The 144,179-nt window shown below is 36.6% G+C and overlaps 1 protein-coding gene across 4 annotated transcripts; it reads right to left on the bottom strand.

Moving 5' to 3' along the window:
* Positions 1-81,398: 81,398 nt before the first annotated feature.
* Positions 81,399-143,471, bottom strand: MTX2 (metaxin 2). 4 transcript variants are annotated; one of them, XM_087435423.1, is made up of 11 exons: positions 143,245-143,470; positions 133,935-133,998; positions 117,997-118,044; positions 116,951-116,997; positions 96,938-97,010; positions 93,249-93,325; positions 91,116-91,208; positions 90,572-90,610; positions 90,061-90,186; positions 88,904-88,980; positions 81,399-81,866 (listed from the first exon to the last, which is right to left on the bottom strand). In XM_087435423.1, the coding sequence occupies exons 2-11, from the start codon at positions 133,936-133,938 to the stop codon at positions 81,683-81,685; spliced, it is 768 nt and encodes a 255-aa protein (XP_087291549.1). In that variant the 5' UTR covers positions 133,939-133,998; positions 143,245-143,470; the 3' UTR covers positions 81,399-81,682. The 4 variants fall into 4 exon arrangements, with proteins under 4 accessions (XP_087291549.1, XP_087291551.1, XP_004426716.1 ...); XM_087435425.1 differs by lacking the exons at positions 133,935-133,998; positions 143,245-143,470 and adding exons at positions 123,106-123,169; positions 124,097-124,195; XM_004426659.3 differs by lacking the exon at positions 133,935-133,998 and having other exon boundaries at positions 143,245-143,469.
* Between the last annotated feature and the right edge of the window lie 708 nt (positions 143,472-144,179).

The raw sequence follows: 144,179 nt of genomic DNA, 5'->3' as shown, positions 1-144,179 counted from the left end.
TGCTACAAACCAGTAGGCCTTCAAGGCTCATGCACTCAAGCACGCATGCATTTGTTCACTTAACAAATGTATTGGGTGCTCTAAATTTTAGAGATAAAATAAGGAATAAGATCGATAAGGTCCTTTTCCATGTGTAAGGTCCTTGCATGGCACTTACATTCTAAAAAAAGAAAGATGACAAAAGTAAACAAGTATATAAACAAGACTATGTCAGAGTGTGCTAAACATCAATAGGGTGATATGGTAGCAGGACTAGGGGCTGGCTAATTTAGACGTCTTGAGTACAGGAAGGCCTCTCTGAGGAGATGGCATTTCCCCTGAGACCTCAGGGTGAGAAGAAGCCAAGAAACCAGCCATGATAAACCTCCATGGAAGAGGGCCTCAGGCAGCAGAGAGAGTAGAGTCTCGAAGGAACAGAAGGTTGACCAGTGTGGCTGGAGTAACGCAAAGTCCGGGGGAAGAAAGGAACGAGATAAAGTTTGAGAGAAGAAAAATTATCTTTTATGAGGTCCTGTTAAAGGGTTTAGACTTTCTTGTAAGCACTATGGGAAGACTTTGAAAGGCTTTAAGTGTGAAGGGGATGCTGGGGAGAGACACAATCTGATTTATATTTCTCCTGTCTGCATGGCTATCTCCCTCACCTCTGATTTTTGGCTTAAATATCACCTGCTCAATGAGACCTCCTCTGACTGTCTTATTTAAAGTTGTGAACACTAACCCTTCTGTCCTACCACTCTTTTCACACTTCTGACCTCTTGAATCTGCTCAACCTTTTCTTTTCCCAGGACACTTATCACCTTCTAACATACCGTGTAATTTACAGATTTGCTGTATTTACCTTGTATTGTCAGTCTCCCATATGAATGTAAGTTCCATGAGGGAAGGGATATTTTTCTGGTTCACTGACCCACCCAGAGGCTGGAATGGTAACCAGCACGTAGTAGGTCCTCAATAAACACTTACTGATTAAATGAAGGAGTTACATGAAGATAATGATTTGGGGTAATAAAGAAATAGCATATTCATGTTTTAAACCAGTTTTTCCCATAGAATAATCTGAGAAAACCACACTCTTATCCACAGCGGTGGAAAAACTGGGATGGGACACTGCAATACCTGTTGTCACTACTCTGTTCTAATCATCTCAGCGGCAATTTTCTTATGGTATTAACAGCCAGCTTCCTCAAGGGCTGAAGAGCTGCTATGTGTTAGTCTGTGGGCATTTACTCGTGCTGGCATGTCATTTCACCTAGGCTATCGCAGGGACATGAAGCAATGTGCATTTTATTGCCTGTGACTTCTTGTGCTTCACCATATAATCCTACTGCCAGTAATAATAACAGGACCATAAAGCCCGTTCATTTACTGGAACGTACTACTCTGTATCATGCAGCTGTAGCTATCAATATTGTTGTGTAAATTCACAGAGGTATACGAGATGATTAGCTACTATAGTTACTGAAGCTTCAAATATGGATAGTACAGAAAACTTGCAAGATTATTATAAAATATAAAAATATGCTGACAAGTTCTGCTTTTGTACCTCAAGATTATACACACTCTAGGCAGGGTCATAAAGGATGACAAAGCAGCCACGGGGAGGCTCAGGTGCAAGCAAAAGATGGACTCCTGAGGGGAGTAGTCCAGACCCTCCTTCTGTGAAAGCCATTTTGTTTCATAATGTCTACTTCCTTTATCTATGAAAAAGAGAAAATACTCTTGCTGTACCTCAAGATTTCTAGAGCAGCCACTCTAAACAAAATTATAATCCACTTCATAATCCCAAGGAATTTGATGACTAGAAACTTGAAGATATCAGAGGAATGCCCTGAGGGCTCCAAGTCCCTGGTCCCAACATTCAGTAGCTGATTTGTTAATCTTGAGCACTGCTCTACCTTTGTGTGAATGCACAGACACTGCTGGTTGCCTGCTGGAGAGCCATTCCCCCTGTGTCTACCCCTTGAGAAACCTCCCTGTTACTCTGGCTTCCACTGTTTCAGCCATATGTTTCTGACGGTGACTTGTGGTATGCCATAATCCTGGCCAACGAGGCACAAGAATCTTCTTGTGGGGCTTCTGAAAAGATTTTCATTACTGGTAAATAGATACATGAGAAGAAACAGCCTCTTTGAGACCCGTGGTTACTTCAGCTGGATGTGGTTATATCTGCACGATGCCTGAGAATGCAGCAGCCGTCTCGCACCCAAAACCAAAAGACAAGTTGGCACACTGAAGATAGTGCAGCAGAAAGATGTGAGAACCTGGGTCTATGATGCTGTTGCACAGCTGTGAATTTACCCTCCTGGAGACACTCTGCTTCTGGACTTCTCGATGTGTATGATAATAAAGCCCTTAATGGGTAGAATGATGTAGTAAGCTGGATAATGGCCCCCTAAAGAGGTCCATGGCCTAATCCCTGGCTCCTGTGAATATGTTAGGTTACAGTGCAGAGGGGAATTAAGGTTGCAGATGGAATCAAGGTTGCTAATCAACTGATTACCTTAAAATAGGGAGTTTATCCTGGATTATCTGAGTGAGGCCACCGTAATCACTACAGCCCTTAAAAGTGGGAGAGGGAATCAGAGTGAGGATGAGAGAGACAGTAGTGTGAGGAGGACTCAGCAGGACACTGCTGGAGGAGGGGCCACAATCCAAGGAATGCAGGCAGCCTCCAGAAGCAGGGAAAATGCAAGGAAATATATTCTCCCCCTAGAACCTCTAGAAAGAACACAGCCCTGCTGACACCTTGATTTTAGCCCAGTGAGACTTGTGTTGGACTTCTAACCCACAAAACTATAAGATAATAAATTTGTGTTGTTTTAAGACACTAAGTTTGTGGTAATTTGTTATGGCATCCACTGAACACCAGATGGATGGCCATATATTTTATCATCCAAATGTGGGCACTTTTGAGAGTGAAAGGGGTGGTATTAATAATTTGGACAGAAATATAAGGTACATTGCAAATGTCCTTGGAACACCTCACTTACTGTTTATATCACTGTGAATTGGGTTTTCTGACATTTGTAGCCCAAAATATCCAAATTATAGTGAAAATAACAACACATGCCATATACTGGCATAAATTCATTTTTGAAATGCTTTAATGTTAAGACATCAATTTCAACACACAAACAGAGCCAACACCACAGGCATTAGTAGCTGCCTCAACCCCAGGTGCCAGCTACATAGGTGGAGGTCCCTCTCAAGAGATGGAGAATCAGTCCTAAGTTCGCTCTGAGTGCAGAGGAGAAGGAAAAGAGAGGAAGAACCAGCCGCCATTTCAAAAAGTCGACAATTAAGTCAGAAAGACAAATGTCACGGAAATTAAGGGCCTAATGAACTGATTTATAGAAGTAGCTGCTTCTTGGCAGCCCTCAGAATGTTCCTATGCCAAATTGTTTTATTCCCCAAAAGACAAGGGAAATGGAAAATGAGTATTCTCACTTCCGGGTCTAAGCATTCTTACCCCTAAACCCTGAGAGAGTTCTTTTCCCAAAGTGAGCTAAAAGACACAGAAAGCAAAAGTTGGTTTTGAAAAGCTCAGAAAGGATTTGGCATTATAAAAGAATGACAGTCAACAATTGACTACAGAAAAAAATATGTGTGCATAAGAATCTCACTTAAAGAAACTCTATCTTTAATGCAACTCTATCTTTATGCAAGAACATAAGGATCCGCACTGGAATGAGCTCAGGGAATTTGCCTTGGGTACTTAAGTGGAGAACAGCAGCAGAATTGAGAGGCCAGGGCTAAATGCATAAGAACCCTGAAGGAATTAACTCAGATTATCTATCTATGAAGTAATGCAAGAAGAAAGAGGTAAGTTCGGCGGCTCCAGCTTGGGAAAGGAATTTCATTTCCTGGGATCACTGGAGCAGTGCAGAGCGCTACACACAGAGCCATCAGCCTGGGGAAGGATCAGAGGACCCTGTTGCTGTGGCCAGCCTGGGCATTCGTGGGGGAGAGACTCCATTTACCAGAACAATTTCCTGCATAGGAAGGAACAAGGAAAGATGAAGGGAGAGTCTGTTGATTTAGGGTGCATATAGGAAGAGATTCAACCTCCTGTAAAATCTGTCGGAAACAAAAAATGACTTTTTCTTTTAATTGATTTGTTCAGGTATATTAGAAAATGTATGGAGAAAAGCGAAATGCCTTTGAAAAGAGAAGGCAAGTCTGCAAAAGACTCCAAGCAGGTTAAAGAAAACACTGCTAAGGCTGTGAAGCAGAGTTAAAGAATACTTAGGAATTCCATGCAAAATAACGTTTATACCAAAGCAAATATGTATATGGGGAACAAGGCACCTGGAATTTGGTTCCTGATGTGTCTTATTTCTGTGAGAGGGGAAGCCAGGGAGCATTAAAGATATAAATATTGATTGGTGGGGAAGTTGAAGACCTGGTGTAACCCGCCTGTCAAATTGACTCAAAAAGATCCATCCTCTCCAGCTTAACTTCCACCTGCGCCACCACAAAAAGAAACCACAATTCCCATCTAGTTAATGACTTCTTCACTTTTGTAAAGAAAAATGGCTCTACTCCATTCTGAATCTTCTTGAATTCTCCATAGCTTCCAGCCGTTGATCAATAGCTATTATCTTGCTCCTGCTTCTGAAGGATCCTCCCAGTGTAGTCGGCTTCCTTCCTTCCTTCCTTCCTTCACTCACTCATTCATTCAGTAAATACGTATCAATACCCCTAGAGTGCCAGACCCTAAGTAAAGATGAATAAGACCCAGTCTGATTCACATCCCAGCGTAACACACTCTCCTTGGGCAACAGAGCCAGGAAGGTCATTCGAATTTCTTTAGATTCACCTCTTCCATATTTTCCCAGTTGCCATCCTAGGCAAGCCCCTCCTAATGTCTTGCTTTATCAACAACCTCATGATAGGCCTCCTTTCCTGATCTGCTCTTCATATAGGTACAGTGTAAACCTGGCTCCCACCGCAGTTTCCATCACCCCTGCTCCAGAGAGCCAGCTACGCCTTCTCTGGCTCAGCAGAATAAAGTGACACCCCAATTTGGCTATTGTGTTACTCTGACCAAAAATATCTTCCCCACACTCTTCTATTGATCAGGTTCATTCTTAGGAACTTAGCTCAAAATTTAAGAGATCCAAAAAGTTGTCTTTGGCCAGCCCCACTTAACTCATTCTCTCCCCTGTTATCTGTGATGTGCTCTGAACGTAAGTATACATGAACTTCTATCTTCTCTTGTTCATGCGTTGCTATTTAATGGTTCTGTGTATTTTGGCTTTCTTAAAACATTTCCCTTTTATTTGATACTCTCAAAGCACATAATACAGAACTGTACTCACGGTACAACAGTTAAAATGTTGTTCGACAAATATTTGCCTCATCATTAATTAAATGTGGAAAATAAAGAAATTTTCCTCTTCCTTTCCCAATTGGCCACGGTGCTCTATTTACTCATTACCATGGCAACAGTGGCATTTCAGACTCATCCCAGGCCAGAAAAAAAAGGCCAAAAGTCACATTAAGCCAAGTTGTCTTCTATGTTTCCTCTATGACCACAGCAAAACGCTATTGCTTTGAATGCATCATATTTTCATAGTCACCTCCTTCCTCTCAATCTCCGCAGCCAAAGTGTTAGCCCAAATCCTGTCTACCCTAATGACAGGAACCATCTCCAAGAATTGGACGTAACATCCACCCACCTCAACCACTGGACTCAGCAAATGAGACAACCTGTTGAGTGCCTTGAAGACGGTCAGGACATGTGGAATGTGGAGCACCTTGGGCAATTCCACTCCCTATGTCCTCCCCTTGATGCAGCACTTTCTGGAGCAGCCCCAAGTGGCAGAAAGTCACCTGTGACCTTTGGAGCCAGATGGGCCCAGGTCTGAAAGCCAGATCAGCCTTACAAACTTACAAACAGTGTGAAATGGGTGACATTATTTACCCTCCCTGTGCCTCAGTTTCCTCATCTGTGAACTGGAGATAATGCCACCTTCTTTGCAAGATCACTGGGGGCATTAAATGAGACAATAAATACCAATCTTGTGGCTTTTCAATGTTAATTCCCTTCTCTCTCACCCTGCTCTGCCACAGCAACCACCCTCCCCGCTTCTTTGAAGGGTCACAGTGGTTTCTCTCTGCCACTAGACAACATTTTTATTTTCATCAGAAAATAAAGTCATTTTATTTTCATCTGATGAAAATAAAAATGTTGTCTAATGGCAGAAAGGAGGACTCCTTTCTGAGGCAATTGTCAGAAAGCCCAATCCAAACTACCTCAGCAGAAAGGGAATTAATTGGGTCACAGCTGAGACGGCCAGAGCAGAACCAGCATCAGACTCAGCTGGACTGGGGCTCAAGGATGTCTCCAGGACACAGCCCTCTCTGGATCTTGGCTGGGCTCTACTCTCCTTCCGTTGTTGATACCCTTCTCAGGCCGCATGGTCCATGATGGAGCAGCTGTTCCTGCCTCCCAGGTTCAAGTCTAGCAGGAAAAACCAGCTTACTTTCTCTTGGCTTCAAAAAAAAGGACTTAGATGAACTCTCATTGGACTAGCTTGAGTCATGGGGCTATCCCTGAGCTAATTACTGCAGTCGGTTGATACGACCTGGGTTGGCCAGGTTAACAAGAGAACACCCATGAGAAGTACCACCTCACTGCACATGCTGAGTTTAGGAGATCGTTGGTTAAGATGGCAGATCTCTGCTTTGAGTTGGGTGGTGGTTAGAGACAGCATGTTAGTGTCTAAGGGCCAGGAGAGGGGTGCTTCTGAGCAAAGAAGCAGAAGGAGGATTTTGGACATCCCAGAATGACTTTTGAGGGCTTCACTGTTTTGCTTTGGCCCAACCTGGGTCGTGGTTATGTGCATGGATTCTAGGCTGCCTGGATCCAAATCCTGGTTCTCCCACTCCCTGGCTTAAACAAGTCACTTCTCTGTGCTTCAGTTTCCCCATGTGTGATAAAGAAATAATTATGAGTCTTCAGCAAGTAAAGAGCTTAAAACAGTGCTTGGCTTTGTAAGCACTCAGGAAGGCTTCTCTGCTAATGGAGATCTTAGGGAAACAGCGCCCACAACACTGCCATGGGCATTCATGTTGAACTGAAAGTGGATGAGTAAAGTTGTACATATGGAAACCTCTTTGGAGGGAGAAACAATGACCTAAACTATGAATTTCCAAATTCCCTGGGATGTGAGCACAAAAACTTTGTATCATACTTTTTTTAAATTTTTTTTTTGAGGAAGATCAGCCCTGAGCTAACATCCATGCCAATCCTCCTCTTTTTGCTGCGGAAGACCGGCCCTGAGCTAACATCTATTGCCAATCCTCCTCCTTTTTTCTCCCCAAAGCCCCAGTAGATAGTTGTATGTCGTAGTTGCACATCCTTCTAGTTGCTGTATGTGGGACGCGGCCTCAGCATGGCCGGAGAAGCGGTGCGTCAGTGCGCGCCCAGGATCCGAACCCGGGCCGCCAGTAGCAGAGCGCGCGCCCTTAACCACTAAGCCACGGGGCCAGCCCTGTATTATACTTTTTAAAAAAAGGGTAATTAAAATGTAGTCAAAATAAAAACTTTTAAAGGAAAGGATGGTTATTTAACATCCTATTAAGCTCCCAGGTGCCTTTGCTTACATGGATGGGCCTCTGACTCGCATTTCATTAAACCAGGAAAGCTAGAGGCTGGCTAATTGCATACCTGGTAACAGCATTCATTACAGAGGCCCCTTAATCAGATGGTTAGCTTGAGTGATTCCCTTTGGAAGGTGACCTGACTAGTATCTAAAAACACTCAGATGTCCCGGCCGCGTTGATGGAGGGCAGGAAGTGTAACCTTTGACCAGGCAAGTGGTAACAATGTTGCCCTTTCTGCAACCAAGAACCAAAGGAATTAAAATTGAGTCAGTCACCAAGTAGATTGCATTTAGGGTCACCTATAAATCTCTCTGAAGCATTTACCAAAATGTTTACTTTTCTTAGTAATTTAAAACGAATGGGAAAAGGTTTTGTACCAAACACTGAAAAAAGAAACTTGGTTCCTTCTTCATGGTTCCATTCCAGCAGTCGGCCTTCCTCTCAGAATACACTTTACTGATCAACTCCTCAAACACAGTAACGATACCACAAATTATGGTTAATTCTTCCACAAGTGAAATATATTTCTGTCCCCTCAGATGAATAAGCTGAAATTATTCTTCAATAACGTGCATATGTGGATGACTGAATTTCTCACCAACAAAAGCAGAGATGAGGGAAATTCATTTCATGTAATTTATTTTAAATCTCCCTTTGTTTTCCACTTTCCCTTTAATAAAATTCAGATTGCCTTTTGCAATGCCACCGAGAATCTGAGTGGGACACGAGGGACCCAATTCCGTGGTTGTTCCTGTTTGTAGTTATGCTGTTTATTCAAGGGGTGGGGGTAGGGCGCGGAAGGAGATGTTCTTTCACAGTTACATTAAAACCAAGCAAATGTGAGTATAAAAGTAACTCAAACCTGATTTTTGGCTTCATTCTGTATCATAAGGTTTGGACAGTAGAGCGTAAAGATTTCGGTCAGGTTGTAACTCTGCTTCCTCTCTCAGATGTCTCAGCATTGACCAGGACTACTTAAGAACTGATGCAAAGTAAATGTAGCTTTGATAATGCTTCCTACTTTGACACTACATCATGTTATCCTTCTCAAGCAATGTATTGATTTTAAAATTGGCTTCCTGACTGCTAAGTAATTGTCAATTCTTTTTTTAATGGAGTTCCTGTCTCCTGAACATACATTCCCTTTTTGTTTTTCTCCTTCTATAAGTGAGGGACATTCTGAATCTCTCAGAATCATTCTTGTATTCTTAAGATAAAAGAACTGAGGAAAACAAATGGAGTTCTGACTCATCTCCAGGAACTTTCTCTACTGCTCCGTGAAGATTCTCCCAGTGCTCTCTGTTTTCACGCTATCCCTGAACTTGAACTTCAAAACTGCATATAACATTGGTCCAGTTGTAAGAGAGATGATTTTGTTTTCGCATAGCAAAAATTTCTGTTTGGGTTTTATATTTGTTTTATTAGGATGGTCTAGTTTAATTGGCCTCTCCCCATAGACCCTGCTGGGTAAACGTAACTCAGGCAGAAATTTACTTTGCCTTGCAATTTCATTTGTAATCTAAACTTTATATACATTGTGAATAATGTGTTAGAAATGCTATGTGAATCTAGAAATTACTGGTGACAAACAGGGAAAGAACCTGTGGGGCAGGTTATTTCTCAGGGTGTCCAACTTCTATCGGTTTGAGGCATTTCTGAGGAGGCCTGAGATTATCTCTTTATTGGATACCAAGGTGGACAGAACTTTCTCTGCAATGAATGCCCTTAAAGATTATAGAAAAGTAATGAAAAATATAGCAAGAGTACAACAAGCTACAGTGAGTGTTTCATCCACGGTCTACATTACTCCTGTAAGACTGCCCTCTCTTCCAGGGACACCTGCTACATGGCCTCCTGCTGTTCAGGGTCCCCAGAGGTCAGCTTAATGCTATCTCTCTGTGGCAGTGCTTCAGCATATTAATTGTTAATCATTCATTCAACAACATTTCTTGAGTATTGGCAATCTCCCTTAGACCCACGCAACCATTACCCCTACCCTGGACTCCACAATCTAGAGAGCTTGCTCTGGCCCATTCCCCCATTTCGAAGCCATGATAGGTACCCAAGACCTCAGAAATCCCTGTCCAAATGGCCCTGAGGCAGAGGCAATGGACTAGCTATGGTGGGGGGGAGGATGATGGAGTTTGAGTGTAAGGCTGGGGTGTGCAGGGTTGGAAGAGAAAAGGGGGTGGACCAATGCCCAGGGCCTCCATTTGCAGCTTTGCCTCAGGTCTCGCATGCAGGGTATTGGATGGTGAAGGAGAGAGACCATCCCAGCATTCCTGGAGCCTCCAACCAGCTGAGAAGATAGATGGGGAAGAAGTAATTAGATGCGCGATGAGTTCTGCAAATGAGAAGCACAGGGTCTTTGGGAGCCTCTAATTGCGGGGCAGAGGGGCTGGCAAGCCAGGCTTGAATCAGGGGTGGGTGGAGGAAAGTAGGGAAGCCTTCTCTGAGGAAGTCCTGCACACGGTTTCTACCCACAGTGTCCCACATACCAAAGCCAGAATCTATGTACTAGGACCCACATGTGCAATAACTGTAAATTTCTTTATGATGCATAAGTCTGATTTGCTAAGGTAACTTTGTCTCTTCTGATTTCAGGCAGTGTTTTCCAGTCTAACTCTCATTTTCTTTCAAGTTCCCTTTAATTGACAAATACACATTTTCTTCCATCAGCAGCTGAATAGTGTCTTAAGAGCAAGACGAGATCCATTTTAAAAAATAAAGAGCGCTGCTTGTTTTCTCATAAACTGAAGAGTGTAAAATCCCCTCCTCGCTGCCATTTCAGGTGTAGCTTGACTCCCAGCTCTATGACCTTGAGCGAGCCACCTCGTCTGCATACTTCGAGGAACAATATCTATCTCAGAGGCTGCCATGAGGGGTAATGAGACGAAACATTTAAAGCACAGAGCACAGAGCCTAGAATAGGGTAGATTTTGGTAAATGTTAGTCATACTTCTCTGTCCTCCCATTAACCTTAGAAACCCAGGCTATTTTTTGAACACTTTTGAGTTTAAGAAAAAAGAAAGAAATGCTGCATTCTTCACACTCAATAATACTCTGGTTCACTTTAATGCTAAGAAGACATGATTGTGTTTTCTACAAAGAGAGGTCCCTAATAATAAATACATGCATGCATACAGAAGAGAGAGACAGAAACAGAGAGACAGCAAGAAAGGTATTCCTTCAAGGCGAAAAGAAATATAATTAATGCAAATATTGTCATCCAGACTTCTGTTTTATTTGCTATTAAATTTGTAGTTTAAAATCAGACAAATGAATTCCTGACCTGGAATGGCATTTTTGGAAAGATACTAAAAAGAAATCGTGTGGTGTTGCAGGTGCTGAGAGTTGCAAGCAAGTCAGTGGATGTGAAAATGATGAGTATCTCGACCCTTAAGATTCCCTTTGAATCTGAATATTTCCCCACCCTCTGTTGCTATTTGGAGTGTAGATACTCCCTATGTTCTACTCATTTATCTTTGTTCCCCATCAGGCTCCTCCCTTCTAGACTCAACTTCTTAGTTTTACTAAAAAGCTTTCCAAAGGTGAAGTTCTAAGATAAAGACTCAAATTCTGGAATTATCTAAACTCCATAACACTGAAGACATGAAAATCCACAGAGTCATAGTTCTCAGGGGGTTGATAAATAGCACTTTTATTCTCACCTTGGTTTTCTGGAGTGTTATAGTAAATAACATGCTGCCTTTCTATAGTTACTGTCTCTGTCTCCTGTGTTTCTAGGGGCTGACGAAACCAGACATCTATATTTTTTGTTTTGCATGATTTTGGGAGTCAGGTGGATCTATAGGTATACAAATGCATTATTTTCTATATAACGTAGTAAGTGCAGCCTAATAAAGTTTTTCTAGAGGCAGCGTGACAACCTCCATAAAGTACATTTAAAGAAAGAAGCTGCTTGGAAGTCTGTTTTTAGCTGTTGAAAAAAATAATGGACGCAGCAAATAAAATGTTAGAAGAAATTTACATAAAAAGCCACCCAATCTTTCTCCCCCCACACAGCTAATTCTGCTATTCTCCGCGCAGTCTTTGCCATTTTACAAAGCCATCTTAATTTAAATGCCATTGTAGTTTTTGCTTTCTAAACTTATAAACATATCGCCGGTTTTCTACAGAACAAACCAATTTTGTTCATTGACTGTGAGCCTATCATTTAATTACCATTGATGGCTTCAGTCACGACGATTTATATTTTGATAATCACTGTCCTCTGAAGAATTCAAACTGTTTTAAAAATAGCACCTTGACAACCACATCATAACTCAGAAGTCTTCCTAGTGCACTCAGTGTTCCATTTTTATAGATGGGGAAACTGAGGTTCTGAAGAGGATATGAGACTAGCCAAGACTGCTCTTTCTTGGCAGATGCAGGACTGCAACCCGAGTTCCTGGAGCCCCAGACCCAGTCGCAGCTTTCTGCCCAGCCACCGCAGGCTCCTGTCGGCCCCCAACACCTCGGTTCCATCTTGGGTGGGTGGTGGAGTGGGGTGGAGGTCACGGAAAGACAGTATCTTGCTTATCCGTTTTCCCACTCAAGCGGACCAGGCAGGCGCTACCTGCCTCTACACAGGGCTGGTTTGAATAGCAGAATGCTAACCTGACTGCCCAGCATGTGACTCCTTTTCGGTCTTGGAAAAACTGTTCTTTACTTCATGGGAAGCTGAGTCCCAGTACTGGTGCCGACACAGCGGCAGTGCTGAGTATCGTGTGGTAGAATTGGAGGCTCTGTGAACAGAGTACGTACCTTGAGCAAATTTTACGGCAGCCAGCCAGCTCAAAGGGCTGCACCATGACTCTCCTTGAGGTAGTTCCCTGGGGTCCTCTTGGCGCTTTGGGGTGGGACGGGGGCCTGGAGGAAACCCAGAGCTACGTGACTTTCAGAGACATGGAGTCAAACCGGAAGCCAAGTCCTCTAAACACCAGCACGATTCTCGGCAGCTGGGTTCATGCATGAAAGGTTTTCCTCTGGGCCGATAGAATTGGTGCAGTTCACATGGTCACAAGACATCCTTTCTTCTGGGGCACGTCGTGGGCCTGCAGAGCCCCGGGGGAGGCGTTAAGAAGGCGGATGGCAGGCAGCAGGGGTCAGACCGGGGGAGTTCTGGAGAGTTCGAGTTTCCCTGAGTGCCGCCTGAAATGCTGGTCCTCCTCGCTGGGGTTTCAGCTTCCCAGCTGTCTACAAGCGAACCAAGAGCACTTGCCCTGCTTCCCAGTGGGCCTAGGAAGCCCTCCTGTGCAATAATTTGTAGTAATGGCTGAGCACAGCTGCATTTGAACTAATGACCTGGTAATCTGCACTAGAAAGGTCCGTATCCCTTAACAAATCCCCGGAGCCTCGCCATCTATTTGGCTTGTTGCTCTTCAAGTTTCACATCGTTTTCAACATGTTAAACCACCACTTCAAGAGTATTATTGAGTCTGAAGGATAAAGCAGCCCCTGAGCATGTTCCGTTCACCGCCTTTGCTCTCTACCTTTCATTTCACAGCTCGCTCACCCAGAGCCAGCAGGGGTGTCGTTGACGAGGATTCAACGCTGCTTTGCTCATTGGGAGGATCATCTGCTGATTATCTATAGAGAAATCAGCACTTGGAGAAATGCATTAAACACTTACACCCGCACAGACAATTCTTCATGAAAAGTAGTGACACGGCATCCTACAAGATTTCAGAAATGTACAGATGGCTTCTCCTGGACAATCAAGCATATGTCAGGAATGTAGACAAAGCAGATTTTATGTTCACAACATTATTACTGCTGCCAGCAGCGTTTGTTTAATACAGAACCATCTGGCAAAAAAGAAAAAGAAAAAAATCACCTTACTTTGCTTCATGAGTAATGTTGCACTTCACTGCATGCTCCTGGAAATTGATAACCACAGCAATATGCTGAAAAATGTGCATTTCCTTCTTAGCCTTCCATCCACCAATATATGATTATAAATAGTTACTGAACCAGATGTATGTTCATTAATTGTATATTATCTACTAAAGAAAACCAAAAATTGGGTAAAATCTGACACAATTAGAATTCCTGGATCACTTCAGAATTTTTTTTTAACTATTCTTGTTTTTTTATCACTTTATAGTACTTTATGGATTTAAAGACACCAAAACTTATCTAAAATCGGACACAATTAGAAATCCTAGAATATGTCAGAATTGCGTTTTTCCTTTTTATTATGATTGTCATTTTTGCCACCTCCTGGTGCTTTATGGATCTGAAGGCATTAAAATCTTCTACATTCTATCAAAATTGACGACTAGCTTTTTGCTCTAGTGTAACTCTGCTTGAGGAATTCTCTGGTGGGGAGTGTCTGGCAACATTGTTTTTTATCCTGTGTACTGATATTTATGACAAGACTGAGAAACAAATGTGCAGGGTGTCCAAACTCCTTCCCTTCACCCATACACGCATTGATTCCAAAAGAAAAGTGATGTTCTTGCTCTTGCTGTTTTGCAAAAGACCTAAAAAAGAAGATATTTTGCAAAAAGTTTTAATAATCCTTTGAGTTTGGGGGAAGAGGTATAAGGGCTTGTAATGAACAGTTTTAAAACAAACTGACAAATAATATGTACATTCAAGTAGCATCCTAAATTTGAAAGTTCCAGATAGAAATTTCCAGTAGTGGTTAACAGATTAGACCTCTGGAGTCAGACTTCCTGAGCTCAAATCTACCACCCATCAGCTGTGTGATCTTGGGCAAACTATTTAACCTCTCTGTTGGTCTGTTTCCTTATCTGTAATCAATAACAGTAACCTACCTCAGAGGCAGTGAGATTAAATGATGCTGTATATTCAAAGTACTTGTAACAGTGTCTGTCATGATATAATAACTCAAGTAGTCACCAATTTTTATTGTCTGTGAAACATGAGGATGAAATGCAATACTTTCTGGGCCGGCCCCGTGGCTTAGCGGTTAAGTGCGCACGCTCCGCTACTGGCGGACTGGGTTTGGATCCCCGGCGCGCACCGACACACCGCTTGTCCAGCCATGCTGAGGCCGCGTCCCACATACAGCAACTAGAAGGATGTGCAACTATGACATACAACTATCTACTGGGGCTTTGGGGGAAAAAAAAGGAGGAGGATTGGCAATAGATGTTAGCTCAGAGCTGGTCCTTCTCGGCAAAAAGAGGAGGATTAGCATGGATGTTAGCTCAGGGCTGATCTTCCTCACAAAAAAAAAAAGAAAGAAATGAGATACTCTCTCAAGTTCCTTTAGATTCTAAAGCTAAGATAGTAATGTTGTTATTATGTTTTATGATACTTGCTACTTGGCCATTGCATGTCAACACTGGTAGACATTATAGCATACTATTTTCTATAGCTATCATTCCTTCATGCTATTTGCAATTAGCTAGCTTTTTTATACTACAGAGCACCAAATGTGCTGAGTCATTCTGTCCATCACATTGGCAGAAGCTCCTGAAATTATTTTATATCCATTCTTCAGTAAAATACGGTTCGCCCTAAAACACAGATAAGGTAGTGCCATATTGCTTTCTGCTATATTTTACGCTGTAAAAAATTTTTTTCTTTTGCTCTCATAATATCCAATATCTTATTCCGTGTAGGGGGAAGTAATAGCATTTTTTCATGCTCATATTGAGGATGCTAAAGCATTCTATGATTAATAAATATACCAGGCTACTATGAAGGTCCCTTTCATTTAGAAAATCAAGCAGAGACACTATACCCTCAGCTACAAATCTTTTATGGAAGTAGTTGGCAATTTGATAATTAAGTAACATGACAGATAAACCATGAATTGGGAGATGAGAAATTGTAACTATTAGAAGGCAACAGCCTGACCATAGGAATCACATGAGATACTTGTTAAAAATATAGATTCCCAGATCTTTCTTTGGAGCTCTTGGGTGGGGCCAAGGAATCTGTATTTTGGTGAGTGCTCCAGGCTGCCCTTATGGCCAGGTAGGTTTGGGAAATACTGCAATAGTCCAGAGAACAGATCACTGGAACCAGCCCTTGAGAGTGGCAGTGGGGATGGAAAAGAGGGGGTAGAGACAGACACACGTAGAAGTTAGAATCACTATGCCCATTGACTATAATATTCGTATTTCTATGTATTTCATTATTGTGTTACTACTTAAAACATATTTAACGTCCACTTCAGAAGCATCATAAATTTGGATGAACTCTTCTTCATCAAAAAAGAAACGTCTTTTACTTTCAGGATCCTTAAAAGGAGAAACTTTTTTAACTCATTTAGAAATCTTCTTTAATTTCAGAGGAACAAAGCAATGGAACATTAAATGTCATTACTTGTCCAGAAAATTCAATTTAACAAATGCTTTTTAAGTATTTTTAAGGAACCATGTGAGGTGCTGCAGGAAGTATAAGGATGGAGTCCTTGCCTTCAATAAACTTTTGATCTAGCAGAAGAAAGAAGAAAAAATCCCAACTAACCTAAAGAAGGATAATGTGAAAAATGGAAAAGAGAGCTAAACAAACTACCATAGGGATCCCAAGAAAGGAGAAATTATGTGTTGTTCAGATATTAACAAAAGTCCTCATGAAGAAGGTGTTATTTGGAATGGTCAGAAAGACAGGGAAAATTTCAATACCTATAAATATGGATGGAGGACACCCCAGGTAGAAACAAACTGCATGAAGAAACCCAGAGAAAGGAAGGCAAAGTGTGGGCATAGAATATTATGACTTTTCCAGTTTGATAGAGAATAGAGCCCATAAAGGATGGTAGTGGGTAACTGTGCTTACAAGGAGGCAACACCACTCAAGCTAAGACAGTTAGGCTCAACTCAAGGGCAGCAAAAAGTCATTGAAGGTTTCCCTAGAAGGGATATGATTGGGATTTTCTTTAGGAAAATGTACCTAATGATGATCAGGAGGATGTATTGGAAGAAAGGACCAGAGCTAGGGTGTTTCAACTTCATGAAAGAACTCACATTTTCTCCACATTCAAGGTAATTTCTTTCATGAAGTTGAAACTTGCAAATAGTTAAAGGCACTTGTTCTCAAGCTTCAGCATGGTCAGAACCATCTGGAAAGCTTGTTCACACAGATTGCCACAATTACAGCTGGGGACTCAACACTCCTCTCAGAAATTGATAGAACCACTAGACAGAAAATCAGCGAAGAGAAGAACTGAACGACACCATCAACCAAGAGAATCTAAAGGATATTTATAGAACTCTACACAACAAGAGCAGAACATACATTATTTTCAAGTGGCCGTGAAATATATACCGAGGTAGATCATATGCTTTGTCATAAAACAAACTTCAACAAATTTAGAAAAATTGAAATCATGCATATATGTTCTCTGACCATAATGGTATCAAACTAGAAATTAATAACAGAGAGACAACAAGTAAATCTCCAAACACTTGGAAATAAAACACACTTCCAACTAATCCAAGAGTGAAAGAGGAAATCTCAAAATAAATTTTAAAAACTCATAGAACTAAATTGAAAGTGAAAATACAACATCATAAATTTGGGATGCAGCTAAAGCAGTACTGAGAGGAAAACATATGTTTATACTAGAAAAGAGAAAGTTCTCAAACCAATAATCTAAGTTACTATCTCAAGAAACTAGAAAAAGAAGATAAAAATAAACCCAAAGCAAGCAGAAGGAAGGAAAAATAAAGAAAAGAGATGAAATTGAAAATAGGAAAACAATAGAGGAAATCAATAGAGAAAAAGCTCTTTCTTCTTTTTTTAAGCAGTAAAGTTAACAAACTTCTAGCAAGACTGATAAACACAAGAAGAGAAGACACAAATCACCAATATCAGGAAAGAAATAGAAGATTTCAACACAGATGCTGCAGCCATTAAAATGATAATAAGGGGGTACGACAAATAGCTTTACGCTCATAAATTTGACAACTTAGAAGAAATGGACCAATCACACTAAAAATTCACAAACTACCAAATCTTAACCAAAACAAAACGGATCTTCTGAATAGTCCTATAACCATTAAGGAAATTAAACTCATAATTTAGAAGTTCCTGTCCCCAAATTCCTGGGCCTGGATAGTTTCAGTGGAGAATTCTACCACACACTTAAAGAAGAATTCATACTGATTTTATATCTTTTTCAGAGAAAAGAAGAGGAGGGAACAACTCATTTTATGATGCCAATATTACCCTAATACTAAAATCAGACAAATAGCACAAAAAAGGAACCTACAGACAAATATCTCTCATAAACTTAGACATAAAAAAATCTCAACAAAATTTTAGCAAATTGAATCCAGTAAAATGTTAAAAGAATTATATATCACAACCAAGTGAGATTTATTCCAGGTATGCAAGGCTGGTTCATTATTCAAAAATCAAACAATGTTATCCAACAAATCAACAGGCTAAAGAAGAAAAATCATATGAACTTATCAACTAGTGAAGGAAAAGCATTTGACAAAATTTAACACTCATTCATGATAAAAACTCAGCAAACTAGAAATAGATGAGAACTTTCTCAACTTGATAAGAGCATCTACAAAAAGATCTACAGCTAACATCATACTTAATGATGAAAGACAATGCTTTCTCCCTAAAACTGGGAACAAGGTCAAGACGTCTTATTACTACTCTTATTCAATATAGTTAGCTCAAAGAGGATCACAATCTTAAATGGAAAATTATAAAACTTTTAGAAAAAAAGTAAGAGGAAATATTTGGGACCTAGAGCTGGGAGAAGAGTTCCTAGACTTAGCACCAAAAACACAATCCATAAAAGGAAAATTTGATAAATTGAACTTCTTCACAATTAAAAACTTCTGCTCTGCAAAAGACCCCATTAAGAGGATGAAAAGATAAGCTACAGACTGGAAGAAAATATTTACAAATCACGTATCTGAAGGACTCTCAAAACCTAACAGTAAAAATCAAACAATACAACTAGATAGCAGGCAAAAACCATGAACCAACATTTCACAAAAGTGGATACACAGATGGCATATAAGCACATGAAATGATGTTCGAAGTCATTGTGCTATTAGAAAAATGCAAATTAAAACTACAATTAGATATCACTACACACCTAACAGAATAGATGGCTAAAATTAAAACAGAGGCCAGGAACTGGATCACTCATACATTGCTGGTATGAATACAGAATAATACAACCACTTTGGAAAACCATTTGGCAGTTTTTTTAAAAACACTAAATATGCAACTACCATATGACCCAGTGCTTGTACTCTTGGGTATTTATCCCAGAGAAATGAAAACTTGTGTTCGCACAAAAGCCTGTACAAGAATGTTTATAACAACTTTATTCATAATGGTTGGAAATTGGAAACTACCCAAATGTCGTTCAATGAGGGGATGGTTAAGCCAACCGTGGGGCAGCCTTACCGTGGAATACTACACAGCCATTGAGAAGGAACAAACTGTTGATTCATGCCACAACCTGGATGAATCTCTTAGATTTATACTGAGTTTAAAAAAAAAAAAGCCACTCCCAAAATCTTACATAGTGTGTGATTCCATTTATATAACAAATATAAACTTATAAATAACAAATAAAATTGAAATAGCAAAATTATAGAGATGAAGAACAGATTAGTAGTTATCAGGATCGGAGTGGAAGGGAAGAGGGTGGGTGTAGCTACAAAGAGATGACACAAAGGAACCTTGTGGTAATAAAACAGTTCTGTATCTTGATTGTGATGGTGATTACACAAATTTACGCATGTGGTAAAGTTGTGTAGAACTACACACACGCAATTGACAGCATATAAAACTTATGAAACCTGAATAAGCTCTGTGGATTGTCCCAATGTCAATTTCCTGGTTTTGACATTACTCTAGTTATACAAGATGTTAGCACTGGGAGAAACTGGTGAGGGTACCGAGGACCTCCCTGTACATTTGTTTTATGCAACCTCCTGTGAATCTATAATTGCTTCAAAATAAAAAGTTAGAGAAAATAAACTCAAGTATTTTTACAAAGGATGAGGCACTTATGAAAGTGAGGCTGGAGGATTGGGTGGGGTCTTTCACTTTTTACCTCTGTACTTCTATAATTGGACGAGGTGAATATTTAATAAAAATGCAAGTCTCAGAGGGAAAAAACACACAGATGGTGAGCTCCACTCCTAGAATTTCTGAGTCAGTATGTCTGGAGTGGACTTAAGAATGTGCATTTCTAGTCAGTTCCAAGGTGAGCTGATGTTGCTTGCCTGGAACCCACACTTTGAGAGTCACAGATTAAAGGAAATAGATCAATTCACTCCTTGCTTGTTTGGTCTGATCTAAAAGGGCTCCTTAATCTAGTGGTTAGATGGTTGCAGAAACAAATCTGAGCTGTCATCTTAAATTTCACAGAGGCCATTTCTCTCAAATAGGCGTGTCCGTTTAGATATAATGTCTTTCAACCCAATCAAATGGCTACTCAATCGGGTCCTGGAAAATAAATAAGTTAATTAGAATTAAAATTAAATTAAATCAGTTTGTAAAAGGAGATATCCCCATCTAATCTATATCGTGAAATGAATTAATTCTTCTGAAAACCAGGCAAAAGCAGCCTTTGTGAAAATCTCCCGCTCAACCTACGCTTGGCAACCCAGAGCTTCATATTTTCATATCTACCTCCTATAAGAAGGACACTCACCATCTCACGGAGACAGAAGCCAAGTGTAGCTCATTGAATAAAATGTTATTTTCTTTTTCGGTTCCTTTCTCAGTCACATTTCATACCCTCTTCTCAGAATGTTTATCACCACCAAGAGTCATATTTCTGGCCAGGGACTCCCTGTTGAACAGGCAGGGGAGAAGCCCCATAAATCAGAGTCCGAGGTCCACATGCAGCCTTCCCAGCCAGTAGTGGGGCCCCTGAATAGTCTTCAAAGCTAAGTACTTCAGAGCAGCACTCTTAAAAAGAAAGATCCAATTACTCAGAGCTGGACAGCATTAGAAATACCCCAAATTCCCAAGTGAGCGGACCCAAAGGGGCTGTGAATAGTTCCTTTGGCTTCTCCAGAACCCTGGCCGGCGCTGATCCAGTGAGTTCAAGGAAAACAAGCCTGTCTGCAATGCTGGCCTTCTCTGGGTGAGAACGAGGTACCCACTGGAACCCGAGGAGATGGAAATAAAGTACAAAACCATGGGCCTGTAATTATCAGTAAGAGATTGTGATAACTCAACATAAGGAAGCTTGGCATGTCTGCAGCACTTTTGCTCTTAAAAATAACAGTTTGGGGGCCGGCCTGGTGAAGTGGCAGTTAGGTTCACGTGCCCCACTCCAGTGGCCCCGGGTTCGCAGGTTTGGATCCAGGGCGCGAAGGTTGCACTGCTTGTCAAGCCATGCTGTGGTGGCGTCCCATACAAAGTGGAGGAAAATGGGTACGACGTTCACCCAAAGCCAATCTTCCTCAGCAAAAAAAAAAAGACCAGGATTGGCAACGGATGTTAGCTTAGGGCTAATCTTCCTTGCGCGCGCGCGCACCCACACGCAAATAAATAAAGTAACACTTTGGAGCATGAACAAATTCTTCTGAATATACCTACATCCTTACCACTCCAAGTGTGTTCTTCAGACGATCACCTGGCATCACCTGAGAGATCATGCAAACTAAACATTTCCAGACCCACCCAATCAGAATCCGCATGTTAACAAGATCCCAGGTGATCCGTGGGCACATTAGCCTTTGAGCAGCTCCAGGACTAAGGCAGTATAAACCTGTTAATTACAGCGGGGGAGCGGCTAGGAAAGGGGGGAATATAGAGGCCGGGATCTCATGAGTGATGAGGTCACCACCACAAACACTGCAAGACCACACTGGAGAATGAAGCCGTGTAGGCCAGGCCTGAACAACCAGGAAAAAGGCCATAACCTGAGACACTCTGCCCTCATAAAATGCCCACAAAGGCTGGAAAGCTCTGAGATTCAGTACTCAATTCAAACCTCACATGTCCCAAAGAAGCACTAATTCAACCCCACTTACTGTTTCCTAACTGAATTTCTTGTTTTCCAAGTAACTGGTAGTTGGATAGTTTGCAGAGGTTTATTGTTGGGGAAAGTTTGGAATAACCGAATAAAATACCAGGTGAAGTATTCTGGAAAGGTGGTAAAATTTACCCCAGAGAATCATTACGATTGTTGCTTGTTCTTTCTTTGTTTTCAAACCTCTTATTAGTGATGATACCATAGGCATTCACCAAGGAGAGGCTGGGAAGGAGAGATGGTCTCTAGGGACCTTACTGGAGTCAGTGCATCCTAGCGGGCTGAGTTTGGTGGTGTTTAGAAAGTTTCTTGCTGTCTTACTTTCTCTGAATCTTGTGTGAAACCGCAGCCTTGTAGTAATCATAGTAACCATAAGTATATCTTGAACTACTAAAGTTTAGGTTTTGCAGACAGTTTCAGCATTCAGTTTAAAGCATTTTATCTAATTACACAAAGATTTTTAAAATATATACTAAATGATGGTTCCAATATAAGATTGAGCTAACCTTACAATATCCTTTTCTTTTGAAATGATATTCTTTTGATAAGAAGATAATTAATTAGTCCTTTTGTGTGTGTGTGTGAGGAGATCAGCCCTGTGTTAACATCTGCCAATCCTCCTCTTTTTTTACTGAGGAAGACTGGCCCTGGGCTAACATCCGTGCCCATCTTCCTCCACCTTACATGGGATGCTCCCACAGCATGGCTTGCCAAGCGGTGCATCGGTGTGCGCCCGGGATCCGGGCCACCGAACCCCCGGCCGCCACAGCGGTGCGAGCACACTTAACTGCTTGCGTCACCGGGTCGGTTGCTAAATTAGTCCTTTTTTCTCATAGATAACTATAATTGTGTAAAATATGGGGGAACTTTTTCTTACTAATCAAGGAGAATTGAGGTCCTATTTGCTCAGGACTTTGCCAGAAGCCATATTCACATGAGCACCTTGCTTTTCATGAGCTTACCATCTAGATGAGGAGGCAGACATAAAAATGTGAAATATATTTTACAGGAAAAATTGATGGAATTTTAAATTAGAATATCAGGGGGCAGATAAATAGATCTTGCTGAGAGATTAGAAGTGCTACTGACAGAAACTAGAATGATAGGTGAGGAAAGAGAGGTGGATTGTGAATGGGAAGATGATGGACTTGGCTTTGGACCAATGAGTAGGAGATGGCCATAAGGGACGGATTGCTACAAGTCACTGTAAAGTTAAGTGTGAAATGGACACTTAGTACTAGAGGAACCGAAAGGAGGAAACTAAACGGACTCCTCAATAATGAGTAGTCACTCAAAGCTCCATGTGTTTATGACTTGTATCGAACCTTAAAAAAGAGATGAATTCATTCAAGGTGAAGTCGAGTCAGATAAGGGAGGGTTGTGAAACTACAGTGGACATTTTAGATTTGAATGAGTAGGAAAGATTTTTAGGAGAGAAGTGATGAAAACAGTGTGTAAAAAATTTTGGATCAAGAAAAGTTTTTGTTCAAGGCTTCCAGAGTTAAAATCCCTGTTGAGAGGGACAGGTAAACAGTATATTTCAAAGAAAAAATAGATAAAACTTTGAGTCAGACTATCAGGGAGTTGGCGAAGAAGAGAGCTGAATCTGACAGGGAGATTGGTGGTGCTAGTGAAAAAGACTAGAAATATAGACGGGGGAAGAGAGAAGGATTGTGATAGAAGGATGATGAACTTGGCTTTGGACATCAATAAGTTGGAGGTGATAATGAGATAGCCAAAATGGAAATATGTACATGGCAGCAGAGTCAGGAGTAGGGTAGGAAGAATGAGGTGCCTAGGGTGCAAAATTTAAGACAGTCTCACTCTCAGGTCTTGGGTCACATAACCCCGAGACCAAGTGCCTCCCTAAATTTTGTATCTAGGACTTCAGTTGCTTCATCCTAGTCCCTGCTCTGCTGGGGCTGATGGAAATACGGAACTTGAGTTTAGATGAAAAACAAAGTTGGAGATACAGGCTTGGAGGTAAGCAGCATAAGAGCCAGTGTTGTACTTATGAGGTCTTCAAAGTAGACACCAAAGAGAAGGAAGGACGTAGGCTGAGCCTTAAAGAACTCTCCTTTGAAAACCAGAGAAGGAAGAAGAGCAAACAAGTCTAACACAGGAAAGGCAATGGAGAAGTTAGGAAAATGGACATTTCTATATAAACACAGTAGATTTAACAGATGCTCTTACCGTTACTCCCTTCCAAATCACCACTGAAATGGTCATGAAATAATTTTTGAAAAAGCATTCGCTCACAAGGATTAAGAGAACAGGCGAAGGGGCCGGCCGGTGGTGTAGCAGCTAAGTGCGCGGCTCAGCTTCCGCAGCCCGGGGTTCGGATCCCGGGAGCGCACCAACGCACTGCTTGTCAAGCCATGCTGTGGCGGCGTCCCATATAAAGTGGAGGAAGATGGGCACAGATGTTAGCCCAGGGCCAGTCTTCCTCAGCAAACAGAGGAGGGTTGGCAGATGTTAGCTCAGGGCTGAACTTCCTCACAAAAAAAAAAAAAGAGAGAACAGGTGAGGAGAAGACAAGTGATAAAATTGTGGAAGCTTGGAAAGCAGGTGGAGAAGTCCTAACTGTCTGGGCAGACTCAAGAACACAGAAACTGAAGCCAACAGTGGGGAAATGCCTGGGAGCAAATATATTTGTACCACAGAACCCTGAAAGGCTCTGGAGTTGAAGCCTTTGATACCTCTGGGGGTAGGGATATGGGTGAACTAAAAACAAAAGGATTGGTTAAAATTCTATATATTCTATAGCAGTTATATACAAGAGATTCCCTTCCCCGGCTAGTATGGTCAGGCAATACCCAACCTGTAACCTGGCAGAATTTGAGAGGCCTATTCTCTTGAAAAGTTGAATTAGAGTGACTTTGAACACAGGAATGCATATCACAGCTTAGCATAGAATTTTCTTACTGAAAACAGAAGGACTAAGTGCAAGTCTACATTTGGAACACTACCCTTCCCAAACTGAATTCCAAGAATGCTGGGAGCCTGGCTTATATCTCCCAGGCAGAATTCCTCTGAAAAAAAACTGACCAAGCTAAAGAAAAGACCAGTAAATGTGAACAGCTTCAGGCACTCCACTAATGAGAGAATGTAGTCAGGTCTCCTAATAGTGAAGCCTGGTCGTCATCCAGCACTGGTGTGCACACAGTCAAGTGTTGAATATTTCCTGAAGCAGAAGCGAAAGACATGAGGTTCCATATTAAGAGGGCTCTTCAAGTACCCAGCACGGTAAATAAAAAAAGGCTGGTATCAAAGCTCATAATCATGAAATTTCAGAACTCTGGAAACAAAGAGGAAATCTGGGAACTTTAATGTAAGGGCCACACACAAAGGATGGCATATGAAGTCTTAATGGCAAAGTTGGAAACTAGAAGACAATGGAGCAATGCCTTCAAAATAGTGAGGAAAAATTATGTGCATACAAGAATTCTATTCTCAGCCAAACTATTGATCAAATGTAAGGATAGAATAAAAACATTTTCGGAAATACCAAGACAATAAAATCATCTCCTCTGCATTCTTTATTAGGAAGCTAATAGACCAAAAGGTGATAAAACGTGAAAGAGGAGGATTTGGGTTCCAAAAAACAAGGGATCCAACACAGTGAAAGGCAAGGAGAATCTGTATGATGATGGTAAAGGGAGCTTCTTGGGCAGCACCCATGAGCCAGTCGAGACTGGACCAAGGTGGTGAAGAGCTTCTAGAGGGATGTATCTAACAAAAAGGTTACCTGATTTGTTTGACTGTACTGAGAGCAAATGTACCCCTTCGTCCAAGATTTGGGGCTAAACTAGAACAAAAATAGAAAACTAAGCAAACAAAAAAGAGAGAGTTATTACTTCCAGGGAAAACAACAGAGTAGACAATAAATACTATCATATCTGGCTCAGCTGTGAAAAGGATGTACATAGTCATAAACTTTGAATATTGATCTCACCAGAATGAATGAAGGTGTCTGGAGGGAGGAATGGGGAGAAAGCCAAACCTCATCATTAAAGGTAGGAAACTCACAGATAACACCTAAAGCTGAAAACAAAATTTTTTTAATAGCAGTGTAAGGATGTTATTCGGAAACACAAATACTAGAACAAGTTAGAAGAGTTACAAGTGGTTGCCACTGAGGAGGGCTCAGGGAGTAAAGGTTGAGTCAGGGGCTGCTGGTCTTAACTTTTAGCCTTTAAAATAATTTGCCTTTTAAAATTGTATCTATGTACACCTTTATACAAGTTTTAAAAATAAAGGGACAAAAATAAGTAGAATCGAGATATCAAAATAAATCCATATTTTAGAATCAGATGCATTTACGATAGTGAATGCATATTTCAAATTTAATGACAAAACTTGTTAAGCAATCTGTCAAGTTTTACAATTTCAAGTTAATATACTTTTTTAAGGAGGAAAAATGAGAGGTTTGTGACAGAATTATATAGCCACAGTATTAAAAAGTGGTTTTTAAGATAGTTTCAATTAAGTACACTTTAAAATTTTAAGTATTTTATATTCTCTTTTATAACATATATCAATTGCTCTTTCCCAAGTATGTGCTCATTCTTGTGAATATTTAAGAACAACACTGGGGAGATGATGTGTAAGTACAAGATCCCCAGTCCTCAGAGGTTTAAAAAATGCATTTCCCGTGTTTTCCAGACGTCTATCTAGTAGAATCCTTCATTGATTTTTTTTTCAATTCACTATCTGAATAGTATATCTCATTTGTAAATATGAGTATCTCCAAACAGTGGCTCACAACACATTTCAACTGAAACACATAGACATTTCGGCAGGACAGAAAACTGCACTTTATTCAAACAATAGATTAGAGATGAAATAGTGGTTTTACGGTTGTTTTTGACATTTAAAAAGGGCTGAAGTATTTTTATCCCTTTGCTGCCTGTTGTTTCTCCAGATACCTAATAATTTTGAAGAGAATATTCCTGCACATTAAAGGCACTGAAACCCTGTCCGATGCAAGGTGATATTTTCCTTTCTATTTTTCATTTCTGGATGCTGGTTCCAGTCAACAATATAATCATTTTCTCTTATTGATTTTCTTATAAAATGTATCCTTGTTAGGTTCATTGATGACTATACATTACTGAGGCACCTGATAAAATTTTGTTGTGTTATTACCACAGCACGGGAAATGCTTTCTGCTGGATGAAAATAACTGCTTCCCAAGGTGAAGATGAAACTGAGTTTAATGCAGAATTCTAGAGAATGGCATCCTTATTTGAAAACTAATCATCAAGATCTCCCACCTTCAAATCAATTCAATATTATTCTCTGCTGAGAATGTGCACTGTATCATTCTAGCTTGACCTCAGTTTTCCAATTAAAAAAAAAAAAGATGAATTTTCCCACTTTAAACACTTAACAATTTAAAGCTGTAGGTCTTCAAAAGAATTCTGATTCTCCCATGACTGGCCTGCTCAAGGCACCTCCTAAATCACTCTAAATAGTTTTTGGTGGCCTGTATCTGATTAACTAGAACTGATTTGGGCTGGAAGATTTGTTAAAACAACTCACGTCAATAGTGACTTTTCATTTGCAGGGTTGTATAAATACATAATCCGTAGTTATTTTTCCATTTTTATTTGGGGGTATCATAATAAAGTATGGTCTTACTGGGCCCTCCTTTTTACCGAGAAATCCTGAGATCGTCTCTCATTTTACCAGAATGATAAGCTTCCTGAAATTCCTAAAGCACTACATTGACAAAAACAACAAAGGATACATTTTTTTAAGTTTATTCAAAGGTTATGGATTATTCCTAGGAAGTCCAACTAAAAAGGAAATAGAATGTTAATTGTCACTTAAAAATTTGATATGACATACTCTTCCAAGATCATTTACTTTTTAGTTAAATTTCATCTCAGCCTGTACTGTTCCTAATGGAGTAGCTCATGGAGATACTGTTTAAAAAAAGAAAGTAAAATTTTCTTCTTGGTGGGAAATGATTTTTAAAAAGCAATTTCATATTTAAAATTAGAATGATTGTTAAATTTCAATAATAAAATTATTCAAAGCCCCACATAGATTAGATGACAGCAAATTTATGAATAAAGCTAATTTTAAAAATTAGGACACTTAGAGCTAGCACTTTGCTACATAAAAAATGGCATATGATACTGCAATACTTTCTAATTCAGCCTAATCTGAGTTAGAGAATGTTTTAAATCAATGTCATTTTATTTCTTTAAATCACACACAATAACTCATAAAGCTTGCAAAGCACTGCTAATAAGAGATTATTTAGGAACCTAATCCGGATTAACAAATAGAGAAATAATTCATAATTAGCATGCCAATTAAACATGACTGGCTGCTTCCCCAGACTTAAAATAGTGTGTACACTAACTCTCCTTTGTAGATTATTAATTTGCTTGACAAATCCTTTCTCCAGTCTTAGAGGCCCCAGTTCCTGTCTCGATTATCAGAGCTCTTCTAACTACAGAGGTTTGACTCTAGTTTATAGGCAGTATACCGGCTAGATTTTCAAACAACCCACTTTTGCTCCCGATTACCCTACTATCTTTGGCTTAAACTGGAGGAAGTTATTTGTATATCTGCAAGCCTGAGTTTCCCCACTTCAAAAGTGGGGCCAAGGGTCTGCGCGAGTTCAAGTGAATCAAGTGTTAAAATGGAATTTGATCCTAAATAAGATGACCAGGCAGATAGCGGTTTTCTCCATAAATCATTTTGAGGGAGTTCTGACCACAATAACGACCCACTTGGCCATTGGATTAAATGGACGTAAACAAAGCTACTCTTTTAGCCGTTCTAAAAAATATGCACTTAGGGACTTATAAAAAGCATATTTTTATTCCTTAAATCATTTTTAAAATAGGCTGTGAATGAGAATCTTAAAGTGCTTAAGAAAATATTATTCATTCTGCAAAAGAGTTACCCTGGCCTAGAAGGCAAACTGGGTCGCTTGGGACTATTTTAAGACTGCAAGCAGGAGGAGGCAGAGGTTATTGCCCTCCTCCCTCTATGACAAGCCAAACCTCCTCAGACTTGGCCTGTCCCCTCCTGAGTCGGGTTGGGCCATCCATTGGGACTTTTGCAGCCTGCACATGACCAAGACTTTTGATTTGAACAAGGCGGAAAATCACAAAACTAAAAACAAATTTGCAGTAAGGAAAAAAAATGTACTTTGCTTTCCAGATTTTATTTTACAACATTTATTCAGGCTTCTCTATGATTTCAAGCCCCACAGCCCAAAGGCATTAAATTGTATTGAAGCTTAATGGCCTGAAAAGTTTCCTTTTGAATTAAAGCACATCCAGTCCCAAAGGGAGGAGGGGAGGGCATTTGCAACTAATCTGAAAATTCCATTTCTGATCCTGGACTTAGAGGACATAAAAATAGCCAACAGAATATTTTCAAATCACATAGGGGAGAATATGGTTTCTGGGAGCTGGGTTTCTATACCAATGCCTAGTTAAGGGAATTTTCCATTAGTGTAGAATGACCTGTAATATAAAGAGGTTTAGATGGGCATTGAGAAGAAAAAAAATAAGCTACATAAGCTTGTTCAGACTCTGTTTTCACCAAGTGATTCATTTATTGTAGAGGCAAATTCTAGGACCTTTCATTTTATAGATAAAATGGGGACCTTGTTTCCAGACCAGTGGGATCCAAAATAGGAATGATGTGCTGAGTACAGGTAGGAATTTTAAATTTTTTTATTGATGTGTACTACTTAGATCACCTTTAATTTTCTATTTAGTGTATGTAAAGGACATGTAACATCCCTAAATTAATAAAGCTATCTATGTTGGGGTGCTTAATTAAGTAAATCCAGAGACAATTTCTCTAGACACTATACCTGAGGCACAGTGCAGTTGTTCTAAAACTAAGTGAAGAATCCCTTGAATGCTGCAGCCCCCATGGCTGGAAGAACTTGATCGACAATAGCTCTACCCGTTGGATTTTCTGTTACTGCAGCCTAGTCTTTTTGCTTTCACTAAAAAAAAAAAAAAAAAAAAGAGCTCCTGTGCATCGCTAACAATGGGACTGTAACAAAAGTACAAACGGCAGGGATCTTGCCAATCTTTGTTATCAACTGTCGCTGTAAAATGTGTATGTTTGTGTTAGTGCAAAACAGAGAAACTGACATGACCATGTTCCATTTGATGCCCTGTTTATCGTGGTGGCATAGATTATCTCAGGAACAGAGATAGAGAAATACTATCAAAGTGGACATTTTTTTTTCAAAGTGGACATTTTTAATATCAACTTCAATCTGCTATTTTTGTATGTGTGTGTGAGGAAGAGCAGCCCTAAGCCAACATCCATGCCAATCCTCCTCTTCTTTTGCTGAGGAAGACTGGCCCCGGGCCAACACCCGTGTCCATCTTCCTCCTCTTTACATGGGACGCCACCACAGCATGGCCTGACAAGTGGTGTGTCGGTGTGCGCCCAGAACCCAACCAGCGAACCCCCGGCCGCCGCAGCGGAACTCGAGCATCCAACCGATACGCCACGGGGCCGGCCCATCAATCTGCTATTTTTGAAGAGCTGTTTCTGTCTCCATACAAACAGGATATCAAGTATAACTTTCTTTTGTTGATTCACTGTCAGTGTTTCCTCCTTTGAGTGTAAGTTGCCTGGATGGTTATTTAGCAAAAAGGAGAAGGGGATAATTTCTGAGAATCGTAGATTCTGTTTCTAAGCTTCAGGATGTTCAAAGGAAGAAAGAGAAACACACACTACTATTTAAGGATTTGGAAATTTGATTTTTAAAGATCTAGATGACTTAACATTTCAAAGTAAGTGAGAAATGTCCACCCTCCAAAAAACGTACCTTCACATTAAAGGATTCCAAGGATCATTGCCCAGGGACATTGTATTTAAACAGCCTTTGCTTTTAAAAAATTTACATTCTCATGAGGTTTAATATATCATACTTTTTATTGAGATATAATTGACATATAACATTATGTTAGTTTCAGGCTTACAACATAATGATTCAATATATGTATATATTGTGAAATGATCACCACAATAACTCTAGTTAACATCCATCACTACATAGTTATCAATTATTTTTCTTGTGATGAGAACCTTTAATATCTACTCTCTTAGCAACGCTCAAATATACAATACAGTATTATTAGCTATAGTCACTATGCTGTACATTATATCCCCAGGATTTGTCTATTTTATAGCTGGAAGTTAGTACCTCAGTATATTTTGGTTTTTTGGGTTTTTTTTTTGGTGAGGAAGATCAGCCCTGAGCTAACATCCGTGCCAATCCTCCTCTTTTTGCTGAGGAAGACCGGCCCTGAGCTAACATCTATTGCCAATCCTCCTCCTTTTGTTCCCCTTTGTCTCCCCAAAGCCCCAGTAGATAGTTGTATGTCATAGCTGCACATCCTTCTAATTGCTGTATGTGGGACGCCGCCTCAGCATGGCCGGAGAAGCAGTGCATCCGTGCGTGCTCAGGATGGAACCCTGGGTCGCCAGTAGCGGAGCGTGTGCACTTAACTGATAAGCCATGGGGCCAGCCACTCAGTATATCTTATTTTAATGACAAAATGCCTAGCAAATTCCTCCAAGTCTCAAGGAAAACTAAAAACAATCAATACGATCAATTTGCTTCAAGGGTAACAACTATACCCTTTCCTCGGGACATTTTCCTCCTTGCTCAGACGGCCAAACCCTCACAGGTCTCTCTGTTACAAACTCTCAGACCTCTTGGAGACCCTTATCATACCTGCACTGAAATAATTAATTGCACACTTCTGGTTTTAAGATGTTGTAGGTTGACTTTTCTGTTCCCCCACATCACTTCTGAAAACCATGCCAAAACAATAAGAGAAACAAGGAACAAAAACACGAGCTCCACCTTTGATGAGACTAGGAGTCCTCTGAAATCTCCAGCCACGATATGTACACGTGGAAAGCAGGTGGAAGGTGGTGACTGACTTAACTGAGTGGAAATAGTAAAAGCTAAGTGCCTGCAAAGGGACATACTACGGAGAGGTCAGCCAACAGAATCCCAAAACCATGAAAGCATCAGGAATGGGAAGCACCAGGTGCCAGAGAGGGGGGAATTAAAGGCCTGGTGAAACCAGCGTGTTTGGCTGACGTCTACATATGGAGCAGTTGTTCACGCCTCCCCTGTCCTGTATCTTCACTTCCACCTGCAAGGACCGGAGATGGGAAGTATATTCTCTGGAGAAAGAGAAAGAGACTCAGGGACACGAGACACAGCAGGGAGCAGTGGGGAGATGGCATTGACTGCTCATCTTCACATTAAACAATAAGATGCCAGGCTCTTCTCCCACCTTCCTTCCAAATGCAACAGTCAGATTTACACACACTTAACAAGAGATTCTAGCCCCTTGATGGACAGCCTCAGAGAACAGACCAATAGATAGTTACATTTGGGGACTTGTCAATGAAAAAAGCAGTTCATAGTCTGGTTATTGTACAGTGACTCTCACCAACTGACAAGTGCCTCACATACAAACAGCACCTCCAATCTTAAATATGTACCACACTATTTTCTCAGCAATTCTCCTTTAGGAATTTTTCCTATGGGAGCAATCAGACAAGTGGACAAAGATGTGTATACAACAATGCCTACTGCAACATTACTTATAATAGTTACAAATTGGGAACCTACATGTTTCCAACAGTAGATGATTGGTTAAATAAATGTTGTAGCCATTAAAAAGGGTACGGTAGGGCCGGCCCCATGGCTTAGCGGTTAAGTGCTCCTGCTCTGCTGCTGGCGGCCTGGGGTTCGGATCCCGGGCGCGCACCGACGCACCGCTTCTCCGGCCATGCTGAGGCCGCGTCCCACAAACAGCAACTAGGAGGATGTGCAGCTATGACATACAACTATCTACTGGGGCTTTGGGGGAAAAAATAAATAAGTAAAATTTTAAAAAAAGGGTACAGTATGTGTATCGACAGGGAAAGATACTAACTGGCCTAGTGATGCTGAAAAAAGGAAGGTTTCAAACACTGTATGTTATAATTCCACTTATACAATTACGTATATATATGCATAAAAACATGAAGGATTTTTTTTTCCTGAGGAAGATTCGCCCTGAGCTAATATTCACTGCCAATCTTCCTCTTTTTTTTTTGCTTGAGGAAGATTAGCCCTGAGCTAACATCTGTGCCAACTTTCCTCTATTTTGTTTGTGGGTCGCTGCCACAGCATGGCCAACAAGGGATGTAGGTCCACGCCTGGGATCCAAACCTGCAAACCCCAGGCCGCAGAAGCAGAGCAGGCGGAACTTTAACTACTAGGCCGTGGGGCTGGCCCCCAAGGAATTTTTTTAACAGTGGTTATCTCTAAGAGGTAGAATTATGAGAGAATTTTCATTTCTCTGTATTATTTGAATACTTTATCAAACTTATATCAGAAAATCAAAGATAATTCTTGTTTAGAAAATAAAATGTTACAAATAATTTTAAATATAGCCCTTGCCCTTAATTATAAACTTACAGCCAAGAAGTACCAGACATTTGAGAAACATTTCTGAAGGAGAGAAATCTAAACCAATAAACCTGGTGGAGGGAGGAAAGGACATTTATGGTAAGAGAAACAAGGCAGAGAGCAGAAGAAAACATCTGAAAAACTACAGTTAATATCCTCAGGAGAAAAAAGAGAAAATACTGCATCCATAAAATAAGAAAAAGCTATAAAAAGAGGATAAAGAACAAGGAAGAGCTTTCAGAAAAGAAAAAGTCCAGTAGAAGGACTGGAAGATAAAGTCAAGAAAATCTCCTAAGGAAATAGACATTGAAAGAAAAATGTAAGAAAATTAGAGTATTGATGTAGAATATTGAACACAGCTGATAACTAGAACTGACAAAAAGAAAGAAAAGAGAAAATGGTTGGGAGAAAATTCTCAAATAAATAATATAAGAAACATTCCCAGAACTGAAGTTTATAAATCTGAAAAATGATAGGCCCTCTGAGAGCCTAGTATAATTAATGAAAAACGTCCACATCAGGAAATTTTAGACGCTAGAGATAAAGAGAAGCTCCTCATAGCTTCCAAATTGGAGAGTGGCAGACCCGCACACACAAAGGATCAGGAACAAGAATGGCATCAGACTTCTCAAAAACTACACTGGAACCCAGAGGACAATGAAATAATGAAGATAATTTTCAACTTATAATTCCATATCCAAACCATCATTCCAATGTGAGGGCAGAATGAAGATAGCTTAAGAGATGCAAAATATCAAAATAATTACCTCTTCTGCCTTTTTTCTCAGCAACTTTTTTTCTCACAAAACAAGTGAGCAAAACAAGAAAGAGGAAAACATGTACTTCAAGAAAATAGGGAATTCAATGTAGGAAAAGGCAAAGGAAAATCCCAGAACCATGGTCCTCCAGAGCAATCAGTTCAGATGAGAGCAAGAAGATCCAGGATCCAGGAGAGATGTTTCCAGGGAGAAAAAGTTAGTGGGGAGGATGTAGGGAGAACGTGATAGAGTATCAGATAGATGAACACTGAGGGAAACTGGACTGACAGACCATTAAGAGAGTATGGAAATACATATGAATGGGCGCAAAAAAAACCAAGTCCAATGAAACTCAAGGGAGTCAGTAACTCCAGGGAAAGTGAAAAGTTACCTGATAGAACAAATGTAATCATGGCACACTGCTTGGCCCAGACAACAATATTGATAGCCATAATTTTATAATCTCTGAAATACTGATCTAACCAAAAATAGTGGAGAAAGACTGGAAGCTAGTGTAAGAGAGCTAAGTGCTCTCTGCTGGAGTAGATATTCAATAGGTGGTGAGTAAAACTGATGACTCAAGAGAGAACAGCATCCACTTATTTAGAAACATGGAAGTCACACCAGAAGAAACAACTAAAAGAGCTGAAAATAGTTGAAGGATGGGGGACAGAGCTTTATTACATAGTCAAGGAGACAATTCCTCTTTGTGGAAGACTTTTATAGCCTTTACCTAAGAAGGAACGTCAGCTCTGATATTCTACTACAAAGTGCCTTAATTCTATACTTTAAAAAGTAAATTATCATGTCTTTGTTAAACATTTAATATCAAAAGACAAAGAAATTCCTCCCACCTTACCCCTTTCATCACAGGTCTGCAAAGCCCTCTATGCCAAGACAAATTGGATCAGACTAGACACTCTCCTGGCCTGAAAAAATACAGACTGTCTCCAACTTGCAAATGGATTTGTTTCAGAAATTCCTGGGCCAGTTGTTTGGAAAATGGAATGTTTTTTCCTCCCCACCCCCATCCCAGGAGACATGTTTTAAATGATTCCTCATCACGGGATTCTGGATGGTGGCTTCCTGAGGTCAAAAAGCAGAGAGATGGGATGGGGGGAACCATAAGTTAGATGTAGATTATTGTTAAGATTGAGCTTTTGTGTTGGATGGTGGGCTGATGGATACTTATTACTTCATAAAATTATATTAAGAAAGTAAACAATAATAGCAAGACCAATGATAAGAATGTGTCATGAACCAAAAATTATCAGCCCATTTCTATGTACCTGAAGCCCAATGGAGACAAAAATATATTAGCCCAGAATCCTGTTAACTGGTGGTATAATAGCTAGCACGTTTGCTCATATATTCAGCAATTACATGCCATAAATAGTTACTAAACATCTCCTAAAGGGTAAGGCACTGAGCAAGTCTATGGTTACGGTAATCATAGAGACACGGCCCAAGGCCTGTGGGTATTGGAGAATGACCTTTATTTTTCAGAATTCAGAAGTTATATTTAAATACATGGACCATTGCAAATGTTTTTAAAACATACACATAGTAGTTCCCTTATGCATGCCATTACTAGTCATTAAACAAAAATGAGAGGCGATAGTAAAACAGATCGGGAAAAGTATATTTATTTTATCGTGATTGTTGGCATTTGTGAAAAGCAGATTTAATTAGGAATATGGAGAGTTCCAAGACGGTCCAAGCAGGTTCTGAAGGGACGCCAGGGCCCTTTTGAGACCTGGAGGAGCTGATGAGGCTAGTCCTTCCCTCTCCCTTGACAAATATGTCCTTGAGCTCTGCTTTAAGCTTATTAGTCAAGATTAGGGACGTATTTAGGTCACAGATATAGTGAGTACATGTAAATACTGAGAAGGTAACTAAAGTCTCTAAATTCTCTCCAAAAAGCAATTTTTTCCTATTATTTCTTGATTCTTCCTCTCTTTTACACACATTCTTTTCCAGAGTTTTTCTCTAGTTCTCTTGAGTTGCTTTCTCTTGTTCTAAAAATGCCTCTGCAGTTCTCGAGTACAAAATGGGTTTTAACCCAGAGAGATTCAGGTTTAACACCATACACCACCCAGCTCACAGACTACACACGCACACACTCACCCCACATATATCTGACAGCTCCAAAGCCAGCAGGACCCTGCGCATGGCAGACCCAGACCTAAAGGTCACGGTCATACATCAAGGGCCAAGGCTTCACACCGGCTCATTCAGAGAAAATCTACTAACCCTGCAGTTACACCTGTGCCAGGGCTGGGACTGCAGGCAGATGATGCCTGGTTCCTGGTCCCCATATGCACAACCTCATCCCCCGGTCGTCCAGAATAACAATGCCGTAGGAAAAGGCAAGGTCGTTAGAGGGAAGGTTGAGGAGGAGAAATTTCTCATTATTCGAGTAACACTTCCATAGCACTTACTCTTTGTCAGGTCTGTTCTAAGTGCTTTACAAATATTAACCTGTGAAGTAGATACTATTATTTACATTGAAAGATGAAAAGAGGGAGGCCAGAGAGGTTAAGTAACTTGTCTAAGGTCACACAGCTACAAAGTGATGGATTTGATCCAAGCAGTCTGGCTCCAGCGTCTATGTCCCTAATTGTGACTCTGTGCAACCCTGAGAGCCTGAGCTAGGAAGCCTACTCTCTATCTTTCTAGTTCCTGGGATAATTAATGAGCTGCTTCGTTATCAGAAGGAGTAAAGAGTGGGTGGGGACAGCGCTTGGGATAGCCCCGCAGAAGGGGCAGAAACTAGAACTGGGGAGTCAGGGAAGGAGGGTCCAGGCCAGGATCTTTAGACGGTGACAATCGGGTACTCCCTGGCTGGGACATGCTTGGGGATGGAAAATGCTGGTGGCCGGGGTCAGGGGGGTGACTCTGGGCCTGGAGGCCACTCATCAATAGGAAATAAGCCAGAAGCGGGGGGTAAAGGCTGCCTGAACTGACGAGAGGACACAGGCTCTCTGCACGTGGAGCACACTGGAAAATGAAGCCAGATCACGCTCATCACAGAAGCAGAGAAGCAGCATTTACAGACCTTGGCTTCTTTTCCCATTCAGCTCCGTGATGTTCACAAAAGGCGTCCTATGAGGAAGGCATAACATTTGACAGAGTGAAATAAGGAATACGGCCCAGATTTTTTTCATTTCGGTGGAGCCTTTCCATTTAACTTGATTGTTGGCATGAGCTGTTTGGTGGGGACCTCAGCCCAAGGGCACTTGAGGGGGTCGGACAGCACAGTGTCCAGGGCCGGGAGCAGCAGGCTTCTCGGAAGCATCACCAGTTGGAGGAAAAATAAATAAATAAATGAGGCAAAAAAATACAGAGGAGCCAACATTTGTCAAGATAAAAGAAATCTACAATAGGAAGGTCAGTCACTCTAAGAATAACTGTCCTGCAAAAACAAAACCAGGCCAAATATAACGTCTCCTACCTCAGCCAAAATCACCCGCCTTTTGAAGTCAGTGTTCTGTTCCGGTATTTTTTTCTCCTTTATTCCCTATAGGTTCTTCTAAGATAGGCCATTCTCTGTGAGAAGATATATGTGATCAAGGTTTCATTTGACGTCTGTTTGCCAACTATTAAATTTGCAGTGGTTATTTTTAGAACAAAAGATAGTTTAAGAAATAATTAGGTGCCCATGTGTGACGCAGACTAAATGGCGGCAAATGTTTTTAGGATTATGTCTAAAAAGTTCCAACTGACTGAAAAGTAGGAAAAATAATGTAGACTTGAAGTTTATTAAAATGATCAGATTTTTTAAATTCAGCAATATAATGTTTTTGTACCTCAATTTCCCCATTTCCATGCCACACTTTTGTTTGCGCAAAAGGACTCACTCCCCTGACCCCTCCCTGCCCCCAGTCTGCGAGGCCAGCGTGATCAGTTGGTTTTCCAGGAGTGGTGATGGATTTGCTCTGGTCCACCCTCACCCTTTCTCCTGTTTCCTCCCGTGATGAATGGACACCATTACAAGATGGTGACTGGGGTTAGGAGTGCAGCCGAGGGGAGCTGGTCCCCTTGGGGGAATCAAACGCTGGACCTTGGCCTCTTGTGTGTGATGCCTTAACCTACTGAACTAGTCGGCCACAGAAAAATAAGGATGCTTATCACTGACGTGCCAAATAGAAATGCTGTGAGAATATATTAAAAAAAAAAAAAAAAAAGGGCGATCTTAGAAGTTTTACTTCCACAGCAAAACAGTGGAAGTAAAGTAAAAGTAAAAAAAAAAAATTGTAAATTTGCTATTTAAATACCAATATTATTGTAAGTCAGGAACAGAGGCAGTGGCAATAAAAGCTGTTTTTCTAAGTCAACAACTGGCTAGAGACTACATGTGTCTACAAAATGAGTTTCCTAAGATCATGCTTATTTTAGAAACATCAATACTAAAACAGCAGTAACAGAAAGTGTTTTTCCTCTTAGTTTAAGCACTGCTTGCATATGCATTATATCCAGCCAAGCAATAACTGAACAAATTCCTCTCTTAAATTTCTCCAAGTTCAAGTATACGGCTTTGAGCACACCACAAGCTTTGTAAAACAGCCTGGCTTTAAGTATGCAATAATCGCTCATTTCCTGGCCATTAATTCAGACATCATGCAATCACTCAAAGGCATCCATTTTCCTTTGCTGCTATTTTGGAGACTGCTGCCCTATTGTCATCCCCGCCTTAGACCCCTGACTTAGTCGTCTTTTAATTAAAGGCGGGGAGAGGGACAGGCGGAATCAGCCTGCTGGGGGTGATCCATCACTTGGCTTACTTTGCTCTCTGGCCTCGTAGATGACAGTTTATAAACAGGACATCTTGGATATCAAGATAGCTGCTTAAGGAAACAGAAGAACAAATGGTGACCATCTTGTAAGCTACTTCGCTAAGACTACAAACTCTCGTCTAGCGCTGTATTCCCTGACACCGTATTGTGATTAAACAACCAAATAAACTTTACCAATCATGATTCTTTGGGAGATGTTGTCTGAGCCTGCCCTCAAACAAACTGATGTCGTAACCTAAGAGTTGCCCAAAGTGTTAACTCATATACTTACAACTGAGCAATTGGGCTTATTCTTAATGGATCTGCTTTTTAGCTAAATCTTTTCCACATTGGTCAACAGCAATAGTCTCAGTCCTGGAAAAGAAAAAAATCAACTGAATACTGGTAGGCTCTTTCATTGTCATAACAGAAAACACTACATATTAGCCTACAGAGTATTACTATTCAATATTCAATTTTCCAAGTAGAACTAAAGAACTTATTTATGCCTGCTGAAATCTAACCCTATTATCCCAGAGAGAAGAGATGTGAGACTCAGTTATATCAGGCTGTAATTCAACTCTACACTATGTGGTGAGCTGGTGGTGCATGTGCTCGGTGCTGGGTTACAGACCCCAGTCCTGCACTGGAGAAGCTTGTGGTTAGAGGGAGTGGTGCTGGTAAGGCTGAGGGGAACAGCATGACACAAGCAGAACCGGCAGTGTGTGGTACAGAAGATGCTAAGATACTAAAGCCAGAGCTGGTCTGCCTCGATTTGACTCTTAGCTCCTCCATTTAGTGTGGAGTGCGACCTTGGGCAGTTTACTTAAACTATCTATATCCCAGTTTAATTACTATGTTGATGTGTTTTATTCCAGTTCTCTGAGTATGTCTGTGTATAATATACACACACACACAACAAAGTTGAAATCATATTTTTTGCATATTTATATTGCATTTATACACTTACGAGTACATCAGAAGCATTTTTGCATGTCAATATTATTTCTCAACACTGTAGAAGAATACAACGTACTCTTATTAAGCAATTTTAACTTATTAAGCACTCCTTATTGTTGGACACTCACTTCATTTCCATTTTTCACTATAATAAATTGTGATGAATATTTTTTTCCTAACTTCTACAAGAGCTTAATAATATTGGATTGAAATACTCTACGAAAGATTTTAAAATCTCAATAAAATTGTCTAAAACTCAATAGTTTAGGAGGTAATTATTCCATAACTTTTTTATTCTTCTTTAGTTGTGTTCTATTCCATTTTTTATAACAATGGAGACTTTACAAATACTGTGCAATAGAAACTAAATTCAATATTAACAATGAATGTTGATTAACCTCCTAGTCTATTGTCAGGCATTGATCCAGGTGCTGAGGATACAGCAGTGAACCAGACCAACCTTAGGCTTCATGGAGTTTACCTTCTAGCAGGGGAGACAGAAAAATGTGCAAATCAAGGTAAAGTACTTCAGAAGGTGATGAGTGCTTTAGAGAAAAAGCTTGAGAGGGAGACACGTAGTGCCTGACGGGATGGGGAGGTGCTATGGAGTAGCTAACGAATAACTCACTAAGAAGGTGACATTTGAGCAGAGATTGAAGGAAAAGAGGTGGGAAAGTGGTCCAGGCTGAGTGAACAACAATGGCACATCCATATCCGGAAAAGTGCATGCAATTCTGGCCCTCATACTCAATACCCACACGCGGCCAGAAGCTTAGATAAAAGGCAACTAAAATGATCATGTGAGTGAAGCAATTTCCATAGAAAGAAAGACTAAAAAATTAAGACTCCTTACCCAATAAAGACTAAAAGGGAAAATGTAGGAAAGTCTATGAAATTAAGATAAATAGTGAGTAGGGTCACAAGATGTACATGCGCATCAAATCCCAGAGATCAAATTCTAGATGAAATCCAGCCAACCAGGGCATTGCATACATTAACCCTATCTAAAGACAACATCTCCTAAATTTGCAGAATCTTCAAAAGATAGGCCTTGGAATTCGTATTTTAACAAATGTCTCAGGTGGTTCCTACACTTAGGCAAATTTGGGAAACACTATTCTAAAAGTATAGGCTGGAAACTCCTAGGATCAATAATGTTAATTGCAAAAAGGCTCTCACCTGGCCAGTGGTTTGTTTTGCATATACCACTTAGCACCACATCCCCAGACATCTTGGACCCCCTTGAAGGGTAGTACTGATGAAAAGTACAGAAAGTGTTCCATGATATAGTGTTCCATGATGGCTAGAGCTATTTGTGGATAACCCAACTGACGCCAGACCCCATCAACCTCATCAGCCTATGGAGACCATAAGGGTCCAAGTAACAATAGTTGACTATGAGAAGATCAGTATCCCAAGGGCTTATGCAAAACCTCAGCCTCCTTCAAACTGTTCCCTGTGGTTTCCCAAGCTCTCCCCTAGGAACAAGTCCATCCAAGGTCTCCCTCTCAAGAATCATCATGGGAGTTTCCACAGGTGGTTCAAGAGAGTCACCACACGGCAGCTGCAGCTCCTGGTGCCCTCCTGCGTCCTCCTCCTCTGTCTCTCTAAATGCACTTCTTTACAGCCATGTCCCCTCCTTCAGCCTTCATGACCATAATTGGCTGGAGGAATGGAGTGAGACTTGCACTACATTCTTATTCCTGGCTTTAACTTTTCCAGGACTATGCTGCTACAAGGCAATCTCCCTAAAAAGGCATGGTTCTCACCTGTATAAAAAAAAAATGAATCTTCACATTCATGACTATCGTTTGAGGTAGCCTTCTCAAGCACATAAAAGAGAGATTTTTTAAAAAAAAACATTATCAAGAGCAAAAATTGTTTTGCCAAATTTCAGCTTGATGGCATTTGAAATACTTAAAGTCAAAATCAATAAAATTATGGGGCTTCTGCATCTTAGGAACCACTGGGAAAAAAAAATACCTTTCCTGGGGTTTGCATAAGCTGCTAGCATGTGGAAAACATATGCATCTTAAGGAATATGGTACACAGATGCTTCTAAAATGTACTTCCATCTCAATAGTTTGTAATAAATGAATATGTTCTAGTTAATCTTGTATTTATTAACTAGAATCATAAATACAACTGTTTCACAGACCAAATCCAAAACTCCAAAGATTTAGGACAAGGGTTAAGATCTTCATTAGTCTGAGTCAAATTTGATTCCTTGTTTTTTGGTCATTACCCTGGTTGCTGAAACCTTCAATAAAAAGGCAGAAGAAAGATCACAAATCAATCAATGACAGACATTGGTTCACTAGATAGGGACACCCACAGTCTGAAATGTCTGGAAGGACTGATTCCTGCATAATGTAGAAGACCAAGAGAAGTTTCTTCTGGGGACAAATTCCTCGTATAGTAAACAAGTGCAACAATTTAGAAATTACCTTTACAACTCAATAAAGGTAAACCAGCCAAGATCGGGATCAGCCTACCACAGCCAAGTGACTTCTTAAGAGAATTACATGAACTTCATATCAAGGAGAAGAAGCCATCACCAACAGGGGCATTCCCATGCTCAACCTGTTATTTTTAAAACACATATTGCCCTCATGTGACAAGAGTGCAGGCCTTTGATAACGGTAATTCTCCTATTCAGATGCTTGCCCAGGAATGGGATGTGCTCACTCTATCACTTCTGTTTCTCATATAATTAAGGACTGGCCACCTGTGATGTGGACTGTTATTTAGAAAAGAGGACAGTTCTCTAAAGATATCAGCCCTAGTCATAGGTATCTATCAACCACTTTTCACTATTCAACATTTTGTATTACAAGACCATTTTCAAAATAAATTATGAGACAATATATTTGTTCATCTGGTATGTTTGTGGACCCTAGACACACATCAATGCTATTTTCTTATTTCTCCTTCAATTCACTGGATAACAGATCTTAGTGCTGAAATGCTTCTTTCAATTAAACTTGCAGTAGATCTAAAGAGTTAGTATTGTAAGCTCATTACAATGGGAGTAACATAGGAGAACAATCCCATTGCAGGTGGCCCTGGTTACCCAGATGTAAAGGGGGAATTCCTTATAACAAGTTTTAAATTGAATCGTTATTTGAGCAGATTCAATTCTTATGAAGGAGACAGAATCAGACATCAAAATCCAATAAAAGGAACTCTGGGCATGCAAAATTAGTAGTTGTGAAATATATAACAAAAGCCAAATATTGAACTTGGACTTTGGGGTTAAGACTTTGTTCCTATCGTGACCTGTTGGAGGTGAAATGGAAACACTCAGTCTCATATTGAGCCGGACAACAGAAAGTGGCTGTTAATCCAGCTCGGAGAGACTATTAACTCCCTGTGGATGGGGAGTGAGAGAAAGGGAAGCATTCCAGTGTATTTTCATTCCCAGAATATTTTACCTTATTTTTTAATCATTCTAAAGGTTCTAAATGCTGAACAGGTAAGTTGTACCAGAACCTCGAGACAGGGTTCACAGACAGATGTCTATAAAAACAAAATAAACGCATAAGTTTGGGCTTGTTTTAGCCAAACTTCTGCTTTAAACTTCACAGGTACATAAATAAGAATATTGTAAGAAGCCCAACAACTAGGGTTGCCAGATTTAGCAAATAAAAATATTGAACACCAGTTAAATTTGAATTTCAGATAAATGATAAATATTTTTTTAGTATAAGTTTGTCCCATACAATACTTGGGATATACTTAGGCTAAAAGTATATTCATTCTTTATCTGAAATTCAAATTGAACTGGGCATTGTATATTTTATCTGGTAACGCCAGCAGATCACTGCCACAAAAGGAGACCACACTTGGGTCTACAGGTAGGAAACTAAATTTGAACTAATTCGCCTGGTTCAATATTACCAGAAGACCATGTGTGCTTAGGCAGAGAGCAGAGATTTGGTGAAAAGAAAAACCTCAATGATCACTTAGTTCTTGCCTAAAGTAGAGGGACAGTGTATGCTGTGATACTGCTTTTATTTTTGTTGAGTTCCCTTGGGTTAATATAGCATGAAACGTTGCATTTTGTAGTAGCCTGTGTGAAACAGGAAGAATGTCATCTCTGCGGGAGTTCACATTCATTTCTAACAAGAGCCCAGACAAGGGGGTCAGTACGCACCTCAGTTGTATTTAACAGGGAAAGAAGGGATTGTCAATGTGGCCCTCCCACTTAGAGATGGGCAGACTTGGGGTGGGCTTATTTGTTATTTGGGGTTTAAGGTTTGATGTATCTGTGTATTTGCGTGTGTTTGAGGGTTTCCCTCCTTCTAATAGGGTAAATCTCAGAAAAACACTGAATATTACACTGATATCAATAAATTTTTTTTATAATTTTTATAATTTTATTTATTTATTTATTTTTTTCCCCCATAGCCCCAGTGGATAGTTGTACGTCATAGCTGCACATCCTTCTAGTTGCTGTATGTGGGACGCGGCCTCAGCATGGCCGGAGAAGCGGTGCGTCAGTGCACGCCCGGCATCCGAACCCCGGGCTGCCAGCAGCGGATAGCGTGCACTTAACCTCTAAGCCACGGGGCCGGCCCTTTTTTTTTTTTTTTGTGAGGAGGACTAGCCCTGAGCTAACATCCGATGCTAATCCTCCCCTTTTTTCTTGAGGAAGAGTGGCCCTGAGCTAACATCCGTGCCCATCTTCCTCTACTTTATACGGGACGCCGCCACACCATGGCTTACCAAGCAGTGGGTCAGTGCCTGGGATCTGAATGTGCGAACCCCAGGCCGCTGAAGTGGAACCCGCGCACCTAACCATTTGCGCCACCAGGCCGGCCCCTAAATTATTTTTTAAAGTCAGCAATAAAAAAAAATAACATTATAAAGATTTTGGGCAGTGCGGAATATGTACACCTCTTTTTATAAATAGGTACCTGTAAAGGGCACAGAACACCTCTGATTAAGCATTTATTTCAATTAAGAAATTAATTTGTAGTAAAAATACCAAGATAACTCAAGGTCAAAGATTATCATATATAATTCATTTCCAAATACATGGGATATCTTTGAGACTAAGGAAATTATTCAGCTATCTACTATATTTCTGGTGAATTCTGATTTTTTTAAGTATACATAGGATCTCATTATTTCCCATTATGCATCAGAAAATCAGAAAGTGATTCCAAAATAAAACAGAGATTGAACTTCTTTATTATACACATTAGTCTCCCTCTGTTTATCTAGAAGTCACTTAAGCACAAGAACTTCACCTTCATTGTTTCTTATGTCCCTGTGACCCGGCAGTGCCTCACTCACCAAAGGTGCTCAGTAAGTTGTGTTAAATGGTGAATCAATGACTCCAGCAAGATTTGTTTGAAAAATAATTCAGATATACTAAAAAATGTCAACTGCCTTTTAGGATGGGTTTCATCAGATAAGATTTGAAATGAATTTTTTTTTTTAATCTATATAGTTGCACTCTAAGAAGACTGAAGTCAAGCCCGGGCTTTGCTTTAGGCTCTAGCTCTAAGATCTCCAAAATGGCGCACTGATTTTCTCTGCATCCAGGAAGGATTCCCTTTGTACCTGTGGGAGAAAGTAGCAGACATTCTTGGATCTATTCACGTCTTCAAGGAGACTGCCCATGAAAGGTGGAGGCTTACCTACTACTCTCTACTTTGCCAGCTCTGTTTCAAATATCATTCTAGCAAAAAGACAAACACTTTCTTTTTTTTCTATAACATTGTAACTCCAAATAAAATGAAAAATAAATTAAATGTGAGTGTCTTCACCAAGACAGTGATAATAAAGCCAAGATCACAGCTTTAATTCCTGGATGTGTCAATTGGCATATACAGAGAAAGACCAGGGCATGAAAATATGCTGTAGCCCTCTCTACTCACACCTGAATTACTGATGCCTTAAAGACAAGAGAGAGAGGAGAAAGTACTAGGCACTTTACATTTAACAGGCTCAGCACCTAAAAGGTAGGCATTATATGCTCATTTTACAAATGAAGAAACTGACTTTCCAACATCACGTAACTAGGAAGCAGAAGTGCTAAGATTTGAACCCGGGTCTGATGGATTCCAAAGGTTGTGCTTTTGCTAAGGCATCATGATGCCTCCCACTATACCAAGGGCAGACAGCTTACAGCAGGCTGTCACTGCTAGTGGCTAGCCAATTTGGTACACATTTCTGACTAAGACTGGACCAGGGGCATCTTTTCCTACCCGAAAGGGCAGCAGACAACTCTGCTCATTTATGGGATGAGAAATGCCAAAGTTAGGACAAATCAGCACTCACTAAAAAATGAAATGGGGCACATAAAATCAGATTAGTGCACAAAGAATAAGATACATCACTATTTCTTTCATTGTTATTTTTGGATTTCTGTTCTCTGCATTTTTCTTACTAGCTTGCTGAAACGTTAAGGTTAACATCTCAGTCAGATTCCAACTTCCCAAATGACCTTTATCCCAATTACCCTTCCATGCAACACCTGCTTCAGAAAAATTAACCTTCAAAATGCTCCTGAAATGGAACTTTCCCTGTAGATCTGTAACCCCTGAAAAGTAAGTACGTCCCACTCATCTTCCACTCACTTCTGGAGTTAAACAAGTTGATTTTAAAGTTCATTTGAGAGAACAAACAAATAATAGCCAGGAAACAAAAAGCAGTGGTGAGGACGTTGGTCATACCAAATATAACACATACTATAAAGCCTCAAATACCAAAACAGGGTAGTTTTGGCACACTAATAAATGGAACAATGAAACAAAATTAAAAACCTTGACGTAGACTCAACTGCATGTGGAAATTTAGTTTATGGTAAAGGCAGCATCTCAAATCAGTGAGAAAAAAATGGACTTTTTAGTAAGTAGTATTGGGTTAACTGGAGACCTATACGTCAAAAGATAAAACTGGATGTATTCCTCATGCCACACACCAGAAAAACTTGCAAGTAGATAAGAGATTTTATAAATAAAAAATGAAGCCATGAAAATATTGGGAAAAAACATTGATGAATTCCTCAGTAACTTAGATGTGTTTAATTGGTAGATTTTTATTATATATATATTTGGATAAACTTTCACATGCCAAACAATACCATCAGAAAATAAAAATACAAATGACAAAGTGAGAAAAAATTTATCAACTTATACCATGAAGGGTTAATACTCCTAAATATTTGTATTTAAATAGAGAGGAAAATGTCCAATAACCTAATAGAAAAATAGACTAGCAAAAGAAAGGAAAATTGCCTTTAGCCATACAAAAATGTGTATGAACATACTTATAATAACAGAAGTGAAAATTAAAAGTACAATGAGAGAAGGACTTCTTGCTTCTGACCATAACAGATTAACTGGTACCAGACTTGCCCTCCCACTATAAACAACTAGAAAACTGGATAAAATATATGAAGCAACTGTTTTCAGACGTTAGACAATGAGCAGCACATGAATATGATCATGGAGAGAAGGGAAACAATGAAGTGGGCCCTACAACCACCCCAGTGTTTTGCCTGGTGGCACTTAGTGGACCATATTACATTATAAAGAGGGAGAAGCCAAGCAGAGCACAGTGGTCTCATCAAGTTAAGGAGACAAGGACTGGAGATCAGGGGGTTAAGCTGGCAAGAATTTGTGGTGCATTGTCCTATAAAGGAGAGAGCTATACAGGATGAGTTTCAAAATCTGCACAGAGGATCCCTTGAGTCTTTAGCTGTATACTAAATAAACATGAGAGTGAAAAATCCATGAGATCAAGCAAAAACCTAACAGGGAGCTGTAGGCTAGCCAATAGCAATAGTAATAGTAATAGCTCCAAAAAGGCTAGGAGATTCAAATTCTGACCTACAGAATTTGAAGCCTTGTTGGACTCTCAGACTATTCAGTAAAGACCCCAAAAGGATTACGCATTAAGAGTAAATCTAAACTAGCCCTAGAGTAAAGGCTACCTCTAGAATTACCCTAAGAAATTTTAAAAACAAGCCTCAAAAGGATCAAACTGATCCTCAAGTACTTAGTTCCTTGCCAAATCAAAATTTAACATTCCTTAAAGGTAGACAACAAAAATCCAGACACTTAATGATGTAACATTCACAATGTTCAACATTTTATCAAAACTTACAAGACATGCAAAAAATCAGGAAAATGTGACTCTCAATCAGGAGAAAAATCAGCCACTAGACACAGATCACGAAATGACAGAGATAATGGAATCAACAGACAATGACCTTAAAGCAGCTCTGATAAATATTCTCAAAAATATAAAGATGACCATGAATATAATGAAGAAGGAAATAGAAGATATAAAAAAAGAACAAAAAAAACTCCCAGAGTTTAAAAACACAATACCTGAAGTGAAAAATTAATTTACTGGATGAGATTAATAGAAGATCAGACATTGAAAATATTGGTGAGTTTAATTTGGATAGCTTCTATTGCTATCCAAATTGAAATATGGAAAGAGAAAAGATTGGGAAATATATAGCAGGGTCTTATTGACATGTGGGACAATATCAAGCAGCTGAACATACATATATTTGGATTCCCTGGAAGAAAAGAAAGGAAACAGAAAAAAAGTATTTGAAAAAAACAATGCCTAAAAATTTTTCTAAACCTGAGAAAATTGCAAATCCAGAGATCACAGGAGGTCAACAGACTCTAGCAAGAATAAGTGTGCGTGCATGCACACACTCACAAACAGACACATGACCACCACACAAACCTCACAAAGGTACATTATAATCAAATTGTTGAAAACTAGGAAAAATTAGAAAATCTTAAATACAGCCAGAGGAAAAAAAGTTACACTACATAAAGAGGAATAAGAAAAGAATGACTACATATTTCACATCCAAAAGAATATAACAAGAAGACAATATCTTCAAGATGTTTAAAGGAAGAATTTAAAATTCTATACCTCAAAAAATATCCTTCTGGGGCCAGCCCCGTGGCACAAGCGGTTAAGTGCACACGCTCCACTTCGGGGGCCTGGGGTTCGCCAGTTCAGATCCCGGGTGTGCACCGATGCACTGCTTGGCAAGCCATGCTGTGGCGGCGTCCCATATAAAGTGGAGGAAGATGGGCATGGATGTTAGCCCAGGGCCAGTCTTCCTCAGCAAAAAAAGAGGAGGATTGGCAGATGTTAACACAGGGCTGATCTCCTCACAAAAAAAATATATATATATATATATATATATATATATATATATATATATCTCCTTCAAAATGAAGGCAAATGGACACTTTTAGAGACAAATAAAAACTGAGAGAATTTGTCATCAGCAGACCTGCATGAATGAAAAACACCAGGTAATGGCAAACATGATTTACATGAAAGATTTTTTTCCATTTATTAATTTCATTAAAAGATAATTGACTCTTTAAAACAAAAATAATAACAATATATTGTAGAATTTATAACATATGTAACAATAAAATAAATGACAATAATAACCAAAAGATGGGTGGAGGAAATGGAGGTATACTGTTGTAAGGTCCTTATATTATACAGGAAGTGGTATATTATTATTTGAAGCTAGACTGTAACAAGTTAAAGATGCTTATTCCAAAGCCTACAGCAACCACTAAAAAAAATTAATAAGAAAGAGAGAGAGCTAAAAAGCCAATAGTTAAATTCAAATGGAAAAAAATTAATCTCAAATAAAGAAAGAAAAGAGGAAAAGAAAGGAACAAAGAACATAGGATAAATAGAAAATAAACAGGACTATAGTAGACTGAAAGCCAAATACATTGATAACTACATTAAATGTAAATGGAATAAACACTCCAATTAAAAGTCAGAGATTGACACACTGGATTTTTTAAAAAGTAAAATCCAACGATATGTTGTCTAAAGAAACATACTTTATAAGCTAAAAGGTAAAAGTATAGAAAAAAATGTACCATGCAAACACCAATCATAAGAAAACTGGAGTAGCTACATTACTATCAGCCATAGTAGACATCAGAACAAGGAATAAAGAGGAACATTTCATAATGATAATAAAGGTATCAAGAAGATGTAACAATATTAAATGTGTATTCACTTAGTAACAAACTTAAAGCATAGGAAGCAAGAATTGACATATTTGAAAGGAGAATACACAATCCACAAATATAGTTAGAAATTTCAACCCTCCTCTCCCAGTAATTGATAGAACGAGTATATATAAAACTAGTAAGAATATAGAACACTTGAACAACACTATAACCAACCTGGCCAAATTGACATTTATAGAACACTATAGACAAGAACAACAGAACATACATTTTTTTCAAGTGCACATGGAACATTCACCAAGATAGACTTTACGCTGGACCACAAAACAAGTCTCAATAAATGTAAAAGGATTGAAATCACATGGAGCGTGTTCTTTGACCGTAATGGAATTAAATTAGAAATCAATAATAAAAAAGATACTTGGAAAATCCTCAAATATTTGTGAATAATACACTTCTAAATAACATATGGATTGATGAAGAAATCACAAGGGAAATTATAATGTATTTTGAATTGAAAGATACTGAAAAGACATCATAAAGCTAAAGCAGTGGCAAGAGAGAATTTACAGCTTCAAATTGTTATATTAGCAAAGAAAAAAAGTCTAAAATACACTATCTATGCTTCCACCTTAACAAGATAGAAAAAGAAGAATAAATTAAAGCCAAAATGAGAAGAAGAAGGAAATCATAAAGATGAGTATGGAGATAATTGAAATAGAAAATGGACAAAGTATAGAGAAAATCAGTGAATCTGAAAACTGGTTCTTTAAAAACATCAATAAAATTAATGGACCTTTAGCCAGACTGATCAAGAAAAAGCAGAGAAGACACAAATTAATAATATCCTGAATACAGTAGTAGACATCTATATCACACAAATATTAAGAGGATAAGAAGCGAATTTTATGAATAAGTTTAGGCCAACAAATTTGATAACTTAGATCATCTTTTAAAGACATAATTACCAAACAACGCAAGAAAAAAATAAAAATTCTGAATATTCCTATATCTACTAAATAGATTGAAATCATTATCAAACTTCCCAGGGAAAAAACACCAGACCCAGGTGGTTTTACTGGTTAATTCTATCAAACACTTAAGGAAGAAATAATACCAATCCCACATAGAAAATAGAGGAGGAGAAAATTTTTTCTACATCATTTTATGAGGCCAACATTAATCACCTTGATGCCAAAATAAGACAAAGACATTACAAGTAAAGAAAACTACAGTTATCCCTCAAGAACACAGGTGCAAAATTCCTTAATAAAACATATACAGTTTGAATTCAGCAATATATAAATAAAAGGTACTATATCAGGACCAAATGGCCTTTATCTCAGGAATTCAAGGGTGGCTTAATACTTTACACCAACCAATGTAATTCGTTATATTAACAGAATAAAAGAGAAAATTTCATTTCAATAGACATTAAACAGAAAAAAAATAAAAAACACTTAAACTACAAGTAGAAGAGAACTTTCTCAACCTGATAAAGGGAATCTATGAAAAAAATACAAATAATTTCATGTAATGGTGAACATCTGAGATCCTAATATTGATAATAAGGCAATGATGTTTGATCTCACTATTTCTATTCAACAGAGTACTGGAAGTCCAAGCCACTTCAATAAGGCAAGGAAAAGTAATAAGTGGCATATAGATGAGAAAGGAAGAAGTAAACTGTCTGTATTTGCAGATAACATCATCATGTATGTAAAAAATTCTAACTAACTTACAAAAAAGCTACTAGTACTTATAAGTGCACCTAGCAAAGTTGTAGGGTATAAGAGAAACACACAAAACTTAATTAAATATCTATATACTAACAATGAATAATTAGAAAATAAAATCCAAAAGCAATAACAATTACAATAGTATCAAAAACATAGAATACTTAGAGATAAAGTCAACAAAACGTGTTTAAGAACTATATACTGAAAACTAAAAAACAATGCTGAGAAAAATTAAAGACCTAAATAAATACTATGATAATTAGATGGAGGAAACAATATTGTTTAGATGCCAATACTCCCTAAATTTAAAGAAATTCCAACAAGTTTCTTTTTGGTAAAAATTGACAAATGGATTCTAAAATTTTTATAGAAATGTAAGGGACCTAGAATCACCCCAACTATTTTGTTAAAGAAGAATAACATAGGAGGACTTACTCTGCCTGATTTCAAGACTTACTCTAAAACTACAGTAATCAAAACAGTGTGGTATTGGCATAAGAATAGATATATAGATTAATGAAAAAGAATAACGTTTCTAGAAACAAACCAATACATATGTGGTCAATTGATTTACAACAAAGGTACCAAAGTAATTCAATGTGGAAAGAATAGTCTTTTCAACAAATGGTGCTGCAAGTGGATATCCACACCAAAAAAAAATGGACCCTGACCCTCACACCATACACAGAAATAAATGTAAAATCTAAGACTCTCAAACTTCCAGAAGAAAATAGTAGAAAATTTTTGTCACTTTGAGGTAAGGAAAGATGTTTTAAGTGGGACACAGAAAGCACAAACCTAGAAAGAAAATAAGAATAAATTGTACTTCATCAAAACTTACAACTTTTGCTCTTCCAAAAACACTCTCTATAATATGAAAAGGCAAGCCACAGACTGGGAGAATATATTCATAATACTGACAAAAGGCTTATATCCAGGATTTAAAAAAATAAATAAATTCTTAGAACCCAATTAAAATGGGCAAAAGATTTAAACAGACACTTTATAAAAGAAGACATATGACTGTCCAGTAAGCCTACAAAAGATGCCCAACATCACTGTCATCAGGAAAATGTAAAATAAAATTACAATGAGATACCACCACCCATGCCCTAGAATGGCTAAAATTTAAATGACTGCCAACACCAAGTGACGGCAATAATGTGGAGCAACCAAAATTCTCAAATATTGCTGGAAGGAATGTCAGATAGTCCCACCACTTGGAAAAATATTTTTAGTAGTTATTTATAAAGTTAAACATACACTTACCATATAACTGAACAATTCTACTCATAGGTGTTTACCCAAATGATAACATATGTCCACATGAAAACTTATACCTGAACATGAACGTTCACAACAGCTTTGCTAAAAGTAGTCAAGCACTTAAAACAACACAATTGTCCATCAGCAGGTGAATGCATACAAACTGTAGTATATCCATACAATTTATAAAATGGATTTTAAAAAATGAACAACTGATACATGCGGCATCATGGATGAATCTCATATAATGTTGATTGAAAGAAGTCAGACACAAAAGAGTACATACATATGATTCTATTTGTATGAAGTTCTAGAATAGGAAAAATTAATCTACAGCGAAAAAAAGCAAATTAGTGGTTTCCTGGGACCAGGAGTGGGGTAGGGAGTGAAAACTGACTACAAAGGGTTATTAAGAACTTTGGAGGATGATGGAAATATTCTATATGTTGATTTGGGTGGTAGTAACACAGATGTATATATTTTTCTAAACCTGAATACTGTATACCTAAAATGTACATTTACCATATGTAAATTATACCTCAATAAAGTTGATTTTAAAATCTATACTATTTCTTACCTATCAGATTAGTAAAAATCAAAGAGTTAGAAAACATACCTTATTGATGAGGCTGTGAGAGGAACAGGAACTCTCGTAAAGTACTAGTGACCATGCAAAATTGGATCATTCATAGTGAATTTGCCAATAGCTACCAAATGACATACACATTTACCTTTAACCCATATACCTCACTTCTAAGAATCTATTCCAAAGGTATATTACCAAAAATATGGAAAAAATATGCAAACAACTTTTCATTAAAGCACTGTTGTGCTTTAATACAGAACAACGGGAAAACACCAAAATATCTAGGGAATATGATAAATTTAGGACACTGGGATAGGGATACAAGCTAGACTTCTCTGAATATGCCTTGTGTTTCATTTTTATATATAAATACACTTATATTTATATTTCCTAGTTCTGTTCACTGAAAATGCCTAAAACAATGGTCAACCCCAGTAGTAATGAGCATCTCGACTGTATTCTCTAAATACTATTTCCCACCAAAGAGAGCCAGAGCTGTTAAGAGAGATAGCTGATCCCAGTTCTGGAAAAGGAAACGTATAGATGGGTCCCAATAAAAGCTGAGGAAGCTATCGAATACTACTCTAGTCAAAAGGACTCAGAAGCCATACTGAAGAATCTTCCACTGGCCAAAGATGGGAAAATTTGGGCATCAATAAAGATGATAAATGCATGGATTGAACAAGCAAACTTTTAAAAATCCATTCATTCATAATGATACTGAAAAAAAATATGTACTCATTGGTCATTGAAAGATGTTAGGGAACCATTTCATTAATTTGAAAACTGGTAAACAAAGGGAAAGAAGCTGCCTTCAGGAAATCTAGACTTCAGAAAAGGCTAACGGGCAAATACCTAGTTTTTCAACAGTAAATGCCAAGCAAATATAAAGAGATGGAAGAGTTGTCTATAGATAATTCGAGATTAAGTGACTCATCAACCTGATAGCAATGTGTGGACCTTATTTAGATCTTTATTCAAATAAACATAATTTTTAAAATTCATTTATGAGACAGCCAAGGAATATGAACATTGACTGCATATTAGATGATAGTAAGGCGTTATTGTCAATTTTGCTAAATGTTATAATGGTATTTAATAAGGTTTCAAGAGAGCCCTTATCATTTAGAAATATGTACTATATTTAAAGATGTTATATGTCATCTAGGATCTGATTTAACACAATGGCACACAGAAACAATGGGAATGGATGTATAGATGAAAAAGATTGTCCATGAGTTCATTACTGTTGAAGCTGGGCAATAGTTACAGGGAGTTCATTATATTATTCCCTCTAGATTTTTGTATGCTTAAAATTTGTCATAATAAAAACATTTTTTTTAAGTACCATATGTAAACAATTGAAAGGAAAAGAGAAATCTAGATCTGGACATGTGAGCTAAAAACAGATGTCGTGTACAAGAGAGATCAGATTTGGGGAAAGCTACAACTCAACGTAAAGAATTACATTCTAAAACTCAATCTATGCAAAAAGTTAACAATAGGATAATATTTGATGAGTCCTGTTTGGTGAAACATAAATAATCAATCAATCATATAAGAAAGCCATGAGGTCCCTGGAGCAGGAAGAGGAAAGCAGCACATGGACCAGGAGGAGACATGTACCCAGCTAGAGCAGAGGCAGAAAGGGAGACCTCAGTCTGGAGGGAATAGTTAGCAAAAAATAATAGAGGGACAGTGAGGATCTGAAACCAGGAACAAGACAGTGAATGAAGATGGAATGAATTCTAGAGACAATTGATAAGAACAATTGACAGGACAGTACTTGATATGGAGATGAGGAAGAAAGAGGAGCCAAAGAAGATTTAATTCAATTCATCAAACATTCACCAAGCATCTGTGTGCCTGAAAAGGTCTCAAAGACCTGGCAGCCTAATTGAAGAGATAAATAATTAAAACAACTATGATATATGCAAATGTTTTACAACAGAAAGTAGCATGAAAGTTGTAGGAGAACATAGACTACGGAGCTACTGAATAGATGGTGATATTGACTGAGATGGGAAAGGACTGGAGGACAGCAGTTTACAAAGGACTAGATTGTGAGGTGCATATGGGACATCCAGGTGAATAGGTTCAGCAGGAGGTTAGACATTGAGGTCATCTATCAGCATACAGGCAGCGACATTTCAAAGTAAATGGATTAGTTAAGTTTGTTGGAAGACAGTAAAAAAATTGCCATCTTTACACTTTGGTCCTGTAAATACAATATTTGATTTTATCAGCATCTTCATCGTTTAAATTTTTATTTATTTAAATCTTTCCTGAATGCTAAGTAAAGAATATTCTAATTAATGCTACTATAAAGACCTTCTGAAATCATCTGAACCTCATGTCAAATTCCCTGATGCACCATTTAAGTGCATCATTTAAGATAGACTAAAACAATTTATTTATAAATGTTTTAAATTGTATAAATTTAAACGTATAAATGTAAAATGTATAAATATACTGCACTTATCAGTAGAGATATAGGCATAGTGACAACGGCTACCTTCAATGAGAAAAAATGTTATTTCAAAGATGGAAATATAATAAATCTTTGTTTTAAGGGCTATGTAATGAGAGAAGGCAGATACAGCTCTGCTGATGTAACTGAATGGAAGCAACCTCTTCAAATCAAAACAAATCATATTTCTCTTTAGAAGTGTTTGTACTCAATTTCTGAACGCCCTATTTTAGAATTTATGGTTTTCTTGGAAATTGGGAAACTGTTTCTAAAGTTCATTTATCAATTGGTCCAAATATATGCAATAGAGCAATGACTCAGAAGTGTTTACAACATTTGCTATGTCTGGTTAAACTGTAAAACACGGTTTTCAACATCAATAGGCATCAAAAACTCAATAAGTAAAAGTTCCATATGGCATTAAGTTCACGTGATAGAAACAGGGACAATACTGTCTACTATTTCATCACCATTTACAGTCATTTTCTTGGGTTGAGAAAGAAATCCAATAATATCCTATATAAAATTAAAGGTGGCTACGAGATTATCATTGAACATTTGCATTATTAACTTCTTAAATTTATTAGAAAACATAAGAAAAATCCTTATGACAGGCAATTTTCATCTTACACACATTCTATACATCTTTATAGTGAGAAACGAAAGTCAATATTCTCAAAAATAACCTCACCAACTCGAAAAACAAACGAAAGTTGGTAAAGAAGGAAAGGTTTGTTTAACTACCACCTCACAAAGATATGGAATGGAGACTGCCTCAAGATCTCCATCCCAGAGAACGCACATTTTTATTTTTATCTAAGCAATGTGCATGATACAGTACATGACTAAACATAATCCGATTTGATTTGTGTTGCAGTGGTTCTCCAAAGAACAAATCTGTAAAATTACAACATGTGAAAGCTTAACACAGTGATATAAAATGGCAGTGGCATGGTTCATATCTTAAACTGACAGACTGATGGTGATTATTGCAAGGACAATGGCCTGCATATGTCAAACGATTTGCAAATAATTTATGTCACCTTCCGCTCCATTATTGTTTTTGCAGAGGACATAAACTGTGTCACCAATATTAAACTGTCTGCAAAAGAAGCCGAGCTCAGCTTTCTCCTCTCCGAGAACGCCAAGCCATCTGCACCCAGACAAACATGCATATGGCCATCATTTGTCCAACATCTTACACAGTGTGAAGGTTTTTTACTTGAAATGCCAACCTGGGTGGCAGATGATGTATGTGTTTCCTCAGTCCTGTGATTACCAGGCCCGCGCCGCTGTGCCGCGCTCTCCCCTCATCAGTTCCAGAAGCTGCACTCCAAGGTGCGTGAGGCATCTGCGGCAGTATGGCTTCTGACACGCAGGGAGACGGAGGCGTTGCAGTGTGAATATCTGACTCCAGATTTTGTTCCAATCAGAGTCAAAGTCTGACCTGCAGAAATTAGTGTGGGTAGAGATTTAGGACACAAAAACAGCAATTTGAAAACTGGAATGAATATATTTTGATAAACGGAAAAGCAAAGGGCATTCTTGCTCTCTCCTGGTTAACTGCTGTGCCAAATACTTTGGAAATGGCTTGTGTTTTGTTCCTCTGGAAGAGAATGTAGTGTAAGGCCTACTTGTTATCACTAGTTGTAAACAGAAAAGGTCACACCTACCACTAGAAGGTGTAATTAGTTTTAGGGATTTGTCGTTACTATAGACTAGAAGTAGAGGGAATTGTCATCCCTGCAAAATGACATGACAAGGCAGCTCTTCTATAGATCTACATAAAGTTTTAGAAGCACTTCAATAGGATTTTCTTTCTTTTTCTTTTTTTTTTTTGGTGAGGAAGATTGGCCCTGAGCTAACATCCGTGCCAATCTTCCCCCATTTTGCATGTGGGACGCCTCCACAGCATGGTTTGATGAGCAGTGTGTACGTCCATGCCAGGGATCTGAACCTGTGAACCCCCAGCCACTGAAGCAGAGCGCACAAACTTGACCATCCCGCCACCAGGCTGGTCCCCTGGGATTTTCTTTTATGTATGTGTAAGTACACATGTATGCATGCACACACACACACACAGGATAAGAGATCCTAAAACATAATTTCTAAGCTATTAAGATAGTTTTTTTGTTGTTTTCTTTTGTTTTTTGCTTTTAAGAGCTCTCCAGAATCCAGACATTTGATTCAAGGCAGAATACAGTATTTTTCTCTTACGATGGTCCTCTGTTTTTATCCGGGAGGGAGGAGGAGCCATAGAGGAAGAGAGCTAAGAAGTTTAAAGATTGTCCCAAAGGGATCTATTCCGACATCAAATAGCTTTTACTAAACCACACATTTGATGAGTTAAGTGTAAATTCATCAGAAACATATAGATTTATTTTCCTATAAAATTCACATGGACATAAAATATCTTCCCAACCTCTCTTTTTCAATGACGGCTTGATGGGGAGACTAAAAGAAGACATATGATATTTAGTTCTTGTCCTCTACCATTTACCATATTTGGATGTAAACAAAAAAGTTTTCAAACATGGACTTTGAAAATTAAACCAAAAGTGCCTAATTTTAATAAAAAGAAATAATTCCTCAAAATTAATTTATAAAAAATCTAAGTGCTTACCAAAATGAAAACACATCCCACTTAGGACCAGTTACGTTTATGGGAGTAAATGAAATAGAAGCCAATAAGGCCATCTTAGTAGTGACCCAATATGATATGATTTCCAGAAATTGTATACTCTCAATTGAAAATAACAGGCAGTTAACAGAATTTGCATCAGTATTTGCCACCTCTGATTACCTGTAATTCTTTCAATTAATGACAAGAGGGAAGAAAATGGAAACATACATATGTTAATAATAAAATTATAGAAAAACAAGCATGATGGATTTCATGAATTTACATTTGGGGAGTTTTTAAGATTTCGCCAGCAGCCCCTTAGGAGCTTATCCTGACAAGTTTAATTTATATATTTTTCAATGAGCATTGTCAAGATTGGCAGAGCTAAATTATATCCAGTTTACCACTCTCCCACTCCCAGTCTGTTTGTTTTCCTATACCCTAAAAATACCAGGGACTGGTTATTAAAGATCTCTCATGTACAGAAGATTCTTTGGGAGTGTCATTAAATTAGAATTGTGAAAAATTAATGTTTTGTTAAACTGCTTACTGGACATTTCCTTTGGAGGTCTAGCTCAACGTGTCCAACTCAAACTGTCAACCTCTCATGAGTTTGCTTTTCTATCAGCTATACCTTTTCTGCCATTGAGGCTCAAAATCTTCAATGCTACTTTTTCTTTCACCACATCTGATTAGCTATCAGCCCTGTAAGCTTTTCCTTCCAAGTTTTTCTCAGATCTGCCCCTCTATTTCCTTTTTCTTGGTGACCGTCTTAATTCAGGGACTCATTACCTCAACTTAAATTAATGAAATGGCCTTTCGTTTTTGTCTCCCAGCTGCAGGAGGCACACGACACATCACTTCCTGATCAATCTTGCTCAGCAGCCAACTTAATCATGTCCTTTTCTTCTCTCCAATAAAAGAACACCTTGGATTTGTGGAGTGCTTCATAACTCACAAAGCACTTTCACATTAATTAATTTGTTGGATATTCACATCAAGCCTGTGAGGTGGACAGAACAAGTATTAACATTTTCATTTTGTAGATGAGGAAGCTAAACTTGGAGAGGGAGTGACCTGCCTGAGATCATGTACGTAGCTACCGGTTGGAGTCAGGAGTCCAATTCAAGTCTTTTGACTTCAAGCCCAGAGCAATTTCCCTTACACCATGTTGTCTAGGAAGGCTGCACGTTGCCTAAATATTTAAAGTGTTTAAGTGCACTGAAGTCCTTTTGTAATCTAGTCCAGATTTACACTTAAAACTTCATCTTTCACGGCTACCCTACAGAAACCTTCTGATTCAACCACATTGATTTGCCGACTGTCCATGAATTTGCTGGGGACTTTTTACTCATACTGTGACCTTCTAATGAAAGTCTTCCTCTATTCAAAATCTACCTACCTACCTTTTAAAATGAAATTCAGTTTACCTTCTCCATGCAGCTTTCTACAGCCATTCCATTAAACGTCAATAATTTTTCACATATTTAAACTGTGTCATTTTTTGAATACTTAACTATATATGACCTTTGTCCCTTCTTAAATTGTTCTTTTTTGCATTCTCATTTAACTTTTCACACATCTTTGTCTTATCTACCAGTATAGATTATAATCTTCTAGAGAGCAGGGGCTGGCTATCTTTGTATGTCCTTCAGAACCTCACAAATTCAATATAAAAGATGTTCAGTAAATATTTGTTTAATTGAATTAAATTCCTTTGGTTTTGTTAGTAGATGGCTTTTATATTCGGAATTTCCATTCCAGTCTTATAATAGGAAACCGTATACAGATAGTCTGACTACCCTCAATTAGATACTTTCAATTTAATCTGATATAATTTAAAAATGTGTAGTTACTTTAAATACTACATACATTATTAATCATCATCAAATGAGGAGTTTTAAAATAAAGTAAGCTTTTTTCTTGGTCTCTTTTAGAAGTCAAGTTTTCATATGACACGTTATTTTTTGACCAGGTGTACGCAGAGATGGTATTTACTGCCTCCATTAGAAAACCACTTGAAACAACTTCTATAGCAGAAATGTGTCATTCATCAATGGTAATAATTAAATTTATTATAAAGCTTTGACAACATATCAAGTGAAAAAAACATAAGCCTACACTTTGCTTATTCCTTTATATATTTTTTAATCATCTTAAGATAGTTTCTAACACAAGCAGAAATAAGATAAACTTCAGCATTTCAATTTCCCATTCAGGATAATTTTTTTTCCTATTGTTTGAAAATACAAGTGACAAATTTTTTCAAGATTTTCTATACTTATTGAAATGCATCTTCTGAAAAGTCAATCATACTAATCCTGGCTCATGTGCATTTATTCAGTCCTTAGCACACTTGCAAAGTTCTAACATCAATTGTATATCTAGAGTAACATTTATTTTAGATAGCATTCTCTCATCTACATTCTTGAACACATGGAGTATATTTATAACAGCTGTTGTAACATCCTAGTGTACTGATTATGTCATCTGTGTCATTTCTGGGTCGATTTCTACTGATTGATTTTTCTCCTCGTGCTTCTTTGTATGCCTGGTAATTTTTTCTTGGATGCCAGACATTGCGAATTTTACATTATTTGATGCTGCAGATTTTTATGTTCCTTAAATATTTTAAGGTTTTTTTCTGGGATGCAGTTAAGTTACTTGAAATTAATTCAATCCTTTTTTTTTTTTTTTTTTTTTGGCGTGGATAGTAGCCCTGAGCTAACAGCTGTTGCCAATCTTCCTATTTTTGTGGGAGGAAGATTGCCCCTGAGCTGACAGCTGTGCCAGTCTTCTATTTTGTATGTGGGATGCCATCATAGCATGGCTCAATGAGTGATGTGTAGGTCCATGCCCAGGATCCAAACCCTCAAACCCCGGGCCACTGAAGTGGAGCACATGAATTTAACCACCATGCCGCCAGGCCAGCCCCAATTCAATCCTTTGAGGCTTGCTTTGAAGCTTTATTAGGCAGATTCAGACAGCCTTCTGTCTAGGTCTAATTTGGCCCTAATCTCCTTCTGAGGCAATCCCCTTCTGAGGACTCCACTCATGCCACCCTATGTCAGGTGATCTTTCCAGTTTGACCAGTGGGAACAGAAACTATTTCCAGCCCTCCATAAGCTCTAAAGATCATTCTGCTTCCTCTTTTCCAATGGTTCTTTCCTGAGGCTTGGTAGTCTCTTTGTATGCATGTGATGATCAACACTCAGTTGAACACTAGAAGCAGAACCCTCTGCAGCTCTCTAGAATTCTCTCTATGCAGTTATCTCCTCTCCAGTACTCCGCTTTGTGAATTCTAGCCACCTTGGCCTTCTTGAACTCTGAACTCTTATCTTCTCAACTCAGGGAATCTTCTGGGCTCTGTCTGGGTTCCCCTGTCCTGTGCCTCAGCTTGGAAATGCTCTGTAAGCGGAAGCTGAGGCTGTCTCTTCATGCAAGGACCGCTGTCCTGAACTAACTGTTGTTTCACGTCTGAAAACCATTGTTTCACATATTTTTGTCTGGTTTCTTTAGGTGTGTAAAGCAGGAGAATAAACGCAGTCCCTGTTACGCCCATCACGGCTGGAAACAGAAGTTCTTCGCACTATAAAAGGTAAAGATTGCTCGAGGGGTCAGAGTAAAAATGAGCTTTTCTTATTTGGAATTGTCAAAAAAACAACAGAAATGAAAATTTGCCTTTCTAAAATAAGCCTTTCAGCAATAGTATTCAGTGCAAAGTAGAAAAAATAAAATGCATCTACACTGTAAAATAAAATCTTTAATTTATACACGGATGAGGAGGTAATTTGACATTTTAAAGGTTTAATTTACCTAACCTCTTTTGTATTTAATTTCTTAAAAGTCACAAAAAACATTATTTCAATAGCCAGAAATATTTTCCGATATGCTATTAAAATATAAGGTGTTTCCCTACTTATTTGGTAACAAAAAAAAAAAAATAGTGTGACTGGCAACACAAATCTATTCATAGTCAAAAAAAAAAGAGAGCGAGAACAAGAAAAAAAGGAATGAAATAAACAGAAAAATTGGTCTGAGCAAGCTGGTACTTTTTTTCTTACATGCTCCACTTTGTATTGGTAAGACCAGATAATGAGCAGCACTTTTTCTTTGTAACAATTCATTAATCAGAGAAATGATCCTTGCTAGTGTTTAGATGTTTTACTTAATTTGGTACCTCTGGCCTGCTGCCCCACTAGTGCCAAAATTATTATTTCTCACCCAGCAGGTGATAAATAACTACTTCAGTCGTGATTAATACCATGAATCCTTCAACCTGACTAATGCAAAAAAAACTTGAGACCTACAGAACAAGTGGGTGATAATTGTCGTGAGAACTGCTGAAGCTCTGCTCAGCTTGTGAGGAAAGAAATCCACGGGAAATGAAGCGTTTGCTAGCAGTCCAGCTGATCCTAAGAGGCTTCATTAAGCCCATCTCAGCGACATTCGACATTCGCCATTTGAATACCAGTGTTAGGTTTTCTCCCTCCCAACACTATCTTAAGTATCTTCAGAGAAAAGAAACCACTAACTCGTTATTGCATACATTTAAATATGTATTGAATGGATGAATGAATAATAAATGAGAAAATAGAATTCTTGCCCAAGTACTCGACATTGTAATACAGGTCATTTGAAAGCTACATATGGTTATCTCTAGTCGTTTCTCTAATAATGCAATTGTGCACAAATGTAGTTTTGCTAAAACCCACAGCAAAATTAACATTCTCTGCTGGCGAAAAGAAAACCGTTAGTAATGGCCAGTAACTAAAGCCACATGGTGCCAATCAACTTGATTATTATCATTTAGCACTAGATTGCAAGGTAGTATACCAGTCGTCCTCAATTAGGCAGGGGTAAGGGGAGTATGTATTGTTTGAAAAGCTTCCCAGGATATTCCTTGCCTCCTAATTGAGATATTTCTTTAAATGGTACTAAATATTTGACATCACAAGTCAATGGATTCATAGTGATGGTCAACCAGTTGAATATGGTCTATAGACATATTTGTTTGGCAGGCAAGTTGTTTTAATTTTTTTTTATGTTATTTAAATGCTTTAGGTAAAGAGATGCATTCTCCAGTTGGGCACAGCCCCCACTATTCCCTATTGTCTTAACATCCTGTCAGTCTCTCTCTATTCATTACATGCCTGGCTTCTGAATTGAGTTTGTGATCCCTGGCTAAATGGAGAGGTATTAGATAGTAACAACCAAGAAAAAAAACTAGTAAAATAACTTGGATCAAGATATGTGCCTAAATAGATCCAGAGATTTTCAAGAATCACAAATTATATAAGCATCAATTTCTTCAGTTAAGAAATATTTCACCTCTGCCCTTATCTAAACAAGCAATGCCTGGCATGGTAGCAAGATCACTTGAAAATTGCACAATGTTATAAGTGATATGGAAACACAGAAGAGGGGAATGTAACCCAGCCTAGATCTCAGGATAACTCTTCAGAATAGTTTTAACCAGGATTTGAAGTAAGCGGAGAAAGAAACAGCCAGAAACAAGAACCGTTGTCCCTCAGTAACCAAATATATCATAATTCTTAATTTAAAAAAGTGAAGAAAAGTACCTTAAATTGAAATTCTAGACTACTGATTTATCACTGATTTATTCTTTAAATTAAGAGAAAATAGAAAACCTAAATAAATAACCAAAAATATAAATTGAATAGGTAGTCAAAAATATACTCCTCCCCAAAATCCAGTAACCTTTGAAGAATGATAATCCCTATCTTATATAAGTTTCAGAGAACAGAAAGTGTCACCCAAATCATTTCTTTTTTTTTTTTTTGTGAGGAAGATCAGCCCTGAGCTAACATCCATGCTAATCCTCCTCTTTTTGCTGAGGAAGACCGGCTCTGAGCTAACATCTATTGCCAATCCTCCTCCTCTTTTTTCCCTCAAAGCCCAAGTAGATAGTTGTATGTCATAGTTGTACATCCTTCTAGTTGCTGTATGTGGGACGCAGCCTCAACATGGCCGGAGAAGCAGTGCGTCGGTGCACGCCCGGGATCCGAACCCGGGCCCCGAACCCCAGCCACCAGTAGCGGAGCATGTGCACTTAACCGCTAAGCCACGGGGCTGGCCCCCAAATCATTTCTTTAAATCAACTTTATTGCAGTATATTCTACATAGAATAAAATATAGTTTGACGAGTTTTGACAATGTATACATCTTATAAACAACACAAGGATCAAAATGTAGAATTTTTCCATTACCCCCAAAATTTCCCTTGTGCCCCTCTGCATTCAACAAGAAAGAAAAAACAAAACAAAACAAAACCCCTCATCCCAGGCAACCATTGATCTGTTGTCGCTACAGATTAACTTTGCCTACTCTACAATTTCATATATACGTACATAGAGTATATATTTTCGCTTCTGGTCCCTTACCCTCAGCATACATAATGGTTTTGAGATTCATCCAGGTTGTTGCAAGTAACAGTAGTTTGTTCCTTTTTACTAATTGAGTAGTATTCCATTGCTTGAACATATCATAATTTATCTATTCATTTGTAGATACTCTTTTGGATTTTTTTCAAATTCCAGTCTATTACAAATTAAGCTGCTATGAACATTCAGGTACAAATCTTCGTATGAACATAGTTTCATTCCTCTAGGACAAATACTTAGAAATGGATTTGCTCAGTCATATAGTAAATGTATGTTTAAGAAACTGCCAATTTTCCAACGTGCTGTGCCAATTCATACTCCCACTTTCAGTGTGTGAGAATTCCAAATGTTCCACATCTTTGTCAACATTTGGGAATGTCAAACTTTTCGATTTTAGCCATTTTAGTAGGTCTGTAGTGGTATCTCATTGTGGTTGAATTTACATTTACTTGATGTAAATGTAGTCTAATGACATTAAGCTTGTTTTCATATATTTATTGACCATTTATATATTTTCTTTTGTATGACGTCTAAGTTTTTTGCTCACTTTTTAACCTGGATTGTTTGTCTTCCTATTAAGTTCTTAGAGTTCTTTATCTGTTCTGAATACAAGATTTTTATCGTATATATTATTGCAAATGTTTTCTCCCACCCTGTGGCAAGCCTTTTCATTTTATAAAGTGTCTCTGGAAGAGCAGAAGTTTTTAATTTTGACGAAGTTCAATTTTTCAATATTTTCTGTTTTCATAAGTGCTTTGTGTGTCCTATCTGCAAAATCTTTCCCTATACCAAGGTCACAAAGATTTTTCCCACCATTTTCTGCTAGAAGTTTTAGAGTTTTTAACTTTTACATTGAGAACTATAATACATCTTGAGTTAACTTTTGTGTCTGGTTGAGGTAAGATTTGTGGGGAATTTTTTTCATATGAAATTGAGTTGTTCCAGAACAATCTGTTTGAAAGATTATCCATTCTCTCTTTGAATTATCTATGGTTTTATTGATTTTCTCTATTGTGTGTCTGTTTTCTATGTCTTTTTGGGTTTATTTTCTCTATTGTTTGTCCATTTCCTATTTTACTGACTTACATTCTTTATTATTTCCTTTGTAGTGCTTATTTGGAGGTTAATTTCCCTTCTTTTTCTAGATTCTAAAGGTGGAAGCTGAGATAATTGGTCGTAAACGTTTTTCCTTTTCTAATATGAACATTTAAAGCTACAGTTTCACCTCTAAACATTGCTTAAATTAAATCTCACAACCTTGAATATATTTTCATTATTCTTAAATTCAAAACATTTTCTAATTTCCTTTGTGATTTTATTTTCAACCCTGGATTATTTCAAAGTGTGTTAATTTCCAAGAATTAGGAGATTATCTGTGACCTAAAATCACTCAATAACTATTTGTTGAGCACCTACCATATGCTCAACCAGTAAGTAAGCTCCTGGAGATAAGGGGCAGTGAATTATTCAGCAGACCTTTATTCAGACTACTTACCTTGCACAGTCCCTTGCAAACTAAAGGTGTTTATTGTATGAATGAAAATAAGCACTTTGGAGAATTTAAATATGAGATTTGATTAGAACTTAATTCTCAAGAGTATTAGTATAGTGATGAAACAAGAATATGATAGCAAGAGATAAAAACTATCTGGGTATTCAAGAACTTGACGAAATAGGGCTTCTTATGCTGTTCAATGAGAAATCAAGCACTTCTAAATTCTCCAAGGGAACAGATAATGGATGCCTAAACTGTTATTGCTTTTTGTTGGAAAAAACTTTTAACATCACATAGTCAAATGACTGCCAATAAATAATACTGTGAATTTATATTATACGAAAAACTTGTTTAGTTATTGTTTACACAATTATGGCCTTATATCCAGGAATATATCTTAGATTGTTAACTAATCTTCCAGCCTATTTAAAACATCAACTAATTATCATGATAAACAACTAGACAGTCAGAAAGTGATCTTTCCTATTTAAAATCCTGGACTTTTAAAAAAAATTTTTTATTAATTTCATTAAAATTTTATTATCTTAATTTTGTTATTAACTTTGTCTTTTCACTTTGAGACTCCATAAAACTCATGGTATTTTCTTCTTGTCTTTTGGTTTCTCTGTTTGTTGTACAAGTTCTAAATAATATCCCTAAGTATATACCTTGCTTATTCCAAAAGAAAAAAGTAAATAAGACCAGGAATTCAAACTAAATGTGTACAACAAAAAGGTAAAAACAGCAATATCCTTAAAGTTTTATTTTTAATTCTCTCTGATTTTATAAGAGTGAAACATTACACTGATGAAAGTATACTGCATTAAACTCAGTAAGCCAACATTTCTGATTTAAAGAAAAAAAAATCACCATAAATCAGTCGTTTTTCTGGTTTAAGTTATAGTTCTTTTACTCATTGTTTTTAACACAACTTTTGCTAAGTTTAGTTTTAAAACCTAGACAATGAAAAACAATAAGGAGCTAATCCCCTAGAAACAACTTTGTCCCTGTGAATGATACTTCTTTTGAATGTATGATTTAACCAAAATGAAATAATTATATGTTCAACATTAACAAAATACATGTTATATGTGATCAGAGAGATTTAAGTTGCTCTTTCCTCAGGAACACAATTTCAACTAATAATTATTAAAAGTGCACATATTAAATATTTGGGTGAAAGCATTATTCAATAAAAGTACTGAATAATATCTGATACACCAAACTTAGGACACTAATCTAATAGTTAGTATAAATTAACTTAATCCATCATCTAAGTTAATATTTTAGTAATTTGACATATTTGATGAAGTTTTCAAAATACTTAGTAAATACAAAGCATTTGTTTTTTAAGGTTTAATCTTTGACGATCTGTCACTAATGGGAGAAGGTAGAAGTCAGGAGGAAGAAACATTGTTTTTCAAATTAGAATCAATAATACTTTTTCCTCCAATACAACCTCATCAGTAGGTAGGCGAGGATAAAATGAACGATGTATCTTCAGCGTTTAAATAGGATGTGAGTAAATTAAATAAAGTTTTAGAACTTTATAAAGATTAATAATTATGAAATAAACATGTATCTAGGGGCTGGCTGGGTGGCGTAGTTGTTAAGTGCACGCGCTCTGCTGCTGGAGGCCCGGGTTCAGATCCCGGGCGTGTGCCAATGCACCGCTTGTCAGGCCATGCTGTGGCGGTGTCCCATATAAAGTAGAGGAAGATGGGCACGGATGTTAGCCCAGGGCCAGTCTTCCTCAGCAAAAAAAGAGGAAGATTGGCATGGATGTTAGCTCAGAGTTGATCTTCCTAAAAAAAAAAAAACATGTATCTAGCATTCTAGCAAGTAGATATATCAATTAATTGGCACTAAAATGCTTCATTCTAATTATAACTGATTTTAATAAAAATAACCCTAAAGCATTACAATATGCTAGCATACCTTCTGCTTCATTCCAAGAAATTCAAATTATGCCTGATGCAATTTCACTATTAATTACATTCTACTGCATTTTAATTATTTGAAAGCTGATAATCTATGTAACAAGAAATACTATAACTTACTATAATAACTGAAGCTACTGTAACATTTCTGGACAAAATTTCAAATTGGAATTTAGTATGATAAATATGGCATTTCTAATCAGTGAATTCATAAAATGGTGCTGGGACAACTGGCTAGCCATTTGTATAAACAAGTAAGTAAATAAACATACAAACAATAAAGCCAAATCCTCAACTATCTCATTTCTTGCCTCTAGATAATTCCCAGATACAACAAAAGCACACAAATCAGAAAGCCATAATGGAGAAGAATGACATAACTCAATACATTTAAAAATTTTAAATTTACTTCCAGAAAAAATAAAGTCAAAAGCAAATGGCAAGCTGAGGACAAATATCCACAACACCTAAGAAAACAGTGGGTTAATTTATCTACGATACAAAGATCACACGTAAGGAAAAGAAACGACCCAACTGGCAAGAGACAAAACCAGAGATTACAAATAACCAGTAAAGATATGAAAATATGTTTAACCTCACTTATATGATTAGAGATACAAAATCAAAGAGTAATGAGATACTATTTTTCACTTAGATTGGCAAATATCTAAACATTTCATGGTGAAACACAGTTTATGGGAATGTAAATTGATATAATTTAGCTATTTGACCTTGAACAAATTTCTTAATCTCTCTGTGACTCCTTAGTTTTCTTGTCTCTAAAATGGGGATAATATTACACCATAGGGTTGTTGTGAAAAATAAATTAATATCTGTAAAGAGCTGAGAACAATGCCTCATACACTGCAAGCACTATATGTCTTTCTTAAGTAAATACACTTTTTTTTAAATTAAGGCTTTATTTTTTAGAGCAGTTTTAGGTTCACAGCACAATTGAGGAGAAAGTATAGAGATTTCCTGTATACTCCCTGCCACCACATATGCATAGCTTCCCCCTATTATCAACATCCGCCACCAGAGTGCTACATTTGTGACAACTGACAGACCCACATTGATACATCATAACCACTCAAAGTCTATAGTTTACATCACAGTTCACTCTTGGTGTTGTACATTCTATGGGTTTGGACAAACGAAAATACATTTTTAGAAGGACAATTTGACAATATTATATACTTTTAAAATTTATCACAAGCAAGAAACACACCCTCTGACAGAAAATTTCCACTATTAGGAATTTACCCTTCAGAAATATTTACATAAATATTTAAAGATATATGTTCAACAATGTTCCCTACAATATAACTTACACACACTGTAAACCACCTAAATCTCTTATTAATGAGGACTGATAAAGTACTTATGGTATACCTTTAGAAAATGAAACATTACATGACCATTAACATGTGTCCACATCTCCTTCTACCCTATAACCCAGAAACTGTCAGAAACAACATATATTTTTTAAAGAATATATCCATGACAACAGTGGAAAACAAGAAAAAGTGCTACCAGAGGGGCAGAAATTCTGAAGAACTCTTGATTAAAAAAATACTGCAGATGGCATAAGATCTACATAGAAATAAGTTTGGAGGAAACCAAAGCTCCAAGTAGTAGCAGAAGGTTATCACAAAAAATGGCAAGACTCCAAGGCAACTCCATAGGTCAGTAGCACCTTTTACAAAGTGCAGGAAGGGATCCTAACGTACTCAAGGGATTAATCAAGAAAATGCAATCAGAGCAGCTGGGCTAATGGCACTCTCCTCCAGATCTCCAGCTTTTGCTAAGAAGCAAGTGCCCAACAGCAGCATTTGGTCTCAGCATGATGTAGTGAGCATAGATCTGGGATTAGAGAGACAGTGAAGTGTGTAAGTAACAATTAATCCCAAGGATGAGGAACAACACACACGAGGCAAACTGCCACCAAACTCTATTTAGAAGCATATCTTGGCAAATGAGAAGAACCAGATAAGGTAATATAACTAGTATCCACAAAGAAATGTATGGCAATTCTCAAATGCAAAGAAAGATACGCAGAGAGCCAAGAATTGTCAAACATATAAAGAAAATCAACCCCTTGAGAGAAAGACCCTAAATTCAACAGAAAAACTATCATCCAAAAAAAGAGTGAATTTTGCATCCAAAGATGAAAATAATTGATATCTTCAGAGATTCAAGAGAATACTGTAACTGCGAAACAAAAATAAACAGAAATCTTGGAAATCAAAAATATTCTTATTTGGATATCAGCTTCAGCCAAGATAAAAGTAATAGGGACCAGATTTACTATCCAACCCTAAATACCCAAAAGTCCAGACAAAAACATGAAATGATGGTTTCAAGACACTGGTTATCAGGCAACAAATGACAGCCATCCCTGAGACGCGAGAAACAAAGTGAATCCTATGATTGTCCCCACATTACTGCCTTGACAGTGTCCAGGACAAGTCACAGGGAAGAAGAACCCAAGCAGAGCCTTGTAGACTCTTTAAACTGAGGAGGCAGAGGGGAGAGTCCAGGGAGACAAAGGCAGCTAGAGTTTGCAGGACAGAGTAGTGGAGAGGACAGAGAACGCCAGAGATCTGCGGGGCATCCCCCTTGGGTATTCAGCAGAATACTGATCAGTGCACGCGTATGGGAAACTATCCAAGATTGGAGCCAAGAGAAGAACACCTGAAAGAATTAGAGGGAGCAGTACTCAGCGATCATACAAGGTGAGAATAGTGCCTATTCTTACCAGTGAGATTTTAAAATTTTATAATTCACAGGACATTAGATAGTGTATTTAGAAGGGTCTTGCCTCAAAAAATAATTAGCCCTAGATTAAATGCTGTTCTTCTAAAAAAAAAAAAAAAATGTTGTTCTTCTTATGTCTAACAAATCTTAAAACCAAGACCCCAAAAGATCAAACTGTTTCCAAGTAATTTAACTTCATCTCAGAACAAAGCTCAAAATATTTATAGGAATACAAAAATATCCAGCCTTCCAAAAGATAAAATTCACAATATCTGGCATCAAAAGTTACTAGGCATGCAAAGAAGCAGGAAAATACAATCTGTAATAAGGAAAAAAATCAGTCTATATGTAGCAAAATATAAAACTTTTCATGAAACACAAAAGAAAATCTAAATAAATGGAGAGATTTGCCATGTTTTAAGAGAGGAAACTCAATATTTTTAAAATGTCAATTCCTATCTAATTAATCTACAAGAAAAGGATCCTCCATTTTTATTTAACATTAACTTAGATGTGCTAGTTACCACAATATGACAAGAAAAAGAAGCAAGGGGCCAGCCTGGTGGCATAGTGGTTACGTTCATGTGCTCCGCTTCGGCAGCCCAGGGTTCACAGGTTCAGATCCTGGGCGCAGACCTATGCATCGCTTATCAAGCCATGCTGTGGCAGGCGTCCCATATAAAGTAGAGGAGCATGGGCACAGATGTTAGCTCAGGGCCAATCTTCCTCAGCAAAAAAGAGGAGGATTGGAAACAGATGTTAGCTCAGTAGCTCAGGGCTAATCTTCCTCACCAAAAAAAAAAAAAAAAACCATTGAGTCTCTTGATTTAAGAACAAGATTTCCTGTTCCATTTATTACAGAAAAAAAAAAACAAAAATTTAAGAAACAAAGCTGCTATTATGTAGGGATTATATTATTTTATCTATAGAAAACCAAAAAGGATCCTTAGACAGATCATTACAATAAGAAGGTTCAACAGGATTACTGGGTAGATTTCATATGAAAGTCAAGAACATTTCTTTGCTCTACTATTTAAAATTTTATTTAAATAAAATATCATTTATAATAGCTAAACATAGAGTGAGCAAATAGGAATAAAATCAACAAGGATGTTCAAGACCTCTATGGAGAAAAACTTTATTGAAGGACATTAAAGAAACATGGAAGCAAGACACATTTATGAATTTAAAGATTCAATTTCATAAAGGTAGTGATTCTTCCCAAACTAATTCAGAGATTCTATGTAAATCCAATCAAAATCCTAGTTTTTGGTTTTGGTGGAATTTTAAAAATTGATTCTTGAATTTACATGGAAGTATAAAGGTCTAACTTCAATTCCTGAAAGTAAAGAATACGATAGGAGATTTACCTTATCAGATACCAAAACTCGATATAAACTATAGCAATTAAGAGAATATGATTTTGATGCAAAATAGGATAGCCAATGTAATATACCAATGTAATAAGATAGACAAGAAATAACCCTATGTGCAACCTGATAGATAATAAAATTGGGATTGCGTATCAGCAGGAAAAAGTCAGATCCATCAATAAGGTCAATAAACAGCACTAGGAAAATTAATTATCCATTTGAGAAAAGAATGAAATTAAATAGCTACCTCACACCATTAAAAAAAGATATTCCAGATACATTACGAACTTGAGAGGCAAAACTTGTTTAAGAAAATGTTGGGGAGTAGCTCTACAACCTCAAGAGTGAAGAATACAGTGGATTGATGTTCAACATCATTGTATTATCCTTTTAGGGTGCCTTCCTCTCCTGCAGAAGCTAGAAAGTTAAAACGTACAATTTCCAGACTCCTTTACAAAAAGGGCTCTGGAAGTTATTTAGGTTCAGCCAATCAGAAGCATTTGTGAAAGATTTGACAAGCAAAAGTGAGGTGGAAGGTACAGTTCTACTGTTTCTCTGGCAAGCATTATCACAAACGCCTTGTTTCTTCTGTAGCAGCATCAACAGAGGTCCTGATATCTAGTTGCTAGCTTTGTGAAGTTGAAAGGCAGAGTGTGGGGATCCATTTTGCTAGTGCATATTACAGCAGGCGTTGTCTGATTCTTGCTCAGAATGCTGCGGCAGTGGCAAGAGCATCTCAATCATGGCAGCTTCTTGATCACAGCTGTGATGAGATGGTTGTGGAGCCAAGGGCTTCCTGATCATAGAAGAGGCAGGAGCTTCACTGGTGACCCAGTTCTGTGGAGTTACTCCTGAAAGTACCACCTAGAGTGTTTCTTTAGTACTGTCAAATATTCTATAAATCATTTAATATCTTATAATAAATTCCTTCCTGCTTAAACTTTCTAGAGTGAATTCTAGTGGGATTTTGTTTTGTTTTGCTTTTTAATGTTTTAGAAGAAGATTTGTTTATTAATAGAGTCATTATAAATTGTCATCAAAAACTCTATACAGAACACAGGAGCCAGGTGAGCAGAGTTTGGTCCTTTGCAGGACAGTTCTTCATGCTAACCAGTACCTGGAAGACTTGACTTCTTTTTTCCCTTACTTTTTATAGAAGGGTGCTATGCAGTTGAAAATTACACCTTTATCAACATATCTGACGTCAGTTTCCCATTGTCTACCTCCACAAATTTCAACAAAAAGTAAACTGAATGTCCTTAGGAATTTCACAAACTGTTCTTTGCTGGTATTACTTTTGACATATGGCTTTTTAAGGTCTTCTATCAGTTGGCAAAGTATGCAAAAACTTACAAGAGGAGCACTAAAATACACAAATGTTTTGCTCAACATCACATAATGGGTCTAGTTTCTGGTCACCTGCTCTGTGACACTGACATCCACCATAACCATATTGGTTCCCAAGACTGTGTCCACCTGATGGGTTAAAATACAGAAAATAAACCAGCCACAAGGGCTTTGGAGTCACTTCCCATGGAAAACAATGGGCTTTCTTATTTTGGAGTCCCATGAATGAGGGGACTCTAAAACTGAACCCTGACTTACACATAAGGATTGGGAAGAATGTCCTTTATAAACACAGCACAGAGGGCTCAAATCATAAAGGAAAAGATTGACCACCACTTTCACTATATAAAAACTAAGAACTTTTGTAAATTAGAACACACCATAAAGGGAGTGAAAAGACAAACCACAAACTAGGAGGAGATATTTGTAACACTTACAACCAAGTAGGCATTAACATCTATCATACAAATAGGACTCTCATCACTAAGAATAGGCAAACCACCCAACAGAAAAATAGGTAAAGCCCCTACGAATAGTCATTTCACAAACACACACACACACACAAAGATTGGCCAATAAACATACAAATATATACTCAGCTCATTGGCAATCTGGAAAATACAAATTAAAACCACATTGGAAAAAATCTGTCTAATAATTCCAAATGTTGGCAAAGAGGTAGATAAGTCTAAGTGTGTAAACTGGAACAAATATTTAGGAAAGCAATTTGGAACTGCCTAATAAAGATAAATATACACATACCTGATAACCCAGCAAATAGACTCACCTAAGTATATATACTCTGGAAAAATTCTTGCACATTTATAGCAGGAGATAAGTACAGGATGGTTCATAAGCAGCATTTTTTATAATAGCAAAATGCCAGACACAACTAAAATGTCCACCGACAAGAGAACAGAGAAATAAACTGCTGTATTTGCATTTAAAGAATATTATATAATGGTGAAAGTTAATCACAGCTAGCTAGGTGCAACAAAATGGATGAAATTCAAAAATGTAATATTGTGTGAAATAAGTAAAACACAGAATACATAGGCATGATTCCATTTATATAAAGACTAAAAGCAAAAAATTAAATCACGGGAATGATTAACACAAAACTCAGGATAGTCACAACCTCCAGTGGTGGGGTAAGGAGCTGGGATTAGATGAAAATGGTAAGTGTCAAACAGAGTTCTTTAAGATAATAGTAATGCTCTATTTTTTAACGTAGGTGTGGATATGATCTACATAACAAAATATTAAGAAAAAAGAACATGGTTGTACATTACATCTTAAAAAGCAGGCTTATATGAACTTATGTGCAACATATATTAAGTAAATAAAACATAAAAAAGAATGGGGGCATAGACTGCCCTGAGTTGGTAACTGTTGAAGTGAGGTAGAGGTTCATGGGTACATGGGAGATCTTTTTATTATTTTCTCTCCTTTTTGTATGCTTGACATTTTTCATTAAACCTCTATAAAAATTCAGCACTTTTAATTCTAAATGAGCATTTCTTATCTCAAGAATAAAAGCAACCTAGATGTCCAGATTTCCCATTTTAGAATGTAGAAAGCTGAAAAGAGCATTGCTCCCACCCTTACAATAATGACGAACGCCAGACAATCTGCAAATTCACATGGGTTCTTGAACCCAGCAGAGAGCTGAGGCTGTAGGCTAACTAACGAGAGAACGGACATGAGCACTTTACCGGAAACAGACACTACTGGACAACAATAACAGCTAAAATTTTTAATCACTGAAGGCTGAGTGTGGGCTCACGAAAGACTATTAAAACCCTGGGGGCCACAGACAAAAGAGATTCACACTCGCTCACAGGCTCTTATCAAAGGACCTCACAGGAAGTTCACCAAAAAAATTATAGACATTATGGGAATCTGAGAAAATTGTCCCTTATGGTCCCTCAGAGAAGAGAACAGCAGCAGTTGCAAGAAAGGCACCAAACCCCTCCTGGATCCTTCTCCCCTATCTCTCACAAAGAACAAAGGTGCCAAAGAAAATCAACTGTACATCCACATGCAAAAAACACCAACAATAAAAAAAACTTAGACTCTTACCTCATCCCATTAAAATTAACTCAATATGGATCACAGACTTGAATGATATAAGAGCTAAAACAATAAAACTTCTAAAAGAAAACATAAAAGAGAATATTTAGAACTTTGGATTAGGAAAAGATTTTTTAGATATGACAACAAAAGCATAATCCATAAAAGAAAGACTTGATAAACTGGACTTCACCAAAATTAAAAATTTCTGCCCTTCCCAAGACACCACTGAGAAAAGGAAAAGACAAGCCATAGACTGGGAGTAAAGCAGTATATATTATTTGAACACAGGCTCTAATTAAAGATATATATTGTAACCCCTGGGTAACCACTATTAAAAAATTTTAAAGGTATACATAATAAGCCAATAGTAAAGATAAAACAGCCTCATTTTAAAAACTCAATTAATCCAAAAGAAAGGAGAAAGAGTAAAAAGAAACATAGAACAAGTAGAACAAATAGAAAATGCCTGGCAAGATGATATATTTTAATCCACCTATATCAATAATTACATTAAATATAAACACCCTAAACACACCAATTAAAAGACAAATTGTTAGGTAATCCAAGATCCAATTCTAAGCTGTTTACAAGAAAAACATTTTGAATAAGGGGACATAAGTACGCTAAAAGTAAAATAATAAAAATATATAGGCCTTGCAAACATTAACCTATAGAAACCTTGAATATCTATATCAGATAAATAACTAAATTGACTGAAATAACTAATATCAGACAAATAACTTCAGAGGAAGAAACATTACCAGGGATAAAGAAGGATAGAACATATCAAGAAAGGGATCAATTTGCCAAGAAGAAATAATAATGCTGAATATATATAAACTTAACAAGAGATCTTAAAAACACATGAAGCAAATTGATAGAAATGAAAGGAGAAAAAAAAAGTCACAATTCAACACTCCTCTCTCAGCAACATAGAACACTCCTCTCCCAGTAATGCAGAACAAGCAGGCAGAAAATTAATATGGATATAAAAGACCTGAACAACTCTATCAACAAATTAGACCAACTTAACATTTATAGAATACTCTACCCAACAATAGCAAAATACAAACTCTTTTCAATTGCACATGGAACCTTATTCACCAAGATAAACCATATTCTGGACCACAATGCAAACTTTAATAAATTTTAAAAAACTGAAATAGAAACTGTGTTCTAGAAATAGAATTAAACTAGAAATCAATAACAGAATGATATCTCGGAAATTCCTCAAATATTTTCAAATTAAAGAATATACTTATAAATAACCCATGGGTCAAAGAAGAAATCACAAGGGAATTAGAAAATACTTTGAACGGAATGAAAATAAAAGCACAACATCTCAAAATTCTCTCCACGCAGTGCTTGGAGGGAACTTTTATAGTTTTAAACGCTTATATTAGAAAAGAAAGTTTCAAAGCAGTCTAAGCTTTCACATTAAGAAACTATAAAATGTAGAGCAAGTGAAATGCAAAGGAAGGAAATAATGATAAGAGCAGAGAAGAAACTAACAGAACTACAGAGAAAAAAAATCAATGAAACTAAGAACAACAAAACTACAAAGAAAAAAAAAATCAGTGAAACTAAAAGCTGGATTTTTGGAAAAACAATCAATAAAATTGTTAAACCTCTACCCAGACTGACCAAAAAAAAAAAAAAAAGAAGACGAAAATTACAAATATGAAGAAGGAAAGAAGGGATATCACTACAGATGCTACAGACATTAAAAGGATAATAATGGAACACCAAGATCAATTCTATGCCCATAAATTCAACAACTTAGAGAAAACAAAGTCCTTGAAAGGTACATGCCAAAGCTCAATCCAAAAGAAATGGATGACCTAAATAGCCCTAAATCTATCAAATAAATCAAAATTTTAAGTTTAAAATCTTCCAACAAAGAAACCTCCAGACTTAGATAGTTGCATTCGTAAATTCTACCAAACATTCAAGGAAGAAATAACACCAAATCTAAACTCTTCCAGAATATAGAAGAGGAAGGAAAACTTCCTGACTCATCTAATGAGGCGAGCATTAACCTAATACCAAAACCAGACAAAGGTGTTACAGGAAAACTGGAGACCAACATTTCTCATGAATATGGACACAAAAATCCTTAACAAAATAATAGGAAATCAAATCCAACAATATATAAAAAGGATATGGGTTGTAATTAGTATTTTGGTGGTGAACATGATGTAATCTATGCAGAAATAGCAGTACAATGATGTACACCTCAAAGTTTTACAATGTTATAAACCAATGTTACTGCAATAAACAAAAAATTTTTAAAAAAAAGGATAATACATCATGACCATATGGGGTTTATCCTAGGAAACTAAAACTGATTCAACACTTAAAAATCAATTAACGTTAACTCACCATTTCTACAGACTAAAGGAAAAAACTATATGATCATCTCGAAACAGAAAAAGCCTTTGGAAAAAATACACCATTCATTCATGATTTAAACACACACACACACAAACTCTCAAGAAACTGGAAAGAAACTTGCTCAACCTGATAAAGGGCATCTATAAAAACCTGCGATCATACTTAATGATGAAAGGCTGAATATTTTCCCCCTAAGATCATGAATAAAGCAAAAATGTCCATTCTCACTACTCCTGTTCAACACTATACTGGAAGTCCTAGTCAGTGCAATGAGGCAAAACAAAAAAACAAAACAAGCAAAAGGCATACCAATTAAAAAGAATTAAAGTATTTCTAGTCACAGGCAACAGGATCATCTAAGTAGAAAATCCTGGAGAATCTATTACAGTCTTGTCACAAATTCAATTACTATAATTTGATAAAAATATAAAAATAGAGACAGAAATATGATTCCAATTCTTAGGAACTTGAAAATGGATTAGGAAAATATTCTTATCAGTCTAGATATAATCAAAATTTTTAATATTTCCTTTTACTTAAGACCATAAAATTTATAAATTATCTCGTAAGAAGCAACTGATTGTAATACTTCAAAACAAGAAATTAAGTTCAAAAAAGTTATTATATCATCTTAAATTTTACTTTAGAATGTGGTATCTTGAAATAACATACAGCTACATTTTACCCATTCTCATTAAACTATTTTCTCACACACAACAGTAAGAAAAATACTACTCATTATCTATTCATCAAAAAAGTATCAAGACACATTATTAGCAAATCTCTCAGATTTGACATATTTTATCATTTCTACTTTTCCTGGATTTAGGGTACCTAACGAATTAATACAATATCTACTCATCCAATACGCAAATCAACTAAAAAGTAACAAGTTGGACTTCTAAAGGGTTTCACAGAAGAGAGCTATATTAAACCCAATAATGCACACCCTTCAAAAGTCATCAAACAATACTGTAGACTGTACCTGTCTTGATTTAAAGTTTTGTAATCACAGGACCAGGAACAGAATTTGCCACCCCAAAATATGCCTCTTCAGCATACAGGCTATTTTGAGCTGATAATTATTAAGAAACAGCAGACACAGGAAAAGCTCTGAAATCCTAGTAGAAGTTACCCTTTTTGTAAGAGAATTTTATATTTATAAGAGATCTCCATTTGTAAGGGTGTCTCCTTCTCTGTGCCAGGAAGAGGAAGATGACTCTTAAATCTCTAGAAACTCTTATCAAAGGAGAAGGCAATGACAAATCTGCATAACAACTTTACCCTTGTTTACAGTACTTTTCCTGGTAACCTCCCATAACTGATCCCATCTTAACAACAGAATGTTAAAGCTATTTTTCAGGCACAGCAAGCCAGCCAGGAGCATGCACAGATGAGAAAATTTAGACCTGGCAATTGAAACTCATCCTGCTAGTGCTTTTGCATACCAGCTGGCCCTTCCTGATCCCTTAAACTTTACCCCATACTTTGGACCAGCCAGACAGATTTGCAAGTTTGGTCTCCCAGTCTCCTTTCTGGTCGACCTCGCAATAAAGCCTTTTTTCTCTCAAAAGGCCAGTGTGCAATGGTGTCAGCTTCCGTGCGTATTGAGTGGCAAGCCCTTACTCGGTAACAGTTTCTCACTACTTATGATTTTAATTTAAATAAGGGATGATAATTATTTTAAAATTCAGTACACAGATAAGTATTTTGGCAGCAAAACCACATTTAACTCTTTGGTCAGCAAACTGGCTTTTGAGTGTAATTTTTAGCTACTGTAACTTGGCTTTATGGACCCAAATTTAAAAGATAAAAGCAGGTAACAATCACCATAATGGGATGTCAAGGTTTCTATTGTCTACTACATTCTGTTTTGGTGGTGATTCACTCAACACTAGAAAGAAACAAGACCTCTCTGAGAGTGATCCATATACAGTGTAAGTCTTAAATAAGGGTAAATATCTCAACTTGGAATAAACAACCACCGTCTCCCAATATTTCTCACATTAAGATAAGAATACAGCCAACTGTAATGATTAAGATTAAAATATCCCCATGGTGTTTTAATAATATCTTTACATCCAAAAGACTCAAAGAAAAAAGTCCAGATTTTATATACTAAGGTACAAATTTGAACTAAAGTTCAGTTAAATGAATTTATGGTGATACTAAAAGAAAAAAGCATCATTAAGTACAGAACAAGTATACAAAAATATACACACAAAAAAAGGCATAAAAATTGTGCAAGGGAGCCACCCCAGTGGCCTAGTGGTTAAGTTCAGTGCGCTCCTCTTCAACAGCCCAATTTCAGTTCCCTGGCACGGACCTACACCACTCGTCAGTGGCCATGCTGTGGCAGCGGCCCACATACAAAAAAGAGGAAGACTGGTAACAGATGTTAGCTCAGGGCAAATCTTCCTCAGAAGAAAAAAATGTGCAAAAACATAAATAACTTGGGATTTCTTATTTTAATACTACTACACATTACAAAACTTGTTCAGGAAAACTGTAATAAATAGCACTACAGTCCAAAGAGAGTACCCCAAGTTTATATGGGATTTAGACTCAGGAGAACCTAATATATCCCTTATATGGTATAAATCTATAATCTTAAAGAAAAAAGTTCAATAAAAGTCAAACAAGTGCCATACTGCCTAGGTTTGAATTCCAACTCTATCTCTACCACTTACTAACTCTCTGACCTTTGGCAAGGTATTACCCTTTCTGTGTCTCCATTTCCCCTTCTGTGAACTGGAGATAATAACCTTCATAGTGTTTTTGCAAGGACTAAATGAGTTAAAAATGCCTAGTACATAAAAAGAAAATATATAAGTACTATTATTCTAGACATTTTCAAGAAAAGATTTTTACATCTGACTCTCTATAGCATCCTAGGTTTTATATGAAAAATTAGAAAATTTGAAAGGGATACAACATATAATCCTTCATGCTTATATATAAATTCCTGTTGATACCTCTATGAAAACTCTCCTCCCTTCCCCACAAAAGGAATAAAACAGCATTATTAAAATATTCTTGTCTCAAAAAGAAGTTTCAAAAAGATAAAGTCCTTGAAACTATTCCTTTATCAAATATAAATTATAGTTGCTCTGATGAAATGTTTTTAAATTCAATTAAGTTTAGATATGAAGAATGCTCTTAAATGGTCATCTGTTCCAGGATTTAATCACCTTGCAATCATTTACATTTTCTAAGTGCATACTTGTTAAGAACATTTTTCCCATGACCAGGTTCATCACGTATCTAGTAAAATAATCTTAGGAGTATGGAACATAAATTACTTGCCTTAGAAAACAGACTGTTTATTCCATGTATAAAGCTCTGAGAGTGGCTTTCAGAAAGATCAAAAGAAAGTAAATACATCAATCATACAGTTGTTTGAGCTTTATTTTTATATGCATACATATTTCAAGAAAACAAAAATTTCAAGATATAGAGTACAACATAACAAATGATATCATTTAACATTATTTTAATGTGTACACAAAATAATAGTATAAAGCACGTGTAGGATACATTATATAATTTGTTTTGAGGTTTTGAAAAGCAGTGTTTTTGGTTTTAAAATTCTGATACCATTATCAATTATATCATTCAAGTAACATATATTTCAAAAGTTAATTTTTTTTAAATAACTAAATTAACACATAACTCTAAGACAATCTGATAGATGAGCTGCCTTTACCATGATCTTCAAAATAGTGCTGTTCAATTCTTCTGCAAAAAGCAAGGAGGTTGCTATAGTTTTTCACCTTCTCAGAAAGTTCATCGTTGGTCAACTGTGTGGTAAGAATGGTGTACAGATGGCCAAATACGAGTGCATCTAGCTCAGTAGGCCTAAAACAAAAGTAGAAATGAGAGTAACATGAATAGTGTTTAACTTATATAGTAGAATATACACTATTTTTTAAAATGTTTTACTCATCTATTTAAAAGGAAAAAGTCACATAAGAAATAAATCCTACCCCAACTTGACAGAATTTATTGTTTTAACTTGGAGTTTCTGTTATAAGATATGAAAAAAAAATCTTTTAAACTAGGATTTGCTAGTTGTGTGACTTGCCTCTTCAAGTAGTAGTATCATTTAAATGTGTTAACACAATTGGTATAATTGATTATATTCATTTTACTCATTAATTTATTCACTAAATAAATACAGCATGTCTCCAATGTGCCAGGAACTATGCCAGACGCCAGAGATATAAAAACAAGAAAAATATTCTAAGACATGGACACAATGCATAAATTACCATAGCACAATTCAGTAAGAGTTTTAATAGATGCATAAACAAAATGCTGTCGAAGCAGAGGATTTCACTGTGGTGCTGGGACAACAAAATAACACCTGATTACCCAATCATATATTAACAATATGATTTAATTTTAATTTTACTAATTTTAAAGTAACTTAGCTTTCTGAAGGAGACATAATGATGAAGATAGCTTCAACAAAAAATTTTCTAGGGTTTTTTTCCCTTTAATTATATATCACCAACAAAAAAATAAAATGTATCTACCTCACTACTAATGGTCTATAAATGGGGCATCACCAATCTACATTATATTAAAATAATTACTAGTAAAATATTACTCAAAGGAGAAAATACCATCATAATTATGAACTAATTATTGCTGTCAGGCTCATAGTGATAAATTTTTTGAGAAAACATGTTAGCCCACCTAAATGTGAAAATAAGTTGCAATAATCTGGTTTGGCAGAATAGATTTTGGGGTCCATCAAATCTAAGTTTGAATCCTAAGTCTGCCACTTACTTACTAGCTATGTGGCCTTGATCACTATTGATGAATGACCTCAGGCAGCTGCATGGCTTTAAATACCTCTTCATGCCACTAATTCCCAAATATTTATCTCCAGTCCCAGTCTCTCCCCTAAACTCCAGAATCATACATTCAAATGCCTACATAACATCTCCACTGGAATGCTGAATAAGCATCTCAAACATGCACATCTCCCCATCCTCCCAGAATAAAAGGCACCACTATCCCCCCAGCTATTCAAGCCAAAAATCTCAGGGTTACTCTTGAGTCCTCCTTCTCTCACCCTCCCATATCCATCAGCAAGTCCAGTGAGACACAACTGCCAAAATGTCCTGAATGCCACCACTTATCTCTCTCTCCATTTTTATCTCCTAGCCTGAGCTACCATTATCTCTCACGTGGACCACTGCAATAGCCTCCTAATGTGTCTTCCTGCTTCTACTCATTCTCCACATAGTAGCCAGAGTGATTTTTTTTAATGTCACCAGATCATACCACTCCAAGCATGTTAATATTCCAATGAATTTCCATTCTACTAACACTAAGATGCCAAACTCCTTACTGGAAGCATACAAAGAAAGCCTAGATGATCTGGCCCCTGCTTACCTCTTCAGCCTTCTCAACACACAACCAAAACCGGCCTTGCTTCTTCCACTGGAACTTAACAGATTCAAGCCCATCTTAGAGCCTTGACCCAACTATTCCTGCTACCTGGAACACACTTCCCTTGACTTTACATTGCTGGCTCCTTCTTGTTTTTTAGAATAACACTTAAATGTTATTAATGTTATTAAATGTTACTTAAACATCTTAAAGCCTCCCCTGACCACCCACACTAAAGTGTACATACAGTCACTTATTATCATGTGATCCCATTTTAATTCTCCATGCAGCACTTAATACTATCTAATATTTGCTGTTAATTATCTGTCTCCTCCTACCAAGACCTTGTCTACTTGTTTCTTGCTGTGTCCTCAATACTTAGAATGATGCCCAGCACAAAGTAGGTTCTCAATAAATGTGTTGAATGAATCAATAAAAACGTGATGCACTTCTCATACCACACTATAACTATGTTTACTTAACTTGTTCCCCCCATTATACTCCAAGTTCTTTAAAGGCAACACTGCATATATCTTTATATCCCCAGTTCTTAGCAAAGTATCTAAGGAACTGAATCCATACTTGCTGACTGAATGCATAAAATAAGGTGTGAAGGATATTTAATTTTTCAGTAATAGTTATTCACATTCTTTCAAATCCTCCCATCTTTTGACACATTCATAAAGTATTAATCAAGTCAGATGTGCAGTCTATGGCCATGTTTAAGAGGGCAGCCAAGAGGATAGTTTAAAAAAATCACAAGTGTCCTTGGACTTGACAGCATCATGATCTTGTCATTACAGATGAAGAATCATTAACAAATGGATACCTGAAAAGAACCAAGGATATAGAAGGTGGATAAACGTAGAGCTGATGCACATTGTGAGAAGTAATATGAACACCAACTCTTCCATATTCCTAAACATGTTTCTTAAAAGATATCTCTTACCTACCAATTTAGGATTTATTTTCCTAATCCTTATTTAGAGTTAACTACCCTTTGTGTCTTGTACTAGAGCCTAAAAAAGGTGAATATATTCCCTGACTCAGCTTCCAGTAGTGTAGATGAGCATTCTTTATCAATAAATGAAGGCCCTGAATGAGTTCAACTATGAATGTATGTTCAAACTAGAGTGGTCTAGAAATACCCCTGAGGTGGTCAAAATGTTATTTGTTGCAAATACATATCCACATAACTCAAAAGGTGCTGAACTATATATGGGTAACGAGCATACAAAAATTGATCTGATGTTATAAAAAGACAGCAACTTGGTGGTAAGTTACTTTAGAACATCTAACAGGAAGTAGAATACAATATACTAAATCAAACAAAACACACACACATAACTTCTAATGCATATTTTTTGTAATCCTTAAAAATTTCAGCAACTACTTATAGTAATTGACTCTGACATATAAATTACCAATTCCCACAATTTTTTCTTTTTAAAAAGTACACTTCTGGTAGTGGTTACACAACTGCATACCACTGCTAAAATTCACAGAACTATACACATAAAGGTGTCAATTTTACTATATGTAAATTATACCACAATAAGCCTGACTTTAAAAATAAAAAGCAATAAACTCAGGAAAATATTTGCAACTCATATGTGCAACAGAAAAAAAAATACACTTTACTCAATATTTCTACTGAATTGTTTAATCAAGCCAAGATCTTCACGTACCTCCAGTTTTAACTACTTTTCCTATACCACATGGAGAGAAAACATAACATTTCCACCCTTCTGCTTACTAAATGGTTTGTGGATTATAATTTGAATATAGAGAGTAACTCTCCTCCTAAGACCTTCGATATCTTTGATATATATTATTTGCATTTATATTATAGACTTTTTACTAGAAAAAATGTTCTAGCCTAAAATGTTATCTTGTGTTACCAATCTTTCCACATTTTTGTTGGTTATCTACTATTCTTTCTCTTTTCCAGTTTTATTGAGAAAGAAGTAACATACACCACTGTATAAGTTTAAGGCACACAGCATAATAGTTTGATTTACATATATTGTGAAACGATTATCGCAATAGGTTCTGCTAACATCCATTGGTTATCTACTATTCTTTCATTTGAATATCAAAAGAAAAACGATACCATAAAATATGAATATTTTCCTAACCTTTCCCACATAAAATTTCTCTGTATTCCTCTTTTTGGCTTTCTTTATTATGAGTTCATATTTCTTTCTGATACCTTTCATAGTCAGTCTAGTTTCAAAAACATTAATTTTGTCTGAGTGTTCCCTAATTTCTCCCCCACTACACTATTAACTTCTCATGTTTTCATACTACTAGAAGTCATCTACACATCCTTTCTTTATACAACAATCACTGATCTTTAGGACCGTCATTCAAGCTTGTAAATCAAGCCCCGTGCCATCAACCTTTTCTATATTTTACCTTTGGATATTTTTGAGCAAATACCCCTTAATTTTCTTAACTGGTGATTTCTTACTTGAATAAACCTCAATATAATCCTATTCCTCCTTGAAATTTTTCATCTTAAGATTTCCAAGTATAATTTTTGCACCATTTCTTCAATATACTTTCCTGTCAGTATATGAAGGTATATTTTCAAATTTTACCATTTACTTAATGATTAATAGCAGTATTTTTTCTTTTTCAAATTGAACTCCTTTTCCAATTTCTCATTCAATTTAATCTAGTTTTAACCAACATTTATTGAGCTTCTGCTAGCTAACAGGTTTTGTTTGGAAAACACACAGACCTACAAGGAGCTCATAAATGCTTTAGAACAGTATAACTCTTTCTATCATGATTACATTTAGAAAAATATATATATTTTTCTACTCTTTTTTCCCCTTTATTAAAAAGGTGACGTAAAAATATCACTTTAAGCAAAGTTTTAGTTGTTCATTCCAAGTTCACACTCACCAGGTGAAAGGGAAAAAATGACCTAGTAGTATTTGTGTCGTTGTCTTAACAGATACCACATCAGCAAGACAGTATGTATGCCACAGGTAGCACAGATTTTGTTTTAGCTGCATTTCTAAAATATGATTTAAATATTTAAAAGCTACCAACACTATATTATGAAGGATAAAAAGGCCACCAATGTGAGTATCTACCTTGTATTATTTCTAATTTTTTTCAAATTCACTTTCCTTTTCCCTTTCCACCATTTAGCTTCTTTGTCCTCTTTTCCCAATTACTATTCTTGCTGCAAGATCTCTCCCTCAACTACTCTTTTCCTTTCTCTCATCAAGTAAAGCTGTTGGGTTTCTTTCATGAGTCCTCTAAACATCCCCAGTAGGTAAGCTAAAAGAAAATTTCATTCTAATTTTTGAGGGTAAGGGCAGAATACACAGGGGAAAAACAAAACTTGCCAAAGTCTGGTATATGTTAGAGACAAGAACAGAATCCAGGGCCCCAGACTTAGAATCCAATACCATATATCTTGACTTAAGCCAGTGCTCTATTCACTAAAGTATAGTGTCTCACAAAGTAAGAAAAGAATGAGAAAAATGTTGCCACAACAAAATGAAAATTTGTATAAGTTACTTTTTCCGAAATGTAGCTTATTTGCATTTTAATATTAAACAATTGAGTAAAATTAAAAATTAAATCTATTCTATTTTTCAATCATAATTGTTAGGGAAAAATGTTTATCTGTCTAAGACTCATATAAGGCAAAATTATTTCAAAAACCTACATCTTAATTAGGTAAGAGTTCCTCAATAGCAACCTTGAGTTTTGTGTCTGTTCTAAATTTTGAATTTTTGATTACAAGTTTAAATATAATTGTACCCTTATGAAGAAAAAAATATTTTGATATTTCCACCGAATCACAAGTCATTACTAACTCTGAAATTAAGTTTAAATGAGGAGAAAAATAAGTTAGATCTATTTTCCTGGCCTCCCATGAAGACAGCCTGCATAACAAAACTAACTCCTAACACAGAATGATGCACTTTGAACAATGAAACATACCCCATACCCCTTCTGAGCTTTTCAACTCCTAAGAATTCCTATATCAGAAAGAAAAGGAACTACATAATACTAACATCTGGATACATTTCTTTTTTTTTTTTTTTTTGTGAGGAAGATCAGCCCTGAGCTAACACCCATGCCAATCCTCCTCTTTTTGCTGAGGAAGACCGGCTCCGAGCTAACATCTATTGCCAATCCTCCTCCTTTTTTTTTTTCCCCCAAAGCCCCAGTAATAGTTGCATGTCATAGTTACACACCCTTCCAGTTGCTGTATGTGGGACGCCGCCTCAACATGGCCGGGGAAGTGGTGCGTCGCTGCACGCCCGGGATCTGAACCCCCCGCCGCCAGTAGTGGAGCGTGCGCACTCAACCGCTAAGCCACCGGGCCGGCCCCTGGATACATTTCTTTTGTGTTAGAGACTAAACAAATAACCTCATAGCAAACATCACTAGAAACAGGAACATAGCTGTAGAAGCTTTACCTACCAGGATTCCATGGTTTGAAATCTATGACCTTTCTGCTTCAGAGATCAACAGAGCCCAAATTTTATTTTAGTATCAGTTATATATAGCACATATTAATATAACTAATATTTCTAAGCTATCATCATAGTCAATTTTGCTACAAATATTAATATTTCTACCAAAAGATGATATGGCTATAGAAGATGAATGCCTATAAAGATATAATAAATAATAGCAAATAAAGCCTTTTAAAAATTATCAATCTAAAAGAAAGAAATTTTTATTAAAAAGCCAAGAAAAAGTTAGAACTTCTAAGCAAATCATTGAGATTAAAATGCTAATTTAAACCTATCTTAAACTGGATCACAGGATAGCTGATTCTGATATATTAAAATTACTTTTTTAAAAAAAAAAAAGGAAAATTCATTCTTTGCTTACATTAGATGTTCTTTTCCCAATTACCAAAAAAATCTGTCTTAATGAAACATGAACTACTCAATTTACATACATATACATATTTATTTAATCTATAGCCATTATATTCATTTCTGTGCTTTACAAATATTTCATTAACTTTGAAAAGATAAGTTCATAATAGTGTTTGTCCATCCAACAGTATTTTTTATTGTTTAGTTTTATTCACTTTTCTAGTCTCCAGGGTATCATGCTATAGACAAACATGGTTACACTTCATATTTTAATAGTACTTTGCAAGTTTAGAATTTTGTTAAGATGTTGTAGTTCCATACACAGCACTTTAAATACCTCTAGCAGATCCTCTCTCATATCACACAATAATGACTGGTTTACATGTCTGCCCTTAAGAGAAATTCTTAATGGCAAGGACCACATTTTAGAAATCTGTCTCCCAGAGCCTAGTGTTGTGCCTGACACCCAAAAAGTGTTAAGTAAATGTGTAATGAGGGAAAAAATGAACTTAAATATAACTAAATCTTTTCATAAATATTTCTTGATAAAACAATTCCACTATGATAAAATAAGTTTGTAACCTAACAATATAGAAAAGAAATTAACAAAAAAAAAATAAAATTTCTTACTGCTTATTGAAGAAATATGGCTGTGTTCCCAGTCTTTGAGAAAGAGCTTGACAGCACTGGTCTACATCTTCTAAGACCTAACACAGGCAACAGACCCCAAAGAAAAATATTTAAATTAGCAAAACAATAAAATGTGTCTAAAACTTAATTTGTATCACAGTTTATAACAGAAATATAAATTTAAGTAACCTTTTATAATATATTTAAAAAAGACTATAGACCACATATAGTATGTAATAATACTTTCTATATAAGAAATAGGAAGAAATTTTGAGAGCAAATTTTCTTTAAATGCAAGTACATTTAAGCTACTTATAAAGATTACTACCAAGAAAGATTTTATCTCAAAACTCTACTCCCTACAAAAATGTCTTCCTGAACCCATATTCAAATGACTTTACATATATAAAAAAAAAAAATCTGCCCCATAAAGATGACACTGCTGACCCACCATGAGTAAAAGCATTTGAGTTGTTTTCCCACTAGTGAAGATGGGTTTTATTTACTCCATCCCTATTCAATTACTCAATCCCCCTTGTGGCCAATGGCATACATCAGTAAGTTGGCTAGCTAGGACTAGGGGTAGCCTTGGAAAAGAGACATTAATTAGCTTAATGATGCTCAAACTCGTGACCTTGACAAGATATATATATATTTTTTATTTTGCTACTTCGGTAAATTTAAGACCAAAGAAAAATAGATATTTTAAGCACTGTACTTAACAGCGTTTTTTTTTTTAAGCCATGATACTGCAGATCTGTATTCACTGGCTTAAAAGATGCCCACGATGTATTGCTGAACAGAAAAAAAATCAGGTTATAGAACGGTAGGTATAATATGATCTCATTTAAGGAAAATGTTATTAAGAGACATCTAGAAGAATGTTCTCCAAATAGCTAACAGTGGTGATTTCTAGGTGGTAGGATTTCAGGCAATTTTATTCCCTTTTTGAACTTTTCTGTATTATATCATTTGTTTTACAATAACCATGTGTGATTTTTATAAAACAAATAAAATTACTTCATGCCAGAGAAAATAAGAGCAAATGTTTTGTTAATTTTTATTATGTTGGGATTTTTTAAATGACTATGAATAAAAAAAATGAATTTCTTAATGCATTCAACTTGAGGGTTCTGTCAACTTCGATCTGAACTGACCTGGTCCAGAGTCTTCTTACCCCATCCAATAGCTTTCATCTTACGTCTGACTTCCCACTGTTTCTGATAGGCCAAAATATGATTCAGAGGCCAAGGGTAAGGAGATCCATACCTAGCATGAGTAATCTAAAGCAAAAAGAGTTTTTTTAAAAATATGATTCTTTCTAAAAACAAAGCCTGTTTTTACAAATAGAATTCTAAGGGAAATATATTTTCAGAACACAAATAGAACAATATGAAAAAAACACATAGCTTGCAATCTAAAAAATTAAAATTTTAAACCATTCCCTTTAAAAATATATAAACTTTTATGTACTTTGCAACCAGTTATATCAAACAATGACACACAGCTTCCCTAAAATGTATGTGCAAGCAAAATTAAAGTAAGTGAAAACTATACCACTAATGGTATAAACCGCAATGTTTCATTTATGAGCAGGGACTTAGGATTCTGAGCAAAAGTGTTTTCTCATTAAATTTTAATTAAGATAAATGCTGCAGAACCACTCACCTCCCCTACTGTTGCTTCATCACACCACTGAAGATACAACTAGGAACAAAAGAACAGTCACTAAAACTTTAGAATACCAAAGAGAAAAATGGATAAAGAAAGTTATTTCTTGCCATGGTAATTTTTTATAAGCCAATTTTATAAAAGTCACATGTGAAGGTTGTTTTTTTCCTGGCTAATGTTGCTATACAGAATTATCAAACTCAACGGTAGTACTTTATAAAAATATTTCTTATTCATACACGACATCTCTAAATACCATTAAAGTATTTTACAGATATTATTTAAGTAAACTTCACAAGGCCAAAGTAAAATAGTGAGTGGGAAAGAATCACTTCTTTTTACAAACAGAAAAACCAGAACTGAAAATGTCAGGCAACTTCTTCAAAGATAATGACCAAGTATCTAGTTTGGGTAACCATCCTAGCCCTAGAATTGCTTGACTATTTTCCTATTTCTCAATAACTTTAAAATAATCCATAAGAAAGATTATCTCTTATGAGAGAAAAAGCTTATTGTCAAGGCCTATTATCTTCTATTGTACCTCTGCAGTCAACAGCATGTTGTTGACTAATTCCATGTAGGCTTTCATTTCTGCTTTTTGGACTTCATCCAGCCCATCACTAAGAGAATGGCCCTAAAGGGAATTTAAAAAAATTTAAAAGAGCATCATATTAAATATACAAAAACTTTCAGTTATCTTACTACCAAGTAATATAACATCAATGCTTTTACTACAAATGTTCAATAGATTAATTTCCAAAATGCCTCCTAAAACAAAATTATTTTATATGAAAAAATAGTTAATACTCTGCTATTGCTACAAAATATTAATAAGTAGTGTTTATTTGTCATTATAAAAGTGTATCTTTCAATGGACAAAATTACATTGTCAATTATTTCACAAAAGAAGAAAACAAAAATGGTCAGTAAACCTTGTTTTTTTAAGGAACTAACTTTATTAATAATAAAATAAATGCCAAAAGATTGACAAGTGTTGCTTATAAAGTGGTCAAATGTGAAAAAAATGTTAGTAAAGGTATAGGGAAATAGACACTAATTTTTAATTCTAATACACTATAGTAATGAGTCGATGCATAAAATGGTATAACCATTAGTTCAATTTGGCAATCGGTTGTACAATTTTAAAAATGCACACCCTGTAACACTGCAATATCACTCATAGGAAGTTATCCTAAGGAGATAATCTGACAAGTGTACAAAGGTGTATATACAAGAATATTTATCTTAGCACTCAATAACAGTAAAAAATTGGCAATAAATAAATAAATAAACTGTAATACATGCATATACTAGAATATTATACAGCTATGCACCGCTTAATGTCGTTTTGGTCAACAATGGACTACATAAGCAACAGTAGTCCCATGAGATCAGTACCATACAGCCTAGGTGTGTAATAGGCTATCCCATCTAGGTTTGTCTAAGTACTATAGGGGAGAAAGAAATTTTCCTCTACCATTCTAAGTTCTTCTGGCTGGTCTAAGAATTAAATTGACATGAAACAGATTAACAGGAGAAAAACAAACAAAAGTTTAATAACATGCAAACATGTGAGAAATGCAGGAAAACCGAGTAACTCACCAAAATGGCAGAAGCCCTCACCTAAAATACCATCCTCAGTTAAAGAGAAAAGAAGATGCTGGGGGTGGGGAGAGTCAGGGACATCAAAGGAAAAGAAGGCAGTTCACAGGTAGGTGAAAGGGAGCCAATATTTGAAAAACAAGTGTTTGTCCACACAGAAACAGAAGAAGACAGAAAGGAGCCCAACAATCAGGCTCTTCTAGGTTTCTTTCTCCCTGTCTATCACCTAGTTCATGTAATGCTAAGGTGACAGCTAGCTTCCTGAAACAGGTTTTGTTATCTGAATTCTTTTAGGCAGTTAAGGGGGAGGTAACAAGAAAAACTTTTTAAGTCTTTCATTTCTTAAAAATAGTCAACCTAAAATAATCCTCATGTTGAAGAGACACATTTTGGGGTGGCAAATTCTGTTCCCCTTCAGTACACTCTACGATGTTCAAACAACAACAAAATCACCTAACAACATATTTCTCAGAATGTACCCCTGTCTGTAAGCAACGCATGACTGTATAACAATTTAAAAGGATGATGTATATCTATACATCTACAGTCATTAACACGGAAGAATTTCCAAATATATTGATGATTTTAAAAGGCAGTTGCAAAATAACATAATAGTATGATCTATATTTTGCTATATATGCAAAGAGAAAAGTCTGGAAGGATGTTCCCCCAAATGTTAATGGGGATTGTCTTCTGATAATTATTTAAATCTAAACTGAATAATTCAAACGGATAAATTAATACATTCAACTTCTAAACATATCCTATATCTCCCTTCTCAAAGATTAACCTGACATTTTATAACAACCTACAGTTTTCATTTATGATCAAAATTCTCATAAGCATAAGTTAGAAAATTATCTACTATTTTGTAAAGATCAAATTACCTCTTTTGCCATTGATTTACATCATGAAAAAAAAAACTTAGACTTTAGAAATATTTCTCCAGTAGTTTATATTGGCATTTTATAAAACTAGATTAAAATCAATGTAAATGTAAGACACTCAAGAATGATGAATGACTTATTTAAGAGTAACTGTGATCAAATGCACTTAATATCTTTTTTATTACCTTGGCTTTAACGAATTGGACTATTGGACCAAGTTCTGATACTACTTGATTTCCTACATGAATAAAAGGTACTTTACCTGTTGAGAAAAGAAAATATGAAAACTCTTTCAGTAAATTAAAGTTTGTGCTAATAAGAAATTAACACAAAACTGAGATGTGTTTTATTAATACAGAGATTTCATAAAACTATAACTTTTGAAAATCAGTTAAATGTCTATGTTAAATTCTATAAATTTTTAAACACTGATTACTAACTAATTTTAAAACAAAAGAAAAAGGAATAAGGAGATTCACTCCTAGAGTTCTCATTTGTGTATAATAACAGATCACAATATTCCCTTTTCAGAGCTAATACAAACAAATCACTATATAGCAGTAAATACTAATTATTCAAATTACACGAACCAGGCCTAGACGTTGGTTCATGACCACTGATAATTTCAAAGTCATTTAACTGGGCTTTCTCTTCAGAGTACAACTCAATCCATATTTTAGACTACATTTAAGAAGACTTCTTTTTACAGCTTCCACTTTTAAATCTCAGATACCCATTAAGGTCAATATTTTAAGCACATAACGGTGCACTAATAAATTTCTTTGACTCAAAAATATTAGGAATTAAGAAAATTAACAATCTTTGAAGGTATGCTACTTTATGAATTATAATACCAAGTATGTTCCCAACACATGTAGGAAAAGAGGAGACAAAGTACTATGCTTATAAAAACTGGCTTCTCTAAATAAATGTTACATTAAAAAAGTAATATTTCATTTTTACAAATTCTAATAGTTGATGAAATTCTCAGAAATGATGAGAACAAAATAGTTTCCAAATAGCAATAAAGTTTACCCCAAAAACTAGATGATGAAACTTGCTGTCAGACCTAGTTCAAATAGAGTTCACACTAACAGCAGGCTTCTTCACGGTCCTTTTCAATAGATTCCCTCTTCTCTGGCTCATTCAGCCTGAGGGTAATGGATGAGGAGTAGAGCACCACCAAAAGCCTCATCTGCGTCCATAGGATAACACACATGACAAAGGAAAGGCAGGCTTTTTGATGTAATACATTTGAAATACATTCTAAATAGATGTATTTAGAAGACACTGCCATCTTACCAATATAAAAACTCTGAATTCTGCATTCTTTTCTTCTACTGCTTTATAAATCTTGCAAAAAAGAAAAGAATTTCCTATCTGGATAAGCATTAGGTCATACTGTTTTTTAATGTTTTTAACTTTGTAACTACTATACTGCTAGAAATAGTGTAGGTCTCCTAAGATAAAATGATCTGAGAATGACAACTATTGGTGAATGAATGCCTGGACTGAAGGGGATTTTTGGGGTGTGACATTTTGAGAGCAAAGTCTATTTCTCATTTTCAATATCCAGTTTGGAGTTCTTGGAAGAAAGTTTGTATTTTATTTCTTTTCTTAAAAATACAGTGAGCACTGGTAGATTGTGAAATAGGGAAGCAGTGTGGGTAGTCAATTGAGTACTCATATCTCTCTAAATATAAAGAGATATATAAAAATCAAGGCAACAAATTAGAAGTGAATAATATTTTCTGTCACCAGCCTGACTTAAAGCAGGGCCAATGTTATATCCTTATTATTGCAGGTACCAGGGAAAAGCACAGTGAGACAGTTATTCTCCAGCATGAGTCAAATGTCAAAAAAAACTGAGGGGCCCTGTTTCTCATTTTAGGCAAAATAATCATTTTTAGAACTTTTATTTCTAAAGAAATCAAGAAGATGTTGTCAAGCAAGTCTGTAGATTCAGAGAATATTAGAAACAGAAAGGACCTCGGATGTCATCTAATCCAACCACCTCAGATATTATGGATGAAGTCACTGGGGCTCAAAGAAGAGAAGTAAAATTTCCCAAAGAAACTGTTAATATGTGACAAAATCACAGAAGGATTAGAGAAAATATTTCCTAACTCTTAGCCAAGTGGTCTTTTAACTATTCCATGATGCTCTCTGCTTTAAAAATCTACCACGAGAAGATCATCAAGCAAATAAAACACATTGCCCTGATCACCCTAAATCATATGATGAAAGACAATAATAACTAGAGATAAGATGAAATTTAAATATCATAATAGAAAGTGCCATTTTCATCTACCTATAGGAGATTCCTCCTATGAAGGTATGTATGTATTGTAGTCTCTATAATATTTATCTGTTTGTCTTTCACAGCTTATAAAAAGAAGATATATTGGGGCGTGCCCTGTGGCCTAGTAGTTAAGTTCGGCACGCTCCACTTTGGCGGCCCGAGTTCAGTTCCTGGGCGCGGACCTACACCTCTCATGAGTGGCCATGCTGTGGCGGTGACCCACATACAAAATAGAGGAAGACTGGCACAGATGTTACCTCAGGGAAAATCTTCCTCAGAAAAAAAACAAAAAGAAGATAAATGTCTACCTAGGTGATTTTAGGAAATGAGTGGATGAATTATATGGCTTCTAATTTGCCAAAGACATTAGCTTTAGTGTTAGATCACTAACCTTTTTATATGTATATCTACACTCTTTTTATATGACTACATAGAAGAAAAAGATGGACAGAACGCAATACAATTCATTTTGCCAGAATTCAGTAAAGTTTATAAAACCTAAGCATAAAATTAATATAAAATGAGTCAATTAAGGGCCTTCAAGAATCTAAAATATGCCTACATTTATAGGTCTAGAAATTCGCTTACAGAAATGTTTTAAAATGTATATTCATAAACCTATAAATGTAGATATATTCATATAGAATTTTCAGTGTGTACGAAGAGAGTGTCTTCATAGATTTGATATTCACCCTTAAGAACTTAAGATGAAAACAATATTTAACATAAGTCATTCCTAAGTTATCATTACAATGAAGAGAGAGATAAGTGTGTCCCCAAAAGCAATGTAACACACTTATGGCAATCAGTTACATTCAATGGATTTATTTATACATAAAGGAGTGATTCTATGTGTTATTATTGCTCCAGCAAAACCATAGCTATAATCCATACCAATCCTATTTAACATTTATCTATCACCTTTTGGCACTATATTTTTACACTAAAAATTATCTGAATCATATTTATTTAAAACTGTACTCTAATCTACTAACACACGTCACACAGAAAAGGCAATACTGATTATTAAAAAAATAGCAGAAAGGCTAAAACCTTAATAAAAAGTATCTTAAAACCTATTAAAATAAAATAAAACAAAAAGAAAGAACTAGAAACCAAAAACCTTCAGAGATGACTTTAAGATCTATGACAAGTTAATTTAATTATTCCACAGTCTCTCTTCTTCCATCTGTATAATGGGAGAACGTAATGTAGGGAAGTGTGTTTAATAATGAATGGATTCATTAATATTAAAATTTGTTTTCTGAAAGGAAACAGTTCTATGTAAATAAGACTGGGGAAATCTGAGATTATGTATTTTCTTAATATTTACTATTTAAAACAATTTCCATAACTTTCCAGGAACCATCTCTGACTACAGAGTTGAAATGGAGTGACATGCCCACCCTAAGATTGTCAAGTTTGCAACTGTTACTTTACAAAACCCGGGGAAAATTCCTCAAAGGGTAAACAAAAAAACAATAGGCATTTTAAAAATCTAAGTTCAAACTGGACTATCACTGCAGTTTTATCAATGCAGAATATTAACAGAGAAAAAAAAAACACACTTACCAGATGGAGACATATATTCTGCATTCGCCCTACAAACCACTTTGATAGGCAGATTACACATTTGCAAAAAGGCCTGTAAATCAAGAGAAGTACAGTAAGCCTAGTGAAAGTATATACATAGTTGAACACAACTTGTTCTTTCTTTCTTTTCCAAACTTAAGAGCTCAGACAGTAACACTTCACTGGAAAAGAATCAATTTAAAGTAAAAGATTTGTATTCCAAACAAAAATAAAATGTCATTTCATTACTAAAAAATCAATATGATTTAGACACCAGTAAATGTATGAAACTTAAAGCATTTATACACATTTAAGGAAGGAAATGTAAATTATCCACATTTATTTTACCATATTATTTTATGTATATTGCTTTAATTTTCTTTATTTATTATTTCTTTTTCCCCAAAGCCCCAGTAGATAGTTGTATGTCGTAGTTGCACATCCTTCTAGTTGCTGTATATGGGACGCAGCCTCAGCATGGCCGGAGAAGCGGTGCGTCGGTGCGGGCCCAGGATCCGAACCTGGGCCGCCAGCAGCGGAGCACGCACACTTAACCACTAAGCCACGGGGCCGGCCCTGCTTTAATTTTCTTTAACAATGACTAAAGTTTGAATTTTATCAGCTATTGCTTAATTCCACTACTCTTTACAGGATCATCATCTTTCTTGTCTTAGAGTGTTAGAGATGGTAGAGCAACAAGAGTAAAGGAGCCTAGCTCTTTGATAATTATGTAGTCACCAAACCTGGATTACCTATGTTTATAAGAAAAGGAAATAAACTTCTCTCTTTTTAAGCCACTGCTATTTGTGGTTTTCTGTCACTCAAAGTCAAACCTAATCCTAACTAATTTACCAACAATTACCTTTTCTAGGTTTAAACACCACCTCACCCAACCAAAAGTTGATTCCTCTGTGTCTGTGAAGTGCACCCTAAGAGTCCTCTAAATACTATAACCCGCGTTCCCAATTAAAGCGACAATAGTGAGCTTCCTGATTGGCCCGTAAGTATAGACCGGGATAGTGGTTCTCCAACTTCAGCGTGCATCAACAACACGTAGAAGGCTTGCTAAACACAGTTTGCTAGAAAGGGAAGAATTAGAGAGAATAAATATAAACAGCTCTTTCAAGAAGACTGAATGAGAAGAAGAAGGGATTAGAAGGATAAACTCCCTTCTACTACACAGGCGTCTGTACCAATGATGGAGAAAGGTTGAACTCGTAAAAACATAAATAGAAAAAAAAAAAGCAGTGGAAATAGGCTGAAATGACAAGAAACTGGTAGAATAACTGACATACAAGATCCAGGAGAAGGTTAAAAGGGACGGAATAAGAGCACGGGTGGAGGGATCTCTTTTTGTCAGGAAAAGAGGACACTTTTTCCACTGTAATGCAAGGGTGGTCGGAATCAGTGATGGTGATTACAAGCTGATAAGCCTGAGAAGGACAAGAAAATGAAGGAGTGCTCACATTCTGTGAAATGGGAGGAGAAATCATCTGCTGAGAATGAGGGGCTAAGAGGGGATGGAGACCTTCAGAAGAAAAAAAAGAATATGAAAGAACTGCTTAATCTATCTTCTCGAAGGTCTGAATAATATTTAGTTGTCAGTTAACAATCGTAATACTACATAAAATAGTAAATACGGTATATTTTGCTTGACTACATGTATAGTGGTAACTGTACTAATGAATAGTCCAAAGAGACATATTTCACTAAAAAAGATTAAGCAAAATTGTAATGTTCTGCAAAGCCATGCTTCCAGTCCTGTGAATTTGTAACTTCTTTATTAAAAATAACTGACTTGGGCCAGCTGCATGGCTTAGCGGTTAAGTGGTGGCCCCGGTTTGGATCCCGGGCACACAGCGACGCACTGCTTCTCGCGCCATGCCTGAGGCCGCGTCCCACATACAGCAACTAGAAGGATGTGCAACTATGACATACAACTATCTACTGGGGCTTTGGGGGGAAAAAAAAAAGGGAGGAGGATTGGCAATAGATGTTAGCTCAGAGCCGGTCTTCCTCAGCAAAAAGAGGAGGATTAGCATGGATGTTAGCTCTGGGCTGATCTTCCTCACAAAAAAAAATAAATAACTGACTTAATTTTGACCAATTTAACAATACTCAACTCATCATGGACCTCAAGTGATGGCATAACTCTGGCTAGCCAAAGATTAATTTTACAGCAGTTACTATAATTATTCTTCATCCCAGATTCAAAAGAAATTTCCTGAATTAATCTGTGGTTCACAAAGAAGTCTGATGTCACACAGTATTTTCATCCAAACATTAAATGCAAAACAAAACATTACCATGACCATCTTCAAGAATACAAAAGCTCTAAAACCAAACCGGGCTTTGATTCAAACAGTATTTCTCCCTTCTCTTGTAGGATGGAAGAAAATCTCTGAGAGGTTCCAAAATAGTACTTTCACCTCTCATTTTCATTTTCAATCTGTTATCAAAAGTACCTCAAATACTCCAAATATAACAGGCTTGATACACCAACCTAAAACACACTTTATTTTCAATTCTGAATTAGGAATCTGCATGTTTTAATTCTTATGTAAATCCAAAAACATGAAGTTCTAATTATAATAGTGAAATTTAGGATAACTTGCCTAAGTCCTATTCCTCAGTTGCATACGTTATTCCTGTACTAGTTTATTCAAGTGATTGACAACATAAAATAATTTGAATCAAAAACTTAGCACATTCTATCAGAATAATGATCTATAACTGTGCTGTCCAATATGGTAGCCACTGGTCATCTATGGCTATTTAACTTAAATTTAAATTAATTAAAGTTGAATAAAATTTTAAATTCAGTTCCCCAGTCACACTAGCCACATTTCAAGTGCTTGACAGCCACATGTGGATAGTGGCTACTGTATTTATTGAACAGCACAAATAACAGAACATTTACATCATCTCAGAAAGTTTTATTGGACAGTGTTGGTCTATAACAGTGGTAATCAGTACATGAAAGACATCTTAGCAAGAGAGGCTGACATCATCGGAAAGCGATTAGGCTAAATATTATAAAAACAACCTGCATAACAGTACAGTGTCCACAACCTTGCAATTGATCAATCAACTTTTAATGACAACGACACATTAAACACCATAATATTTTCAATTTCAAAAAGAACTAATATAGGGTTTACTCATTTGCTGAGCAACTCTAATCACTCAAATGGTCAATGAAAACTAAGAACTAAAGAATGAATAAATTAAAACTACAGTCAATAAATATATTCATTCTTTGAATACAAATGTACTGACCACCTAAGCACATGACATGGTAGGGAATTTTTTAAACATACACACACACACACACGCACACAGAACATAACACCCAGTACCTGACTTTTAAAACCCCAAAATTTAATATGTTGATGTATTCAACATACTGAATAAATTAAATTCTTAATGTCAAAAAAATTCATTAATGGGGTATGGTGTCGGTATATTTTTTATTTCCAAAAAAAATTAAAGAGAAAAAAAGTAATACCAGATCATCAATAACCGGTTAAACATGAAAGATTAAACTTACATATTTATCTCTGCAACCTCTCAAAAAATCTACTAAAATAAGTGAAGAAAGAGAAAATGTATAAACCCAGAAAGACACAAAAAATGGGAGAGGAGACCAAAGCAGACCAGAAATGTCAACTCACTTTTGTAAGATGGAAAGCAGATTTAGCAGGGCAGAGGAAACTGAAACTTGAGAGCACGCAGAGGAGAAAATCAATACAGCTGCATCACGGAAACTAGGAAGATTCCAAAATTGGAGGCACCAAGTACCACAGAAGGCAGAGGTGAGGTAAAGGACTAAAAATAGGAGGACTCGATGAAAGTCTGTTTAAGCATCAGACAACTAGCCTGCCCCCAATCTGGCAGAAAACAGAGGTTCATTCTCTGGAGAAACCCAGTCAGAGAAGACTCCTGACACAAGACCGAAGCAGAGCAAAGTGTGTGTGTGGGGGCGTGTCACACTGAAGAGAAGAAGGTTAAGGGAAAGTATACACATTGACTCAAGAGACCCATAGCACCCCTCTCCCTCTCAGCTTCCAAACTTTGGCAGTCAAATTAAGAACTTGCAGGATATCTCTCTGTAGAAAAGACCTACAAATACTGATGGTTTAATTGGAGATGGGGTAGAGTGGGATAGCAGTCAACAAAAATGGCAGCTCACTGTGCAATCAGTCTACAGTGAAGCCCAATGTCAAAAAGCCCCTCATCTCCGCATCAGCTTTTTAGTGCCTCACTCTCAAATACAAATTGTTAGCAGAGATCAAAAGATATTTGAGGAAAGCCTCAAACATAAAATACAGGGCCAAAACAAACCACAAAAAAGGAACTGAGAAGAAACTGAAAATGCAGAGGGCAGAAGACAACTTTAAAGAACAATTATAATGGCTAATATTTATTGAGCAATTACTGTATGCCAGGTATTTGCATAAGGGCTTTACCTATGAGGTAAATACAACAAATAGCCCTATTTTAATCTGAGAAAACAGAGGTATAGAGAGGTTAAGTACTCTAAGCTAGACATATAGGAAAGGAGGGAGGGAGGGAAGAAGAAAGAGAAAGAAAAAAAAACGAAGGAAGAAAAATGAAAAGCAGCGAAGCATACAAAGGACTGAGCAAAGAGATGATACTGAATGTCTCCACAGCAACTCCAAAAGCTAGATAATAACACAAGGCCTTCAAAATTCTAAGGAAAAATCTTGCCAACCTAAAAATCTACATGTGGCCATGGGTATCACTCAAGTGTGAAGACAGAATACAAATAGTATCACACAAGCAAGCTCTTTAAAATTTGATCTCCTATGTGCCCTTTCTCAGGAAGCTAACGAATAATATGCTGCACAAAAGTAAAAAATAATAAACCAAGAAAAAAAGAACATGGGACCCAGAAAATAGGGGATCCAACAAAGAAAAAAAGCAAAAAGAATTCCCAGATGATCATGAACAGCAGTCCTAAGAAAACAGCTCTGAAGCGAGCCAAGAAAGGAACTATTCCAATTAAAGTCAAAGGAAGAGGGGTTTCAAAGGTAGTGTTTCCAAAAGAAAAGAAAAAAAAAAGGACCTGGTATGTTCAACCATTGTGAGGGGGCGTTTTACAGTTCGGTCAAAGAGTTGAGGGGAGAAAACTACCCAAATGAATTAAACAAAGCAATTATTTACCCGAAGGGAGAAAAAAGTCATACAGAAAGACTACGTTCATAGTACACTGAGCCACTTAGCTGAGAGCAATATTTACATTCTACTTATAATTTAAACACTGAATATTAATTTAACCAAAAAAGTGAGAGAACTATTGGGAAAATGGGGAAAGAGAGGGGGAGGAGAGCTGTGACAGGTGAATTTCATAGTGCAACTCAATAGATATATTTAAAATTTAAAAATAAAACAGCAACACAAGCATCTTACTTAAAAACATAGAGATCAATACCTGGGAAAATAATATAGCTAAAAGGATTGAAAGTGGTTGTCTCTGAGTATCAGGATTTGGGATGGGGTAAGGGTGAGACAGCAGACTAGGGTTTTTTTGTGATAAGCCTCTCACACAGTGCTGGTGGGAGTGTAAACTGATCCAGCCACTTTGAAACTGTTTGGTAATATCTACTACTGAGCATATGCCTATCCTGTCAGCCAACAATTCCACTCCTAGAAATATACCAAAAAGAAAAGAAGCACATGGCCACTAACATACACGTACAAGAATGCTCATGGCAGCTTGATCCATAATAACCAAATACTGGGAACAACTCAAAAGGTCTATTAACATGAGTAGCAAATTTGACTCTAAAATTCCTAACTCCAAGCTAAAAAGGACACACAGTATGTCACCAATTGCTATTATGAGAAAGGAAAAAGTAAATATAAAAAGATTATCCATTTTTCTTGATCCTAAATTCTTTAGAAATTACATTCATTGAGAACTTTTAAATCAGAGAAATTCTAGAAACAGCCCCAGGAGATGATACCTGCCATACACCGTGAAGATTCTAAATTCTATTTCTTCATGATTTACTTCTGAATCATAACTTCTCTATGGCTCAGATTTTTGTAAAAATTGGTTTTGAGAAACAAAATATACTTCATTTACACATAATTCAAAGTAAGGCCAGGAGTCTAAAGAAATAAGAACAATTTGTTACCAATCAATTCAACCCTTACAAATATCTTAAATACTAGACTCAAAAGTTGTTACGGTAGACAACAACGCCACTGCTTTGATTAGATTATAAAACTAGTGGCTTAGGTTTTGGAAAAAACCTTTCAAATGTTGCAGGTAACAGAATAGGAATAGCATAGATGGGGATCCTGTTACAGCAATCCTTCAGTAACATGGTTGCCACGTTATCATGGCAATCACGGCTTCTGATCCCTCTTGCTTCTCATTTCAGTTTCCTCTGTCTTCTAAAACTAGCTTTTACTGTGTAATTCCCAGTTATGTGACTGGTACATAACTGGCAGATAATGGTTATCAGCTCAATGAATGAATGAACAAACATATGAAAATTTGAACAACACATCAAATCACAAAATAAACAAAGAGTACAGAAGTTTAAGACTCAGTAAATCTTCCAGTTCTAGTCACATGTGAATTTTTTTTAATGAAGCAACAGAAACTTATGATAATAAAAAACCAAGAAAAAAGGCTGCTTGGTCAAAATTCAAAACACAAAATTTATACTCAACCAGTGGTTGGGTATAAATCAATGTAATCTCTTTGAAGGGCACTTTGGTAACATCTCCCAAAATTCTAGATGTACATATCCTTTGACCCAGCAATTGTATTGCTAGAAATATATCATATGGATATATTTGCATAAAATTATATAAGATATACGTAAGAATATTCATACCTAAGCCCTATTTATAGTAGCAAAATAATAATTATAACAATAGCCTAATATCCATCAATAAAAGACTGGTTTGATAAACTGGTAAATCTATCAATGGAATATTTGTACCCTTCAAAAAAGAATGGGGTTGCTCCTCAACTGAACTTCTCATACTAAATTGCAAAAGACATTTCTCATCTGCAATCTTCTATAAAGAAGGACAACTAAATGACATGGGACAATATACAACAAATGCAGAATTGCTTTTTATGTGATTTTTCTTCTAAAGGCCTAGAGCAAAACATTAAAACACAGCTCAATAAGGCCTACAAAAGGCTAATTTATTTGGTCCAATGCATAGCTTCCTATGAACTAACTTGCTAGGAGAATATGATTTTGAATATCTAGAAGAATGAATGGAAAGCACTTCATTCATTCATTCAAACACGCAATACATATTTATTGAGTACCTACTACATATCAGGGACTGTTCCAGACACTGGGAATAGAGCAGTGACCATAAAGTCTCAGACCTCATGGAGTTTACAGTCTAATGGAGACAGATGGTAAGCAAATAAACCAGAAAATACGATGGTGATTCCAGCTACTTAGAAATAAATAAATAAATACTTAGAAACAAAGCAGGATGAAGCTACTGCTATCGTGTGTAGAGTGGTCAGATGAGGGCTCACCAATAAGGTAACATTCGAGCATAAACCTGAAGAAAGTTTGGGAGCAAGCCACAGAGATATCTAAGAGAAGAGCAGTCCAAGTTCAAAGGAGTGAAGCAGTCTTGTGCTTCAACTGGCGTGTTAAAGGAATAGGAACAAGACTAGTGTGATGATGGGGAAGTAAGGAAATGAGTGGTAAGAGATGAGATCAGAGAGACAACCAGCTCACGTAAGACGTACAGATAATTGCAAGGATTTTGGCTTTCCCTTTGAGTGAGATGAACAATCATTAGGAGGTGCTGAGCTGAGGATTGCTTCAATCTGACTGACATTTTAAAGGATTACAAACAACTATATAAAGATTAGATGGTAAGGAGGAGAAGAGTGGAAGCAGGAGAACTAGTTAGGAGGATTTTTTACAATAATCCAGGAAAGAAATGATAATGGCCTGGACCAGAGTGGGAGCGCTGGAGGTGGTAAGAAGTCAGATTCTGGCTATATTTTTAAGGTAGGGCCAAAAGGATTTGCTGATAACTGGATATGGATATAGGAGAAAGAGAGGACTCCAAAGACGACAACGTTTCTGACATAAACAACTAGAAAGATGGAACCGTCATTTACCAAAATAGGAAAAACTGGAATGAGCAGATTTTGGTGGGAGGAGGGGACTGAGGAGTCTTCAGATGGTCTTCTCTAATTATCACTTGTCTGCTAGACTTCTGACAGGAAATGAAAAGCAGACAATTCTACTCTTTTCAAAGGCCTGGTGTTGCTAAGGTACAACTATATGCTTTGAAATCAGATAAGCAGGTTCTATTGAAACCTTGAGAAGCCCAATCTTGAAGGCCACTCCATCTCTTTTGTGGCCACAGGTGACACAAGTACCTACAAATCAATATAATCTCTGTCAACACTTCCGTGCAGGTATGTAACATCAAGGTGTTAAGAAATGGGTAGTGCTACAGATATTATACAGAATAAAAACACAATCAAGGACAGTTTTTATCTTTGGTCTTAGGTTTCCATCCCCTGTATCTACAGGCCACCAAGTTTAAAAACTGAGAAGTCAATTTAACTGGTTAAATAAGAAGATTTAAGAAGCTAAGAAGCCATCTGATAAGAGCAGTATTATCTTCTGAAATATTTACTGAGAAGTAACACATGAAGGAGCTGCTGTCAGCAGGAGTCCTTTAAAATCTCAGCAACTACGGTCTAATATTGAGGAGATTTAAAATAAGCATGCAGGTCTTATAATTAATATAAGTAGGAAAGCAGAATAACATTAATGAGCAAATAAAACAAAACAAAATATCTCAAATACTATATAGCTTCTTCAAGTCATTATTCCCAGAGAAATAATATTCCAGAAAGAAATCTGGCAGGGAAATCAGTGAAATTAAATTCAAAGCCAAAAAGTCATCCATTTCTTTTAAAGAAAACAATAAATATGATGGTTGCAGACAGGAGTAAAGGAATAGACTCTACAATACTAAAAATCTTAAAACATCAAATACCCTTTGTTTTAATTGCATTATGCTTTTTAAAAAAGTAATAAAGAAATAGTTCAGAAAATGGTGAAAATGGCTCAACTCCGGTTGAATGGAAACACAGCCAGCCAACAACAGGCCTGCCCTGGTCGATACATTTGCACAGGGAGGATGCTGCCTCCCTGAGATGCTGTCCTTATTATCATTTAGAGCAATCTGACTTTCTGCTGCTGACTCATAAGCCACACCACTCTTATGATTGGACAACCATTAGCACATTCCCACTCCTTAATTGTCACTGGTTAAGTGCCCTGGCAGAACCTAATGGATCCTAACAGAGTACAGATTTATGAAGCAAGTTGTTTAAGTGGAAGACTAGAGTGTCTTTCAAAAAATGGGAGTCCTCTGCATCAGTCTTAAGAGTTGGTATAGAACAATAAGGAGTTAATAGAGCAGAAGCCTCCCAGGGAGACATCTCTGGGTGGAATCTTGGTGACTGACTGTGTTAACTTGAGAGCAAGTTCCTTTATCTCACAAGCTTTCTCATTTCCAAAATGAAAACAATTTATTAGGCAGATTAAATGAGATGCTGTATGTAAAACACTTTACATAACCATCTGGTACATAGTAGTTCAATAAATATGAGGTACTATTATTAAAATTACTAGTAATAAATTAGTAATAATAAATACTCATTTATTCATCTGCAAAGAAAGAAAGACTATTTAACATTAGTGACTTCAAAAGGAAGCTGACTTCACTTATTTTATTACCTTTTAACACCTCCTTAAGAGAAAAAGGTAAATAATAATTATATACTATACTTTATATTTATTTCTTTATAATTCAGTAGCAAAACTGTACACTGAGATGAAAAATATCTAGATATTAAAAGGATAAATATGGGAACATAACCAAAAGCACTTTTTTAAAGAATAATAATGTAAAGACTAAATATATGATTCCTATGTTTTCAGTATGTATCTTATATAATATAAAATCTTTTCTAACAAGGCAAAAACAAGTGAATAAAGATATTTTGATATTGACATAAACTTTTACTTTATGAATAATTTTTCAAAGTCATACACACTGATGAAACTGATAAGAAACTGAAAAAAGGCCTCCCTCCTGAATATAAGTTCCTTTAAGTACACACTGACCATGTCTATCTTGTCCACAACTTTATCCTTGGCATACAATAGGTTCTCAATAAACATCTGCTTAATGAATAAGCTACGGATATTCATAATAATAAATACTCAACATACCTAAGTTCATAGAAAACCAGTAAGCAACAAAAAAGATTAGCATTTTGTTATTTTATGGGACCAGAGCTCACTGCTTTAAAAAGGCAGATGTAACTCCTGTTAAATTCAGAGATATTTTTAAAAATCAATAAAGTTGCAAATATCAATAATTTTTTAGAAAACAGTAACAGCAATTCAACTTAAAAAAAATTAGCTATGCAGAAGTCATCAGAAACCAAAATTCAGTAAGTACAAAAAGCTTTTTAAATAGAGCAAATTTGTTACCAAAAACATGAAATGCTGTTGAGAGCACATATGAAAACAGATCACATCAGAGAATAGGATCTTCCTTACTTAATACAACTCTCACCTGAAAACTACTCTTGGAATATTTGACTCAACTTTAGATACATCAACATCTGACAGCTGTATAAAAAAATCAAGTTCAAAAAGAAAGCAGAAGAAAGATAACCAGGATAGGAAAAGACACCACCTTCCCTGTTAGAATTAAACATAAATAAAAATAAGTTGTAGAGTGCAGACAGAGAGAACAGTTTGGTGGTTACCAGGAGGAAGGCGGCTGAGGGTGGGCACAAGGGGTGAAGGGGCACATTTATATGGTGACTGACAAATAACAATGTACAACTGAAATCTCACACTGTTATAAACTATTATGACCGATTAAAAAAAAATAAGTAGTAGGGTCAAAATTAAGCAAAGGAGTTATAAAATAGTCAAAGGCACAGAAAGAATAATTCTTGTAACCCAAGAACCTACTGCAATACCAGTCACATAGTTGGCACTCAATGAACAATTTGGGAGTAAGGAAAGGAAACTGCTTTTTTTCTGAGCTCCTATAACAAATGTTTTAAAGTTTTGTTATTTATAGATAAAATAAATATTCCCAACTGAGAAAAATAACAATTACAAACAAAGAAGCAAAAAAAACTTCCACCAAATTTAAAATTCTTAGGATAAGCTAAAGAGTAGATGGCAGGGATATAAAATACATTAATTTCATTTTAACAAACTAATGGAAACTCAGTATTGAATCATTTACCAATGAGCAGCACCAACTATCTTCTTTCTTCTTCTTTATTCCAAAAACAAAATGAACATTTATTTGTCTTACAAGTTTAATACATAACAATACTCTTTAATTGCACTTAAGCAATAAAATCAACATTGCTTGCCAACAAAAATATAAAAATAATGCAAAATTTTTAAGAATTGTCCTTAAGTTTTTAAAATGTTAGATGCTTTATACTGATTAATACAGTGGAATTTAAGGGATTATAACATAGCTTCTAAATGTATGTAAATCACATTAACAAAGTTATCCAAATTCTAGATAGAGAATCATCCATTTTCAGTCCAACCGGGTAAAGCTAGGTAGCAGACCTCGGGTTTGCTCCTGTAGGACAAAGCTTCTATTCATTTCACAATTAAATTTGAAACATTTTATGTAAGAATGCACTAAGGACTATTCTAAAGCATGCAATGCCATTTTCAGGGCACAAAATGAAAATGGTTCTGAATTTTAATTCCATATCTTGTTTTACCAGGACACAAAGGAAAATCCGTGACGACAAGTAAAGAATTATTTTCCACCTTGAAAAGGCGTGTTTTAAAATTAAAAACCATGAACAAATCTATCTACAAAATAATTCATTTTTTATATCAAACAGCTGCAGACCTTGTAATTGAAATAATGTATCTAAGGTTACAAATGAAAAGTGTTAGGTATCATTCTTGAAGTGACAGATTAAGTTCCTAATCCAGTTAAAGTAATAGCCATATTTGTAGTTTAACATAAATTAAGACCTTAATTATATTTGTGACTATTTTAAACAAAATAACAAATTCCTTTGTACCTGGGAATGTAATTTATAGCAAAGCCAGGTTCATTTTCCAAACCAATCTATTTCACACTGCAGAAATACTCTGGTATAATAGTATAATGTAATTCTTGGAGCATGTTGAAAGAGTAGATTCACTAAAAGCACAGAAAAGGTTTAAAGATAAATGAAGATGCTATTCATTCAAGGGTAATTTCATCTTAGAACTATATGAAAGATGTTTCTCTCACATGGGGTAGTGTATGGCCTCAAATTTAAGTGTATTTTCAGCTCAAATATAATGCTGCTGGATCAATTATGTTGATACTACGTATCTAATAATGAAGAAGTCTAGCCTTTTTCTGTTTAAAAAATAGACTGTCATTTTTTTCATCTTACTGCTATGTCTTTATTATTCTGTTTAACAGCAACAAATTTTAAAATCCTGCTTGCTCTTTACTTTTTAAACAGAAAAGTATACAGCTGATATTCTAACTTGCAATCTCTCAGAACTACAGGAGTACGAATTTTTGCTACCTTAAATAGATATTTATATTAGCAAACCATTACCCTGTATAACCATTTTACATTATTTCACTAATTACTAAAAATGACAACTCTAATAGACACCTAATTCTATTTTGAATATACTTCATTTTCACAAATCCTGTAAGACTTTTATATATACCGCACCACTTATGTATTGAGGGATTAATATTAATACTGAGAATTTTTTTAATCTGCTAAATTCTGTTTGCAATTTAAGTTCACAGTTATCTTTTCTAAAGATCCCATTTTATATATTTAAATCATTCCAGGTATTATAAGCATAAATCATGAAAATGCTTTAATACTTCTGATATATAAAAGGTGATGTAATACACGACATTCAATCTGAAGAATTTAAATTCAGTGATATCATGGAAACATCTGCAGCCTCCATTTTGCTCATTTAGAATACTGAAAAGGATTTTACAAGTCCTCTTATGTAATAAATGTGCACTAAACTCTCTCTACTCCTTAGCTTTCCTTTCTTTCCTGAATCCTGTGAAAATGAATACAGAAGCCTCATTTTGCAGAGGATGATCAAAGTCGGAGGGATGAACAACCTTTAAAAAACTAAAATTTTACACTTTATGAAACTTTAAGAAAGTTACATCAATTTTAAAAATGTGTTTCATAAAATAGTATTCTATTAATTCTCTAGTAAAACATATCCATTGGTGTCACCCTACTTGTATTTATGTCAGGTTTAAACTGACACTTAAAAATTGCACACAACCATGAACTACTTGGTTGCTACATTTAAAGGAAAAATGGATCCAACTAAACTGAAAATTCAAAATCATTCCCTCCAAAATCCTGCAGGTAAGCTGTCCACTGTGGTCACCTGAATGACATGACAAGTTTACAGCGGCTACATTTTCATAATCACAGTTGCTTCTCCACTGCAACAACTGACCTGCAGTCCCAAAGGAGAGAGAGCTAACCCTCCCTCCTGCTCTTCCCCAATTACTACATTAGGATATTACCATTTAAGCACTAATTAAAATGTCCACCTAAAAAGTGTCATTTGCTAAAAGGAAAAAGCAACGGCCAGCTAACTATTTATCAGCAGATCTGACATGTTAGTGTTCCTGGCCTAGCATTAATGGGGCCTATAAAAATGACGACTTCTTTTAATGATACAACATTTTCAACAGAAAGAAAATAGTCTTTTTTTCTGTTGTCTTTCCTTTCACTTTTAGAGATAAAGTATTTAGTCACAAACGGTAAGAAAAAATGAGAATATTAAATGGCATAGGAATATTCCCCATAAACTCAGCTTAAATGTTATTCTTCCTTGGAGGAAGTAAAAACCGAGTAGGTAAAAAGTAAGATTACTCTTTCATGCAGCATTCTAACAATTAACAATGGTCATCAGTTTGAGACACTCTCTAAAAATAAATTCAATAACTAAACTTTTACAATATTTAGATTAAGCCATACAAAAAAGAAAAACAGGTTTCTTTTTAAATTGGCTTCATATATACTAAACAAAATCCTTTCTAAAACTTACTAGAAAGTAACATTTTATTATATAAAGACATTCACAAAATATGTATATAAATCTTAAAGTCAAAACAGGCACTAATTTAGCATTAAACGACATCTGGTATTTCTATTGCTTTCACTTTTTTCAAAAGAGTTTCCCATTTATTACCTAACGTGAGCTTCACAATAACTCATAATACAGGTAAGACTGCCTTTATCACATTTCAAAGATCCAAAAGCTGAGACATGTTTATGTTTCACATCTTAATATAATCTATAAAGATATAATTTGCTAGGAAATGTCAGAAATGATTTTTGAATTAAATATCCACTTATTTCTGGGTAAAAATTCAAAGATCTTTATCACTGGATTGAATTGATATGCAGCAAAGTGTCATGAATGTGGACTCTCGACTCAGACTCCCTGGGTTTGCATTCCAGCTCTGCCACGTCCTACTCATGTAAGTTTGGGCCAACTGCTTAACCTCTCTGCCTCAACTTGCTAATCTGTAAAATGGGAATAATACTACTACCCTACCTTATAGGGTTGCTGTGCCTGAGGATTATCTACGATACCTAAAGTACATACAACATGACCTGGCAAATGGAGTAAGTGCTGTGTAAATTCTAACTAGTTATTACTGTTGTTCTTACTCCGACATAATCCCCAGAATAGAGATTATAATAGCACCTACATCATACAGTTGATGTAAGGATTAAACGAGTTAATAAGAATTAAGTGCTCAGCACAGTGATGAGCACATAGTGGGCACTCAACCAGTGCTGTTGTTGCCTGTTTATCTCCACAATTTGTAGGCTCTATGACCTTGGGCAGAGCTTTCCTGAGCTTCAGTTTCCACATCTTGAAATGAAGTTAATAAGAGTACCCTACACTAGGGTGATGGTAAGGATTGAAGGAGATACTTCACATAAAAGCTCTCAGTAGAATGCCTTATACAATAAAAGCATCCAATAAATATTTAATTTTAAAACAAATCTTATTCAGTATTATTAAAATAATAGTTTGAATTAAAGCATACAAAATTAACATTTCTTAGGTATGGAATGAAAGAATGATTACAAAAATTATTAATGCTCACACAAATTCAAATATGTCCAAAAAAATTCTTACACCTAACAAGTATGTTAATTACTTTGGTGTTTTCAGGCATTACAAACTCTGCAAGCTTCCATTTCTCCTGATGACACTGAATATATGTCCTTCTGTCAAGAAGTAGGAGAGAAGGAATAATAACCAACATTCATTGCATATTTACAATATGCCAGGTACTTTTCTAACTTTTATATATATTAACACATTCAATCCTCACAACACCCAACAGGAGAGCTTCTATTTATATCTCCATTTTACAGATGAGGAAATTTGAAACAAAGAGTAATGTTTAAGGTATGCTGTATTAGGAACAGAGACCAACTGCCCATTTCATTTGTGGAATCTGCTATAAAAAACAGCATATACTGAATAAGTAAACACATAAACTTCTTGAAGAAAATCAAATAAAACATTTTTTGTAGAAAACTTGTGGAGTTCATATGTATTTGCTCATACTGTAGTTCTAGACATATGCGTCCAATACAAGAGCCACCAGCTACATATGGCTATTGAGCACTTGAAATGTGGCTAGCACCAGGCAAGATGCACTATAAGCATAAAATACACATCATATTTTGAACTTAATATAAAAAAATATAAAACAGCCCATAAATATAGTTTGTATTGATTACATGTTAAAATGATAATATTTGGATACACTGGGCTAAATAATATGTATTATTAAAATTAATTTCACCTGTTTCTTTTTACTTTTTTTAATGGGGCTACTACAAAATTTTAAACCACATATGTGGCCAACATTATATACATTATATATCTATTGGACAGTTGGTTTGGGGGTGAGAGAGTGGAATTATTATTACAGAGAATTATTATCAAAGTTCTTTTCTCAATCAATATAAGCCTAAATTGGGGCCGGCCCAATGGCGCAAGCGGTTAAGTGCGCGCGCTCCGCTGCGGCGGCCCGAGGTTCGCCGGTTCGGATCCCGGGTGCGCACCGACGCACCGCTTGTCAGGCCATGCTGTGGCGGAGGAAGATGGGCACGGATGTTAGCCCAGGGCCAGTCTTCCTCAGCAAAAAGAGGAGGATTGGCAGATGGTTGCTCAGGGCCGATCTTCCTCACAAAAAAAAAAAATATATATATATATATATATATATATATATAGAAGCCTAAGTCCTTCAAAGCGGAAGTATTATGGAAAGGAAGATACATCTCTCTCTCTGTGTTTGTGTGTATAATACTGTGTGTGTGTGTTCCCTGTGTTTGTATATAATACTGTGCATGTGTGTATGTACTGCTATATAAATATACATAAATATATATACTGCTCATGAGAACCAGAGAAAACACTACATTAACACCTCACTATATTCGACATACAAGATTATTTTATGACCAAACACTTCAGGTAATATCAATACTTCGTGGATGAGGGAAGGAAAGCAAATCTAAGAGGAAATAACAGCCATGAGAAAAAAATTTATATTCTTTTAAACTGAAATCAGAAAGGTTCCTTTAATCAAAAAAGATCTAACCACTTAGTTCCAGGGGTATAATAAACACCAAGTCTATGTGGTAAGTAAAATTTATATTTCCTGATGGCTTAACTGGCAGACTATTAAAATATCTGATGCTTGATATCTGGTATCTCCTAGAAAACATCCAGTTTATGGATACCCGTCACATTGTTTTGATCAATTTTATACATTTAACTTATTCTTCTAAACGGATACTGGTCCACTATATAGAAGAAAATTACTCCATAAAGTTTACATCAGATATCTGGAAAAGTCACATTCATAGTCATGGCTACTATCAGCTGTCAAGTCAAAGAATATTGAAGAAAACCAAGAATTTTTAATATATTCTGGTTCATTTATCATCTAAGTGACATATGTAGGATAACAAACAAATTGAAAAGGTTAAGCAAAATTCTGCATTTTTTAAAAGGTTCTTTTTTTCTTGTTTTATTTTTAATTGCAACTATGATTTGAGAAGCCATAGTGAGAAAGAAAATTATTAAGAACCATAAAAATAAGAGTTGCTAAATCAAGTACAAAGATTTCTTTTCTCATTCGTTTCCCAGATTATTTAGGATGTTAATTTTTCTTCTTAACACTAATATACTGATATCTTGCTTTGTACTGAAAACTAGTTAAACCATCTATTCCAGGACTTCTCAACACTGACACTATCTACACTTGGGCTGGATAATTCTTTGTTGTGGAGGGACTGTCCTGTGCACTGTAAGATGTTTAACAGCATCCCTGGCGTCTACCCAATAGATGCCAAAAGCACCCTCCCCAACAGTTGTGACAACCAAAAACGTCTCAACACCGTCAAATATCCTCTGTGGAGTAGAAATCTGCCTCAGTTAAGAACCACTGGTCTATTCCTACCCAAAATACCTTCCTATTTGGTGAAAATTACTTCAGTACTTCCTAACCTATTCTTTAGTTTTAGGGGTTCTTCATAGGGGATCCCCATAAAGCTTCAGCAGGGAGATCAGTAAACGTCATGAAACCAGATGCAGAATAGCCTGGATACGTTTTTATTTGTGTGTGTGCAATGGAATGTTTTCTGGAGAAATGTTCTATAGCTTTCATCAGATCCCGAAAGAGTTATTCCAAAAATGGCAATAAAAAAAGGGTTAAGAATTAGGGCTTCAAGAAGCGGAAGCAACCTAAGTGTCCCTCGACAGACGATTGGATTAAGAAAATGTGGTATATATATACAATGGAATACTACTCAGCCATAAAAAATGACAAAATCGTCCCATTTGCAACAACATGGATGGGCCTGGAGCGTATTATGTTAAGTGAAATAAGCCAGAAAGAGAAAGACAAACACTGTATGATCTCACTCATATGTGGAATATAAACCAACACATGGACAGAGAAAACTGGACTGTGGTTACCAGGGGCGGTGGGGGGTGGGCACAAGGGGTGAAGGGAGTCATATATATGGTGATGGACAAACAAAAATGTACAACCCAAAATTTCACAATGTTAGAAACCATTAAAACATCAATTAAAAAAAAAAAAAAAAAGAATTAGGGCTTCAAATAAAATATTCACTGTGCCCTGAAGCTATCTTTTCAAAGATACAAAGATTGAAAATACCAGTTTATATGTACACAGCAAATAATTTACTTGTGCTACAGTTATCAGGCAAGATTGCTTTTACTACACTTATAAACTCTTCATTCAATAAACATTTACTGAGTACATTCTATATGCTAGGCACTGTTATTAGCATTTGAAAGCTAAACTTAAAATTCCATCTCCCTCACCAAAAAAAAAGGATTAACAAATAGCAGTATAAAGTTTGTATTTATTGCATATAACCAACTGAGAATTTCTGCTTCTCAAAAGTCAACATAAGAAAGAAAATACACTAGTTATAATACTAGCGCTTAAAGACAAATTTAAAAAATAAACGTAATTTATATTCTTGGTAAAAAGATATAAAATAGGGGCCGGCCCCGTGGTGTAGCGGTTAAGTGCACGCACTCCGCTGCTGGCAGCCTGGGTTGAGATCCCGGGCGCGCACCGACGCACTGCTTGTCAAGCCATGTTGTGGTGGCGTCCCATATAAAGTGGAGGAAGATGGGGACAGATGTTAGCCCAGGGCCAGTCTTCCTCAGCAAAAAGAGGAAGATTGGCATGGATGTTAGCTCAAGGCTGATCTTCCTCACAAAAAAAAACGATATAAAATAAATCTTCTAAAAGAAAGAAAACTGAAAGATACTCATAGATATTCACACAAATTATTGTCCAAACACATTTCTTTCCATCTTTCCTTCTTTCCCTGCCTTAAACAAAACAAAACTGTACTGAATGACATACTATGTATCAGACATAGTTATCAAGCCCAGAGGATATCAAGTTGAATAAAAAAATAATGAGATGACCAAGTGCCTAGCATCTGCCTAGAACACAGCAAAAGCTCACAGTTCCTTTTCCTCCCTTTCTTTCTGTCCTCAAGAAGCTCACAGTCTCATCTCCAATAAATGTCACATGTCTTAGAATTCTCTTTTATCTTTTAGATGCTGCACAATAAAATCCTCTTTCTGACTCAAACTATGTAAGCTAACTAAATAAATAGCAGCTAAATATGTAAAATGTTTGAATAATTATAATTCTATAATCTACATAAACATTTCTTTTTTTTTTTTTAAAGCCAACAATCCCCAAGTATCCTATTCTTCCTACAGTGCAGTTTAAAGTTTACAGGGCCACTAATCTTTATGGATTACACAACTGTGATATACAACTTGAAGGGCGATTGCATTCAATAAGTGGTTTGGGGATAATAGACACTAATGTAATCAATAAATATAGAAGGAATGGCTAGAGAGGAATATGTCTGCTTCAAGATTACCAAATGGATTAAGGCTAGAATGAGTACAATGAGAGAATGATGCTTAAAAATATGTGGTGAATAAATCTTTACAAATAAGTTAGAAAATAATTCTGTGTCCATAAATGCACATATCACCCCACATAATCAATACCATCATATCTAGCCAAAAGCAAAACAATGACTAAGAAAGAGAAGCACTAGCACATAAGTATTTTTTATAAGAATGAATAATGAAGATTTTTATGTTTATTTTATATACTGACAACAATTAACTGGATAATATTACATAATAAAATTATACTTCACAGACGAGATGTGATATTGACAACGGTAAATTACACAGAAAAATTCTAAACATACAGTACCAGACTGTCTGAAAAGAAAAAAAAATAATTGCAACTCAAAGTGAAAAAGTATTACATTATTCACATATTTACCTGCACAGCAAGAGAAGCTGCATTGTCAGAAAGCAAAATTTGCTCCCCTGTGGAAATACAACAAAAGGTCTGAGTCAAAAGTGTGATTGCTAAACAAGTAAAACATACTTAAAAATATTTTTATTTTAAAAAACAATTCCTATTTTTAGCAACAAAAGGTATAGCCTTTCACTAACATAATTATGAAGTTCTATATCAATGCTATTGTATAATTATAATTTTGATTAAATTATCATGGTATGTAAATAATGGTAGAACAAGACTATTTCCTCTAAAACAATTTGATCATTTATTGCATTTTATCACCAATATATAATTAAAATTGCTCATTTAAAAACAAATTCATTTTTCCAGTTTTCAAGAAACATTCCTCTTCTTTTCATTAAAATTAAGCAAAACAGTATCTGCTCAAACCCCTCTAGTTAAAAGTAAAAGCATTGAAAATCATATAAAACCAGCTTGCAGTTAATATTGCACAGTGTGTCTAGGTCTGTCACACAGAAGAAAGATGACAAGTTCGCTGCAATAAAAATTCCATGCTTAGAAGACTAGGGTTGCTGCCTATTAGTCTTCATTACTTTGCAGTCTTCTGACAACTGTAGCAGGCTGCTGAGCCCCAAATGGGGTCCATAATGTGATCTGATGATATATGAAGAGCTGCTAAAGGAAGCCTGAACCATCCTAGCCTATACATTTTAACAGTTCCTTTTTACTGAGAGCCCACTTTACCATAGGACTTCAAAAATCTGCTGCGTCAGCTATTGGTGCAGTAAATCTGCCAACTGCTCCTGCAACCACATCATTTTACACTGCCTACAGCAGCCAATATAATGAGTCAATAATAAACTAAGGACCTTATAGGCCATGAATAGTTGGTTTACACTGGCAGATACAAGTTTAGGTAAAATCTTCTAGACAAATTATACAAGGGAATTCCTTCTTTATGCCTTATGTTCTCTTTGCAGTCAATTATATTCCTGAGGGGGTTTTTTGGTAATAAATATATTTTGATATAAAGCCATTTTTAATTGTGAACAAATACCTACCTTTCAATTGCTGATATAACGTAGCATTTTCAGGCCAAGGTTCTGCAGCTGCAGAAACAAAGCAATGAAAATTAGGTACATAGGGCAAAAAAAAAAAAATCAATAACCAACCAAATTAATAAGCACACACATTTGCCTGGAGCATTTAAAATCAATTGCCAAGGCTACCTGAAATATGGCAACTAATCAAACTACCTTAGATTCTATGATAACCTATATAAGGAGGTTAGATAATTTGATTTAAATGCATGTTTGGTTTACTGTTTGGTGGTGGTTCATTTTTTTTATGGGGAGGAGGTGAAAGACATCTTGCCCAATCAAAAGTGAGAATTTAAAAAATAAAACAGCCTAAATGCTACTATTCCTCTAGCCTCCTTCAAACAGACACATATCCAAAATGTTACTCATACATACAAGAAGATACTGAATTTTGATTCACTATCAAAAAAAAATTGTGAAACAATATTTGTAATATTTTACACTAAACTTTTAACAAAATAAATTTTCAAACAGACAATACTATATGAAAGAATCAAATGTATCTACATCAGGCTGTGCATCTTTCCTTATAAGCTGGTAGTATTTAAATATACAGAGGAATCCTGTTGTATTCTACAACATTTCATTGCCTTGACCCCACCACCACCACCCCACAAAAACAAAGAGGAGTAGCATGATGAAGCAGTAAATACTAAAAATGTGAAATAAAGCTGGTAAAACTAATTTTAGGTCCGAAGCCAGGATTGACCTTGACTCGCAACCTCCCATCTAGAGAAGACTTTAGTTACAGAGAGAATATTAGCAACCTACCAGTATTTGGAAAAAGCACTAGATTTGAATTTTGTCTAATCAACTGTGCTTAAGAGGCAATGCCAGGGCTGGCCCCGTGGCTTAGCGGTTAAGTGCTCGCGCTCCGCTGCTGGTGGCCCGGGTTCGGATCCTGGGCGAGCACCGATGCACCGCTTCTCTGGCCATGCTGAGGCCGCGTCCCATGTACAGCAACTAGAAGGATGTGCAGCTATGACATACAACTATCTACTGGGGCTTTGGGGGGAAAAAATAAATAAATAAAATTATAAAAAACAAAAAAAAAAGAAGCAATGCCTCCACTGAGAATATATAGGATATCATGTGTTGAATTCTCTGTAAAAGCCACAAAACATCAGAATCATCAATTCTAACACAGTAACTACATTTGCTCTCCAAGAGAGTAAATTAAATATATGAAATTTGATAATCGTTATTGTTCTTATTGTGTTTAATCCAGTCTCCATGACATAGCAACAAATTATTATTTTTTTTAGATTTTATTTATTTATTTATTTTACCCCCAAAGCCCCAGTAGATAGTTGTATGTCATAGCTGCACATCCTTCTAGTTGCTGTATGTGGGACGTGGCCTCAGCATGGCCGGAGAAGCGGTGCGTTGGTGCGCGCCCGGGATCCGAACCCGGGACGCCACCAGCGGAGCACGTGCACTTAACTGCTAAGCCACGGGGCCGGCCCAAATTATTTTTTTAATATATAATTCCAGCTGATTTTTTTAAAAAGAAATTTATGTACGTGAAGCATTTTTTTTCTTAAGACAGATCATTTAAGATGCACTAAAACAGTCCTGGCAGGAGGGGGGACCCCTTAATTTGCTTTTATTTACACTTAGAATGAAAGGAAAAACATAGTAGTATTATTATAAATTATAAACGCTACTTTTGGTTCGGTTTGGGCTACAGAAAATTAAACTCATATTTAGGGATAATACCATGAAATCACCAAGCAAATAATGGACCATACATGGTTTTGTATGCTGTTACCCACAATATCATACACATAGGTAAAGGCTACTGAGTTTCAACTCATGTACCAAAAAGGCGGTGAAACTAAATATTTATTATGGAACTAAATATTTATTATATGTTACTGTAAACTTTTTAACAAAGTAAAATTTCAAAAAGAACCCAATTAACCTATGTGACAGTTTTTAAAATAAAACTCAGGGAAACAAAAACAAGCGGACATCAGCAAATACTAAAAAATAACCTAGGATAAATTGTACAGTCAGCACACCTACAACATTTACATCTATATGAGAAACAGTACAATGAGGTTCATTTGTTACAAGATCCTAGACCATCAAAGATTCAATTATGTGCATTATATTAATCTTATTAAAGCAATAAAGCAGAGGAATAAAATTTACAAAAATTTCAAACATATTGAAACTAAGTTCCTTAAGGGCACAGATGTGTCATATGTATCTGTGTATGCCACACTGTACCATGTTTTGCATACAGTTCATGTTCGTTAATTGTGCGTGGAAAGGAAGAAAAAGGATATCCGATTAAACCTTCCACTCTATTCCCTAAACATTCTGGCTAATCAAAGTTTTACTGAACTTAATATTATCAACTCTGTTAAAGTAATGGGGTGTCGTAATTAAATATTCTGGTAATTTTAACTTTTGGTTAGCTGTTTTGTGTACATACTAGACATGGATTACAAATTTTCAAAACAATGGAATAAAATACACTTAGCATTAAATAGAGGCTGAATACAATTTGTGTTCTTTGATAAATCAGAAGCTACTTCACTACTCTGCAATATTGCAGTTCTCCTATGAACAGCAATTTGTGTGTTCAGTAATCTCAGTTAAAAGTTAATTTATCATCACCCCATGGATTCTCCAGATCTAATACAACAGACATATGTGAAAGTAAAAGAAATCTTGCAACACATTACCTGACTGCAAATAAGAATAAAGAAGTTGCCTATGAATACTAAAGCTCTGTTATTAAGAACCTAAAGCTAGAAACAGGGGTGAAGGGAGTATGTTTTTCTTGATCCAAGACACAAACTATGTTCCAACTCAGAAATTATTATTGAAAATAAATTCTCAGAAAGTAACTCTGCCAAAATGTCTGATGTTACCTTCACAAATAGAGCCTATCATTTAAAAAGAGAAGGCACGTAGGCTGATACAAACCTATATAACCATGTTATTCTAGCAGCTTGGAATTCCAGTGCATCCACAGACCAGGAGGCAAAAAATGGTAGAGGACGGAGGGCATGACCAGCTGCCAACCTCGCCCATGAGCAGCTCAGAGTACACCAATATCACTGATTTAGTACAGTGCCTATGTGAACGAGCTCAAATAATTACATTTTAAGCATGACATGGGAGAAGAAATGGCTAGCGTGTTATTTGATAAGAGGGCGAAAAGCGAAAATCCTAAGTTGTGTGGCATGGCAATGGATCTACAAGTCAACCACACAGGTATGCTTCTAGGAAAGGAGGTCTGTAACTGCCTTCATAAGAATTCCATGAATCATGAACATTATTATCCACATATAACAAAGTACAAAGCCTATTTCTTGGTTTAGGTGATATTAATTAAAGCCTTTTTATTGAGAATGCCTATTATGTGAAAAACAAAGTCCAAAAATACAACTTCTTCCCCACTTCTCTTTTCCAAGGTCAGGCAAGCCAATACCCACCCCTTGCTCCTGACTATGTGTAAAAGAGAGGGAGATTAAGAATTTAAAATTATAGTGCTGAAACAGACCTTAAAAATCTGTAGCATTTAAAAAGAAAAATCGCCATCTCTTACTAGTTTTACTTCAGTCAACCTAAAATGTTTTAGACCACAGACTAATTCAATAGCGAATAAAATATCATGACTTACCTATCCTATTTTCAATTTCTACCACCAAAAACACTCCCTGAGGTGAAGTGCCTTTTTAAACCTGCCTTAGGAAAGAGCCAGTCTTAGAATAAATATACAAGGTGAGACTAACAGTTTCAGGAAAGGAGGCTGGTAGGAAATGGGGATTGAGCAAGAAGGCTGTCCAATGCTGTCAAGGTGCAAGTTACCGGTATTACTAGCACATCAAAAGTAAACTTTATGCTTAACACACATCAATAGTTTCTGAGGCTCTTGGAATAAAGATCAGAATCCTCAGCTTAGCCTCACACATCACCCTCTCTACCTCTCTGGCCTCACCATACCTCCACTCCACCCACTCTGTACTCCAGCCACACTGGCCTTCATCCAGTTTCTGAAGGCACTCCACTCCTACCTGCCCCAGAGATTCATTTGTGCTGTTTCCTGTGCCCTGGACCAATCTTCCCCACCTACTGTATCCTCACATCTCAGCTCAAACATCACTTCCTCAGGTTGGGCCAGCTTCTTAGACGTCCAACCTGAGCAGTTGCACAGGGCCCACACTTAGAAGGGCTCCACGCTTGGTTTAATGTTCTGCTGTCGCAGTCTCAGAATTCTCTTGAACAAGGGGCCTCACGTTTTCATTCTGCACTGGGTTCTACAAATTACTAGAACATAAACATCACAAATCCAGTGTTCATGTCTGATTTTTGCTTACTACTTCATCCCTAGAACCTAGTACCTAACAATCAGTAAATGCTGGCTGAATAAATATTTGTTTTCATTATTACCCCTACCATTATTGTTATTCTTCTGTACCATTTAAGCTAGGAATGCAGCAGGAAAGATAAAGAAACTACACAACATGGTCAAAAAAGGGAAACTTTACCCAGAGAACCTCAATACTACAACCAATAACACAACTGTAAAAATATTAAACAGCTGCCTGAAAAAAGTTGGCAGAACCCAATTCTATAAACTTACCTATGCACTAACCCTAAAACTGGAAATTTGTTTCTATCAAATATATAGTTTTCATCAGCTATTACTGTGGTAACACTCCTGAGACTAACACGCAGCCCTCACCCATCTGACAATTCATCCCTCCGTTCCACTTTCACATTCTGTAACTCTAACCCAGGGATCACCACTTTTTAAAATCTCATGTCCCCATCAATAAATATTTTGAGTACGCACGTCCAAATAGATTCAGAAATCATATGGTTGGTATTCCGGAGGTAATAAATCATGCGCATTATAAAACATACACTAAAAAAGAAAGTAGAGTTAAAAAAAAAGTGAAATCTGAATATTTTCTTCCTGTACTTCAAAGGATTATCTTGCATAACACAGGGTATATACACCCCACTTCACTTTGGAAAACACTGTTCTAATTAAATTAAATAACTACTTATTTGAAGTTTCAGCAGGGAACCCAGCCATTCACGTACCCTTGAACAAAGAAGAGTCCTCCTCTATTCTAGTGAAATCATCTTTTCTGACCACAGAAAAAGCCTGGAAAGAACACAGCCGAATTAATGGGGTGGCGGGAAGGGTACTTGCCTATCTACCTACCTAACAACAGGACCCTTGTAGACTACCAGAGTACTTAAAATTTCCCCCACATTCTTCCTACTTTCTCACCTTCCTGACTTTGCTCAAATTGTTCCCCTCTGTCCAGAATATTCCTTCACCACTACATACCCAAATCCTACACCTTTTTCAAGACAAAGTTTAAATGCTGCTTCCATCAAGAAGGCTTTTCTAACTAAACAAATCTAATTTCTCCATTATCGATACTGTCTATAGCAGTTTGTACTTGTCTTATATCATATCCTACTTTCTACTCTATTCTATTCTTATGTCAATATCTTATCTCCCTTCCCAGGCAGTGAGTTCCTAGAATGTGAAAAATTCCTATGGTCCTGAGATTATTTATTAAAGACTTGGCTTCTCAATAGCTCCAAACTGAATAAGACATTGACAATAATATATGCCAAAATCTGAAATTCAAATTAAGCAAGATTTAAATTTTTTTGTCTAAGTATCATTTAAAGCAAATGTCTTTATTACAAGAGTTCCAAAGTAAAACTATCCACCTTTCAGAAATTCATTCTTTCACAATAAGCAACTACTATATCATTTTCATACCAAAGCAATAACTTACTCTAAGGTACTCTTAGTGACTTATATTAATTCATTCATTAAAATTAGAATGACTCTTATTTCACAGCAAAAGACCCACGAAAGTTTGTATCATTTTTATAAAGAAGAAATATATTCCTATTTTATAGATATAAATAAAGAACATCTAGAAATAAAGCAAATATCAGAGCACCTCGTAGTAAGTTTCTACCCAATTAATGTTATTAAAAGTCTTTTTTCCACTTAGTCCTTTACCTACTTTCCAATTTTGCCCAGGCAAAATTATGATTATGTTACCTTTAGTATGTCTTTCACTACGAGCAAAGGAGATGCCTGTTAAAGTTTCAGTCTTCAGCAGGATGGAGAGCTGTTTTATCCAAATAAGAATTTTAAATTTTTCAAAGAAACTTTTTCTACTCCTGTATTCATGTCAGAGGAGAATAAGTTTAAAAAAGAGAGAGAGGACACGTACTCGGACTTTTGAAAGCCGTAAGACAAAATAAATAATGTATAAATAAATTAGTGTTAGAAATGCACACATGTAAAAGCAACACCCATAGCCCCCAAAATATATATTTGCTTCTCCTTTAATCATCTTTAAGGTACACACTATTTTCAAGCTTTATCAACCCATACAACAAAAAAAATCATTATTTTTTACTACTAATCCATTATAATTTTTAGAGAAATGACTACTAGCCAATAAATTCACGTTTGTATATCCCTAAGTCTCTTAAAGACTCTACATTTTACCTGCAGCATTTGCTCGAGTATCAAGTTAGGTGATAAGTCATTCTGGTGACAGATGATCTATCTATTTCATTCAATTCAGGGTATTTCACATATAAAAGTGCTATGACCTAATAAACAAGTCTAATTCCAAAGTCCACCTCTTGATGATCTCATCTCAGAGGCCAAGAGAAGGGCCACAAAAAGAGGTGTCCTCTGTTGTCTTTTTTTTTTTTAATTCTGCATTCTTAACGTACAACATGACTCCTCTGGCATATGAATGTAAGGTGAGACATAATTTGTAGAATAATAGGCACTAATATTACACGCTGCTTCAGTACTGTCATATTTCCAATCCATCAAATTGATTAATGCTATAATAACTCTACACAAACCTATCATTTGTGCACTAATGAAGTCAAACTCAGTTTATCCTTAGGCAACTAGATTCTGAAAGCTCATAGATGTCATCTCCTTAGCTTCCAAAGACTATTTAGACAGCATTATACAGAAGGAGTAAGAAACATGTGTAGCCTATCTCCAAATTTGGATGGCTTTCTGCCAAAAGTGTAAATGCAACTACTACTAATACCACAAAATACTCAGAGCATTTGGCAGCTCTTAAACATGGACAAGTTACTGCAAGACACACAGAGAAAAGAAGAAAATAAATTTACTAGTTTGACATAAATACATAAATATGATGTGGGACTTCATCAAAACTAGAATTTTAAGAGCTATGTATTAGATTCAACAGCAATTCAACCTACAAAATATAGCACAATTCAAAGATAACACTGTATCTCAGATAATATTGATCACAAAATGATTAAATAGTGATGCCCCTGAGCTACTGTTTCATAGGGGATGTTTAATGCTAGTACACAGGATGTGAAAGCAGGAAGTGACTCTTTCCACAAAAGGAATTTAAAAACATTCTCCCATCACCTCAACAGTCAGAGATCAATACTCATGTCAGAAAGTGACTCATTTTGGAGAACAGAAAAGTACAGTGTCACACTGTCATTTCCATAAATTTAAAAAACTGGCAGGTATTTTGTAACAGAGTGGTAAGGCCACTGCCTCAGTCCACAACAAACAAAAATACCACAGACTGGGTGGCTTATAAACAACAGAAATTTATTTCTCACAGTTCTGGAGGCTGGAAGTCCAAGATCAGGGTGCCTGCATGGTCAGGTTCTGGTGAGGGCCCTCTTCCAGGCTGCTGACTGTTGACTTCTTGCTGTGTTCTCCTACGGTGGAAGGGGCTGGAGAGCTCTCTGGAATCTCTTTTAGAAGGGCACTAATTCTAATCATGAGAGATCTGCTCTCACTACCTAATCACCTCCCAAGCCCCACTTTCTAATACCATCACCTCGGGGATGAGACCTTCAGTACATGAATTTTTGGAGGACACAAACATTCCAATCATAGCTTTACATTATACATAGCTCTCATTTATAAAGTAAATTTAGCCACATTCTACCAATCTGTTTTATCATTCATTCAATAAATATTCACAGAATATATACATACATATATATATATATATATATTTTCCCCTACAGAATATAATGTGCCAGGCACCATTCTGAACACTAAAGATAAAATTATAAAGAAAATCACATAACTGCCTTTAAGGCACTTAGACTTTAGTAATACTATGTGGCCCATCTCCATATTTGTTACCTTTATAATGTTTCAAGTTAAAAACTCTTGACAAATACTGGAGTCTATCTGACTAGGACAACAAAGATTATCTGATATACTCATTACAAGGCTTAATTCCATTTGGTCTACATGTTATAAAGAACTAAGAAAAAATTATGTACAACAGTGCACAATCTCCAGAATGTCAAACGAATGCCAATTTACTGAGCCCATGACAAATAAATCATACCTCACAAATCCCTCATCAACATCTCCAACCACCCATTCATTTGTAACAATGTAGTAAACAAAAGATTAAAATTACTCAAAGTGAGGGTACATGAATGAATGATACAGTAGAATTAATATCCAAGGTAAATGGGTTCTAATATCCTGCCATTCAGGAAGCAGAGGATAGAAAGCAAAACAGATTAAAAATTCAAGAAAACTAGTAGAAGGCACAACTTCCCCCTCACAATCAAAGTTGGAGACCAAATAAAACTAGAGAATAATGAGAATCCAACCGCTTCTAGTCAAACACTACCTAGACTTTTATCTAGGCAGATGATAATGGTGGTGGTGGTGGTGGTGGCAGCAGTTAAGATTCCCCAAGACTCACAGAGCTTATATCCAGAATATATAAAGAACTCTTACAACTCAATAATAAAAAAGACAACCCGATTTTTTTTAATGGGCATAGGATTTGAATAGACATTTCTCCAAAGGAGATATATGAATGGCCAACAAGCACATGAAAAGATACTCAATATCATTACTCATTAGGGAAATGCAAACCAAAACCACAGTGAGATACCACTTCACATCCACTAGAATGGCTACAATCAACAAGACAGACAATAACAAACGTTTAAAGGATGTGGAGAATTTGGAACTCTCACACACTGCTGTTGGGAATATATAAAGTTTGGCAGTTTTTCAAAATGTTAAACACAGAATCACCATATGATCCAGCAATTCCACACCTAGGTTTCATCTAGGAGAAATGAAAGACATATATCCACACAAAGACTTGACATGAATGTTACAGAAGCATTATTCACAACAGTCAAAAAGTGGAAACAACCCAAACGACCGTCAACTGGTGAACAGATAAACAAAATGTGGTATATCCATACAACAGAATATTATTTGGCAATAAAAACGATCCAAGTATTAACACATGCTATAACACAGATGAACTTCAAAAGCATTATGCCCAACAAAAAAATCCAGTCACCAAAGAAAACATATTGTATGATTCCATTTATATGAAATGTTCAGAATAGGCAAATCTAAATCTACAGAGACAGAAGGTAGATTAGTGGCTGACTCAGGCTGGGGATGGGAACAGGAAGTGATGTAAATGGGCAAGGGATTTCTTTTTGGGGTGATGGAAATGCTCTACGATTAGATTGTTATAATAATCACAACTCTGTAAATATACGAAAAAATCATTAAATTGTACATTTAAAAAGGGTATATAAATTATACTTCAGTACAGCTGAGATAAATAGAAAATTTTAAGACTCTTACTGCATTTATTGTGCACTTAAGTGCTTGACATATTAACTATCTCATAATAACTTTATGAGGTAGAGATTATTATTATTATCTCTATTTTATTTACTTATTTTTTGCTGAGGAAGATTCACCGTGAGCTAACATCTGCTGCCAGTCTTCCACAGCATGGCCACTGACAGACGAGTGGTGTAGGTCCACGTCCGGAAGGGAACCCAGGCTGCTGAAGCAGAGCGTGCTGAACTTAACCATTAGGCCATCAGGGCCGGCCCCCATTATCCCTACTTTACAATAAGAAAACTAAGGCACAGCATAGGTAATCTGCCTGAAGTCACAACGCTAGTGAGTGACAAGAGCCAGGGCGGGAACCCAGGTAGTCTGGTTCGAGTCAGTGAACACACAACTGTATTAGCTAACCTCTTACAGAGCCCACAGATAAACACTCCTGAGTAATAATTAATTATTAAATTAAAGCAACGATAATCATCCCACAACAGTGGTTCTCAATTCTTAGCGTATAAAAATCACCTTAGGACCTTCACAAAATTGTGTTTCCATCAAACCCTAAACTCAAAGATTTTGATACTGCAGAGATGAGGACCAAGGATCCAAACTTGCCATAAGCACTCCCAGTAAATCTGATGCAGTTGGTCTGTGAACACCACAAAAAATGACCGTCCCCAGAACGCACAATGCACTTGAAATTTGATTAAGTTCTTTCCACCTCTTTCATTCATTTGCCTCAAAGAATGTGGTAGTGAGGATCTGTGTAGAATAATTTTATTCAAGAAGATTTTTGCCCATCTTATTCTAATTAAGTATTTGTGGATATGGTTTAAAGCCATGTTTTAAAATATGCGTTAGTAACATGTTGCAATTTTATAGTGTTCCAGAATAAGCCTTTAAGATTAATGAAATGAGGCCTCACTTATTTTGGAACCAAAGTGGTTAAATGATAGTTTTTCCATGAGACGTAATCAATAAAGAAAGTAAAATTAAGTTAGTAACTATGACACTTGAACATGAGCCACCTAACCCATCTATGCGAATCTAGAGATCAATTTCAAAATGGTATTCAAAGATCAATTTCATAAAACTGACAAACTTCTGGAGGTTAACGAGGGTCAAGAAAACAAATTCACAGCATCAACAAGCCAATAATTCAGGCTAAAGTGAATACGAGCTAAATTTAAAACTTTCTCTTCTCTCTTAATAAGTACACATGTCATCTTCTCCAACGGTTATGTTTAGACTTTCTTCCATTATAAAATTGACCCACCAATTTTCATTAATTTCCAATAAAAAGCGGGCCAACTACATGTGATTATGAAGATATGAACCTTCTTGCTGGAACTCAAAATTTGAATTCTCTTTTTAAAAACGATAATCTGAAATTCATAAAAGAAGAGGAAACACTGACACCATGTCTGAGCTTTTCTCAGAAATAGAGAAGAATATGAGATCAAGAGCAGAAGTATACAAACACAGCTGGTTAAGATTAAAAGTGCAATTTCTGGCCAAAAATCAGAAGACAAACAGCCCTACACAAGTATCAGACCTCAACAGCGTGAACAATGTTAACCTTCAAGGTTTAATGGTCTTCTCAATCTAATCCTAGAAAATGGAAAATACATGTCCCTCAAACTAAGGAGCAATTCTCCCCACTACTCTAAACAAATACAATCACTGTAATAACAGCACCTATTTTTTTAAGTATCTACCATGTACTCACAGTTCTGAGTACTCTACATATGCTAACTCTCTCACACCAAGCTAGGTAACCAAAAAATTCTATTCCTCCTCTCTCACCCCACCCAGGTCACCATGAAACAAATGATCCTCTACAGAGCATTTGATCCTTCATTACATCTCCTGAAATCATGGCAGAACTGCAAGATTCCTCAAGAACAAAAAAAACAAGAAATAAGATAACAAGCCTAACCATCATAGAATCCTTCATGAATAGGAACACAGGGGTAGAAAATCCTCAGAGACATAGAAAAAAATACATTAGAGGCGTTTAACTGAACAAACTAGGTTATTAAACTTCCAAAATACGCCAAGGACTATAATAAGATGACTATAAAACTGTCACTGCTCTCTAGTGTCTAATTTTGGTGAGTGGGTCAGGGGCATGGGATACACATGACCATTTACAACACAATAAGTGAATACAGGTGGTGTAGGAGAAAAACACAGATCTTGAAGTCAGACATACCTGGGTTCCCTCCCAACTCCACAACTTCTTGTCTGAGTGACCTTGGCCAAGTTGCTTAACCTCCTCTTGCCTCATTTACCTTATCTGTAAAAAGGGGAAATATTACCTACCTTGTAAAGTTGTTGGAAGAATAAAATCAGATAAATTATGTAAGTGCCATTTATAGTCTTTAGCTCACAGACTGTACTCAATCAATAAGTAATATTAATATAAGCATCAGACCAGAAGTACATATAAAGCACTATAGGAATGCTCTTGAAGAAATAATTGAATCTGTCTGAGGAAGTTAGGAAAGAATTCACAAGAGGAGATGAAATCTGAACTGGGTCCAAAAAATAATCAGAACCGTGCCAGACAGAAGGTGAGGGGCAGGGAGAGGAGTTGAGATGTTCACAAAAAATCGAACACCCCTAATCCAGTTTGAGAGACGAGAGGTAAAATGCTCAGTAAAGCCTTCCTAAATTAGCATTGACACACCACTTTATATCGAAATTATCTGTTTCAATGGATGTGTTCTGCACAAGAATGTAAGTCCATCAAAGGCAAGAACTGTATTACTCATTTTTGTACCCCAGCACCTAGCAGAGCACCTAGTGCAAATCATGTACTCAACCCAACAAATAAACATATTCTGTAGAAAATACAAGTAGGTCTTTTGCTATCTAAAGCCTGAAAGATATTTGACAGCAAAAAATTGCTACAACTCTGGAAATAAACCATCAAACCAAATTAAGGAATAATAACATCTCAACAATGTGTACTAAATGCAACAGTGCAAACTCATGAACTCACTTTCTCTCCAAATTGTTCAATGGCTCCTAACCAGAGGCGCACAATCATCTATGGAGTGTTTAAAAAACATACTGGCCTTAGAGCTATCCTCAACCTTTACAAACAGGCCTTTGGTGAGAAAAAAGGGAGAGTGTGTGTGTGTGTGTGTGTGTGTGTGTGCAGGCGCGCACATGCAGGTGGGAAGCGCAATGCAAGGCAAGCGTGGCTTGTTTTTGATAGCTCCACAGAGAGCTGAATGCAATGTGCAATACCACCCTACCACTCTTATACACTATTCTACCCACCCCCACCTCCCATCCACCCGGATCCCGTTTTAGAACCTCTATTAGGTCATGAGTGGGACCAGTCGGTTCCTAGCTGTAACTAAAACAGACTCAGCTAAGCCCTCTGCACCAGGACATTACCACCTTGGTTACTGTGGCAGATTATATTTCTTAAAGATGGCCACAACAATAGCTCCTGTCCCACAAGCTCTTCTAGAACCTCACCAACCACCCCCCATCCTCAATCAAGAGCAGAAGTCTAATTCCCCTCTCCTTGAACCCAGGCAGACTTGTAACTCTCCTGTGACCAACAGAACATGGTAGAAGTGATGCTTCGAGACCTCCAAGGAAAGGTCATAAAAGGTGATGCAGCTTCTCCCTTGTTAGCATGGATACGTGCCTTTAGGGAACTGACTAAAAGTCTGACTACCCTGAAGCCACCAGGTTCTGAGGAAGCCCGGGCCACGTGGAGAGGCCACGTGTAAGTATTCTAGAAGACAACTCCAGCTGAGTTCCTAGCCAGCATCAATTGTCAGACACATGTGAGTGAAGATGCTTCCAGATGTTTCCAGCCCTCAACTGTTGGATCACCTCTAACCTTTGGGTCTTTCCAGCTGAGGATCCAGACATTGTGAGGTAGAGACAAGCCATTCCTCCCGTGGCCTGTCTGAATTACCGACCCACAGGATCCACGAACATAATAAAATGGCTGTTTTACACCCTGAGTTGTGTGTGGTTTGTACACTACAACAGTAACTGAACAGGCATAGTTTTGATAGTTAACAATTAGTCACAGATTTATCATCAAAGACAGAATTAAATGTTGAATCATCTGAAGCCTCAGAATTCCCTCTGTTCATCTAAATCAGTTACCAAACTGACTCCTGACCATGTTATATTTATAAATCCCACTTTCCTGCTTCAGGCATAGATTTTGAGCTTTTCCCCTTCCCTCCAGTCAGTTCCACTTATTAACCCATTACCTTGAAACTTTCACCTTCCTGAAATCTCACTCTCCAGGTTCCTGACCACATCATGGTTCCCTGGCCTCTAGTCCCCACAATTTGGAAACCAGTGACTACAATGGCTTAACTCTACCATAAACTCTGGTCTGACGGCAGCTGCTACATTACTCAGGAAATGAGAAAAAAAGAGAATTCAAGAGAAAAATGACTTAATTAAGCCAGCTAAACTCAAACCTTACCATAATCCTCTTATAAAAGGCAAACCTGTAAAGTCATTTACCTATGATACAAACATAATCCAAAACAGTAAATAATGAAAACATACTTTATATTTGTCTTTAAACTGCACTCCATGATTTCTAAAACACAGCTCCCTTTCTAAATATTTATTTTAATATTAAAATTATTTTGCCTTCTCCAAACAGCCACCAAATGATGCTACAGGAAAATCACTATGGCAAGAAAGAGAATTCTATTTGAAGAGAAAATACATCAAGAATAATTCACAATCTTAACTAAAGAACAAATATCAATTACCACTTAAACAGTTAACATCACATAACTAGTTCTCATCCACTAGCCAAACCAGAAAGTTAAACTGATGAATAGTAAAACTTACAATGATAACAATACCTAATGAAAACATAGACAGTAATTTTTATTTTTACACTATTTTCTTATTGATGTATCTTTTTTAAATTTATAAAATAAGAAAATTAGGAACATTACTTATAATTTATGATGCCAAAACATTTTCCTAAATAAAGGCTAGTAATCAAAAGAAAAGGAGGTCAGGGCCGGCCCCGTGGCTTAGCGGTTAAGTGCACGTGCTCCACTGCTGGCTGCCCAGGTTCAGATCCCGGGCGCGCACTGACGCACCGCTTCTCTGGCCATGCTGAGGCCACGTCCCACATACAGCAACTAGAAGGTTGTGCAGCTATGACATACAACTATCTACTGGGGCTTTGGTGGGAAAAAATAAATAAATAAAATCTTCAAAAAAAAAAAAAAAAAGGAGGTCAACAAAAGGCCAGATCATTAAAGCATCAGCTGTCAATGTTACCTTAGAGAAATAAGGCTAGAGTAATGACAGCCTTTTCACATCTAACAAATGATACAATGTATTTGTATGAAGTTCTAGTCAGTGCTCTACTTTGACCAGGTAATGCAAGGCCATATGAGTGAGAAATTCACTTATAATACATAAGGATACTATATCCACTAGCATAAAGATACACAAGTCTTTTAAAAATCCAAAGGCAAGTTAAGTCATGAAGAAACTTCTTTGGCTTATAAAAAGTTCTTAGAGATAAAAATATATAATCAGTACAAAAACATAGCTAAGTGTATAAGCACAATGAAATGCTTTTTATGGTTTCTATTTTGCTAACACAGTTACAGTTAATGGGAATTGCCATGACAAAATGATTGTTTTTATGAAAAGAACCTTCTTTTATTACTAACCAACCAAATTTCATTTTTATTACTGATGTAGAAAAGTTCAAAACCATGATTCATTTATAGAACGTACAAAAATAAGAAAAGTGTTCAAGAATAGAGTACAGGATCATTTACAAAGCAATAAAAAATTAAAACATGCATTTCTCTTACTGGCAAGACAAATAATTCTCTTCTACACATAAATGGCTATAGCTGGATTTGCTGAATATTATAACTTCTATCTTTGAACAAAAAAATGAGAAGCCTGAATTTAATAATCATCTCCATTTGATATCTTCAGTCCCACTGCTTATCAAGAAATTTCAAAAATGTTTGAAAAATGCTAAGAAATTTGATGATGTTTTCTTTCAATTTTCATTCAACTATGGAAGGCTTGGGCTAACATTAATAACTCAAAAGTCTTCATGGAAATAAGACTGACAAATTTTATGGGCACCCATCACCAAAGTCTTCTAAGTTAAAAACTAAAAATCATGTAATTTCAGAGTATGGAATTTTAATAAAGCATACAAGAAAATTAAAACTTGCATTATGCTTACTCATGTAGTATTTCACGATCAGAAACAAGCCTTTCAAGACATCTTAACATCACATCCAAGTTTCCTAAAAGACAACAAAACATTGCCTCTAAGAATTTGGTTTCCAACCTATTCATGAATACAAATGGGATAAAATAAAACAGGCCACACTGCTGTCAATAAACTGTACTTTGCCTCTAATTTGAAGTATAACCTATTTTATCTTTGTTTTGCTTCTCCATCTGTCCCTTCAACATCAACTTTACAAGGTGATAAGCACCATTCATATGACTAATATGAATGAAGACTCTCTGAAATGTGATGGTCAGTTCAATAACTTCTCAATAACTCCTCAGTGCCTCCTCGATACTGGAGAATCCACAGAACACTGAGTATAAATAACTAGCAAAATATTTTTATTTTCAAAAACAAAAGAACTGAATGCATTGTATTTTTTCAAGTATCTGTTGCAATTATCATTAGATAGTTAGACAAGCAAACATAAGAGGCCTATCATTTTCTTCATTCTCAATAAACCTCACGAGCAACAGCATCACTTGTATCTTACAAAGAACTTTTAACCTGTTTTCCACTTCTTTGAGCTTCTAGAACCCTTCCGAAATGCTTTTAAAGTCCAGATTTCCCAGTACTCATGTGGAAGAGGGATGGAATAGAAAACACTTTATTACTGATATAAAAACAAAACTTTTTAAACATGTCTGTTTTGATTACACTTATTTTCAAGATGCTTACATATTATGGGTTCCATGGAGCCCATAAAACTACTTTCACAGATCATACTATAAATTAATGCTACTGCTAGAATGAAGTTATTAATAAATTTAAATAATTAAGTACCCACATGCCCACAGTGAGATAAATGAAATATTCCAAGTCTTCTTTTTTCATCCTTTATATAGTTTACTGAGCTTCTAAATAAAGAACAGAAATGATACTGCCTTGATTTCAAAAGATTAATAATTACAGTATGATGAAATTCATCGATAGGCTTAACATATAGCAAGGCACTGGTGAAGTAATAAAATCATTCAGAAAAGATGGTATAGAAGTTAATAAAAATAAAGACACTTTGGACATTTTCTGCTGTCTATAATAGTAATGGGATAACATAACAAAGGTAACATCCTCAAAGGCTCTTGGGCAATAAGAGTGATAACAGAAACGACCATATATAGAACGTTTATTACGTACCACCCTACACTAGGAGCTTAATATATATTATAAAATATATTACCCCCTTTTTACAAAGAAGGAAACTGTGGCCTAGAAAGGTCTGCCGAAGATCACAGAATAAGTAAGAGGCAGAGCTGAGCTTAACACTCAGTTCCTCTGTCTTACTCCAATGACCTTCTTCCTAATATACTCTTATCACCTTACGGAGCTTCAATTTCCTCATCTATAAAACAAGAATAACACCTATCTCAGAGGATCAAATTGTTAATATTAGCAATTATATATAAAAATCATCTAGCACAGTGGCTCAACAACAGACACTTACTCTTATTATCAGTAACTAGATAATTATCAGCTAAGTTTTTAAGGCTAAAACTTTTTGGCAATGTCTAATAAACAGGTCTCCACTGAAAAAGACTCAGAGTATACATACCCATGACCCATACCAAGGATTCAATTTTATAATGAAGATTAACATGGCTGAAATTTATCTAACATATAATCTTGAAACAAATATCTTAGAATAATTTGTTATAGGAGTAATTTTAATAATTTTAGTAACTGTAAACGTTTCATATTACTGAAAAAAATTATGTATTCTATTTACAAATAACTTTTGAAAACTTTACCAAATTTGTATCTTCACACAGGAAGTCAGAGGTAAAACCTAGTAGAAGAGAAAAACTGACAGGTAAATAGCTAAAAATATTAATGAATGCTTACTGAGTGCTTATGATGTGCCAGACACAATGCTAAGCATTTTATATCTTTTCCCATCATCCTTAAATAATCTATAATTATCTTCACCATTTTGCAAATAAGAAACCTGAGGCTTAAAAGGTGAGTAATTTGCTCAAGGTCACACATTAGGCAAGTAGCTGAATAAGAACCCTGGTCTGACTCATTCCAAGGTCCATAGGAAGTGTGAACACAAGGTGAAGGAAGAGATCAACACCGTGGGAGAACCCTGCTCTTCAGCGTTCAGCACCTCTCTCCTTTTGTGTGTGTCTGGTGGCACTGTGGAGCCCCAAAGCCTGGAGCCACTCCTGCCACAAGGACAGGCAAGAGAGTCAGGCCTGTCCATCACAGTACTCCATCCTTCTGGCTATAGTGACTGCTCCAACTATGGTCACACATCCCAAATTGGGCTACTCAATCCTCCCCTAGGATATATTCACACCCAACTGACTGTAAAAAAAAAAAATTTTAAGACAGAAACTCAAGTAGTATATTGGAAAATCTTGCCATTAAAAAAACAACCACCACCACCAGCAGGTGAAAATCTAAAACACAAAGGCTGTTATAAAAGATTTTGAAAACCATTCAATATCCAGGACTATTTTTATCCCTCTTTTAAAGTTCTAAATCTAGCATATCATCATCTAGAGATCCAAGCTATTAATTCAAAATCATAATTTACCCTTCCTTTCCATATTAACGAGTTAACAACTCAAAATCCTCTTCCACTTTAAGAAATCTGTCCAAAGAAACTACACAGTATGTCTATTCGAGCACTGTTGACATCAGAGAAAAATCATATATACCTGTGATGACTTTAGGACGCACCAACTTGGCTAGATGGAACTACATTTGCCAGAACTCACTTTCTACTATGTTTCTGATTAGCGTGAGCTACAAGGGACATTCTCTAGCAGGCGCTAGGAAGACAGAAGGGAGGCAACAGCCATTCTGTAGCATACAAACACCTTCTCCCAGTTATTCAAACACTAATCTAAGTGCTGCTGTGAAGGGATTTTGCTGATATAATTCAAATCCCTAATCAGCTGACTTTACATTAATCAAAAGGGAGATTATCCTGGGTGAGCCTGATTTAATCAGTTCAAAGCCCTTTAACAGAAGGCCTAAGTCCTCACTGAGATCAGACACTGCAAGCAGTACCTACTACAGAAGGACAGGGCTCCTCTGTCCTCCCAGATCTCCCCTTCCTGGCTGTCTGCCTTGGAGACTTGGTACTCGGCTGGACAACCCCCACAAGAACAGGATAAGCCAATTCCTTGTGTGTCTGTGTGTGTCTGTGCTTCTCTGGTTAAACCAATATAACACCCTAAATATCCACCAGAATCAGACTAGATAAGTAAATTATGATTTCTTCATTACAGTGAAATACTATGCAACCATTTAAAAATGATGATATATGATTCTATTCATAGACACAGAAAGAGATCTCAATAGGTTACATGACAAAACAGGTTACAAAAGTATGCATATTTTATATCATTTTTTTTTTTTAATTCAGGCAGAGAGAACAAGACAGCTTTGCTCACCAAAGTTTCAATGACGAGGATGGGAATTTAAAGTCTTAATCTGGGTGTTAAAATTTTAGGTGATTTTTACTCTATTCTTTATATTCTTTTGGATTGTTTTCATTTTCTACAATGGCCATGTATCATTATTATTATCAGAAAAAAGAAAAAAAAAACCAATAAACTTTTCTGATTTGACAGGAAAAAATGTCATGTAGACTTACAGGTTAAAACGCCCCTAGAGTCTTAAAGGAAAAACACGAGTTATCCAAGCAAAGTGGACATTTCAGGCAACACGTGCCAAAGATGGACACTACAAATAGTTTAGACAGGCGAGAGTTCAACTGGAGGAGGGACAAAAGATGAGGCTGGACAGACAGACTAGGACTAACTTACGGGGGTCTTACATGCCACACTCCACTTTCTGAAAATGGGAACTAATGAAGGTGTTAACACAAGAGGAGTCACACTTGCATTTTAGGAAAATAAAAATAAAACAACACAAACAAAAACCCACTGAGGCTTGCAGTGTGGAGACCATATTGGAAGGAGGTCAGACTGGAAGCAGGGAAACCAATTCACAAACTACTACTATAATCCAACCGAGAAATGACAAAGCCCTGAACTAAGGTAACAGCAGTGCAGACAGAGAGAATAAGCCATTGAGCCACAGGAAGTAAAGAGACAGAAGTGGTCCACTTAAACTGGGGAGTTCAGAGTAGGCTTCCAAAAAGATGTCCTTATAAATAAGGCTCTCAAAGAGGGCACTTCATGAATATCACAGGTAAGATGTAAGATGTCTTTAAATGTTTCCAAAAGAAATACCAAACACTGTGTTGGCTCACACCCACTGAAAGGAAGAATAATAAGCAAACTGTTAAATACACTAAAAATTAGAGCTCTCAACCACAAAAACAGACTCAAAATTATTTATTAAGTTACAATAGGACTATGTAGATATATATATTTCTAATCTCTTGAGGTTGATCTCTTCCAAGAAAACCATATTATTGCCAGAAATGGAATACTCTATAGTTGTTGGATCTGAGTCACACTTATAAGTCACAAGTCAAACAGAGGGTTTCATATAAACTTGTATGTTAGCCATCCTTTTCTCCCTGCTGGCCAAAATATAATCTTTTAAATTTTTTAAATTACAATCATTTAAATTACAAAACTAAAATATTCTCACTATAACAATTCAAGCAATTCAGAAATGTAGTTCCTTCACCCTCCACCAATGCCCTATCTCCCTTACCCTGAAATTACTAGTTAAAATTAGTTCAATATTCTTCTGTTTTTCTTTGCTTATATACACATACATGTTTACTAAGGTTTATTTATTTAACAACAGTGGGTTCATACAATATATATATTATTCTATAACTTGTTTTTACTTAAGATATTCATAGTTTTCAAGCCAATATATTTAACAGGTATACCTCTTCATTTTTAGTATCTGTAATAATGTGAGCATACCATAATTCAATATATATTCAGGACACCTCTAGTTTTTTGCTATTACAAATAATGCTACAATTAACATCACTGTATATTTCTTTAAATATTGGTACTTAAATTTCTATCAGATAAGTTCCCTGAAGAAGAATTTATGGGTCAAAGGATGGCATCTTAATAAATATTGCTATATTAGTTCCAGAAAGTAGTAATAATTTACAAACTCACCAATAGTTTGGGGGTAACTGTTTTCCCCAGGGCCCTGTCAGTACTAGAAATTATCATACTCACTTTGGCCCATCTGACTAGGCGGAAAAACCATTTTCTACTGTTAGTGTCAGGGAGCATCTTTTCATATGTTCATCGTCCATTTGCATTTCCCCTTTTGTGAATTGCCTGTTCCTATCCTTTACCTTAGATTCTGTTGGGTTGTCTTTTTCTTATTAATTTGCAGAAATTTAAGTCTTTCATCAAACAAAGCTTTTAAAATTTTTCTACAATCAACTCTGCCAATTTTTTCTCCCATGGATTCTGGATTCTGTGTCTTGCTTAGGCCTCCTCTGCCACCCAAGATTATTAAAATAATTTCCTATATTTTCTCCAAATTATTTTATTACAATTTGGTTTTCGTTCTTACTTTACATTTAGATCTTTAATTCATCTGGAATTTATTCTTGTGGTGTTAGGACTTATAAGTTGTCCCAACACCATTTATTAAATTATCCATCTTTAAATGCCTCCTCCTAAAGTAACAGATCATTACAAATAGCTAAGATGGCAGATAAAATTCCTAGAAATTCTTAAATTTCACTAACTGAAGCAAAATTCCAAACTTATTAAAAGACATTCATCATTTTTTCTTTAAAAGAAATCACACATTGGGACACAGGCATACAGTATACCAATATCAACATACACCATGAAATGGTTGATTTTTTTAACACAGCAGCAATCTATATTAAATCAATAATCTAACTTTTTTTTAACTTGAAACGTAAAAATAGAAATAATCATTGGAGATGCAGAGAAAGCATTTGACAAGACACAGCATCCATTTATGATAAAAACTCTGAATAAAATGGGTATAGAAGGAAAGTACCTCAACATAATAAAGACCATATATGAGAAACCCACAGCTAATATCATCCTCAATGGTGAAAAACTGAAAGCCATCCCTCTAAGAACAGGAACCAGACAAGGATGCCCACTGTCACCACTCCTATTTAACATAGTACTGGAAGTCCTAGCCAGAGCAATCAGGCAAGAGAAAGAAATAAAAGGGATCCAAATTGGAAAGGAAGAAGTGAAACTGTCACTATTTGCAGATGACATGATTTTATATATAGAAAACCCCAAAGAATCCACCAGAAAACTTTTAGAAGTAATAAACAAATATGGTAAAGTTGCAGGATACAAAATCAACATACAAAAATCAGTTGCATTTCTGTACACTAACAACGAAGTAGCAGAAAGAGAAATTAAGAATACCATCCCATTTACAATTGCAACAAAAAGAATAAAATACCTAGGAATAAACTTAACCAAAGAGGTGAAAGATCTGTACACCGAAAACTATAAAACATTTCTGAAAGAAATTGAAGAAGACACAAAGAAATGGAAAGATAGTCCGTGCTCTTGGATTGGAAGAATTAACATAGTTAAGATGTCCATACTTCCTAAAGCCATCTATAGATTCAATGCAATCCCTATCAAAGTTCCAACAACATTTTTCACAGAAATAGAACAAAGAATCCTAAAATTTATATGGAACAACAAAAGACCTCGAATAGCTAAAGGAATCCTAAGAAAAAAGAACAAAGCTGGAGGTATCACATTCCCTGATTTCAAAATATACTACAAAGCTGTAGTAACCAAAACAGCATGGTACTGGCACAAAAACAGACACACAGATCAATGGAATAGAATCGAAAGCCCAGAAATAAACCCACACATCTATGGACAGCTAATCTTTGACAAAGGAGCCAAGCACATACAATGGGGAAAAGAAAGTCTCTTCAACAAATGGTGTTGGGAAAACTGGATAGCCATATGCAAAAAAATGAAAGTAGATCCTTACCTTACACCATACACAAAAATTAACTCCAAATGGATTAAAGACTTGAATGTAAGACCTGAAACTGTGAAACTTCTAGAAGAAAACATAGGCAGTACGCTCTTCGACATCAGTCTTAGCAACATCTTCTCAAACACCACGTCTGACCGGCCAAGAGAAACAATAGAAAAAATAAACAAATGGGACTACATCAGACTAAAAAGCTTCTGCACAGCAAAGGAAACCATCAACAAAACGAAAAGACAACCTAACAATTGGGAGAAGATATTTGCAAACCATACTTCTGATAAGGGCTTAATCTCCAAAATATATAAAGAACTCATGCATCTTACCAACAAAACTACCAACCCAATTAAAAAATGGGCAAAAGACCTGAACAGACATTTCTCCAAAGAAGATATACAGATGGCCAACAGACACATGAAAAGATGTTCAAAATCATTAACTATCAGGGAAATGCAAATCAAAACTACAATGAGATATCACCTGACGCCCGTCAGAATGGCTATAATTAACAAGACAGGAAACAACATGTGTTGGAGAGGATGTGGAGAGAAGGGAACTCTCATACACTGCTGGTGGGAGTGCAAACTGCTGCAGCCACTATGGAAAACAGTATGGAGATTCCTCAAAAAATCAAGGATAGAACTACCATATGATCCAGCCATCCCACTGCTGGGTATTTACCCAAAGAACTTGAAAACACCAATTTGTAAAGGTACATGCACCCCTGTGTTCATTGCAGCGTTATTCACAATAGCCAAGACTTGGAAGCAACCTAAGTGCCCATCAAGGGACGAATGGATAAAGAAGCTGTGGTATATGTACACAATGGAATACTACTCAGCCATAAGAAATGATGAAATCCAGCCATTTGTGACATCATGGATGGACATTGAGGGTATAATGCAAAGTGAAATAAGTCAGAGGGAGAAGGTCAAATACCATATGATTTCCTTCATTAAGTAGTAGATAATAACAACAATAAACAAACACATAGGGACAGAGATTGGATTGGTGGTTACCAGAGGGGAAGGGAGGAGGGAGGAGGGTGAAAGGGATAATTCGGTACATGTGTGTGGTGATGGGTTGTAATTAGTATTTTGGTGGTGAACATGATGTAATCTATGCAGAAATAGAAGTACAATGATGTACACCTGAAATTTTTACAATGTTATAAACCAATGTTACTGCAATAAACAAAAAATTAAAAAATAAAATAAAATAAAATAAATAAAAAGAAAAGAAAAGAAAAGAAAAGAAAAGAAATAATCATTGGTTAAAATCTCAAAATAATTTATTGATTCAGGTCACAAATATTTACTGAGCACCAACTGACAGGTGCTCAGGACACACACAATGGGGGACAAAACAAGTATGATCCCTGCTTTTATGAAGCTGGCAATCTAGTGGGAGCTTCCCTCTCTTCTGGAAAAGAATGTATTTTAAGTGAAAAAGGAAAAAAGAAATGTATGTTCACACAAACGCAATGCAACGAAAAACATTTTGGCAAATTTTATGACACATTCAGTACTTTCCATTTCCAAAACATTCCCTTATTTCAAATGTACCTATTTATCCTAGTGACTGTCTCTTGACTGTCCTCATACTAAAAATACTGCTGGGAAGTTAAGATTAACTCCATTTAAAGATTAACTATTACCCACCAACCTACACTACAATATCTACGTCTAGTCTCTACTTTCTCAACAATATTTCATTTCTTTCGCTGAAGTAAATAAGAACCTCAATAACAGAAAACATATTATAAACCTCTATTTACATCAGTCATGTTCAATCCATCAAATCAAAGGTGTTTCTAAAAAGTATACTTAGATTTAAAGATGTTTCAATGAATCCTAGAGACCTAGCAAATGGTAGTATTGTGTCAGTTGGAGAGGAATCCAGAACTTCGGTGGCCCCTTAATGACAATAGGTAACAAGGGCGACTCAGTGACAATCACCTTAAACTTCAGGTCCCACGACCGAGGCTGCCCCCACTCTTACACTGAAGCCTTCGGATGCCCGGCTCTGTGGCCACGCCCCCCCCACCTGAATCCCAACCCACGGCCTCCTCCACGCACCCCAGCTCCTCCCGACCGAATGGGGAGCGGGACAAAGCACCGCCCAGCAAAAGCAGACGGAACTCCTGCCTCTGCGGGTGACCTTGGCCCCTCAGTTTTCTCATCCGTGAGACGAAGCTGGTACCCCGTGCCCGGCTCCATGGCCGGGCCTGGGTTCAGCACCTAATGCCGCAGGGTGGGGGAAAGCTGGGCCCTAACCCCACGCTGCTCCCCGCGCCGGCCCGCCGCCCCCCTCGGTCCGCAGCCACGCGCGCTACCTGCGATCTGGGAGACGAAGGCTTCCGCCACCAGAGACATGTCGGCTGGGCGGGCCTGCTCCCGCGGTGCCGGCTCCCTACGGCCCTCGGCGTCCTCCTCCGCAACCCGGGCGGCTCCCAGCAGATAACCGACCAGGCACCGGCTGAGGCACGGACTCGCAAAGTCCACCGCGGCGGCAGCGGCGGCGGCGAAGACCCCAAGGTTACTGCCAGGCCCCGCCAGGAACTTCCGGCGCAGCTGACAGGGGCGCGCGTGCGCTCCCGCTGGCCCCGCCTCCGCCCTCCGCCCTCCGCCCTCCGCCCTCCGCCCTCCGCCCTCCGCCCTCCGCCCCGGGACGCGGGGCCCGCCTGTCCTAGGCTCCCGGCTGTTGCCGGTTTGTGGGGGTAGGGGGCATGGTTCCCGGCGACTCGAACTCCAGCCTAGGAGTCAGCCCGGGTAAGCCCGGAGGGTTTTAGTATCTTTTCTGCAAGCGAGAATTTTGTTAGCAAGTAACATTTTTAAGCGCACACTAGATGCCAGACACTTTTAAAAACATACACAGCATTGTACTTCATCTTGTCAACAACCCAATAAGATGATATTATCGCCATTGTGCGCTTCAAGAAACAGACTGAGAGAGTTTGAACTGCCTGCTCAGGGAGTCCTCTCAGGCCCAGATTCAAGCCCACGTTAATTTCCTCTGTTCTACTATACTGCTAAGTTGATTAGTCCATAAACATTAGTTTTTACTTCTTGATTCAAACATGCTTGCCAGTGCGGGGGTTTGAGCAGCGTCTAAACTGAGAGACGGTTTGCCCTTCAGCTCTGTACACCTGAAATGAAGCTTATCTTGGAGAATAAGATAAAATTATCCCTCGGTATCCGCGGAGCATTGGTTCCAGGATCCCCAGCGGATACGAAAGTACATGGACGCTCAAGTCCCTTAGTTGGCCCT

This window comes from Ceratotherium simum, chromosome 9, assembly GCF_057802395.1.
Source record: "Ceratotherium simum simum isolate JZ-2026a chromosome 9, ASM5780239v1, whole genome shotgun sequence".
Classification (NCBI taxonomy): Eukaryota; Metazoa; Chordata; class Mammalia; order Perissodactyla; family Rhinocerotidae; genus Ceratotherium; species Ceratotherium simum.
This window is presented reverse-complemented; position numbering and strand designations above follow the sequence as displayed.

What these genes read in the sequence shown, in the direction of transcription:
- MTX2 (XM_004426659.3), bottom strand. Translation starts at nt 143,284, where the DNA reads ATGTCTCTGGTGGCGGAAGCCTTCGTCTCCCAGATCGCAG. An exon ending in GTAAGAAGACTCTGGACCAG is followed by an intron (nt 88,981 to 90,060) that starts GTCAGTTCAGAT and finishes TGCCTGTGTTAG; the next exon opens with GTCTTAGAAGATGTAGACCA. An exon ending in CCATATTTCTTCAATAAGCA is followed by an intron (nt 81,867 to 88,903) that starts GTAAGAAATTTT and finishes CTTTTGTTTTAG; the next exon opens with GCCTACTGAGCTAGATGCAC.